We start from the raw sequence: 143,694 nt of genomic DNA, 5'->3' as shown, positions 1-143,694 counted from the left end.
AACAGCATGAGGAGTGACTCACCGTGTGCCAGCTTCTCAAACTTCCTTGCCTGTTCCTTCATGTCCAGCTTGTTCTCAGTATCATTCGTATGTTTAGAAAGCTCCCTCAGTAATTTACATCCTCCCAGAGCGCTTAGCACTGACTCCGCGGCCTAACAAGCAAACACAGTAATACAGGCACACTGATACAGAGGAGTTCAAACCAAACATGATGAACAATGGCAGCTTTGGACCTTAGCCTTAAATTCCCTGAATTAAAATGCCTTCACTGAGAATGTGGAATGCTACAGGTGGTTCTCACCATCTCCCAGAAGTAAGTAGCCATTTCCTTGCGATTCTGCAGGACAGCCCAGATGAAGAGGTTTTCCCATGGTGAGGGGCAGGGTTGGTCCCGGTAATTACACTTCCTCAGCAGCATCTTATTAATGTACTGAATGTAAGACAATACATGTAAGACATGGAAGTCACCAATAAGGGAGTAGGATCAGAGCAAATATTATCTCGGTTACTGCTGACAACTATCCATGATCACATAAAGTGAATGTAGCAGCAGCTAAAACCACCGCCTCCCTACTCACTGACCTTGTGAGTCCTCCTTGTGCTGTTACTGTGTCTGAGGCCCAGAGGTTCATAATAGAAAGGCTTACAGACATCACCCAATAGGTCTGACAGCAGGTGGGATACCTGCAGTGAAACCACACATTTTACTAGTACTGCATACAGAGAGAGAATGCCTTCATGCAGAAAACAGAGCAACACAAGCATTTTGAAGGATTTTGTGTAATAAAAGTACATTCTGTGTGAGTATGTTAACATCAGCAAATAGAGGATGGAGGGGAAAAGTCAAAATTTCAATGTGTTTTATTAATGAAGGTAAACCAATTAGATCTTGGTGGACAAAAGTCTCATTAAAGTGATACTTTCTGAATTTCATTACATTCTATTTGAAAAATGTGCACTTAAATGAACTGATTAGAATATGAGTCTTGACAGACATGGTGGAGACATACAAGCCCAAATTTAAAAAAATGTAATGATTTTAATTAATGTAGCGGAAAGATTGTTATTAAGTGCTCACGTCTCAAATTGGAGACCAACCGTGTTTTTTTTGTGGGAAGGTCCGATGTCTTGCCACCCCAACCACCTCCCTATGAGGACTTTCAACTTTATATATAGCATCATTACTTTAGGTATTTGACACTCTGGAGTTTGTGTTTTACAGTGCATCCAGAATGTAGTCCCAGCAGTTTGCTTTTTCCACATTTTGGTATGTTACAGCCTTATTCCAAAATGGATTAAATCCATTATTTTCCTCAAAATTCACAGAGGACATTCACAGAGTTGTCCTGTAGCCACTCCTTTGTTATCTTGGCTGGGTGCTTAGGGTTGTTGTCCTGTTGAAAGCTGAAACATCCCCCCAGTCTGAAGTCCAGAGTGCTCTGGAACAAGTTTTCATCAAGGATGTCTTTGTACATTGCTGCATTCATCTTTCCCTCAATCCTGACTAGTCTCCCAGGTTCCTGCCACTGAAAACCTCCCCACAGCATGATCCTGCCACCACCATGCTTTTCTATAGGGATGTATTGGCCAGGTGGTGAGCGGTGCTTTGCTTCCTCCAGACATTACAATTGGCAATCAGGCTAAAGAGTTCTTTGTTTCATCAGAGTGTCCTTCAGGTGGGCTGTCACGTGCTTTTTACTGAGGATTGGTTTCCATCTGGCCACTGTGCTATACAGGCCTAAATGGTGGAGTGCTGCAGAGAAGGTTGCTCTTCTGGAAGGTTCTCTCTACACAGAAACGCTGGAGCTCTTTCAGAGTGACCATCAGGTTCTTGGTTATCTCCTCGACTAATGCCCTTCTCTCTTGATCGCTCAGTTTGGCTGGCCGGCCAGCTCTAGAAAGAGTCCTGGTGGTTCCAAACTTCTTCCATTTACAGATGATAAATGTGCTCAATGAACTGTGCTCATTGGGACCTTCAATGCTGCACAAATTGTTCAGTACCCTTCCCCAGATCTGTGCCTTGATACAATCCTGTCTCAGAGGTCTACCGATAATTCATTGGGCTTCATGGCTTGGTTTGTGCTCCGACATACACTGTTAACTGTGAGAGCCAGAGAAGCAGGCCTGGTAATGAGTCTGTGGACCATCGCTGTGGTGAATCTCTAATCCCTGATTTGAAAAGAAATCCGAATTCCTCTTTAATGGCATAAGATCAAAACTCCAAAATCCAGGTGACACACAACACGCTAGTGCAATAGTCTCTTAGCTCTGGGCTCCATAATTTCCTTTCATGACCTTAACTTGGTTAATAACATTGACATACATGAGAATCCTTTAATGAACATATGTTTGGTGTAACTGGAGAAGTCCTTGATACAGGTAACCATGGGATACCTAAACATGTGGTTGAACTCCATGTGGACTAGTAAGCAGTTAATCGCATGGCTTGGTAAAAACAGACATGACATCTTATAATGGTGTGGTTACAAAGGCTAGTGATAATCTTGATTCCTCGTGGGCAGAAAACAGTAATCCTTAGTCATTCATTAGGTCGGCAGAATCCATGGGAAACGGTTACTCACAAAACCAGAGTGGCAGGAAGAGTCAGGATAATAAATGTAGTGAGGTCCGAACCGTAGATAGCAATGATGAACTTGATGAGGGCTGAAAAGTCATGGTTGAAATGAAGACAATCTGGGAGGGAACTGTGGCAAAAGCTTGGTTTAAATAGTCAAGGGAACAAGTATAACAAATTAGGAGTGGTGATAAATGTAAAGTCGCTAAACACGTTAGGCAGGATGTGGAAACGGGGGAATACAAAATAGGAGACCGAGACAGGAAGTGAAACCACAGGGCAACAGATCAATTTTGAGTGTAATGGCAAAGGCTGTTAATACTTGTATAGATGTGATACTTTTACTTTCAGCTGTTCCCTTTCAGGGGTCCCCAACCTAAGCATCCTTCTACCTTGAACTCCTCTGCCACACCTACAGCACCTCACCACTGTCTTACAGCTCTCATACATGTCCTGCACCACTCTAACATATTTCTCTGCCGCTCCAGACGTCCTCATACAATACCACAGCTCCTCTCTCTGCACCCTGTCATACGCTTTCTCTAAATCTACGAAGACACAATACAACTCCCTATGACCTTCTCTGTATTTCTCCATCAGCATCCTCAAAGCAAATACTGCATCTGTTGGACTCTTTCTAGGCATGAAACCATATTGCTGCTCACAAATGTTCACCTCTGCCCTTAGCCGAGCTTCCACTACTCTTTCCCACAACTTCATTGTTTGGCTCATCAGCTTTATTCCTCTGTAGTTGCCACAGCTCTGCTCATCTCCCTTATTCTCCGGAATTGGCACCAGTACACTTCTCCTCCAGTCCTCAGCATCCTCTCACTCTCCAAGATCTTGTTAAATAAACAAGTCACAAACTCTACAGCCACCTCTCCTAGACACTTCCATACCTCCACAGGTTTGTCATCAGGACCAACTGCCTTTCCGCTCTTCATCCTCTTCAACACCCTCCTCACTTCACTCTTACTAAGCTTTGCTACTTCCTGCTCCACACCAGTCACCTCTTCTACTCTTTATTCCTGTTCATTTTCCTCATTAAACTCTAAAGTTCTCCTTCCATCTTCCCATCACACTTCTGGCACCTATCAATACATTTCCATCCTTATCTTTAATTACCTTAACCTGCTACACATCCTTGTCCGATCAACCTGTAAAACTCCACCTCTCCCTCCCTACAGTCCAACTTAGCATACAAGTCCTTACTGTATATGCTCTTTGTTAGCCTCTACATTCACCTTACACTGCATGTTCATGTACTCCTGTCTACTGTCTTCAGTCCTTTCAATGTCTTACTTCTTCTTAGCTAACCTCTTCTTCTGCATACACTCCTGAACTTCTTCTGGCTCTGCTAGACTCTGGGCGACTGTGGCGCAGCAAGGTAGAGCGGTTGTCCACCAATCTCACAGTTGTTGGTTCAATCCCCGGCTCCTCTGGTTACATGTCGAAGTGTCCTTGAGCAAGACACTGAACCCCAACTTAGTTGCTCCCGGTGAGTGTTGGCCAGCTGCATAGCAGCTCCCCCATCGGTGTATGAATGTGTGTGTGATTGTGAGTGTGAATGGGTGAATAGGAAGCAGTGTAAAGCGCTTTGAGTGCCAATAGGTAGAAAAGCGCTATATAAGTGCAGACCATTTACCATTTAGACAACACAGGATGGTGGTGTCCACTAACAATACTTTGCAGTCACTGATCTCATATGCTTTCAGATTACAACGTCGACACAAAATGTAATCCACCTGACTGTCACAGCACCCGCTCTCCCATCCTCCACTTCCCTCCTTCTCTCTCTCTCTCTCTCTCTCCCCTCCTTCCTTCTCTCTTTGTTTCCCCCAGTGCACCTGGACTGCGGCGGTGGCCACACCTGCATGCAACCATCTGCCCTAATGACAGCAGCTCATATACCGGTCTCCTTCACACCACAAGTCACCAGATCGCCTCAGTATCCTCCATGGTACTCGAGTGCTCTAGGCTCTTTAAAACCAACCAGTATAGTTTTACTAACCTGCTCTCTTTGACTGCCTGCCCCCAGAACCTCCGGCCGCCCTGCTGTGTCCAGCAACTTCTCTTCGACTCCTCGTCTCCACGGCACCTAATCTCATGTTCACCATTCGTCTTTCTCCCGCGACTCCCCCCTGCACCGGGTCTCAAGATACTTTGATCAGGCTCTCCTTCCCTGGACATCGCTCTCCGCCAGCGCCCACCTTTCCCACGTTTCTATCCGTGCTACCTACCCCCTAATAAACCATTCTAACCTTCCTAACAACCTGGTTACGTCTCTCTTTCTGGGTCCACTAATATTGATAGCACTTCGTAAGTGTGACACTAGCTGCTTCTACCTCCACTCTTACATGTCACCCTATGTTCCTGCCTCTTCTGGAACGAGATAATCACACATTCATTTCCATCCTTTTTGCAAACTTTTGTAGTTGTAATTATTTCTATTTTTGGATTCCTAATAAATTTGCAAAGAATTTTAACAAAATTATTCCATGTTGTCATTATGGGGTATTGTTTGTATAATTTTGAGGAAAATAATGAACCTGATCAATTCTGTGACTGTATGCTGTAAGATAAAAATGTGGAAGTTAAGAGCTGGGAAAACTTTCTGGATGCACTAACAGCCCTTGACTAACAATGTGCTGTGTTGCCACCATTCTGCTTCTGGGAATACTCAGAGCCTCAGTAAGGGTTTTATATACTTATTTTCATCTATGCCTTACCACAAAATGTTATTGTGGACAGTGGCAAATTCAGGCTTCCTGAGAGGCAAAGAATAGGTAATGGGCACCCGATACATTCATTGGGCCCCCATCCGTACAAAACAACCATGTTTGATAAAAAGACCACATCCAGTTTCTAAAGTCCTCAGTAAGGTAGAAAACATGTTGGAATGTTTTTGTTTTTTTTGTCCAAAACTGCAAAAATTCTACAGAATTGAGGAGGACGTGATGGGTTTTAAAGTGAACCTCCCCTCCCCTCCTCCCCCTGGTCTAATTTTAACACCGTTAATGCTTTTTAAAGTGTAATGCTAAGGCTCTTTTTTATGTATTTGCATTTATATATATATTATTTTCCAGAAAAAAAGGAATACATCATGTGAGACTGATAACTATGGGGACAGCTTTAAAGGCCCTTTATTGCATTACGTTGCTGTAAGAGCACCTTAGAGGATGCTTTTTTGATATGTTAAGCTGCCCCCCAGGCCCTCCAGGACTGTGGAGGTCCACACAGCAACTTTGTCTCTGTGTCTTTGTATCCTGCAACCTCAGTTTTACCTCTGTTTTTGACTGTTTTACTTAATTTTCAAAAACACTTTTAAAAATGTATTTTAACATTAAAATGTGTAACTAGTTAAAGGATCTAAAAACTTAAAGTGTGTGTTCGCCTGTTCCCCTCACCTCATACAGACTGAGATTCATTGCTGAGCCAGGCTCAGTTAGTGCACTCTGGCTACTCTTCAGAGGTACTGTCACTTCGTCTTTCACACTGGGCTGGGATCCTGCCACATGCTGCCTCTCCATCAGACGCTTCTGGAGTAGATTGTAGGCCAACGAGCTGTCAGACAGTGAATTGTACAAGGTCTCTAGGCGTCGGTATGTCAGGTAGTCCAGGATATTCAGGCCATTCTCACAAAAGAGACGCACAAACTGGGGCTTGTCATTGATCAGTGCATCGGTCATGGAGTCTTCAAGGTCCTCATACTGAAAATAGTATGACATCACCAGTATTATTCAATTACACACATGCAGGAATACATTTCTAACCATTGCACCTAGCCCAGTTTGTACTGTACATTTGAAATGCACTGAGAAAGAAAACAGCACAATACTGAGGTTGTGTAGGTGACAGGAAAGACAGCAGAACTGGATATTTAGCTTTAATTATTTTTGTAACTTTTGTAAAATCTATTATCTATGAGCATGTGAACGGTTTTGCATAAGAAACACATTGTGAGGAGAACTTCGGGAATTTAAAAATGCCTTTGACCAGGCAGCATGCACCTAATGAATAATGCTCTGCATTATGCGAAGACTTGAAACAAAGACTTTTAGTGATTTATAGGTATGATTTATAATAAAGACTTAGAGTAGAGTATCTCAGCATCTGCTACATCATTTTTTAAATACCTTTCTCTAATAAGTTGTTAAACCTTATGAAAGAGCAACACTGGATTGAGTATATTTTTACAGGTTTCTAGCTAAAAATCCACTGGAATTAGATTACCCCCCAAAAAATCCAAGCAAATATATTTTTTATCTTCAGCTACTTCTCCATGTAAATAACCATTAACACTTAATGTGAATTATAGGACTAAATTCAGTATACATGGTTTAATTAACATTTAAGCCTGTCATATGTTATTTTAAAGTATGTACACAACTCACTGTGGTATGAGCCTGACTTTATTGTCATTTAGCACATATACATATTGCACATACTACATGTTACAATGAAATTCTTTCGGATTAAATGCAGAGAAAGGTGTGTCCCTCCAACCCCTCCCCCTTGGGGTTGGCACTGAGTGTCTCACTCGGGGAAACACCTGGTGGGTAGGCTGGGATTTGATACCAATGACTTCTGCATCCCATCCTGCTGTTCTATCTATTGAGCTACCAGGTCACTAAAGGATTTAATAGTTTGCTCTTAATTCTCATTAAAGCTTATAATACAGCTGATGAGGACAGGTGTAGGATTTATAGTCTGCTTTTGTGCATTAGAACTAATTATCAATTTGTGGATCAGCATTGTCAATAATCAACTGGAGCTGCCCAACCCTTGTTTCCCCAGCCATCCTGCCACTGCAAGGATTATTATTATTTTACTTTTATTAAATCATCATTCTGATGCATGTGGCAGCATGCTTGACTGCATCAACACCAGTACACTGTAGGTCTTTGTATAGTGCTTTAAATTGATTCTTAAATGCATTACACTAATATAGGCCATTTATTAATTATATAATTTATATCATTTTAAATTCACCACTCCACAAAAAGCAAACCTTATTTTTTTGCTCATTACTGATAAGACTCAGCAAGCATTGTACACTGTGAGGTGTAGGGATGGTACTTTACTTTCTATGTACTCTGACCTTCCACTGTATGTCTCCATTGAAGAGCTCAGATTTGGCGATGTCCACTCGGTTCCAGGCCACAGCCAGTTTCAGCTCTTCAATGCATTCACTGGCATCACTGGATAAATGTTTACTAGCTTAACACACACACACGCAAAGCAAAATTTACATCAACTGGATGAATATAGCTGTGTTTAAAACAAGACATTAAAGGTTTTTTTTACATTTTCTTAGATAAAACAATTTCAAATTAGGGATGTCCTGATCCACATTTCCCCAGTACCTACATTTTAGTACTCACTGATACCAAGTTGTCATGATCCGATACTCCTGTCACACTTCCTCCCATTTTGTGATCCCTTTCCCCCCCACTTCCTGTTCCTAGTCCTGTTCTTTAGCTTTACCGTTCGTTATCCCTTTTTATCGTTTGCACCTGTTCCCCTCAGTATTTAGGTCCAGCCTTCCCCACAGTTTCCTGCCAGAGCCTCAACATCTCACCAATGCTCTGAACTCTTGGTTTACCTGATCGTAGCAATCCTGACTCTTGTGTATTGGACTCTGTTTTGCAGCAACTTTTGTTCTGAGGTTTGGTGTTTTTTTTCCTGTTTATTAGTTTCCCTAGTCTTTCCCTGTGTGTTAATTCTGACTTTATGTTTTATGTTTCTCATCTGTGTCTTATTTTGTTTGATGTGATTCTGTTTATTAGTTTCCTTAGTCTTTCTTTACCTTCCTGTTAGGAGCGATTTCTGTTTTCTCATTTAATTCCTTCCAATAAACTCTTGTCAGTTCAGTCCCTCTCTGTCTCTGCCCTCATCCCAACTTTGATACAAGTACTGTAACAAATACTAAATAGTTTTAATAAAAAGTGAACTTCAGGTAATGTTCTAGTTGTGGTCAGTTACAAATATTAAATATTATTTAAGAATTCTTGAGAAACATGAACATGACTGTTAGTAACTAGATCTTAAGACTTTAGCAGAGCAGTTTGCATTCAGCTTTACTTTTGTCCTCATCAACTATCTTAAAACAGCTCTAAACCGGAGACATTTAACACCTGGATAACTAGGTATTGGGCAACGTGTTTTATAAGTTTTACGATTAAGAGTACAAGTACACAATGTGCAAATGGACATTCCAAATTAAAATTCCTCACAGCTACTCAAGCTTGATACAAAAGGAGCAAAACACCAGAGCACATTGAGCTAGTACCAATGTTCTATCATCAGAAAATAGAAAAATAGCAAAGTGTATAAAAAGTTTTAATAAGATGAAAAATTTATTTAGTGCAAAGGTGCATACAGAGTAAATGAACTTATTTCCTCACCTTTAACAAGAGCTTTGAGGAGAACTGTGTCGAAATCATCAGAACCATCCTGTTCCCCGTTGAAAACAGTGATGAGCTCTTTGCTGTGATATATACTCAGAGCCTAGTGAAAGCAAATGAACAAATATTTGGAAATGATCACAGAAATTTGCAGGTTTCATCTTTTTCATGCCTCCCATTGAGAATAGTACGGTTATTACAGAATTTTCAACATAAAAATCTTTAATCATCAAACATAAATATTTTACTAAAAAAAAAAAAAATACTTGGAGTTTTGGACTTTGGCCATTTGTATACAGAGATGCTGTATTGGCCCTTCTTTACGTTACCTTTAACTACAGTATTTACAATGCTCTAATGGTGTTCCATTGTAGATTTGACACAGGTGCCAAACAGTGACAATGTGCCAAAAAAGATTGTTGGCTGAAAACTTATTACTGCCCACAGGAGGTGTTTAGTGTATAGCAAATAATATCAGAATCACCAGCTTGAATGGCTGTGAAAGGGCTTTACTGCTTGCAGTACTGCAAGACAAGATCTTCAGTTTGAAAAAATTGATCATCCCAAAATGAGAGTAATTGGGGCTGCCATGTGACTAAATTAAGTTTTTATGGTTGAGGTGAGGTTCAGGTGTTCTAATCTCCCGCTCAGTTCTTATAATTCTGCCCACAAAACCCTTGGTAAACATAGCACAGTGTTTTACCACAGTATAGTGTATTTCTACACTGTCGTTAAACTGTATTTTACTTGCAGTGTGTAAGGTTTATTACAGGGATCTGTGCTAAAGTTAAGTGGTGTACGGTCCTGGCCATATGTGTTGTTCTTTTGTTGTTCTTATAGGTGCCCTGCCTGATTGGCCGGATTTGGGGGGTAGTACCGGAAGCTGATTGGTCCATCCTACACTTCCTGGAGTTTGAAAAGTACGGTTCCCAACAGCCAGCCGGGCTTTTCTGCTTTTCTGCTTTTTTGCTTAACCTTGTTAAGCATTTTTGAATTGTTAGGCTTTGTGCCATGGTTTTGTATAGATATTGTATATTTTGTAAATAGTATTGAATCTGTAGGGGTGAACTGCCATTTTCTTTTGATTGTTTTCTCTTGTTTTCACATTACGGAGTTAGGGTTAGCGACTGTCTTTTGGTTTGTTTATTTCTAGAGGCTAGCGAGCACTTTCATTGAGAAATAGCTTATTTTTTTATTATGTTGGCCTTGGTTCACCCTGAGTTATAGTGTCATGTTTGTTTGACACTTTCTTTCATTTAAAATAAATATACTGCTGGAACATCTAGATCCTGGATTTTGGTTTGGGGACCGGAAAGGGAACAGCCTCATTTATCTTTCCATTTTGCTCCCCTACCCCCTAGACAGGGCCATAACAGTGGTCATTTCCTGTTGGTGCTCCTTTACATTTAAGGCAGCTCTTTCTGTGAAGCAGGCTTAGGAAGTAGCAGTAAGGAACCTTTATCACTTAGGGTGGTGGACAACATGAACTCTGATGGACATAAAGTTGGGAAAGCTGATCTGGGTTTTGGGGGGGTGGATTAATTAGTTGCAATATGCAACTTCAGCACTAGATGCCAATAACTCTTACAGACAGCACCTTTAAGTAGACCATCTAAGACAGACACACACACGGGTGATTCTTGGCCAGCTGCATCGCAGGTCCCTCATTGGTTTGATTGCTAGTGTGAATGGCTGAATAAAAAGCAGTGTAAAGCCCTTTGAGTGTCAATAGGTAGAAAAGCGCTACATTAGTGCAGACCATTTACACACACACTCAGAGAATCCCACTTGCCTGTCTGACTTACCCTGTCCACCACTTTCTCCACCTCAGTTGCAGCTGCAGCTGGAAAGTGTTTCCGAAACACAACCCAAGCCCTGTCTCGGTGCTCTGTGCTGACACTCTGACTGTTCTCCACCTCTGCTGCAGGAGAGATGGAGGAGAGATCTTCCAGCAGCTCACCAATAAAGTCTGCAGCTGGACCAGAACCAGAAAGGACCAACCAGGGTGTACCTTTTTTCAGAGAGTCATCTAATCTCTGAGCCAGGGAATATGTAGAAAAAGTAATTAACAGGCCATTTTTATTGATCTGGTATTTAATCAGGGAGTGTCTCTTTAATAGGATGTTAACTGAAAAGCTTTAAATTACAAGTCACAAAAAGAAGATGCAATAGAAAAATTACAAACCATAGCTAAACAGTTTGGTGAACTACAAGAACATAGTACAATGAGTGAGTGTGAGAATGGATTTGATATTTTCCTTACCCACAGCATTTTGGCATCTCCTGAGATAAGCATGCACAGCACTGGGATTTCAATACTGCCACTACCTGGTGTTGGAGATAAGAAGATAGAGGAGAAACAAAGGTGAAGTCTCTCACAATCTGGAACTCTGTGCTGCAACTGAATACGACAGGGAGAATTCTAAAGATTGAATTAACAAAGAAATTAACCTGGTGTAACAATTATTATTATAAGAGGACAAACAGAGGACAAACCGTTGCACTGTATGAGTCAATGTGAACATATTGTTGGACACCCTAAAGACACAGAGCAGTGGCAACTGGACTTGTTTGAGGTTCTTAAATGTGGAACAACAAAGAGGCCGGATCTCCCTCCTTTTCTCAGCCTTTCAGTCTTTTGTAGATTTTGTAATCAAGTTTTATGAATATGGCTGCAAATGGACTTAGTTAAAATGCTGCTCCAAGCACCTGCGCATATGTGCGGGACAGAGTGTAGTGGGATTGTGCTGCTGGCTGCTGCTTATTTCTTGGGGTGTATATGAACAGTGTTTTTTACAGTGACAAAGCTGCTGGTGCGCATTGCCGATTTCACTGATCTAAACTGACAAACTGGATCTTTTGTCACATATTTAGTTCATATAAATGGCTGCAAGGTGTCTATAAATGGTGAAATAAAACTAGATTAAAACAGCAGAATAGAAAAAAAAACATCTTCCGTTCTAATGAACTGGTTTAGAGTCCTAGGTATTTAACTTTTCTAGAGTGAATCATTATGCCACCATCATGACCATCATGTATGTTGATACTGTTGGAGTATGTGTCAAAGTGTGAAGGTTAAACCATCTGGGAATGGATACTCTATCATAAGTGGTCTATTGCCACTGAGCAGCACTTTTGGGTAAAGTGAAGGAGAATCTAGACAGACACTGAACCATTTGTCTCCATTTGTTCAACACACTAACAATTTTTTATACTGTATGTCTCACCCCGAATGCCAGTGCGCTGATGGGAAATGTAGTCCTCCAGACTACCACAAAAGGACCTCTCTGCACCTTTGTGACCAACACTTCCATCATCCACCAGCAGGAAAGCCTGGCAGTTGTTGTCCAGGCAGCACAGCTCCTGCGATGTGTTCTGGACGTGGTAACGAGCCGGGAAGCTTCCCTTCAACACAAAAGTCAGTGTGAGTGACTTCGTTCTGTCTGAAACCCTCTGACAGGGTGGCAGAGTGAATGAAGATGACCGGTGCATTTACTTAAGTACTTGCACTTGAGTACTCTCTTTGTTATTGTGCTAAACAATGCAGTTCAGAGCCCATTTTTACAAATTGTCTCAGAATCTCTTCCAAAAAACTGCTCTGAAATTTAAGTTTGCCCTCAAACCCAATCATATAGGGTAGTAATTGAAATATCTCCCTAGGAAATGGGACACACGTTTAAGATCACTATACGTCAGAGTCAAATAGGCAATCTGGTTTTGTGAGGAGTCCCCAGTAAAAGCCATATAGACTGTAAAAACACCGACATTTGTAATCCACACATGCTGACGTTACTGGTTACAATCACAGTACAAAACCTTTAGCAGCAAACAACTTGACTTTTCCTCTGTCCACATGCACTTTGAGTGGAGAGACACGATAAGTGTGAGAACATGAGACTTTCTTGCACTAACGCTAATTTTGTTAGTTAATTTTAGTTCCCTAAAAGCCTTTTTTGATATCAGCTGAACAGGAAGGAGTGATTTATTTTGTTCTATTTTATTTCACAACAAAAAAAAATATTAAACTGAGGTAATTGTGTGGTTACTATCATTTTTTACAGGCAATTTAACATAAATACTGACATTTATTCATAACCCTGTACTTTTTTAGCCCATTGGCTTTTCCCGTTCAGTTCAGGGTCGCCAGTTAAAAAATAAGATAAAGAAATAAGACAAAAATAACATCTATTCATAATATCTCTATATAATGGAAAAAATGTTCTTTAAATCACAACAGAATTTGCGAGATTGTGTAATTTACATTATAACAAATAAAAATGTTATAAAACAGAAGCAGAATAGTCAGAATAGTCATTGACCATTATCTTGGCTGGGTGTTCACATATACAGATGAAAAGGCTCGGCCAGCGACAGTTGCTATTAATTGTAATGAGATTTGGCTTTTTAGCCCTCAACCTATGACATATTCAAAAGGAACCCAGCTAAGCTATATTGCAGGTTTAAAACAAGCTCAACTTTACACGTCTTAACACAGTGCAAGTAGCAGCTGGGCAGGAGCCAATGACAATCATGTGCATTGAAATTGAAATTGTGAATAAAATGACGAAAAGCTGATCATTTCTCTTTTCTTTTTAACATGCTCTGACTGCGCACCCCCCCCCCCCCCCCCCCCCAGCTCAGGATGATTTCACGGGCTGATTACTGTATGGTGAGTACCTTGGCATTGACGAGCTGCGACCTGTTGTGCACCAGGCCCCACGGTACCAGTCCCACAGTAGTCACTTTCTTCTGTGGGAGAGCTGAAGCAGCGGCCACTTGATTCTTCACGGCCTCACTCACACAGTGGAACACGCCCTCCCTCAGTCCCCCCATCAAGATCCAGGCCCCTGTTTAAAAGACAGGAGAAATCAAAGGTAGGACACAGGTAAGCTTTTTGAAAAGGGTCAGCTACATTAAACTTCCATATAAAATACCATTAAAGCAATCTTTATGCATGCAGAGGCAAATTTCAATCACTCTGAGATTTTATAATGTTTCTGCAGATTATTAAGGAGTCAACTAATGACATCTTCCTCTTTTCATTCAGTATTGGTGCTATGGCCACAGCCTAAGTTTGTTTGGTAATGTTTTCACTTACCTTTTTCCTTAAGTTTAGTTTCGTGTTATTAAGTTTAAGTTGTATTAATTTAATTTGAAAATATGGGAAACATGTTTCTTTAGATGTTATAGGTTATTAAACTTTATTTGGTTCATTATTTTGTTATTGCTTTTTCATCTTTGAGTAATGGGGTGATGTTGTTAAACTGTTCGTCTAGAGTTTGTTTATAATTTGTCTAGTTACAGTTATGTCTACCCCTTGTGTGTCATATTGGTTTGGCCAGCCAGTATATATGTTACCCCTTGTGTGTCACTCAAGTTAGGTCAGTTTTTGTCTTTGTTGTGGTTAGAACTTGTGTTGTAATTTCAGGTTGATAGTTTAAGGTTAGCTATGTTCTGTTGACCTCTTTTAGGGCCCAAATTTTGTTAATAAATTTAAATTTCTTTCTATATGTTACATTTGGGTAAATAAAACCCATTTTCTTTTGTGACTTTATTCCTGTGTCTACCTGCTCGGTCCCTGACAATTGGTCTGTTTTGTATTCTCTGTGGTTTTGATTAGTTACTATGGTAACAATGGGTTTTTACCTGTGCTCTGTGCAGCCTTAACCAGTCCGTTTTTCAGGACATCTCTCACCCATGTTTTCATCTTCTCCTGGCCTTCACACCCAACAAGTGACACCACCAAGTTGGGTGAGGGCAGCCCCCACTGAGTCACCATCAGTTTGTAGACCAGCTCAGGGGGTGTGTCACACGAGAGTCGCAGAAACTGAACACAATGAAAACAGGATTAAGGATCATCACTGGCACAGTTTGTCTAACCTGTAGCTGGGCACTAATCCAAGAACTTTTGAGAAGTTCTTCCATCACAAAAACACAATACTTGTAGTTTATCTAGTGTCCTGTTGGGGTATGTAGTTTCAGTTGCTAGTAAGGTCATGAAATAGGATCTGGAAAGATGATAGCATTGGTCATTAATGTTTCAGTATTTTTTAAACAAATCATTACCGTAAAAGAAACATTCTAACCACCCACTGGTTGACAATGTGATGTCAACCATTTGCTTTTTAATTTATCAGAAGCTGACTCATTCATAATGCCTCACAGACAGTTCCTTATTTTCACTATGGAGCAATGTGGGGCAGAATATATCCAAAAGTGGGGAGGTTATCTCTCCAACAGGCTGGGAACCTGAACTAATCTTCAGTAAATGAAAAAAACACGGTAAGATCTTCAGTTGTTCTGTGCCATTCGGCACAACTGACTGATGAACAAACACACATGACCCTAAGAGTTTAAAAAAGACTTTAGCTAAATCATTTTTCAAAATGTTACAGCAGACTGTGTCAGGTGTATTTGGTGCAAACAGGTAATGTCAATAACTGCCCTGACAAGCCGACTGACCCCCTGGACCACCTGTAACCACAGCCTGCTGAGGAAACTCTGTAGCACATCTCTGCAGCACTGCAGCGGAATGAAATGTTATACACAGGTCTTTTCTTGCTTTGGCTAATAGTGTGTGTCTGTGTGTGTTTTAAAATTGGCCACTTACAGGACTGTGTCTGCGTCCAGCGCCTGCAAACTCCAGCTCTCCAAAGGCATCGGTGGGACACTCTGAAGTGTGCTGCCTGCTGTCCCACTGAGTGACAATAGCTGCTCCAAAGCAGTCCTCTGTTGCCACAGGCTCATGCGTATCCTGTGCACTACCACACTGACACAAGCTTCCATTACTGGAACACAAAGCACAAACCAATAAAAATGTATGTGAGGTAATTATAGTGTTTTTCAGTGAGATACGTACTGGTTCAGAATTGCTAAAACCCTATTGTACCATAAGGGTTTTGCTATGTGATAGAAATTTGTCTCTCTTCCTTAGTTAAGTGTTACTAAATCTTGACATAACTCAGCGTGATGAACCATCGAAGTTTAATACATGCCGGCATGTATTATAAGGAAGTCAGAGGAAAGTTTAATGGCGTTTATTTACACGTACAACCCAAATTAGAACCAAAAGAAGAAAATTTTAAATCAGTGAAGACGTTCTTTAAGTAAGGAATAATTTGAATGATATTGTAATATTACTGATATCAAAACAGTTGTAATTGAAATTCTTTCCATATCAACCAAATTATGAGTTGTGTGAAATGTCACACACAACCTCTGAGTCCTTTATAATACTAAGTGTGAATGGGCTTTGTCATTCAGCTGGCTAAAATTAACAATAATTAACAATAAAGACAAAATATTGTTTGTATATATGTAGAAGAAGAGTTTACCTGGAGTCTTCAACAAAAGTGGTGCAGACTCGTTTCTTGATGATCTTTGGAATCCAACTCTGTCAGCAGGAAAAGCACTTTGTTAGCACCCCAACCTCATAAATGTATTTATTTACTCTGTACATTACATTTTTTCATATATTTTGTCACATTAGAATTTTGTAGGACTTGCAGATGATTTCTGCAAGGGATAGATTTTTACCTTTACCCAATTTTATATGTTTATGACAATTTGGAGTTATAGTAAAATACATGAAGTATTGCATCTGGCATTTCTTACACTCAACACTTTATAAACATCTCATTTTGAATATACAGTTTATATTTCAAAAAAGGTTTTACATTTTGAGTTTAAAACCTTTTAATAATTGTCCAAATCTGCCAGTCTATTTTATGTGTGCGCCCCAGTCTGGCCATCACACAAACAGATTCTAGATCCACCTCTGCTAGTGTAATACAAAGTGTGTTTGGTGGGCTTCTGGTTGGAGTTTTCAAAGGCACTAGGTAAACTTCCTGCATGTCCTGTTTAAGAACAGAAAATCAGCTACAAAGCAAGCAAAACAATTATAGTCAGTCAGAAGACATTAAAAGTACAAGATAGGACAGAGAACAAAGAGGCTCTACTGCATTAGGCCTACTGTAATTCATAATTTAAAAAAATCTGTAAAACAGCATGTAAGACACTTATCGCTGAGCAATATTCAATCTCGTTAACTTGTCTAATTGTTGGAACATTTTCCTGTGTGACGCAATCATATTGAACATTATGAGAGTATTTCTGAGTGTGCATGACTATGGTGCAGCTGACCTTTTATAAGTTGGCCTCGAATATATTTTCCAACAATACACATGCGCTTTCCCTTACTTTCCTGTTGCACACTGCACATAGTATTGTAACTGAACTATGGGACCCTCTGGCAAAAATACTGCAATCATTTTCAAACTTATAAGCTCTAATCCAATGGTAATGCACATACTGTACTGTAGCCTGGTTCTATTTTTTTCCTTAATATTCCTTTTAATGCTTCTATTTTACTAAGTTTTTCTTTACTCTTTCTGAAGGAATAAGCTGCATCTCAAATTATTTTGACAAGATTAAAGTTTTTGTGCTAACTGGGATACTGTCCCCGACATCCCCAATTTCACCACATTTTTCCATCACACCAGATTTACTTTCTTCCGTTATAGCAAGGTGCTTATTTAAACATTAAAATGTAATTTGCTTGTGTGCAAAACTACTAATCAATAAACTTCTTATAATAAAAAAAAATCCTCTCAGTCAAGCTCAGTCTCAGAATAAAAACCACAAACATAACAATAACAGGAAATCTGATGTGTCCGGTTTCTGTCAGTAAAGCTCTTTGATCTTCCAAATAGCTTCAGGCAGCTTTCTTAAAAAGCCTGCACGGATTTGTTTCATCAGTCTATGCTGTTCTGACAGCAAACGTCAATTTTTCAATTTTTGTTTTGTATATATGTTTTGTTTCGAGGTACTAAATACTACCCCTAAAGCTAATTATTGAACCTCAAGGTAACTATGTGAGCAGTTATAAACAGTAAAAAGGTACATATATGTACTATTTATTCAGTTCAGGTAAAATTTCAGGAGACATTGTATCTTTTAAGTTTAATTTATGAATATGGAAATTTGCTATTACAATTATCAAATCAATATATATTTATTTTTGCCCTTTTGACTTAACCTGCAAGTTCAGGGTCATCACAGCGGATCATTGTGTGTGGCTGAAATAACCCTCCCCATTTTTACCAGGTTTGGGATCGGCACTGCACGGCTGGGGATGGGGATGGGCTGTCAGGAGTTCAGTGTCTTGCCCAGGGACACTTTGACATGTGGTTGTGAAGAGTGGGGTGTGAACTTCTGACTTGAATAAAAAGCAATGACACATATTATTCATCATTAATAGAAAAAAACAAGAACAACCCCCGGTTTCTGTTCAGCACTGTAGCCATGCTGACTAAGAGCCATAGTTCTGTTGAGCCAAGTTTTCCCTTAACTCTGAGCAGCAATGACTTCATGACTTTCTTTATGAATAAAATTGTAGCTATTAAAGAAAGAATTCACCAGATCCTCCCCCCAAATATTACAGATAGATCTTCATTTACAACAGTGCTAGAGTCATCGATAAGGCCCCACTCCCTGTTAGACTGCTTTTTACCCATAGATCTCTCTGAGCCAATTTCAATTATTACCTCATCTAAACCAACAACCTGTCTGCTAGACCCTATTCCAACTAAACTGCTCAAGGAAGCTTTACCCTTAATAGATACGTTCGTATTAGATATCATCAATCTATCTTTAGAAACAGGCTATGTACCACAGGCCTATAAGGTAGCTGTAATTAAACCATTACTTAAAAAACCCTGTCTTGACCCAGGTGTTTTAGCCAATTACAGACCAATATTTAATCTCCACTTTATTTCTAATATCCTTGAAAAGTAGTTGCAAAACAATTATATAACCACCTTTACGGGAATAATTTGAATGAAGACTTTCAGTCAGGATTTAGAGTTCATCATAGTACAGAAACAGCACTGGTAAAAGTCACCAACGATCTTCTCATGGCCTCAGATAATGGACTCATCTCTATACTTGTTCTGTTAGATCTTAGTGCTGCATTCGATACAATTGATAACAACATTTTATTACAGAGACTGGAACATGAAATTGGGATTAAAGGAACTGAACTAGGTTGGTTTAAATCTTATCTATCTGATAAACTTCAATTTGTTCATGTTAATGATGAATCCTCCATGCACACAAAGGTTAGCTATGGAGTTCCACAAGGCTCTGTGTTAGGACCAATACTTTTTACTTTATATATGTCTCCTTTAGGCAACATTAATTAACGTTAATCAAGCTTCAAGCCTACAAGACATAAAGGCCTAATTGTCCCTCAGTGTTTTACTTCTATACTCAGACAAAACTGAAGTCATAGTATTTGGGCCCAAAAATCTCAGAGATATGATGTCCAACCATATCATTACCCTAGATGGCATAAGTCTGGCCTCCAGTACTACTGCAAGGAACCTTTGAGTTATTTTTGACCAGGATTTGTCCTTTACCTCAAATATAAAACAAATCTCTGGAACAGACTTCTTCCACCTACGGAACTTTGCCAAAATTAGGAGCATCCTGTCTCAAAGTGATGCCAAAAAACTGGTCCATGTATTTGTTACCTCTAGGTTGGACTACTGTAATTCCCTACTTTCAGGATGCCCCAGTAACTCCCTAAAGAGCCTGCAATTAATCCAAAATGCTGCAGCAAGAGTGCTGACTGGAACTAGCAAGAGAGATCATATTTCACCTTCACTAGCTTCTCTCCATTGGCTTTCCATTAAATCTAGAATAGAATTTAAAACTCTGAATTGTCTGAATGGTCAGTAGACCACTTCGCTCTCAGAATGCAGGTCTACTTGTGGTTCCCAGAATTTCCAAAGGTAGAATGAACATTTGAGTTTTTACATACATCCCCCTACTGACAAAGTCAGGAGAATGTCAGAAGTCCTGCGCATGTCTAAAAGCGGCTTAACATAGCAAAGACCCCAATTTCTCCAGCTGCTTTTGCCTGATGCTCACCTGGTTGTCATGCTAATGCTTAAAATACCAGACCCTCATTTCCCTTTGAAATAAAGTTTCCTATAAATCCTAGTGGCTCACACACTTGTGCCACACACAACTGTTTAGGATTAGATAATTTTCTACAATAAATAACCCAATACATTTAAGTTATTATCTGTTTTGTTTGACTGGAATACCTGTATATAGTTTTATGACTTAAAAACTGTTTAGTCCATAATTACATGGAAATACATACATTTCTAAGAGGTTCTCCAACTTGTAACTTTTTTCCTTTTCTTTACTGCAGCCTCCCTCAGTTATGGTTTGATTGAGGGGTTATGCCATTAATGGTCTTCAGCAGGTGAAATACATGTTCACTTGGGTTAAGCTCTTGATATTAACTTGGCCAATCTGATGAAGTCCTTTGTAGAGTTTGCAATGATGTGTGGGACCAGTGTCTTGCTGCATGATGAAGCTCATCCCAATTACTTTAATCAGATTTCTTTATAAGTCCATTATTAATTATCTTAACTGCTTATCCTGTTATCCTGGACTTTGGAGAGCTTGAGCAGATCCCAGCCATCAGTGGGTGGAGAGTAGGGTATAGCCTGGACAGGTTCCTTCAATCCCCTTTATGGGCTAGTCATAAATAACTTAACTTGGACTGTGGGAGGCAATTCATGCAAGCATGAGGAGATCGGATACAAAAGGTGGCATCTTCGATTTTGTTTAATCAAATAAAAGCAGAAATTATGAACTTTTATCTGATATGGATTTTTTACTTTCAAACCCAAATGTCTTGAGTAAACAGCAAAAACAAATGAATTAGCCTTACTTTTTCAATACCTTTGTTAAGGGGTTTGTGAGTTGTACCCAAGGATATAGGAGGCTAGGTGAGATGTCTGCACGAATGAATAACATGTGACAGACTAAGATGACAGGAAGACAATGGGGAGAGGAGTCAGGAGACACCCAAAGAGAATCCAGGTGAGGAGAGAACAGGTATGTGTAAACTATGAGGAGATGAGCGATCTAACAGGTAAATACAATGAGGGAAATATGGATGGTGCAAAGAAGCTGTAACACATAATTCAAACTCATTTAAACATAATTCAAATAATCTCTGCTGTGTATCAGGAAACGGGTTGGTGTATAAACTAAATCAATGTTTAGTTTGCGGATGACATTGTGATTTGTAGTGAGAGCAGGGAGCAGGTGGAGGAAAATCTAGAGAGGTGGAGGTCTACTCTGGAAAACAGAGGAATGAAGCTTAGCCGCAGTAAGACAGAATACATGTGTGTGAATGAGAGGGACCCAGGTGGAACGGTGAGGTTACAGGGATGTTGAGATTCTCTGATGGGAGTGACGAGGATGGACAGGATGAGGAATGAGGACACCAGAGGGACAGCTCATGTTAGATGTGTTGGAGATAAAGTCAGAGAGGCCAGATTGAGGTGGTTTGGACATGTTCAGAGGAGAAACTGTGAATATATCGGTAGAAGGATGCTGAGGTTGGAGCTGCCAGGTAGGAGGTCTAGAGGACGAGCAAAGAGGAGATGTATGGATTTAGTGAGAGAAGACATGAAGTTAGTTGGTGTGAGAGAAGAGGATGCAGAGGACAGAGTTAGATGGAGGCACATGATTCTCTGTGGCGACACCTGAAAGGGAACAGCTGAAAGGAAAAGAAGAAGAAGATAACGCAGGGGAACAATAACAAGGAGTCCAGGGCAAGAATCATGACACGCCCTCATTGTATGAACAGTTCTGCGTAGACAGGGTCACTGAATCCAGTAAAGAAGATCCCATAAAGATTTAAAGTGGAGGAAACAGTTCTGTGGGGATTACCATTCATGAAGGGGAAAGATGGAAGAGAGTGTACCTTTGTCCAGCTGATACCTTTGTACAGCGTTTGGTTTCCACTGACTCAATTGCTCAGAATAAAGAAACAAAATACATATTTGATCATATCCTTTAAATTAGGATTTGCATGTTGTTTTAGCAGCACACAAGTTTTTAACTTTCTCATAGTGTTTCATCAGAAGCTGTGTAGGGAAACATGGGGTTTCAAGTGTAACAGTCACAGGAAGAATGTACAGTACCATCATTGTGAAATGTCACACAGACAGAAGGCAGATTAGAGCTCACCTGAAGCACAAGGATGGAAATTAAGTGTTGAAGCGGCACACACAGGTTGAGAGGCAAACACAGACAGAGAAATGTCAGGAATGAATGAATAGGGATTCAAGTTCAGGCATGATGGGGTTTCACCATTACTCAAGAAAACTGCCAGTCACACCCTCTTAAACTATATAGTAAATGCGTTTACATTCAAGCATCCACAATAATTTCAATCATGTTGCGCAAGAACTGTGAACACCACAGATAATGTTTCAGCTCACCGACTGAGAACTGGTTCAACCTGTTTGTTTTACACTGGGACACTATTTGCTTTCAAGAGGGAGTGGTGTACTGTTGTATCCACCTTCCCCATTCACAAACCGTAAATCCTTATCAGCCTTTTCTGTAGCCTGATGCAAACATTAGTGTTGCTGCTTTGCATTGTGGTATATAGAGGTGTCCATGGGAACTTGAATTGGTTTCTCTGCATCTTCTGCACTGGGTTTCTTCCAGGGGAAACATTTTCAATGAGCAAATCCAAGCTAACTCTGCCTGCACACAAATATCTGGGGAAAATGTGTGTATGTGCTGCCTTCTTAAAGATCCCGGCAATAAATTAATTGGTTAATTGAAGGTGGTTCTTGCTGTTATCTTCTCAGACATAGTATGTGTACAGAGGTTGATGCCACACCCACAGGTGAAGATGGGTTTCCACGTGGCTCTATCAGCATCTTCAAAACATGATATACAAGTTTTTATATGAGACACAAGAAGGTGAAACATTCTGACCCACGAGTCTGGCCTAGATGTCACAAGGTGTCCCAAATTCTGTTAGTTGTCTTCTACTATGGTGTAGAGTATTTACGCTGCTCGTCGAGATGTAAATACCTAACATGTTTCGATTCTTAATAACAGTAATCATAAGATGTTAATTACCATAGGACATTCAATTTAATGTTTGTTCTCCTAACCTTTGTCTGTCTGACTAGCATCAGTGCCAATCCATCATATTGCAGTTCAACAAATGTAATAAATGATGCACGGATGATCTTTTAACCTAAGTATTAAGGTGGATCATCTCACTTCAATTCAGATGAGGAACAGGTGCACTGACACCGGGGTGTTGTGATGCTGCACTAATCATTGAATTTGTGTCCTTTTTCTTTGATTATGAATCCCATGATGCAAATCAAATGCACCTTCTAACTGTAACCAACCAACTGTGACTTTACGACTCGTCACCACTTGTCTACATAATTCTAAAGGCATCCACACCCGTTGTCATTTGAATGAGCAAAGCAGCAGTTCTATCACATAACCTGTGTGAATGCGGGGTGTGTTAGAGGCAACATGAGCCACATTGAATGACATGATGTGTGTGGTTGAGCTGTCTTTCCCAAAGACATCCTCCAACTTTGTAATTTTTAGTCCTAATAAAGTATCTTGTCCTTACCAACAGTACGCCCTATCTAATCTTTTTTGTTTATTCTATTATTGTATTCAGGATTTCACAGTGAGAAGTCTGAACTTGCACAGTAACATCTTTACATCTCCAGTCAATATTCATATACACTCAGTGGTATTAAACGTATTTGAACAGTGAAACAGTTTTCATCTTTTTGGCTCTGTACACCCCCTCAGTAGGTTTTAAAAAAACCCAAATAGCTGATTCAGCCACACCTAATGTTTTTGACAAACACATTGCTTCACTAGCACAGACAGTTCTTTCGACATCTTGGTGAAGGGTGACATCAGATTCCAAATGTAAATACCACACATGAACTCAGCTCTAGATCTTTTGTCTGATAAGACAATAACACAAAACACCAGCACAAGACAAATTATCAGCCAACTGTCCAATTGGGAATAAAATGGCTACATGGTTAATCTAATACTATTTTTGACCAAACCCTGTCACGTATAGACTGGAATCCACGGACAAGCCATACAAAGCCAACATGATGAAGATCAGGTCAACAATCCCCATCCTCCTCCATATAATTCTGTCTGCACGTTGCTAGGAACTGATGAAACCATCAAGCACAGATCAGCATCAGCAAATGCAAGAAAATATCAGACGAGTAGAAATTTCAAAATTCACAGCTTAATGTTCGCAGCTAAAGTTCCTGCGTCGTGCACACAGGCGGAAGCTGCAAACCAATTCTTTAAATGCGGGCCTGCTCCTGTTTTATTCATGTCAATAACCATCGTGCAATCGTTGTTTAAAAACCCACTCTTTATGATCTACATCTGTCGTTATATCATACGTGAGTCATTAGTAGCACGTATTAGAGCCACACCGCAGCCAGCTGTCTTTACGTATGGTTAGAGTCACGTCCGTCAGACTTCACCTGCTCAGGTACGCTCATTGGGCACACTGCATTCCTTCTGGTTTTAAATAAAGGATCACTGAAGGGTGAGATATTAACTCAAATTCAAAAAACTCCGTTTTAAAAAAATATTAATAAATCAGACATCATTTTTACAGACTCCTTTAGATTTAACGGACTTTACATGTTTAAACCTTAAATCCACAGGACTCACTTACTTTTTCTTTGCGGGAAATCTGCATATTTTGTGAGTATGCACGGTTTATTTATCTGGACCCCGGTATCTATAGACTCATTGATGTGCTTACCTACCTGATCCTTGTCGTTCTTACTTCCAGAATTTCCACCTCCTACTCCTCCGTACCTCTCTTGCTCCAGGTTCTTCATTCTGCACTGCATCCGCGTACTTTGATCTGAGAGCTCAGGGTCAGTTGATTGGGCTACAGCTCCACCCACAGCCCCCACGAACATCCCGCCCCACTACTCTCAGGTAGTCCTGCAGGTTTTTTCATGCACTCAGTATGGTAGAGCATTCGGACTGTATTCTGTATCAGACATTCTTTTTTCATATTGTTCAAACACAAAATTGGTGGAAACTGTAAAAACTAAAGGGAAATACCGATAAAAAAAAGAAGCACATGAAACTTATGGAAGTAAAAAAGAAATCCATCCATTTGCTCCTGTCAATTAGGCCCCTGGTTCTCATCAACAGCATACTGGTTGATCCAGATTTGAAAACGGCAACACAGAGGAGCATCTTTTATAGATGGATAAGAACTGATCACTGATTGAACAATTTGTGGTGTGGTTGCAAATTTATATAGTGCACTGGGAAAGTTTTCAGACCCTATTTAAAAAATAAATATTTTTTTAAATACATTTACAGACATTTCTTAACTTCTGTATTCAGTTTTTCATTATGGGGTACTGAGTGTAAATTAACGAAAAAGAAATTCAACAACTGTAGTATCAGGCTGCAACATAATGAAATTGTAAAAAATAAAAGAGCTTTCTGATAACACTGTACATATTTATAACATTACCAGAGGTTTATATCAGCTAGAAATTTGTGCTTTTGTTTGACAGTTATTACAACTGGTAGCTCAATAAGTAGAGCATCAGCCTATACAGAGGCACCATCGAGAGCATTCTGACAAGCTGCATCACTGTGTGGTATGATGTGAAATCACGATGTGCTCTTTAAGTTTAATTACAGTCACAATGTGCATATGAGTGGCAAGTTGTTAATACTTGTATTAAAAGAACAGCTTACAGACTTTTCATGCGCACACATTCAGAAACTTTTAATTCAGTTAAACTTTATTTATATAGTGCCAATTCACAAAAAAAGTCATCTCAGGGCACTTTACAGAATAAGGCTCAGGCTCAAGGTGGACAGCCATCTGCCTTGACCGGTTGGGGTGAGTGGAAAGTAAGAGAAGAGAACAGAGCAACAAAAAGCAACAACAAAACATCAGGCAGGTTGGTGGGACCAGTAGCTGCTCGCTGGAAGACACACGGCTTCAAACCCAGGGACACCTGCAGAAAGGGACAGAGAGAGGGGGACAGAGAAGGACAAAGACAACTAAGGGAGAAAACAAACAGTTAATGACATACAGTGGTGACAACCACCTAGTGCAGTTCCTTTAATCCCCAATTTCATGTTCCAGTCTCTGTAATAAAATGTTGTGATCAATGGTATCAAATGCAGCACTAAGATCTAACAGAACAAGTATAGAGATGAGTCCAGTGTCTGAGGCCATGAGAAGATCGTTGGTGATTTTTACCAGTGCTGTTAAAACTAATAAATGTGGACATTTATTAGTTTTGGTGTCTTGTTCTGTAAGAGGGTTAGTCTTTCATTAAGTTATCATGATTAACTCCTCTTGTTGTCATTTTTAGTTTATGTAATTTACTTGGTCGGGGAAAAAACAGTCTCTAGAGTTATGTGGGAGTTGTGGGGGAGGTGACGGTTGAAGGCATTGGTTTTCGGCATCAAACACTCCAAAGCATGTGTACATGTGGGACCAGAAGGACAATAAGAAGACATTGTTAAGTAGAGACTGGAAAATTGGACAAAGCCTGTTGCCTCTGTCTCTCCTCTACCCAGAGAGGAAAAAAAATAAAAAAAACCAATGTGACCAACTCCACGTCTGATTGGCGAAATCTTTAGCTGGAGTTGGAAAATCTGGGCCCTCGAGGAAACAGCAGCATCAGATCCCAGGAGGGAATACAGCAGAGAGCATGATGTACATCATACTCGGTTGCACAAGCTTGTAGAATTGAAGTAATTCATAGCCATGACACCACACATGCTGCAGCCTTTACATCATAGAAACTAGTTTACTACTAGAGCTTGAGAAATTTCCAAAATCTTTGGGCAGCCCATAAATATGACAGTTCTTATGAAAGATGCAGGGCCTCTGATAGTCCATCCAAAATCAGAGTACAGACCATGTCAAAACCAACACAGGAAGCCATTAATGGCATAAAGCCTGTGTTTAATTCCTGTTAAAAAGCCGGTGTAATAATTTAATGTGACCTTATTGCTTGTTAAATTGAGAGACTAACCAATTGATGCTTCATTCAAATTCACAGAAGGTGAATGCAGCCATACACCCCAGAGTGCCTTAAGTAAAAATCTACAAATAATTCTTGAACCCTGAACTCAAGGGGTAAGCCGGAAGGACAAAAATATTAAATAAAAATTTGACCACCAAATTTGACTAGTTTGTGTTTGCTACAGTAAATAGATTTGCTAATTTGTATTTGTCAATTGAAGCAGCATGCAAAAAAGTTATATGGTGCACCTGTTAAAACATCTTGAAGACAATGGCCATAAAATAATTTATTCTAAACTGCAGGGTCAGGATTAGTTTTTACGACACTAACAATCATTACCTGTTAAACAAAAACACAGAAACCTAAACATAGCACCCAGGGAGCAATTTACTAAAACAATGGTCCCAAGCAAAATAATACAACACTGGAAAACCGGACATGCATGAAATCTTCAACTAAACCAAAGTACACTAGAAAGTAAGTCTAATCCTCACCCGACAAAACCCACACACACGAAAGGACTAAGACACAGTGTAAACCAAAAACAAACCTCGAACCAAACACAGGAAACAGAGTCCACAAGAATCTTAAGTTGGGTAAACCAGGAAACCAATTGGCTGGCAGTTCATGGACAATGACGATGATCCAACACTAAACCCAGGGGAGAGCTGGGTTTAAAAAGGGCAGAGGAACAGGTGAAAGCAATTGAGAGCAGTGATGATTGGTGAAGCTGGAGACAAAACTGGGGACAGGAAGTGAAAAAAAGGAGGAACAAAATAAAGTCCGGGGCAGGAAGGGATCATAGTGTTGGATCGTATCACTTCAGTTATCCGACTGACGTGACATATCTGGGTCATGTGATCACCCCAGAGGAAAACTGTCAAACAAATGAATTGCCAGAATTCAAACTATTCCAAAGCAGATGACTAAAGAAACAATGATTATTTTCTTTCTTGGCATGACACCATTTTGCAGAAGAATTGTTTTGTGCGAAGTTTTCCTGTTTGCTGTGGTGCATGGTTAATGTTTTTTGTTGTTGTTGTTTGCACATGATGAAACCATGTGGACTCCCGAAGAAAAAGTGTTGCCCCTGCACTTGCTTTGCCTAATCCAAGTTTGTTGTTGACCAGTAAGACCGTTGCAGGATTTCTTTGTCATCCCAACCTCACCTGTGTAGAACAGCCTGTTGCTTGTTTCTAATCAGGCTGGATCCAGTTGTAGCAGGTCTCCCTCTCTGTCTGAGAGCTGCTGTTGCAGCAGAGAAAGCTGTGTTAGCATCATGTGATACGGTTACCTGTTGCTAACGCTTAGCTGCCGCTCTTCTGCCTGCAAAGGAGGATGGAGCTCCTCAAGGCTACACTGAGGTACTGGAAACCATCTGTAATCCCAGACCTGATGTCGAAAACACTGGTACTAAATGCTAACGTGGAGTTATGTGTTGATGGCTTTGATTCCTTGAGATGTCAAAATTGGCAGAAGGGAAGTTGGGTTAATGATAGGCCTTAATCACCTATTAATTAATTAATTATTAATTATGGCCTTCTAGCCTGTCTGCACATACTGGTGAGCTGATGGTTTTCTGGGAACTATAAACTGGCCATTGACATCAATGTTATGAATCAATGTTTAGACTGACTACATTTGTTGTTATTCATGACTATGATTGTCTCTGGAGAAAGTGGAGTTTCACGACATCAGCCAGAACACAAATTGCACATTACTCTTGTTGCAGCTCTTTAGATGCTATCCTGTTGCCTACAAAATTCCGGTTATGGAATGTGACACTAACATTAATAAAACAATCGGATTTCTGCAGGAAATTCAGTAGTCATGGTGAGACAAATGTTTCAGCTTACTCAACTTTATTTTCACAGGAACTGAATCTCTAAACCACGCAGTCACTTGCAAGCATGTCTAGAAATCTTTGAAGAAATTAGGTGCAACACTATTTTGTATTTCCATTTGTATGCAAAGCTAGCTCAGGGTAAAGATCACATTTGCATAGGGGGGATGTGTGCATATTTTAACACCTACCTGTATAGCAAGGTTTTTACACCAGGGTTCTTTCCAGCACATGGAGCCGAGTACTGCAGGATATAATCCCCCCCCTCTCCACTGTTGCCGGCGGCTTGCTCAATGGGGATTTGTTGAGTGCCCTTTTCCTCTACACATCTTTACTATTGAATTGAATTGAACATGATTTTGATTTGCATTGAGAGACACTACTTTTCTGGATCTTGTTTCCATGTATATTTGAGTTGTAACTTATATTTGTTAATGCAACAGAAAAGCATGGTGGGTAGTTTAAATTTGAACACAAATTTTAATACAAATTACCCTAAGGATCATGAGCACTGCTAAATGCCCATAAGGAATCAAGATCATGACAGACCCTTGTAACCATGCCATTTTAAGGAGGATGTTTTCATGCTATGCCTATGCTTTGATTCACGCCATGCTATGTTTTTGCTAATCCATGTGATTACCTGCCTGTAAAGCTCAGACAAATGTTTGACTACGTGTTCATGAATTACACTGATTATTGAATCAAGTGTCACGGACTTCCTTAGTGTCCAACCCTAAAACTAGCACGCTACAGATGACTCCACTGTCTCATCACGTATTTCTGCATGTCTCTGATCTCAATGCTTCAGTGAGAGCAATGTCTTCAACTCTATCTCTCAGATAGACATTGTTGTCTTCCATGCCAGACATTCCACAGCATCAGCATCAGATTAGGATCTTCAGTGTTTATCCCCACAAAGTCTACCATAAGTTAGGCAGCATAAATATGCTACCTAACTCCTCATGCAGGCACTAGTTATATCTGATCTTAATTGCAGCAATGCCTTACTAACGGGACTTTAAGCATGCACAACCACACATGTCCAGATTATCCGAAACACTGCAGTATGTCTCATTATAGATCAGCCAAAAGGACACTTGAAACTACTCTTTTACATTACTGTCTTCCAGTAACTGCTTTAGGTTCAGAGCTCCACAACAAGGTCAAATCAATGTATTGACACCTATTGATAATGATGAAGCGGGTCTTCAGACAGACAGGGAAGCGAGGTTGTAGATGCGTCTATTCAGACAGATGATATAGATGGCTCTGGCCCTTGTAATGAAGACCATAGAGGTTGTGATGATGATGTGGCTATTGTAAACCCAGACATACAGGCTGTACTTAAAACTGTTTTTACGCTGTCAAGATCCCTGGCACAAGTTAAACGAGCGTATTCACACACAAATGGTCAGTTGGTAAGCACTCTAAATCAGTCCATTCAGAGGCAGAATGAAATTTAAAAAAAAATATATATATATATATATATATATATATTTATCACACTATACACCCACCCGCTAGATGCTTACCTTACACGTGACCACAAGACACATCTTTACATATCATCCCTGATACATAGGGAGTTAAAGAAGTTGAGGGAGAATATATCTAATAAATAAATCTCAAGTCAGTGAAATGGCCGAGGAAAAAAAATTTTAATCACCGGCTGAGGCCATCACACGTGTCCACTCCGTGTCAGTGATGATGAAGATCTGCCTGCTACATAGCAGACTGGCACAGAGAGGTGGAGTTAAACGTGCCTACTAGGCTGCCGGGTATTGACTCTTGGCTGTGGCTGGGGTGATGGCGTGGCTGTTCAGAGCAGGGTTTATCAAGATTTGCTGACAGATGTTTTGCATGTTTATTCCACGGGAAGTATCAGGGATGTGTCAGAGAGTCAGAAGCGTGAATTTGTAATACAGTATGAAACAGAACTGGATGCCATGGTTACAGAGTATGATCAAAGTGGTGAGGTGTCAGACAGCCAGATGCTTGAGTGTTCAATGCTGTACAAGAGAGCAAACCCTAAGGAGGGACTGGTGGGCACAATGGGTTCTGTGTTCAAAGCCTGCAGACAGGTAACCAGATAAACATTACAGAGATAAAAACATTTAATTCTGTGGTGTTGCGTCACCATGTGGACTTGCGTGATATTGATTTAAGCAACCTGCAGGATGTCCCAGATTAGAAACATGTAATGGCGAGTGATGTTCAAACTGTGCTACGCCCCAGCGATCAGTATAATGCAGACATGTTAATGGAACATATCCACCCAGGTGATGCAGAGTAATGACACTACGCTGACTGACGATGAGTTGGAATTTGTTTGAAGAAGGCCTGGGGATTAAAATCATAGTGTTCCATCATAATCTTGACCAAAAAGCTTTGACTTATTCCAGACCAATGACAGACCTCACCCCAGACAGCGTGGCTCCATTTACATGGTGACCTCAACCATTTGATTTTGAATAAGACGGCTTTTTTTGCATCATCCTATATTTGTAAACATTGTTAAAAACCATATGAGATGCCCCTGCACCACAATTGCAGATATCTACGTAATGATTGTTTTACAGTGTGTGACCATTCTGGCGCTACTGTGCAGTGTACAGACTATAAGTCCATCTGCAAATCTAGTCAGTGCTATCAAAAACACAACAGGATCCCATACACAACACAATCCTGTGTGATAGGTTAAAATATTGCAGAGTGTGGGAAGCTGTGCAGTCTCAGAAAGTAACAAAGGGGGGCATGTCCGCCAACCTGCTAAATCTGTACACTGACAGGAAAAGCTTAGTGGTGATGACCCGCATAGCTGCTTCATACAGCATATTTCAGCATAAGTCTCAGAGCACCTACATCTTTTATGACTTTGAAACTAGATTTCATGATGGTAGACACGAGGCTAACTGTGTGTGCTATGGATTATGAGGGGAATAAATGGTGCGCTACTGGTCGTGTGTGTAAAGATTTTTTAAACTAATTGTCCTACCCGATTTACCCTGAATAAAAAGATTCTGTACCAGGTACAAACAGCTAACATTTCTATGATTAACATATTTAGTGAAAACATTTTGTACTTCTACATTGTTGCTGGCATCGTTCATTAAATCATTTATAATTAGTAGATTTTTCTGATGTGTGGGAAGAAGCACTTTGACAAAGAGTCTGGTAATCCATTCACAAAATGAATTTCTCTTATTCTCAACAGCTGCTCATAAAGAGGTTTCCAGCACGAATATATGTATATAATATTATCTATATCTTCTGAAATGAGGAGTGAAGCATTTTCAATAACACTCTTGACAAAGAAAGTCTTTCCAGTTTAAAGGGCCGCTTACCACCATACTAAAGGGATGTTCCAACCTAGGGTCAAGTGTTTCTAGCTGATCAGTTAAGGGAGGTTGAATAATCAGGCAGCGCTCTCCACTTAGTGTAAACAACCTGCACGTGACGGGAAACTGTAGTTTTTTTTTTTTAGGGTAAAGGCCTTTTTATTCCGAACAATTGTTTCAGATTCAGTGGTCAGGTGATCATCAGAAACACCATTGGTCACATATGATTTAACAAGACTCCCATCTTTAGATGTAAAAACTACGCTGTCAGTGTCACTGACAATACAACACACGCCCCTGCAATTTGTCGATAAGGTCATATAAGATGAGTCTTGCATGTGCAGTGGTCATGGCTCCTATGAAGACATTGACATCAGTTTTGGAAGCCCTCATCAGCATGATGCCACGGAACCAGTGCCACTTCTTCTGAGATGAAGCAAAACTGTTAAACATCATAGTGAATCATTGCTGTGTGAATCGAGAGGGCTCAGATATTAATTCATAATTTGCCACATAACTTCTCATGCTAAACCTTCCCCAGAGTGAGTTAAGGACAGCTTTGTTCACTTTGATATTCATTGGGTCTAGTCTTATGTCCTCTTTTTCAAAATAGTCAATGTATTTTGACCTCGCCATGTCGTCATCCACATGCCCCAGGTAGCCCGAGGCCTCTTGTTTGCACTTTAGAAAAGTCTTGACATATTCCCTACTACAGGATGTCTGTCTGCTGAGGAAAGTGCCCAACATCAGCAAGACTTATCACTACATAGCCTTTTTCAAAAGCCTTTTGAAGCTCAAATGACACCCACACTCCTGACAGCCATCTCCCACTGTCTCGGTGACAACACCTGCTAGTCTGATTCAGGACATCTGTACACGACCTACAAAGAGGAAACATCAGCTTATTGTGGGCTCTGTAGGGTAGGACAGGGTGGTACAAGCCACGTGGTGGGAGAACAGTGGATTTCACAAATCCAAAATAATTATCAATGGAATCAAAATCCCTAAAAGGTAACCTGAGGGAGTCCTACAGGATACGGCTTTCGGACCTGCACAGTTGGGTACAGACTTATAAAGTAATAATACCTGATTCTGTCACCTTCCTTCAGCTTTCTGTTAAAGATTCATTGCATTTGTGCGCCCACCAAACAATGCTTGTCAGGAGTCTTGGGCATTGTGTATACCGCCATAAATTCTTGCACTCTGGTGTTTTTTTTTTTTTTTTTAAGCCTCTCCCCATTCACACCCACATCACAACATCATTCTCATTAAATTGATGGTAGAGAATAGAGATTATGTTTTATGCTGGTTTGTGTAGTCTCCGTCATGTGTCAGAGCTACGGTGTATTTGGGGAGAAAGTCTGTCCTGAACACCCCCATGCAGCTGGATGCCAGCGGGGTGAAGATAAAGGGATCCAGTTCTGTACACTTGATAAAAATGTCACGATAGAGCAGACATGCCTAACGCAGCACTTCCACATCATTCACAACTTAGACTCAGCTCTTTTTGAAAGTCAAAAATCTCCTCACTGACCAAACGATACCAGTCCATGAAGCTTTTCACTCATTTATCCTGTTATAGCCATAAAAACTGACATCTGGATATGACCCCACATAGTGTTCGGTTTCCCTAGCATTAGATATGAGGGAAATTACCTTTTGCAGGTTTGGCTAAACCCTAGTGATTCAGGCATTTTGGATAAACGCATTGACAGAAAACTGAAACTATCCATCCACCACTGTTTGTAAGCAGCATCATGCATTATTAGGACTCTGCTGCCTCTCATGGTCAGATCGGGTGTGATACCCTGTTTGACCAGATGCTTCACCACAATGTAAGAATCAAATACTGAGGCACTGTGCACAATAAATGTGTAACCTTTTGGAGGCCTGTAGCGCTCTAAAAAAATATTTACACTCAAAACCAGTAGCACACCATTTATGCCCCTCATAATCCATAACACACAAAGTTAGCCTCCTGTCTACCATCGTGAAATCTAGTTTCAAAGTCATAAAAGATGTAGGTGCTCTGAGACTTTTTTTTTTTTTTTTAAATAGACTTGTCAGGATCAGTTTTAACATGGACCCAAGAGCAACAAGGCAAGAGAGGTTCAGTGAGATGATTAAGCTTTATTATTTAAAACATAAAAACTGTCTCCTGTTACGGAGAACAAACAGACAAACTTGGAGGGAAAGCTACATAACTAGAAGACAAGGATTTAAACTAGACACAAGGCACTAGGAAATTAACGAGGGCAGAATTGGAGATAAACACAGGAGGTAACTAAAACTAGAGACGACACTAACAACCAACCGTTTAACACACAGAAGCCTAAACATTAACCAGGGGACTAAGAATGATACAACCGAGAACTAAAGCAATGAACCTGAGAAAATACATACACCTGACAAAACCCACAAACAGGGAGGACTGACAGATTGAAAACCAAAAAAATAAAACAAACCTCAAAACAAGAACTTGATTACAGAAGTCCACAGGAACAAGAGTCAGGGAGTCCCCCCCAAAAAAAATTTAAAAAAACCCCATGAGTGTGGAATGGGTGACAAAGTCAGTGAGCAAAGAATGATCTGACAGGAAGCTAAGGAGAGAGCTGGGCTTAAAAAGGGCAGGGGAACAGGTGAAAGCAATTTGAGCGGTGATGACTGGTGAAGCTGGAGACATGAACTGGGGACAATAAGCGGAGAAAAAAGGGGTACAAAATAAAAGTCCAAGGCAGGAAGTGAACGAGAGTGTCGGATCATTACAAGGCTGTATGAAGCAGCTATGCGGGTTTTCGCCGCTAAGCTTTTCCTGACGGTGCACACATATAACAGGTTGACAGACATGCCCCCCGTTTCTTACTTTCTGAGACTGTACAGCTTCCCACACTCTGCAATATTTTGACCTATCACACAGGATTGTGTTGTGTATGGGATCCTGTTGTGTTTTTGATAGCACTGACTAGATTTGCAGATGGGTTTATAGTATGTACACTGCACAGTAGCGCCAGATCGGTAACACCCACATTACATAGACTCATCTCATACAGTGTGTAACAATGTTTATAAATATAGGACGATGCAAAAAAAGCCGTCTCACTCCATATAAAATGGTAGTGGTCACAGTGTAAATAGAGCCAAACTGTCTGGGGGTGAGGTGTGGTATTGGTCTTGAATAAGTCTAATTATGATGAAACACTATAATTTTAATCCCCAGGTGTTTTTCAAACGTGTCTGCTAGTTACCTTATGTGTGCTGTCAAACCCCACATCGATGTGTATCTTTTTTGCAATTGCCCAACTTTCTAGTGTGGGAAATAGATAATGTTCCAGATAATATTTTTTCCTAATTATATCATCATATGGGATATTTCCGTAACTTTAGACACCCACGACCACCTCCACTTTTATTACGAGCTACAGTAAAAACAAATTCTAACTCATCGTGAGTCAGCATAGTGTCATTACTCTGCATCACCTGGGCAATATTATCCATAAACATTTCTGAATTATACTGATCGCTGGTGCGTAGTACAGTTTGAACATCACTCGCCATCACATGTTTCTAATCCTATCTGGGACATCCTGCAGGTTGCTTAAATCAATATCACGCAAGTCCACATGCTGATCCAACTCCACAGAATTAAATATTTTTATCTCTCTAATGTTCATCTGGTTACTGTCTGCAGGCTATGAGCACAGAACCCATTGTGCCCACCAGTCCCTCCTAACTGGGTGATATTTGCTCCATCATGTTTTGCTCTCTTGTACAGCATTGCACAGTCAAGCATCTGGCTGTCTGACACCTCACCACTTTGATCACCCTCTGTAACCATGGCATCCAGTGCTGTTTCATACTGTATTACAAATTCAAGCATCTGAATCTCTGAAACATCCCTGATACTTCCCGTGGAATAAACATCCAAAACACAATTTTTTTTACTTCTAAACTCAGACAAAACTGAAGTCATAGTATTTGGGCCCAAAATCTCAGAAATATGATGCGCAACCATATTGTTACCCTAGATGGCATAAGTCTGGCCTCCAGTACTACTGCAATGAGCATTGCACTTATTTTTGACCAGGATTTGTTCTTTACCTCACATATAAAACAAATCTCTTAAACAGCCTTCTTCCACCTACGGAATATTGCCAAAATTAGGAGCATCCCGTCTCAAAGTGATGCCGAAAAACTGGTCCATGCATTTACTTCTAGGTTGGACTACTGTAATTCCCTACTTTCAGGATGCCCCAGTAACTCCATGCAACATGCAGTTAATCTAAAATGGTGGCTTTTCTCTCTCTCTGATCCCTCTGCTGTCATCAGATGAATCATGCATCGTCTGCATGATGCAGACGAAGCATGATTCATCTGATGAATAAACATTTTGACGGCAAAATATTTTGTTCGGGGTTAAATACGAGGGTTAAATAATTAAAAAATAAAAGCTACAAAAGTCACCAGTTGAGCAGAAGTGATATCAAATTAACATCCATATGGAAATTCCTCTTCCTCCTCCTCTGCCAACAGTGGGACTGATGTAAATTTTCATTTAACTTTTTTAATTTCTTTACATTTTCTTTCGTTTTCTTCACAAAGACTATTTTTCTGTTGCCCTTCATTTTGTTTACAGTCTTGTAGCTAATGCTGAAATCTAGAGCTTTCTAGTTTTCTAAACATTGAAGTAGTAGATCCGACTGCATGTCCGCAGTGTGATTGACAGTTCCCACCCCTGACATTCTCTAATTAGTTAGAAGAGGCGAAACCTAACTAACTAGAAGAATATATTTCCCATTTCTGCCAGTGCTGATTAATGAGGCTTGGTCACAGAAGGCATTGAAAGTGCCACTCAACATTGTTGAAGTCTGTCTTAAAACGGGAGTAAGGGTCCGATCTAAACAGTGACAAAGGTTGACTTGCTGTGACCATTCTTTGCTATAATGACCTTTAGGAAATTGTAAGTGATGGGGACTAAAATCCATGTATTAAGAAGTTTATCTGAACACAGTTTTCAACATTGGTCACAAGTAGTGGCTATTTTCTGAAGCTGCAGGTTATTTACATTAAATTCCTGTTGTTTCTTACTTCCCTTTCAGCTAAACTCAACAAGCAAACACCCCATGTAAGCATAGGGGGGAAATCTGAGAAGAGTACATTCCCTTAATTTCAATTGCTAGGTTGCATTTAATGAAACTAGGATCCATTTGTTCTCTTGTTAATGTGTTAACACTTTTAACACAAAACATGTCATTCGGTGACCAAATACCTGGTGACTCCCTAATGTATATGTGAGCAACCCCTTATACAAACTTCATCTCAATCACAATCAGAGATCTTATCCATCTATTAAAGATGCTCCTCTGTGCTGCTGTTTGCAAGTCAGGATCAAAAATGAAGGAACACAGTCAGTGTGAGGTTGACAAGAACCTGTGGTCTGGTTGACAGGAGCAAATGGACTAACTGTAAAAATCCAAATATTTCACATCTTTGGTTTTTTTGGGGGGATATTTCCATTCATATGTTTAGGTTCTTTTTATTTCTTTATTTACACTATAGTAATTACAAAGTTCAGCTTTTCTGTGTTTGAACAATGTGGAAAAAGACAACAATCTGATGCAGTGTAAAAAACAAATCTATTTTTAGGTGAAATTTAAAAAATATTTTCACTGAAGCAAGAATACAGTCCAAATACTGTTAAATAATGAATGTCTGATTTGGTTGACCACAAGCGATGGTTGTTGTTGTTGTTGTTTGAAGGAATAATGTATAATTTAATGTTGAAAATATGACTTCAGAATGGACACAAGTGTCTGAGCACATTAAGAATAACAGTAATAAACTCAGGCTGCTTAAGTATAATTTTAGCTTTCATACAGCATCAGTCATTTGACAATGTATCCAAGGGAGTGAGTAAACTCCTGCTCTTTTAATAGTCTTCAATTTTTATTATGCAGATTTTTCCAAATCCTCAAGGCTTCAAGAAAGACCTTTGATCATGATGACCAAAGCTACAGTATGTGCTTTAACAAAAAGGGACAATTTGTGGAAAGTGGGGAGAAATGCTGTTTGTTAAATGTGGTTTCAGATCTGTTTGTTCAGATCATTGAATGCAGAATGGTTTTTGGAGCCATCCAAGAATTGAGGTTTTGAAGTAACTAGTTTCTTACAAGTAGAAACTTTTGCTTGTACATGGGAATAAGTCAGGTTCTGAAGCACAGAACTTTGATGGTCATTGAAGAGGTCTACTGCCCCCTTACACTTGGGTTCAAGGGAAAGAGCATTGAGCAGTTTTGTAGGTTCAGGACCTTAAAGAGGTTGGAAACCAGGTAAGGAAACAGTTTTGTCAAATGAAGCAAAGGATTGGCCCAGTTACAGTATGTGCAGTCGTCATAGAAACGTTTAGCTTTTACATTATCAGTTGCCTTACCAACCGGCTGTAGCTCAGTTGGTAAGGCAATTGACCAGGTAAGTAGAAATTTGTGGATTGGTATGGAGAGTCTAATGAAAGGAGAGAGAAGAGCTTATGTGTGGTGACAGATGTCAAAGACTCTTTATTAGTAACTACACAACTATCATCCTTTGCAGCGGTCACCAAATCCGAATGTCTTTTAAACAATCATGTTCTATTTGTAACATTTTCAATTGGCACCACAACCATCTTAAAACACAGACAACCATTCACACTCATGGGCAATTTAGAGTCACCAATTAACCTAAGATGCATGTTTTTGGTCTGTGGGAAGAAATGCACATATGCACAGCACAATTTCCACACAGAAAGGTCGGTCAGGGGTGCAGCTACCTTCTAGCTGTGAGGTAGCAGCACTAACCAATCCACCACTGGGCTGCTCAATGCACATATCATAAGATTTAAAAATGTTTTCCTTTTTACTAATAGCTAATTTCAAATACAAATGGGACACTGTCAAATATGAAAACAGTGTGCATGATTTACAAACATTCATATTTTGACTTGTCAGACCACTGGACAATTTTGCACTTGACCTCAGTCCATTTTAACTTAGCTCAAACTTTGTGAAGGCAGCAATGTTTCTGGCTCTTGTTTTTATGTTGTTTCTTTGCATGGTAGAGTTTTAACATATTTGTAGACGCAGTGACAGACTGTGTTTAATGACAGTGGTTTTCAGGGGTCTGTCTGAGCCCATGCATGTAGTGATTTCCACTGCAGAATCACTTCTGTTTTAAAGCAGTGCTGCCTGAGGGTCTGAAGATCAGTACCGGTTTTTGGCCTTGCTCTTGTGTGCTAAGATTTCTCTGAATTCTCTGAATCTTTTAATAGATGATAAGAAAATTCTCCAAATTTATTGCAAATGTATGGTTCTTGAGGTGCTGAACATGCATGTCCTTCCTTACTTCAAGACTCATTGGTTGCGAAATGTCCCACTACATGTTGAACAATACAGATGTGGGCGAAAGTTTAGAGAATGACACAAATATTACATTTTTTGAAGTCTCCTGCCTCAATTCTTTTGATGGAAATTTGCACATGCATTCATCATTGCTTTGCACAAAAAGGGATTCACAGGCAAGGATAGAAGCCACTTGCCTAATTTTTAAGAAGCCATTTTGCCTAATGACACAGCCAGGAATAAAGAATAATACATAACCGTCTGTCGAAACCAACTTCTCCCAAACATCTTGGAACAGTTTGGTGACAAACAATGCCTTTTCCACCATGATGGAGCACATAAGGAAAAAGTGAAAAAGAAAAACTAAGGGGCTCAAGGAGCAAAGGATCCAAATTTTGGGTCCATGGCCAGGAAGCTTCCCAGACCTTAATCGGACTGAGAACTTATAGTCAATCCTCAAAAGGTGGGTGGACGAACAAAACCCCACAAATTCTCACAAACTCCAAGCACCGATTATTTAAGAATCAGCTGCCATAATCAAGGATGTGGCCCAGAAGTTCATTGACAGTATGTTTGTGGCATCAAATTCAAAATGAGCAAATGTTTTTCTAAAAATAATCAAATTTCACAGGCTCAACATGGAATAATATTCAAGAACCTGTTTCTTTTTTAAATCCTACAATTTTTTTTTTTTTTTTGTAATTTTAAACCAGTCCGTGCATGGACCCAATCCAGATTGTGTGGGACATGCCAACTCCCAGTGAGTCTCCATTAAGGATGTCTAAGGTACATTTGTAATAGATAAAATGATGGGGTAGACGACTTTTCACATGCTGATTGTGGTCATCACTTAAAGTAGCTGTTTTTCATTTATCAAGGTGTTTTCATGATGCCATATCAGTGTCATAGCATAGACCTATAGCGTTATTGTAGAACTTTAAGGAGAGGGACACATTGGCTCACTTGTGCCCATCAGCAAACAGGTTCTGTTTATGGTGGGTGTACAGCTCTGTGATGTAATACAATAATAAAGAAACAGAGAATCGACACTACTCAACACGGAATCAGATGCACAAAAAGTTACTGTTACTGTTTATTAGTTTGTTTAAAAAAAAAAAAAAGCAGCAGACAAACAACGGTACAAAATAGAAAAATCAAACTGTGGTTAAGTGTGAGCTGCTGCCTCACACACATTGAATCTATTGACAAACACCAGGACATGTGATGGAGCTGTGGAGCTGGCTGGAACAGACCTCAGGATCTGGTTTCATTAGATCAAGCACAGACTTCACTTCAACATACTCCAATGTTTGTACAGAATAGGACCTGCTAAGCCAAATAAGGGAGGACAGCTGGATCCACATTATGTAGACCCAATAACAAAACAGCAGGTTGGCTGGCTCAGCTGAGTGCAGCATTCCATTTGCTGTGGCTCAAACCGACAATACATACAGATTCTGAGCAGTGTCAGGTATGTAGTGTATGTTGGCGCTGAAAATAATGACTAAATAAAGCAGTCTACCAGTAGCATGCATACGAAATACAGTCAATTTATGTGTTCTGTTGATGCAAACTACTCAAATGAAATGCTGGAGCTGCTAGAAGTTGAAAACCACTGAAAAACTGTGGGTGATGCCGAGAAAGCTCCAGATCACATGATTTCACATTATTTCCTGCAGGTCAGAAATGTTACAGTATGCTGATGTTTTGTGTATCACTAAACAATATTGCAATAATGACTATAGCATGGCTTTGGGTTGCTGCAGTTGGAACAGTGTGGGGCTGAAGAGCACACAATGACACACTGACCTTCACTGCTACTGCATCACAGTCAACTGTTACCCTTTAACACTGGGCCACTCTAAGGCAAGGGTGCATGTACTTGTGTATTATTTTACCTGCGCAAACCACAGGTGCTGAGATGCTGCTGTGCTTCCGCCAGCCTACAAGCCAACTTTCTGCTTTGTACTTTGTCACACTGGCACCTGTAGCACTGCTTTCATACTAACAGAACCTGTAATTTTATTTATTTTTTTTAAAATACGTGGCTATTTTTAGTCTGAACATGCTCTTTTTGTCAGTTACAGTGTTTATTAACTAGAACACAAGTGCAGGATCCAGGGTTTGTCGGTTACTCAGAACTCCAAAGAGCCACATACCAGAATCCAAATGAACAGAGAAGCAGTAAACATGTGGAGGGCCATAGTGAATCAACAGTAATACTATGCCTACATTATGGGTCAAGCAGGGCCTTCTGTGTCTACATGGATCTGACACATGCAAAACCCAAAGAAAAACCCAAGACACTCGGCACATGTCAAAGAGACTGTTGAGTGACTACTGTACAAGGAATAACCACATCAATGCATGTTGAACCCAATGATGTGAAAACCTTAAATGATGTTTGAACAAGAAAATAAAAAACGTCTTTAAAATGTTGCTGCGTGGGAGCATCAAACTACTGTACAGGCTCCCAGTCGAACAGGACCATGTGCCCTCTACCAAAGACAAACTAACACAAAGAGGGAAGGAGGAGACTTCTAACGCATCCTGTACTCAGATGTCTTTGACATCTCACACAGCTGACCCTTGAAGTCGATGTCTATGGTGAAGTCCAGGTCTCTCTGCAAACCAACACAGTAAGACGTTAGGTGCACAACAAAGCACATGCAGTATTGAAATGCCACACAAATCCATGCAATGAAATCAAAGCACACAGAATAGTTGTATCTGGTACAGCTCTGCTTACATTGTTCTTGACATTTGGCTTCATGCTAATGGTGCCAAAGATCTCCTCTCCAGTCTTAACAGTCAGATAATCATCCAAGTAGAAGACAGTCTGCTTCCAGTGGGTGTATGGAGACTCTGGACCTGAGGGAGTGGGGCCACATACATTTAGAATACTTCCCAGAGTTTAGTCCAGCTTCAAAACAAAAAGCATGACGACTACTACTGACTACAGACTGACTGATGTCATTAAAAAAAGCAATGTTTACAGAAACGTTATCTCCACCTGGTGGTTTCAATGTTGTGGCTGATAGGTGTACAACTTGATTTACTTAAGGAAAAACAAACAAAACATATACACCTAATTGTGAACATGGACCTAACTCCTAATGACTGTGTTAATAGTACAGAGACACACAGTTTGCCTCTGCTGTCACCAAATCTTTATTATTTCTAATCTAAATAACCGGATCTGTGCTTTTTCCTTTGTGTGTCAGTATTAAAATTTTACAATATCTATACTGCTTCTATCATAATTATCAGTTGATAATTTAATCATTTATAAAAGGTGTCACTTGGGAGTTACATTTTCCAGCTCTCATGTAAGTTTTTACAAAGAAATTACTAGGTTGTTTTCAGGTGCTGTTGAGGTTCTGAATTATTACATGGTTTTTTTGCCTATTACCTAGATTTTTCCCGTGCTTATATCAGCTATTACTTAAGCAGTTAACGTGATATTTTTCAGCATAACACTTTTACATTACGAAAATATTGTTTCCTTAACCCCCTATAACCTCATTATAACATTATTCCAGGATTATTACCACATTACCAACCTATAAAGTACATTGCTACCTTCATTATTTTAACCAAGTTAATCAATGGTTTAGTCTTAACATGTGGAAAACTAGCACTCCCATGATCTAAAACTGAAAACACTACAGGAGTGTTAGGGAGCAGACTGACTGGTGGAGAAGCCGGTCCTCTTGTGACAGCGGGTAAACTCAATGTTGAAGTAGGTGACCAGAGCGTGGATGTAGTCGTTCCTCTTCACTTGCAGGCAGAATGGTGAGGTGAAGGTCAGGTCCTCAGCCTTCACCGTGTAGATGTCCACCTCCTAAACAAACACACCCACACACAGTGCCACACCAAACATGTTAAAATTCAGTAAACACAAACAGACACAACTCTTCCATAGCAAAGTACAAACATACTTCGGTCCCAGTGTAATTACAGAGACACAGTATCACACTAGATCGGTCATCCACCCACCTTGATCAGACAAGCGCTGCTGACCAGCTGCTTGGGGTCCACCACATCAACCAGGGGCTCCTTAATTGCCACCTCCTTGATGCATGACATGTCAAACCCATACACATTTTCCCACCCTGACAGAAGCATAAAAGACATACTTATTAGAAAAGGAAACTCAATGTTCATTACAGTGTCCAGTCTTGTGCAATGAAAAGGTTTTTTGCAGATTACTCCCGTTTTATACTCTGGGAATGAACACACATATCTCAAAGCTGGGCAACCAGATGCCTCCCAAAACCAAAGATAACCTCCAGGTATGTAAAACTGTGTCAGTCATCGTTATAAGCTGGGTCAGGCAAAAGACTACTCACAGTGGATCTTGTAGTCCTTGTACTGCCTGTCTTCAATGGCTGTGACATAGAGGGTCGCTCTGTCTGGAAAAATTAGCCCGTCTGGTTTCTGTGTGTTTTAGAGTGATGGGGAAAGGGAATAATAATAATAATTAAAAAAAAAAAAAGAGAGAGAGACACATTCAGAGCAGACATTCCACTGGTTACCTACATTTCTGACATTTCTTAACTTCTGCACCCCAAAAAAGTTCTCTCTCATTTTATAAACTAGTTAGCAGATGGCTTAGCAGCGCCTTAGTTTAGAAATATAGCACATACCTAAATTTTATTAATATTAATAATTATTATTATTATTATGTCTGTCAGACTAGACAAAATTCTTGTCCAATGTGACTAAAACCACATAAGACCTATTAGATCTGAATTAAAAACTTAATACTAGGGGCCTGTAGTCACTCTGTTTTAATTATGTTAAAGGCCACTACACACAGACACACTATTTATATATATAAATATATACACATACCAGCCATTTGTCCCTGGCATAAATGACTGTATTGAGCATGGACTCATAGAAGAGGCAATAGCCCATCCACTCTGATATAATGATGTCTACTCCCTCCACAGGCAGCTCTACCTCCTCCACCTTCCCTTTAATGATGGTCACAACTGCAGACACAAGCAGAAGTCAGTGGATGAATCACAGGTCTCATTCCCGGTCCCCTCCAAAAACCAATACATTTGTTATCCTATGACAGGATAACTTACTCACCCTCATCCAGCTTGTTGGCCTTGATGATTTTCACAGCATAATCTGAGATGCTGCTGCACTCAATCTATTAAGACAGAACCAAACAACATCTGAATTAAAACACTGCTCTACTTGCTGCCAACTATAAACAGGGCATTGTGATGTGCGTACTGCATTTATTAAGTCCAGTTAAGTCCATCAGTTGTGATTTTACTCAACACATACCCCTATAACCTTCTTTGCTCCGGCTTTGGCAGCAAACATGGAGAGGATGCCTGTCCCACTGCCCACATCTAGCACCACCTTATCCTTAAACAGATGCTTGTTGTGGAACATGGAATTGCGGTAGGTCAGAGTGCGCACCTCATCTTTCAGCATCTCCTACAGAAGCAAAAAAAAGCCCCCATTGTAGAAAAGTTAAGGCACAAAGAGAAAAAAACTTCACATATGACACCCAGAATATGATGCTATAGTGGGGTTTGTTGCGCTAAAAGGAAATTACCTCATGGATGCCAAAGTGGGCGTATGAGTCAAAGTAGTAGTCCTTTGATGTCATATCCTCAGCTGCAGGCTTGGCTGAGCTCTCCCCCTGAGAAACCTCATCAAGGACATACACACAATTAGAGCTTGATGTGGTAATGGGCTAATTTGCTAAGCTCAGAAAAGAGGAGCATTTCCATGTTCCAGTGCATTTCAACATCACATTTCACTGGTCAGATTATCAAAAGGCGGCAATATACTTAAGCAGCACCTTACACGAGCAATCTACATGAGACAGGTGTCAATGTCAGGTGTCATTTAACACCTTTTAGAATTTAAAATTAAAGATTGTAATGTGTTATTGTGGGTGTTAAGATAACAGTTTGCATATTATGCACTTAAATGCTAATTAGACACCAAAACAATACAAGTTTGGATTATGCAACTCTATATTACTAACAGTATAATCCCACACAATGTTAACTGTATGAAACCAATGGCTGTTTATATAAGATAAAACCAGTTTAGAACTGAATATGTTTAAGTGGTTTAAGGGCCTCAGACAAGTCCAGTTGCAATAAAATATGCCATTAGGAAACAACAGGACCTGGATGACTGGAAAGCTCTAATAAAACAGCAATCTATATTATATATTTGTATGAGTTGGAAACGATAAGCGAGTTAAGCAATTTGTACTTTATCAACTCAAGTCCTACTAGACTGGTAAGTGTTTAAATGAACTACTTTCAGGTATAAAGGACTAGTCTCCTTTTCTCTCTCAGCACAACAGGGAGCACATGGTTGATAGTACTCTGCTGGGATCTTGGCCTTCTTCTGGAGCCGCCAAGATAGGAAAAACTAACCCATAAGAAATACATGTAACTAACAGGCCTTTACACGTGGACTATTTAAACTATCAAGTACAGATTAGGCTGAAATTGGCATCCAGTTCGATGGTTAAGTGGAAAGGTGGAGGAATGTTACGTTGCAAAGCGACCCTTTCTTTGTGTTCTTGCTTCTTCGTGTTATAGTTGCGAATGCGTTGTAGACATTCTAGACTTAATTTTAATGTTACTTAAAAACTATTTCTCAATTTGTTAAAATTTTAATTTGACTTGGAAAAAAAAAAGGTCATGCTGTGTGTTCACGTGTGGACTTAGTTATCATAGCCAGCCATCAAGGAACCATGATGTAACAATGTCAGCTAAACATACGTTTATGCGACTAACAAATCAAAATCATGGGAAAATGTCTTCACCGAGCGAATCAAACGCTGGAGGCAAAACAACACCTTCTCATTATAAAAATATTGAAAAAACAGACAACATCTATGCTGATCTAACGATAGCCGACTAGCCATAAAGCTAACACGTTTGTACCCATGCGGTCGCACAGACTTCCCAGCCGGCTTTTGCACTAGCTCTAACAATGTTTCCGCTCACGGCCATTGCCTAAAAATGAATTTGCAGCGTTGGGCATTATTTCAGACTGACAAACTTGAAATTGCTTAACGATAAAATTAATAGTTTATCTCTGGACAGCATGCAAGGCTAAATGAATGAGCTAAAACAGCTAAGCTTATAACGTTAGCCAAGTTAAAATGGATGCATCACTACGTAGGACGTAGGTAACGACAAAAACCGAGTTGTTAGCACCGAGTAACAATATTCAACACGTTTGCTGCTATAATGAAAATAATACAAATACAATAACTTGAAAATAGAGATATTTATATGTCCAAATTATCCTTACCTCCATCCTCTCTGTTGGCGCCGCCATTTCGATCTTCTACCTCACTGCGCGAGCTTGAAAGTCTAGCCTAACCACGCCCACGACAGAAAGCTTTTAATTTCTGATTGGACGAAAATATAGACGCCACCTACATGTTGTTGAATGGTTTGTTCGAATTCAGAAACTTTGTATATTCTGCTTCGAAATACGAAAAGAAACAATAATGGAATACATGTGGAATTGTTAAACTTCGACAGAGACACAAACGTTTGGGAAGGAGTTTTATTGTAATGGCCCATGTAGTGGCCAAACCATAGATAATATACGTGTATACCGCGTTGCCTATTGGGACGTACTTAACGCCGCCATATTAGGGAGGTCGGGGACAGCCTGGAAACGCAGGAACTCTGGTATTACTGCAATAAAAGCACTATAACGTTTACATTTGTCAACCGACTGAAATTTGTCGTTTTTATAAAGAGTGGATGATTAATATATAATATACGGTTGTATAACCAAGATTACTGTTGTACTACTATATCTCATTTATCTTCCACTACTTGGGTATTGGAAGATCCAGGTCACGCAAACGATCATACACCTGTTTCTTACCATGATGGCAGCAACGTTGACCACCGACCACGTTAACTTAGTTTATCAAATGACGCACACAGGGGGGGATTTTTATAATATTTAACATTTTATGCAAACACAATAATTAGAAAATGAGCGTTACATAAGCAAAATTACTATTTCTATAATGAAAAATGAAGCCCATTATATCTAATAGGATTTTATGAAATTATATTAATGTTTGCTTTGAGCCGACAGCAAGTAGGTTGGCTATACTTTTTGTATGTTTTTATATAGACGGACAACTAGCAAAAAGTCTTACATTTTGACAGTCCTAAATTGTCTGTTTTTCTACCTATTGCACAAAAGCACTTTACACTGCTTCTTCTTCACCCATTTGCACTCAGATCACACATACACAGAATGGGTTCAGTGTCTTGCTCAAGGACACTTCAACATGTAAAATTAGGAGCTGGGGATTGAACCAACAACCCTGGGGTTGGTGGACAACTGCTCTATCTCCTGTTCCACAGTCAGGGATATTCCCTAATGGGAATTATATTCCATTCCATTATTCAATGGAATGGGATATAATTCTCTTTATTGGCAAAATATATCGATGTATACAATACAGACAATAAAAAATACAGATGGTCTGCACTTATATAGCACTTTTCTAATTATTGGCACTCAAAGCGCTTTATACAGCTTCTTATCCACCCATTTGCACTCACAATCACACACACATACTCATACACCGATGGGGGAGTGGGTATTCAGTATGCATGTATGCAGCTGGTATGCAGCCAACAGTCACCAGGAGCAACTAAGTTGGGGTTCAGTGTCTTGATCAAGGAGACTTCGACATGTGATTGATTGAAAGTGATGCCTTTAATTCAGTCAACAGTCTTATGCATGTTCGGCTTCAAATTGCAGTGCACTGTAAATGATTGTTTTGTAGATAAACAGCACAATACCGGCAATGGGTTTGCCATCTACTGGTATTTTACAGTTCTCCTACTTTTATCTATTTTACAGTATATTACCATGTTCTGAATTACAGTACATTTCTTTATTTGTTATAGTAACACACTTGCAACAGCCTCTTAAATACAAAATGCACAATTTGTCAGTGGGATTGAAAAATAGTCCAACCCTAAAGAAGAGAGACTTGATTGAAAAATATGAAAAAGATTACCAATATTTAAAGTGTTTAACTAATATAAACAGGCCTTGGATCATCTTTCTGGGTTGATTTCAGAGAATTAACCTTAAAAACATTATTCTGAGATTAGAGGTTGAATAAAAATAAAGTATGCTATTATATAAAGTAGAGCTTGGGCATTTAAACAAAATCATGTATCAATGCACAATATCAATTTGTGAAGATCTTGAAGGGATTACTACTGGTTCTTTCATAGTTACTTAGTAGATTTCTGAATGGATGGTCTCAAATCATAATACTTGGAAAGACGCGCTTCACAATGTGTCTGACTGGTGCAGATAAAGGCATGAGGAGTATACAATGGCCCCTTATCAAAACTGCAAGAGATAACAAAAAACGGTCTACTTTGGTGTTGTGGGAAACACAGGATCTGTTGTTAAAACTGCCAAGTTCTGTAATTAAAATAATTCCATTGATAGTCTATTTTGTGGATACTTTTGGTATTTGAATTGTTATGTTGTAATTAAAGTTAGTAGTTATAAATGCGTTTTCTTTTTGATTTGCATTCACTTAACATTATGGCATATTTTCACGGTGAAGTCGGCATTGTTTAAAGTTAAGTTAAACTTAGGTTTTGCAGCACCGGTTTGCAGAGCCGTTGCAATATACAGCCAAAACATGTACATCACCGCTTGATGATAGTAATTTTGTGAAAATCAGGAGTCAGCATGGGAAAATGCTGGTCATGATGGACAGTGCGTATGGCTGATGCCTTTCCACCACAACATTTAGAAGCAACACATTATAAGGTATTTCACGTGGGATTTTGAGTTCCGAGCTGTCTACAACGCAGCATCATTCTTCAAGTCTGACCGGGTTGAGGTTAGGAGTCCTGCTGGGCCGATGACATAGCAGCAGACTGGACCAATCATTGCCGGTGTAGGTATTCGGCCGAAGGAAACGAGCGTACGCGTGCATGGCTGCGTCGCGCGATCACGTTGCTGGTTGTGCTGTCACGAGCCTTAACCGAGCTACGGACTGGAGGAATTAGAACGAACATCAATTATACAGGACATATGATTTAGCACATTTAGTACATGATAACAGCGCCAGGTCACGAATCCACATTATTGGTTATTAGTTAAAGCTCTGCGAAGTTAACCGTCAAACTTCCGTTGAACCGGTGATGTACTCCAGTATTTGAATTATATTGCTAGCCAGCTAGCTAGCTAGCTGTTAAGCTAGCTTTACGGTGCGTGACTCGAAGAAACTCAACGTTAAATTGTCGGACGTAAATTTCATGAACACATCTGACTCCAAAAATCTTTAAGACATACACATAGTGGACGGTTTTTACCTAAGTGAACTATTGCAAAGTAACGCACGTTGCTTCTAATCCTAGCTAGATACGGATTGAATGAAATAACGTTAGCTCGTCATAGCCAGCGGAAACGAGCCAGTTAATAGGGATAACGTTAGCTTATCCTGCTGCTGGTGTTGCTGCTCCTTGATCCATCGCCATCCAGCTAATCTAGCAAATGCTATCCGAGCTAGCCACCCACAAACATCTATTAAGCCGGGTAGGTAATAGTAAATTATAAAGTTGTAGCGAACGTCTGGACCTGCGAAGTAGCTGGGTAGCTACTACTAAACGTCAAGTTGGCCATCTTCCACTCCAGTCCAGTGTGAAAAGCTGATCAGAGTCAGTTGATTTTGATAGATAAGGCCAAAGTGAGGACAAAAAGCTCGCAAAAATGCCGGCTGTGTCGAAAGGAGATGGAATGCGCGGATTAGCTGTTTTCATTTCGGACATTAGAAACTGTAAGTGACATTTTTACTCATTGTATTTGCTAACTTGTGTCATATAACGCTAATAGTATCAGTTGTTAACGCTGTAGTAAAATGACATGGGGGCACCAGCGCAAAGAGCGCTAATCGCCTCTGGTGTCTATTTTTACTAACTTTACTGGTAAACTACCTGTCAATGCAACGATTATACTTAGCACTTGTCAATATGTTGCGTGTAAAATAACCATTTTACCATCATTTGCTATAAAAGAACTAAGAGTGTGATGCTCAGATGCAGAAATTGAGGCCTTTTGTTTTTGAATGTTGCTGTCACTTTGACCACAGTTATATAATAGACATTTGTACAATATTAGACATCCAGATGTCTCAACGGATCGCTCCCAACATTTGACAGTAAAAGAAGTTCTGACTTTGCCTCTAATGAGCATGCCACTTTTGAGGTCAGTGTCGTGTAAGGGCTTGGTAAGATCTAGTTTTTGCTATTAGCAATCAGTTCTTGTAATGTAGGGATGCATTTTAAGCAGGTCAGTTTACAAATATAACGGTAATATGATAAGATGTATTACTTTTATAATAGGTGACAGGTAGTAACAGTGACCTCTGATCTGAATAGTTGATGGTCCAGGTGCCAAGTTGGATCTTTGCACCACTGGGTAACATGTCAGACCATGAAACATGTTGGTCAGACATTCTTTTCTTTACTGCCAGACCTTCTCTGTACATGAAATCAAGATTATTAGCATATTTAAAGATTGTTTAAAGAAAATTATTTTCATGGACAAATTACATCAGACAGATTATTGTTATCTCTTTGAAAATTGTTGGGGGAACCTTAAATGTAAGTTATACTTTTCTGAATGTATATGTCCAAAAGTCCACAAATTTGTTTCCATCAACTGATGTTGAATTTTTTTAAAAGTAAAAATGTTAAAATGTTTATTCAGCCAAATTTTCTGGCCACGTCTTAATCATAACCAAATTGACCTGATTTTAGGGACTCCTAACTATGTGGTGATGACTTTAACAATGGTTGGTAGTTATAACGTGTTCTTGGTATTAAATGGATTTTGGCCGTTTTGTCTACAGGTTCCATTTGTAGAAAGAAAGCGTTTAGTGTCCATTAAATTGAGATGGCAGGAACTTTTGTATATCATCATATACCCCACAGCTACACAAAACATTGAGGAAAAACAACAGATTCTACAGGGGATTGTTAGGCTTAGCTTTGCAAATCCAAGTTTTATTTTTCTTCAACCTGGCATCAGATCCAAAATGGAAACATCTACTGGAACCCAACCCTTCATCTGCTTATTTATCTCTAAACAGTTTCTCCTGTAGCTGCTTACCCTATTGCCTCCTACAACAATATTTTTTTAACAGCAGTGTACCCAGTAATTACTTTACACAGAAATAGTTTAGCTAAGCTTTTTGATTCCTGTGTTTTCTAGTAGTTACAGAACTATAAACCAACTTTTTCCTAGGCTTAGTTAGTGTTTATTATTACTTCAAACAATTTCATTTTGTGGGAACAGTTGTTATGTAAACAAAACACGATCTCTCTTTCTTTATAAGCTTTAAGTTATGTTATATATTGTAAAATATAAATTGTATTAGTCACCCTGGACTAAAAATGGCATTGATTCACCAGAAATCATATTTCTGTACTGTAGTTATAATAAACATCCTCAATCTTTATTTATGAGGTGCCCTGAAAGTGCTTCTTTTATCATTTTCATCATGAATGCTTGCTGCCCCTTGCTAGATAAATCATTATTTATCGCTGTGCAGAAAACGCATATTTACATTTACTAACTTTACAGATGCTTTTATCCATAATGACTTACCAGTAGTTATCGGAGTCTAAAACATAGAAGTAAATTCATTGTACTAAAACAGTATTCAAAAGTTAAACCTTTGACAGTGGGCTACTAATTCCCAGTTGCTTGGCTCGTTTCTCATTTTGAAAAGATATCTTGCATTGAAGGCTTTTGCAAAAGGATTTGTCCATCATTCCCAGCTGTGCAGGTGTTTCCATCTGCTAATAAGAAAATGACATGCCTTCAGCTGCTGTCTGCTGACAGAGGCATGCTAAAGTTAAGGCCCCCACACATGGCTATGACAATTAATGCTACAATGAGACTGTCTGTTTTAGTTTTTTTTAGTATGGATTAGTTATTGTAATGGATATACAAATTACAGCCTTACTGCTGGTGCTGCAACTATTTGTATGCTTTTTCCTGTGAAGTCTAGTCAACAGATGTGTGTTGTATTTAAAGCTGTGAGTAAATTGGGGGCATTATTAGCCCACAGTGTATAGAATATGAACCAAGACTGTATGACTCAAAATTGTAAATGCTGACATTGTCCCTTTATACTCCTTTATCAGGTAAGAGCAAGGAAGCTGAGATTAAGCGAATCAATAAAGAGCTGGCCAATATTCGTTCCAAGTTTAAAGGGGACAAGGCTCTGGATGGCTACAGCAAGAAGAAGTATGTCTGCAAGCTGCTTTTCATCTTCCTCCTCGGCCATGACATTGACTTTGGACACATGGAGGCGGTCAACCTCCTGAGCTCCAACAAGTACACAGAGAAACAGATTGTAAGTCTTCTGTTGGTTGATGTTACTTAATGTTGCATTAACATAATCATGCTTTAATGTGTTATGATGAAAAGTTTAATCTCACCAAATGGTAAATGGTCTGCACTATCTATCCAGAAGAGAGAGGGAGATTCTACCTTACTGGAATCCAAAGCACTTTACACAGCTTCTCATTTAACCATTTCCACTTACTATCACACACCAGTGGAGGGGCTGCTTTTGCATTTGGCCTGCACTCACTGGGAGCAACTAAATTGTGGTTCAGTGTCTCAAGGACAATTTGAGATGTGACAGGGGGAATCGGGACGCAAACCAATGATCTGGGGTTTGGCAGATGTCTGTTCCACCTCCTGAGCCACATGCACCCACTTATGTATAGTAATGCCTTTCAGTCAAAATCTAGGTAAGTTGTATTTCTCACTGAAAGGTGAGAAGACAAGTTTCAGTGTGCGTGTAGTCCACACTGAAACTGTCTTCAGCTTTGTTAACCGTTATGTTACGGTTATGCTCAATCCAAGATTTCACTTTCTTCCAAAAGAGGCAGGAACATAGTGTGACATATAAGAGTAGAGGTAGAAGCACTCAGGTGGACTAAATCTTATGCCGATGCTGTAATCCGAAAGATATCAGTGACTGTAAAGTATTGGTAAGGGAGAGTCTAGCCAGACAACACAGCATGGTGATGTGTAAAATGACTCTGGTTGTGCGGAAGATGAAGAGGACAGAGGCTGAGCAGATTACTAAGTGGTGGAAGTTGAAAAAGGAAGAATGTAGTGTAGTTTTCAGGGAGGAACTGTGAGAGACTCTGGGTGGTCTGGAGGTGCTTCCAGATGACTGGACCACTACAAATAATGTGATCAGGGGGACAGGTAGGAGGGTACTCGGGGTGTATTCAGGAAAGTGGACAAGGAGACTTGGTGGTGGAACGAGGAAGTTTAGTAGTGTATACAGAGATAGAATTTAGCTAAGAAGAAGTAGGACATTGAGAGTAGACAGGAGTACAGGGACGTGCAGCGTAAGGTACAACAAAAAAAGAGCATATGAGGACTTGTATGCTAGGTTGGACACTAAAAGGGGAGAGTTGGATTTGTACAGATTGGCGAGACTAAGATAGAGATGGGAAGGATGTGCATCAGGTTAGGGAGATTAAAGATAAGGATGGAAATGTATTGACAGGTGCCATGAGTGTGATGGGAAGATGGAAGGAGAACTTTGAAGAGTTGATGAATGAGGAAAATGAAAGGGAACGAAGAGTAGAAGAGGTGACTGGTGTGGAGCATGAATTAGTAAGAGTGAAGTGAGGAGGACGTTGAAGAGGATGAAGAGTGAAAAGGCAGTTGGTCCTGATGACAAACCTGTGGAGGTATGGAAGTGTCTAGGAGAGGTGGCAGTAGAGTTTGTGACTTGTTTGTTTAACAAGATCTTGGAGAGTGAGAGGATGCTGAGGACTGGAGGAGAAGTGTACTGGTGCTTATTTTTAAGAACAAGGGAGATGTGCAGAGCTGTGGCAACTACAGAGGAATAAAGCTGATGAGCCAAACAATGAAGTTGTGGGAAAGAGTAGTGGAAGCTCGGCTAAGGGCAGAGGTGAACATTTGTGAGCAGCAATATGGTTTCATGCCTAGAAAGAGTCCAACAGATGCAGTATTTGCTTTGAGGATGCTGATGGAGAAATACAGAGAAGGTCATAGGGAGTTGTATTGTGTCTTCGTAGATTTAGAGAAAGCTTATCCTAGGGTGCCAAGAGAGGAGCTGTGGTATTGTATATGTATGTTGTGATGATGAGGTTAGACAGGAATCTCCTTGAATGTTTGCAGATTACATTGTGCTTTACAGTGGGATCATGTATAGGAAAATCTAGAGAGGTAGAGCTCTGCTCTGGAAAAGAGGAATGAAGCTAAAGACGGAATACATGTGTTCAATAAGAGTGACCCAGATGGAATGATGAGGTTGCAGGGAGCAGAGGTGAAGAAGGTGCAGGACTTTAGACGGTTAGATGTGTTGGAGATAAAGTCAGTGAGGCCAGATTGAGGTGGTTTGGACATGTTCAGAGGAGAGATGGTGAATATATCAGTAGAAGGATGCTGAGGTTGGAGCTGCCAGGTAGGAGGTCTAGAGGACGAGCAAAGAGGAGATGTATGGATTTAGTGAGAGAGGACATGAAGTTAGTTGGTGTCAGAAGAGGATGCAGAGGACAGGGTTAGATGGAGGCACATGATTCGCTGTGGCGACTCCTGAAAGGGAACAGCCAAAAGGAAAAGAAGAAGAAGAAAAAGCCTAAAACTTTTAGGTAGCAGCTTCCTGCTTTTAGACGGAACACTGCTGCTTGACGGCTCTGATGACAGTTGTTGTCTAATTGATGATGGGCCAAAACGTAAATTTGCTGTTGTCTCCATATGCCCTCCATAAGAGCTGTGACACACCAAGCTGACATCAAAGACTTAGTGGGGATGCCCTGTTCTGTCTAGCCAACAAATGGCACATGAGCACACCAGAAAGACTACAGCCAATGTCTAAGTTGCATGTATGTTCTGCTCTTGTTTCAGAGAAACAATAAAGGATCCATCAGAATTAACTTATAATATTCACACCTTAACTACTAATCAAGGATTTATCTGAGGAGAGGTTAGAAATTGTACTGGTGTTGTTAATACTGTGCTCTTCTGTGCACTGATTTTGCTAAACTGAGGAGTGGTATCTGTCATTGTTGACTGTTTAGTGTGTCATGGCCCTTATGCCGCATTCCCACTACCAGTGAAAAATCCCTCTGCCAATGACAGCTGCCATTTATCGTCCAAGGAAACAAAAGGACCTCAGTGATGTGTAAAGAAAAGTTGAAAAAAAGCTAACATCATACCAATATGCTGTGATCGGGTTCAATGACAGCTCGGCATAAGCAAATCAGGATTGCCTTGATTCCAGACCAAACTGAAAGAGAGTTCTTACTGCACATCATGAGTGAATCTTAAACGTCACCGAGCAAATGCATTTCACTGTGTCCTCAGTTTACTGATGTCAGTTTAATGTCTGATGTCTGTTTAAAATGTTATGTGTAGTACGTTTAAAGAAGGAATGGGTTAGAAAAATCTGACAAAAAATACCAACATTGTTTGTCAGCATCACAACACTGTCAGACCCTGGATTGTTCGATGAGGCACTGTAAATGAAATCAGTTTATAACACTGAGAAACTCCGGCTGCAAGAGTTTCACCTGTGTTACCTATGAGGCTAATATGTGATAAGTAAAAACATCAGAGTTCCAGACAGTCTGTAAACAGTGTGTGTCTTGTCCATAGTTCAGTTTTAAAACTCTGCTGCACCATCCAGCATCTCTTCTGTTCCTTTTTCATTCTAATGGTTACATTCTTTCTTCTTGATTGCTGATAGATTTGTAAAACTCTGACACAATTTGTCATTATCAACTGTTGGCATACAAAATATTTAACTGGAAGCTTTTCCTTTTTAGCCTGTGCTGATGCCTGTGTTAAGTGGTTTCTGTTGTCGATATTAAATTAACGAAAGTTGCTTTGTAACCAATGTCTGTACTCAGTAATGCAAATACATAATAAATTAAGCTAACAAATGTAATAATTTTGAACCTGGGTATCCAGTATTTGGATCAAATAGCTTGTGAAAAGCAATTTGTATTAAAGCTACAATATGCAACTTAAATTAGCACATGAGCAGAGTGGATTAATGAACTCTATTGTCGATGCTACTCTATGCTTCACATTGCTTTTTTCCCAGTGCTTCAGGTGGTCATTGTTATGAAATTAAAAATATTCTCAAATTCTATTTGGTATTCTCTAAAACCTAATTTGAAACCTCTTCATTTATTTGTCAAGATTCGAAAAAAATCTTTATGAAATGAAATTAGTAATTTCTCTGAGTGCTTAAAAGAGCGAGCGTCCCTCAAATGAATATCTGTGAATAATAACTGTTGCCAGTGCTGTTTAATGAATCTAATGCCACAGGAGGATCACACTGCACCTCTTCAGATTAAGATAAGCTTTATACATATTTTTAGTAAAATATAGTTAGATAAATTCATATTCTATAGGTTAAAATAAGATAAAGTGGTTATTTCAGTGTCCTAAGTTGTAATAGGTTTGAAATATATATTTTTTTTTCACTTAAGAAAGTCTGCTCCTGTCCTGTTAAATCACTTTAAATTGTGGGGTTGCCAGTGTTGACAGAACTTGAGATCAATGACCTTTATGTCACTTGAACACTACTGTGTTCAAGTATTTACAGTACATATTACCATACCTAACCTATCTAGTTTACTTCAGCCATTTTTATTTGCAATAAAACTGTGAAATGAGGCTTTATTGATAACTGAGCTTTAATTGGACTATATATTTGTATATGACTATATACTTTTCTCTTAGTGTTGGTACTACGTTTAGGAGTTATGTTTGAGTGCCATTTGAGAGATGTTTGCATAGTGTAATGTTAAAGCAGAACAAATGCCTCTTTCATTGTGCCTCTTTGAGGATTCTGTAAAGTAGACGGTTTTCTCAGGAACAGGAAATGTTGAGTTAGCAGCATGAACATGAGTCATGATCCAAGTGGTTTGAGAATGTGGTGTTGCACAAAAGATGGCAGAATTACCAATTACCCCCCCAGACAAGGGGCTTCAGTTTGTATACCTTGGAATCTAGACACCTTCTTACAGCAGCAGAGTTATGGACTATGGGGAATATGTAATTAGTTTTTAGGATAGCAGTCAGAGACCAAACATACTAAAGACATAACTGAAAGAGTTTTCTTTTATTTTTTTTTTGAGAGAGAGACAGAGAGAGAGTTTAAACCTGCTGTTTTGATTCAGTAATGAGCTTGATGTCATAGTAGGTATAGCTGACACATGCCATGGTCCAGTACAAGTGGTTACCTTCATTTGTTCCAGAGAGTGGTATCACAACCCTTATTTTAATTAATTTTCTGACTGCAAAAATGTACAGTATTAAGTCTGGAGAATAAAACAGTTTTGATTATTATCCCTACAAACAATAATTTATGTTTTATTATGAAAACAAAACATTTCTTTGAGAGCAAAAGATGACATTAATGTCCTTATTTGATGTAGTCTGTTTCACCCAGTAGTGCACCAGTGTGCAGAACTATCACTGACATTCAGATGTAATCAGTCAATTAAAAATTAACTGTCAATTGTTTTGTATGTTTTGGTCACACTTCTGTAGTTATCATGGACTTTGCTACTTTTTCTTTCCAATGGGTTACATAGAATAGGATATTCCCACTATTATTTCCCTTACGAAGATTGGAAACTCAAATGTGCAAGGGTTGGTCACAAAATCGGCCATTGGATTCTTTTACATTGCTGCCATGTCTTCTTATATCTGGTAGACCACACCGGGCTTTAGTACACAAACGAGTAATTTGTCTGTGAGGCATTGTCTGATCCTAGTTTTTGTCCATTCATATTTTATACCATATTGTTTAGTCATGCTCGTACTGACATAATGATTTTATGGATTTCAAAATAAACAATTTTATTCCCACCTTCAGGAAGGTGATTTACTTTTTATGTTTTTTGTGGTGGCTGTAATGTATGTTTTTGTTAAAATGTAGGTAGGTCACTGAATGTGTTTCTAAAATTTGGTCCATAACTGACTAAATAACAAAATCCGCTGTCAAAGTAACAAAAATACAAACTGGTTAATAGGAACTGATGGATAGTCCCTTTAGAAACAATGCCATGCTTCACTCAAAATACCATAATGACAAAGTACAAGTAGTAAAATTCAAAAATTTGATTGAAATTCAATCAGTGACTAAAATCTCTTATTAACAAAAGTATTCCGACCCTTAATTGTGGTTCTAAATTCTGTTGAGGTGCATCTTGTTTGTTTTAATGCTTGGACTCTGTAAACTGAACAGTTTAGAAAATCATGGGAAAAAATACAATTTAAGCAACACATGTAATATTTATAATCCCTAATAATCACTGTAGTATAACATTGGTCATATCTGGAGCCATCTACTGGTAATTTTGACTTGAGGCCTAAAGTTCTTACCGATCCAAGCACTTGTGCCTACTGGTAGCATATTACTGTAAGATTGCATTAGAGTGAGCTAGGTAGAGGATAATAGTCTTGTAATATAATTAACAGTATAATATGTCTTAACCCCTGTACAATGGCAGGAAGGTCTACTCACAGTATAATCACTAAAGACATTTACACAGTTTTGAATGCAGAGTTCATGATTAAAATAATAAAAGCCTTCAATCCATTCAACAAATAAATATTGACTATGTGATATCAAACTGTTTCTGTCGGTGTGGTCTACTTGATGTCACGAACACAACATTTCTTTTCTCAATATCTTTGACTTGATTTTTTTTATTTGAAAGTAAAACTTGATTTGTTGATTTGTGATATAAGTCAAAATAAAATATAGGGTATAGGTTTTAGAAAAGGCTGTAGATGTATCAAGCAAAATTGTAGATCAGTTTTAAAATGGAAAAAAAATGGTGCGTTATTCTGTAGTAAATTATCTCATATTACATATCTTCTCTCCCAATGTCTGTTTCTCAAGGGCTACTTGTTCATCTCAGTCCTGGTAAACAGCAACAGTGAGCTGATTCGTCTGATCAACAATGCCATTAAGAATGACCTGTCCAGCCGCAATCCTACCTTCATGTGTCTGGCGCTTCACTGTATTGCAAACGTGGGAAGCCGCGAGATGGCTGAGGCCTTTGCGAGTGAGATTCCTCGAATCCTGGTAGCTGGGTGAGTATGCTTAAATTCGTGGAGGAAATCCTCAGTTATCCTGCTTTTTACTTGGTATGTGTTGCTTTACGTGATGTAGCCAAAGACAGTATTCTATAGTCTATTACTTGTCATTGTGACTCCACCCAACTGCTCTAATGTGACTGATGCACAACAGCGATACAATGGACAGTGTGAAACAGTCAGCTGCCCTGTGTCTTCTGCGGCTCTATAAGACTTCTCCTGACTTGGTGCTGATGGGTGAGTGGACGTCACGTGTGGTGCACCTGCTCAACGACCAACACATGGTGAGAGCCCCCTCAAACACCAGGGATGTAGCTACATGATCAGGTGTAATGAGCTAAAGAGGAGAAAAACGTTTAGTAATTCTCTTTAGTAACACTATTTACCCTGTTATGCTGACTAAGACTATTAGGGGATGATGCTGATTGACAAATTACCTTGTTGCAGGTAACAGGCTGCTTGTTGGCTGTCTACTTGAAAGGATTTAGAATGTATTTGTATTTAGAATGTATGTAGAATTTTCTTTTACAAAAGTCCTAAAACTAAACACAAAGAGCCCAATTAACAAATGAGACAAAAAAATTACACTTATTTCCTGTTACAATTTTGGCACAAATAAATATGTATTGAATAGTATTAGAATCTGTGCCTTCAGCAACAAATGTTACAGTTTTTAGCAGCAACAACATTACATAAATGTTTCCAGTTACTGTTTATCATCTCTGCACATAAGCTTGAGAGAATTTTGCTTATTCCTCCGAAATAATCCCAAATGTTGCTTTGTTATCTCTATTTGTATGTGCATCTTAAACGTTTTATACAACACATGAAATTATTATTCTTAAAAAGACTTGTGTTTAAATGTTAAACTTTAAACAGCTTTGGTTACCAAGGCACTCCTATCCACTGGGTTGTGATAAATCAGTGTGATTACTCATTTTCTTTGTGTGTTTGTGTTCAGGGTGTTGTGACAGCAGCCATCTCTCTCATCACCTGTCTCAGCCAGAAGAATCCAGATGAGTTCAAGACCTGTGTTTCCCTAGCTGTTTCCCGACTCAGTAGGGTGAGTTTGAATTGGTCGGGGCTTCAATATTGTCCATCATAGTCTTATCAAGCAGATTTTGTGAGAAGTTGTCTGACCTGCCATTTACAATGTTTTTTTTAAATGCAGTCTTAGTCTGTGGCATTATTTTGATTAGAGTGTATCAGTGTTTCCTTACATAGAGCCTGTTGATACCCTCCATATCAAAAAAGTTTGTCCGTACACACATAATTTGGAAGCCATTTAGCAGTGTCCTCAATGGTTTCACTTTCACTGATAGAATAACTGTAAAGTAACATTGTCTTTGTTCTCCAGATTGTCTCGTCAGCCTCCACTGACCTGCAGGATTACACATACTACTTTGTTCCGGCACCTTGGCTCTCCTGCAAGCTGCTGCGCCTGCTGCAGTGTTACCCTCCACCTGAAGATGGTGCTGTCAAAGGCCGCCTGGTGGAGTGTCTGGAGACTATCCTCAATAAGGCTCAGGAGCCACCCAAGTCCAAAAAGGTGCAGCACTCCAATGCCAAGAATGCCATCTTGTTTGAGGCTATCTCACTTATCATCCATTATGACAGGTGAGCATCCTGAACATGAATCAGCAAAATGACAATACACAGAATTAGGATACACAGAGTAGGTCATAGGATAACTCAGCCGTATAACATCTACAGTGTTTATGTTAGAACTTGCATCACGTAAGGTATTACTAAAGACAACAATCTTAGAAGAAACGTGAATTCTTATAATAGTAAAAATACAGTTGTTATGAATACTTATTGTCATTTAGAATTCATATTTAAGATAATGTAAAACGACTCTCAGAATACTTGCTCAGAACTTTTATTACAACTTATTGCAAGACAACTCTGAATTATGGTCTTTATTCATTTTTTAGATCAGTCTATAAAATGAGTTTATTGGTCCTAATGGTCTGAAAACACTCAGACATCTTTACAGAGATTTCCTTATCTTCGACAGTGAGCCAAACTTGCTGGTGCGAGCCTGTAACCAGCTGGGACAGTTCCTGCAGCACAGAGAGACTAATCTGCGCTACCTGGCTTTGGAGAGCATGTGTACTTTGGCCAGCTCAGAGTTTTCCCATGAAGCTGTCAAGACACACATCGAGACAGTCATCAATGCCCTCAAGGTTTTGTCCCACACTGACTGAATTACAGTCACAATGCACATGGTGCAATGTTTAGATGATATTGTGGTATATAGATCAGTAGAGCAGGACAATTCACACACAGTGACACCGTTCTTTTTTGCTTTTATGTCTGCAGACTGAGAGGGATGTGAGTGTTCGGCAGAGAGCAGCTGATCTGCTCTATGCCATGTGTGATCGCAGCAATGCAAAGCAGATTGTAGCTGAGATGCTCAGCTACCTTGAGACAGCAGACTATTCCATCAGAGAGGAGATGGTGGGTATGAGTGTGTGATTTTGCACATTTTATTTCCATTGTGTTTAGTTAATTTCTTCTTAAATGTTGAATAAGAAACAAATAATAAATCCTATTTATTTCAGACAGTTATAAAAAAAGTCCCTTTTACAAATGGAATTCTGCAATTCTCCTGACTTTGTCCAGAGACAGTGTACATGTATGTGAGCATGCAAATGTCTGAATGAGATGCTCCCCAGAATATCTTGCGAGCCCCCAACTACAAAGTCCAAATTTTGTGCATGAGCCCATGTGTGGAGCATGCTGCACTGTACCAAGGAAAGAGGAAGGAGAATTTAAAGGAAGCGAGTAGGCGTGTTAACAAAGTTTCTAGAACCTTTTGTTTGCTTTTCTTTTTTGGTTAGTTGCATGTCTCCAGCTGCTGTAGCTTAGTTGGTAAAGGTAGTCTTCCACGGTCCACAGGATCAGTGGTTCAATTCCCGTTCTCTTCTGGGTACTTGTCGAAGTGTCCTTGGGCAAAATACAACCCTAAATTGCTCCCAGTAGGTCTGGTGAGCACCTTGCATGGCAGCCATACTTTTACTTAAACAACATTTTGCATGCTGCATAGCAGCCACAGCTATTGGTGTGTGAGAGTGTATGTAATGAGTTGTAAATGGTAAATGGTCTGCACTTATATAGTGCTTTTCTACTTATTGGCACTCAAAGCACTTTACATTGCTTCTTATCTACCCATTCGCACTCACAATCACACACAGCCAATGCTGACTGGGAGCAACTAAGTTGGGGTTCAGTTTCTTGCTCAAGGACACTTGTGACATGTGCAAGATTGGTGGACGACGGCTCTAACTTCCTGCACCACAATTGCAGTCACAGTCACGAATGAGAAGCAACACTGTAAAGTGTTCTGGATAAAAGCACTATATAAGCGGCTATTTAGCATGTCTCTGATGTGCTGTACACACAACATATTTTCCTGCAGGCTTATTTTCCTATCATGTTGTGGCTTCTGTAAGCTCTGATCCCTTTCTGAAATCAAGTAGAGTTTCTCTGAGTTGTGGTCATTTCCTTATTCAGGTGCTAAAAGTGGCCATACTTGCAGAGAAGTATGCAGTGGATTACTCTTGGTATGTGGACACCATTCTTAACCTCATTCGCATTGCTGGTGACTACGTCAGCGAAGAGGTTTGGTATCGCGTCATCCAGATTGTCATCAATCGAGACGATGTGCAGGGCTATGCCGCCAAGACTGTATTTGAGGTACAACTATTTGAAATCCTAAATGTAACTTTTTAACAGCAACATTAGATAGTAGCATCCTTTAAATGATTGTAGTATAAATGCTCTTGTAACGGGAAGGTCCAGTTTCTAGTGAAACAGTCTCCTGGGCAAAAAATTACACCATGAGGGCACTAATTTCAGTGAAAATGTTTTTGAAAAGCAGAAGTCAGGGAAAAGATACAAGAACATTTCACCAAATGTCACCAAATATCTCTTGGAGTACAGTTAAATCGATTGTTAAGAAATGTAAGGAACGTGGCACAGGTTTAAATCTGCTTAGAGTAGTTTTTCCTCAAGTGACTATACAAGAAGCAGACTAGTGAGAAAGGCTACCAAGACAATATTATTCCTGGAGGATTTTCAAACTTCAGTAGCTGAGACTAGAGAAACTGTACATACAACAGTTGCCCAGGTTCCTAAAAATGCCACCCTAATTAAGGTGAATCTGCTGTGGCGACCCTGAAGTCACGGGATAAGCCAAAAGGACAGAAAATAAAAAATAGAAAATGATTGTTGTTATTATTATTATTATTATTATTAGCAGTAGTATTTGTTAGGGGGGCCTGGTAGCTCAATGGATAGAGCATCTGGTTGGGATGTAGAAAGCCACAGAATCGAATCTCGCCCCGGCTGTGTGCCATTCCCAAAGCCTGCTTAAAATGGGAGGGTTTCATGCGGAGTAAAAAAACTGAAAGGACAACCCAAAAGCCTTTAATCTATTAGAAGTAGTATGAAAAGTTCTAGAATACCAAAAGTAAAAGTACTCCCTTTGCAAATTTGCTCATTTTACATCTTTCAGTATCTCATTGGATTAAAATTATTGGTAAATTAATATTATGTTTGTTATGTTAATGTACATTAACCCGTGACTATGGAGCTTAATTTAATGACTTTATGCAGCGTTTTAATGCCCATATGTTTAGAATGTAAATATAATAATTTGAATTGCTGTTCCTCAGTGTAGTTTATGAATTCCACATTTGAGAACCAAAAAATGATATGAGTATACTGTGTTTTGTTAATGACAATATACAAAGTAATTAAAGTTATCAAATAAATGTGTTGGGTTAAAAAAATAGTTGCCCTGAAATGTAGTGAATTTGAAGTATGAAATAAATGTACTTAGTTCATTTCACCCATGAATAGTTTTGTAGAACGTCATTAAGAAGGCCGTTCAGGAACTGGTATAATAATTGTAAAAGTTTTATCAATGTGGGGCTTTAAAAGCATTTCTCTTGGTTGAAAGATTGCTGCATATACATGCATGCACTGGTCTCAGGCATTGCATTTCTTCAGACGTAAGGAGGCATTAAATTTTGTTTGATTTATTTTCTTTTTCAGGCATTGCAGGCCCCTGCCTGCCATGAGAACATGGTAAAAGTTGGAGGTTATATTTTGGGAGAGTTTGGTAACTTAATTGCTGGTGACCCACGCTCCAGGTATGTTGGTTTTCATGTAGCAAGACACTACTGACAGTTAAAAGAGTTTATAGAAACTGTGTAATAGACTGTCCTCTTCTCTAGCCCCCTGGTCCAGTTCAACCTTCTACACTCCAAATTCCATCTGTGCTCTGTGCCGACTCGTGCCCTGCTGCTGTCGGCCTACATCAAGTTTATTAACCTGTTTCCAGAGACCAAGGCCACCATCCAGGAGGTGCTGCGCTGTGACAGCCAGATCCGCAACTCAGATGTGGAGCTGCAGCAGCGAGCTGTCGAGTATCTGAAGCTTTCTTCCATCGCTAGTACAGATGTGCTGGTTAGTTCTGAACCCTGACCAACCTCTACTGAAGTTCAGTACGAATTATGAAATGTGGAATGTGAAAATGTGATTTTCCTTGTTCTTTATTCCCCCAGGCCACTGTCCTAGAGGAGATGCCTCCCTTCCCAGAGAGGGAGTCATCGATCCTGGCTAAGCTGAAGAAGAAAAAGGGGCCTGGTGCTGTGTCTGTGGCAGAGCTGGAAGACAGCAAAAGGGAGGGTGGGGAGCTAAATGGAGGCAGTGACCGGGGGCCAGACACTGCAGCCATGGCTGCCTCTAATGCTGTAAGCACAGTTTTAGGTTTCAGCCACCTTTTATATATATCGGCTGCTGAACAGAAATACTACATCTCTTTTGTTTTTCAGTCCACCCCATCACCATCAGCAGACCTTCTTGGGATTCGTTCAACTGCTCCCGTTGGGGCTGCTCCAACCAGTGCTGGTAGCTTATTGGTGGATGTTTTCTCTGAGACGGGGCCTGCTGCACCTACTGCTGCCGTCAATGATGATGGCTTCCTTAGGTGAAAGATAATATATGAGCCAATGTAAAAAAAAAAAAAAAAACACTGTCAAATGTCCAGTATGAGTGGCTGATAAAAATACTGATAAGCTGCCAGAGGAAAGCCAGGCATAAAGATTTATTTAATTTGACACGGACCCATAAAGATATGCATTGGTTGATCCAAGGATTGATCCAGTCAACTAATTTCTAATATACTAGAGCTTACTTTTGTGTTAGTGGTAGTAGGAGTAGATAGTTGATCTTGAAATATGACAATGTGTCACGCTGCATAGTAATGATCTCCTTCCATCCGTTGCTCAGCTAACACTTTCCTCTCTTCACTCTTGTCCTGCACTTCAAAATAGCAAATTAAAAACCCTGTTACTTCAAAGATAAGACATACCCATGAAAAATCTACCAGGGGAAATTTTGTTTCTATAATTCACTAGATCAATTTAAGAATGCAAGGTTTAAAATTTACATGATGATTAGTAAACACAGCTTACAGAGGAAATCCAGCTATAACAGTCTTATTTATGGCTACTTTTACATAACAGCTTAAGTGGTCAAAAAGGTTTTCTCCCTTAAGTTACTCACAGAGGCGTGAACAAACTATATAAATTTCTTTCATGTCAGATTTTTGTAAGGGTGTTGTCCAGCATCAAAATCCATGTATGATGTCTGGCAATGTGAATCCAGCTCTTTTGAGAACAGTGCTGTTCTCATAAGACTTGGATATGTGCCATTTATAAACATGAACACGGACCTCCAACATAAAAGGATCTTACAGAAAACCCATCTGAATTAAGCAAAATGGCTGTAATGTGAATGTAGCCTTAGTGCATGTGAACATACTGACTGCTCAGTCTCACACTGGATTGGGCAAATCTGGTGTTGAACCTTAATTCGGAGTCACCTTGAATGTGTTGTGTGCTGTACTTTCTTTAACTGCTAAATTAGTTGTGTAGTGTTGTGGTGTGTTTGTGCTGTTAGTCACTATGCAGCTTGCTGTTATGTGTTTTTGTTGGCTGTTGCCCTGTTGGCTCTGTCACTCTTTGTCTATCTTTGTCTAATATAGACTTGTCAACCTGGAGACGTTTGTAGGCTATGCTGATGGTAATTTTTCTAAAATTGGAACTGTTTGACTAGTTTTACACTCATTGTTTAGGTCTGTACTTTATGTTGATTTGTGCTGATATTCAGAGTTGCCTGGCTGTGCCAGTTACTGGATAGAAAAGCTGTTGACACACTCACTCTTTCGTTTTATCCTTTGGACTTTGGCTGCTCTATTCTCTCTCTACCTTTTTAGTCTTGTACACCATGCCCCACTAGTTAACATAGCAGTTAGCAAAACATGTCAGCTCATGTGTTTAAAAATAACATCAAAATGGCCTAGTAGCTTAATATTGCTGTCCATTAAAATGAAGGTAATCCTGAAAAAAAAAGTCTATACAAGGATACACAATATATATACACATACAAGTCTGCAGCTGGCAGGTAGATTCAAACTGGGGAGCAAAATTGGGATTTTGCATAAAATTGGGTTAAGAGAAGTCCACGCCACTATATAACTCCAAAATAACCCTATCTATCTGTTGAGTAGGTATCGTGTTTTGACACTAAACACATTGTTTTGGGCACCTGTGAAAAAAGCAGGCGGGGGTGTAGACATTTCTTCATGGTTGGCAGGTCTGCTGCACTTGTGTGTTCTTTTGATCTTGCTGCGTATGTGACTGTCTCTCGTCTTTTTCTCTCTTTCCCTTCTCTCCATTTCCCACTGTGTGTGTGTGTGTGTGTGTGTGTGTGTGTGTGTCTGTGTGTGTGTTCTGGTTTGAATGTGTGTCTGTTTGCTGTCCTCTACCGTGATTGGACATTGACAGAGATCTGGAACAGCCCACTGAGACCTCCGACTCCCTATTGGTGGAGGGTTCTGGTGACTCGGAGTAAGGGCCCAGGAGTAAACTACAAAAATAGCTTAAAAATATGGCATGTGTACATAGTTCTTTGTAGGACATTGTTTTATGTTAATTAAACATATCATTGCTATTGTACACTGTGCTATAGTGATAGTTTATTCCACAAGAGCCTTTGAGGTTTAAAGAAAACATCAGATTGCTTTACATATAGACCGATACCTTCTGTTATCTTTATGACCTGAAACCTTACCACACTCAGCTATTCTATTGTGCATTATCATCAGATGAACAGAAAAAAGTAGAATAGGGAAAGGCAGCATCTCTTCAGAGCTTTTTTTGATTGTGTGGCTCACACTGTTCATCATCTCCATTTCTATTGGCAACAGGCAGCTGTCCACAATGAAAAGATCAGATAAATTCACCTGACAGTATACTGGCCAGGGCCAAGGGAACTTCTAAGGGAACTTCCTCATTAATAGTTACACGAATTTAAAACACAGTCCTTTCATACAACAGTATTAGAGCATTGTTAACTAGGCTGACTGAATAGGTTAACTTCAACATTACCACCATCTGAAGAGATGACTGTCTGTTGCTTAATGAACTGAGCAGCTAAAAGTCACTATGATAATTTATGTTACTACATTGGTGTGAGCAACATCATGTAACATCAGTTTCCATATATTTGGAGAATTCTAACTTGGAGAAAATATACAAACCAAAATGACAATTTACAATTCTGTTTACTGCTTTGACGCCGTTATTAAGGGAGCTGCTGGTTTCTTTGTAGATGATCAGAAAAACACCTACTGATTAATACCTTTTATTTATGACAGGAAATTATACACAGTGCTTCTATTGTATCTAAATACATTATAATCATTTATTAAATGCAACTATAATCCCACCAAAAAATGTCCGCAGTTTGATGTGAGCCAGATGTTCACACTGTGAAAAATATTAGAGAACTATGTAACGTGGTAAAAACATTGTTTGAAATACAGTGCATTCTATGCATTTGGACAGTGACGGTTCTGTTGTTTTAGCTTTAGGCAGTAGCACATACGACTTGATATTGGACCAGTGACCGGGGTTAAAGTGCACACTTTCAGTCTAAGGTTGTAAGAATCCTTGAGTTCTGGCATTTTTTGTATTTTGTTGACCCAGTTTTTTAACTGTATAGTGGGAAAGTGACATGTGACAATATTGAGTCAAAGCTGAAAGTTTGCACTTTTCCTACAGTCTAACTAATAATTAGTTTAAAACTGCTTTAACTAATACGCTCTGCATTTTATTTTCTCGCCCCTCTTTCTTCTTTTCTCATGTTAATTTTAACCCATCTTTTTTACTTGTCACGGCATGCTTTGTTTTAATGGATGGCTTTCTCATCTCCCATTTCTGCTTTAATCCATTCTTCTTTGATTTGTCTTATTGCCTCTGTGTATCCATCCCTCCTCTGTCCTGTGGTCTCTCAGCTCTGCTCCTCCCTCTGAGGATCCTGCTCCCCCTTTGTCTGAGGCAGACGAACTTCTTAACAAGTAAGGTTTTTCTTTGCGTGTATATTTTGTCGTGTTTTCTAGCTTTGATATATTATCCAGTCCTAATACAGTTGCAGTAGTTGATTGTGTTCAGCAACAACAGGAATGCATCTTTGCTTGGTGAATCAAAATGTGTAAAAAAATTTAATTGCACTTCGCCTAAACAGGTGCTCTCTTGAGTCCTGGGTCAAGATGATCATACAAAATGAACCAACATGTTTGACTGGGTTGTTAAAATACATAAAATAAAAATAAATAAATAAAATACATATTCTACAAATTTTCTTAGGCGTTCCACTTAAAACACAACCTTAACAAAGCTCAAAATCCAGTTAAATAATAAAATATCCTGTTAAAAGCTTACAAAGTATTTGTGTGGACTTTTGAACATTTGATCTGTGCTGTGCTCAAGCTAATTCTATATTTAAACCAAATTATTAATAACACGGTTGAAAAAGTGACTTCTCAAGCACCATAAAGTCACATAATAAAAGTTGCAGACAATCTGATATGATTTACACCAGGAGAACCAAAGGAGTAGCATTAATGACTACTGGAAAATTCTGATTATAAAAATATTTTTTACATTTTTTAATTTGGAGTTTTCCTAAATATGATAGAACTTTGTTTTCTCCAATTTTGTGTTGTGTTTTTTTCATCAGTTGTCCTGTTATGCATTTGTCCACAAGCGTGAGCCACAAAACCTGTATTTTCCAGTTCTTGAGGCCGTTGTGGTGGAGGCAGTAGTAGTTGTGGTAGTAGTTACAGCAGTAGTTGCAGTAGTACATGTCTCCACTTTCCTGACCTACTACTTAGTGCCATTTACTCTCTCTTCCATCCAACTCAAGTCTTTTTTTTCCTTCCACTCTCACCTGTACTGATCTGTCTTTCTGCCCATTAAGAGGACACACTTAAACATTGAGCTAGATGACCTGTAAGAATCGGCTATGTTTATTCATTCCCTTTCCATAACCAAGAATTTACAAATTAACATCCAAAAGCTTTATTACCTCCTCGACTAAAAGGGGACTAGCTAACTTTACTTTGCCTTACTGACCTACTTTCCTCCATTAACATACTGCAGTTTACAGGACAATGTTGCACTTTTGTCCAATGTTTCCACTTGATACAAATTGTACAACCAAAATACAAATTTGTGCCTTTCATTGTTTGTCATTTGTAGGCCTTAATGTCCAGATGAGTTTACTGCAATGGCTTATTGCACAAAATGTTCAGAATATGGCAATATTTAATGTGAAAAGCTGTAGAAAATGAGCTATAGTAGTGATGCTCCAGTGTTTACTAATCATTTAAATGCCTTTTTCCTACAGGTTTGTGTGCAAGAACAATGGTGTTCTGTTTGAGAATCAGCTGCTGCAAATTGGCATCAAGTCAGAGTATCGTCAGAATCTGGGTGAGTAATGTACACACATTGGCATGGTGTGGTATAATTCGTTACCTAGTGTCACTTCTCGGGTATTTTTTAATGCAATTCACAATTATTTAAATAGCCCAATTCACAACAAAGTAATCTCAAGGCACTTTAGTAATAAAGTCAACATGTAAACAAAGTTTATTTTTACTGAAAATGGGCTGTAGTGTGATCAGGTGGGGTTTTGTTAGTTTGTGGTCACAGTCATGTGGTGATCTTGTGATTGCTGCTTATTATTATTATTATCATTATTATTTTATTTTTATTTTTTAAATGCACTTCTCGCTACTCCCAAACAGCATGTTGCAGTGGCCCTTAAAGAGTTAGTGTTACAGGAGAAACAGCCCTCTGGTGGGTTTGCAGAGTAAAACTGTCCGTAAGCTCCCTCTCCACTTTCACACAGACATCTAGCTGTGATGTGACTACATAGACAACAGAATGGCAGAAAACTGCTGCTATAACCCCATCTTGACCAGCAAAATACGGTTATTGATTAGTAGACATAATGTGTTTTTTTGTCATGACCTGTCATGACCCCATATTTCATACTTTTTACAAAATATTAATAAATGAAATTCTAACAACTGTGTTTGTGTCTTTCAGGGCGAATGTACTTATTCTACGGTAACAAGACATCAGTGCAGTTTGCCTGCTTCACCACCACTGTCAGCTCTCCTGGGGAGCTGCAGTCTCATATCCTTCCAGTATTGTAATGTGGTCTTCAGTCATTTTTAAAACATTCTCTAGGGCTCAAAATTATCAACTCTTTATCATCATGATATATATGTAGAATGTAAAATATAGCAATCTCAACCTGTAACAACTTGGCATTGGTTATCTGTGGATGTTTGAGAACAAAAATGTTGATTTGCTTATAAGCCTGCACCTTGTTCTCTTCACACACAAAAACTAACGAGAGGTTGTATTTGCTTTTTTTTCCAGGGGTTCACAAAATTAACGCTTCTGATGCCGCTTGGTTTCAGTTTAGTATAGCCTCTTTCAAATATGCACTACAATTCTTTGTTGTCAAAGGGAAAGCAAATTTCTGAGTCTGATGCTGCTGACATTATCCAGACACTATCCTTTGAGCCCCATAGTACAATGTCCATAATATGGTTGTGAGCTCATGTGTGAAGTACGGTCCTCTGTCCCGAGTTGCCAGGAGGATTAAAGATAAAGGAGTGGGTATGTTGAAGACGTTTCTATCGCTTAACTTCTGTTGTGGTCAAGTGATAGAACCTTTTAATATTAAAATGCACAGCTCGGATGTGTTGTAAACAAAACACTGTTTCCTTCAGCTTAGGTTTCATAACATGTGCCTCCTATTCTCGCTGATTGTGCACGGAAATTAAGCAGATTTCCGTGCACAATTAAGCAATTGCAATTTTGCAATTATGACACATTATCGATTAAGCCCATCCACATAAATTGCAACTTTTCAACACACTGTAGCATTACATTTTCAAAACAACACTACTGTTTATTATAACACTACTAGTGTTATATCCTAAATGGTTCGTCGTTGTGTTGCCGATAGTTTTAGATATGCATGCTCCACAGGGCCTTTGCACAGTTCGTCTTATTAGTCACTTTATTCACCTCGTTGTTCTAGGTAACACTGAAACTGTAGTGCTCTCATAAAGCAGACCAGACATGCCATTTTCCAGACTGAGTGACAGCTGCACTCATCGCTTCATGACAACTCCACAGGGTTATTATACACGCAAGGCTTTTTCCCTAGTAAATATAGATTTTTAAATCCCTTAACACACATGCTCTGAATCATTGTTAGCTAACCAAAAGGTTTGGATGTTTTACCTGAACTGTACCACCCGTAATCTTTTAACATTTTGGGCTTAAGTTTTAGAACTGATTTTAAGTAAACGCTGAATTCTTTTAAGATATGTAATGTTGTTTTTGACTTGAGTAATATGTTAATCAACAATTATAGTCTTGATAAAAGGAAAACGTTGGTAATTTCGTAAATTAATGGTATGTTCAACAATTCTCACTAAGACCATGAAAAGTCTTCAGTACTGATTACATGGTAATTAAATTTTGTAATTTATTGAGGGAAAGGCATTAAAGAGGAATTTACAATTCATATTATCAATAACAGAAGGAACATACTTTGCATCTCTGATTATTTTAACTGAATGGTCTATAGTTATGATGGATGTTTTAATTTTGATATAATAATGGAGGAGTTATTAAACAACATAATGCTGCTTTGCTTAAAACCGCTTTATTGTTATAAGAGACAAGCCAGATGAATGATATGGATAATTCACAATTGAAATTTATTTTGGTTACATTGTCTAGAATGGTACACGTCAGATAAAATATGGATTTCAAAATATTTTTATTCGTTAAATTAACTGCTATACAATATACTATATAATAACCAAAATATGTAGACACGGTTTCTTTTTTATTTGAAGTCTGCACCCTAAAGACAAATGGGTAGAGAGAGGAATGGTGCGAAGTATTCTATTTCCATATTGCTGAGGTAACTTGCTCTATCTTTGGTATTACTTTGTCATCATTACCTACTTTGATAGACATTACTCCAGTTTGTACGCAGTATACAAATCTCAGGTCAACACATGCACAGTGCAATTTTTATCAGTCTGTGTGATGTCTTGATGGTCCTTGACAGCCAACTACAGCTCAACGTTCAGACAAAACCAGTAGAACCACTGGTAGAGGGTGGAGCCCAGATCCAGCAGGTCCTCAACATAGAGTGTTTGACTGACTTCTCTGATGCTCCCCTGCTCAACATCAAGTTCAGGTAATTTTTCTACAAAGCCAGTTTAAAAATGTTTTAAATATTACAAGTTCTGTAAACATATGCAGTGCTTTGTCTAACTGAGCATTTTAGAAGCAATCTCTGCATGTGTCACTGGAGGCTTCATTTAGATAAGTTTTAAAGCATATTTCTGCAAAAAATATGTAAATAAACAATGTTACACACAAACTTTAAGAATAAGCCTCTTGCATATTTTCCATGCAATGAACAAATCACACTGCATTGAACAGATGCTGCGCACACAATAACAGGAACTCTTCATATGCAGTATATCAAAATGTTGCAGTGGTTGTGTCTGTAGACATGACTCAAATGATGAAGACCAGCTAGTGCGGCCAGACACAGCAGGTGATTAAACAAGAGGAATCAAGAAATAGACAGAAACTTGCAGATGGATGTGTAGATCTGCATTATATCTGTGTGTTTGTGTGTGTGTGTGTTCAGATATGGAGGAGCTTTGCAGAATCTGACCCTCAAACTGCCCGTTACCATCAACAAGTTCTTCCAGCCAACTGAGATGGCTTCACATGACTTTTTCCAGCGCTGGAAACAGCTTAGCCAGTAAGTGTGTTGTCTGCGGCTGCATGTGTTAATATATTTTGTCAGTGCATTCATTTTATTTTCACGGGATGTTCTGAGTTGTTTACCTTAGCCATGCCAGGTAAAGCCATACTATAATGTGGAATCGCCTCATTTTACTGTGCTTATTTTCACTTTGCTTATAAGCCTTATTTAGCTGTTTACCACTCAGTTGAGTTACTGCTGGTGCTGCTTCATATTAAAATCATTTTAAATAACACAGGGAGGAACAGCCACAGTGAACTGAAACTTGCTGCAGGTCACTCCCAGGGCTTGAACATTTCTCCTTTGGGGGGTTGTCAGTGAAATTCTCTACAGATGAGTGCATCCCATCCACAATATCCAATGTGTTCATACTTGTGTGGCCACTTATCTTGTTTGTTGTGTTACTTTCTAACACTGTAGTGGATGCTGTGGCCTAGTCTACAGCAGCACACAGGATTATACTCTAGAAGAACAGGCAGATCCTTTGTCCAATTTTACAGTTTGGTTATGTAAACATTGTAAAGGACATGTGCTTGTTTTTTTTCTCTTTAGAAACATGTTGGCCATCTTATCATTAAAGCTAAAAGAACATAAACCAAGTAAAACCAAGAACATCTGCTGTACAAGAGTGACCTGCAATAACCCCTTTACGTTCATCTTTATTGGCTTCCTTTTTTTTTACTGTAGCCCCCTGTATCCCCCCTCATAAACACACATACACAAAAACGACAACAAAAAACATAACAAACACACACACAGAATTACCCCTGTTAGATTACCTCCTAAAACTCGAGCCTGTGTGTGACTTCTCAGGCCTCAGCAAGAAGCACAAAAGATATTCAAGGCCAACCACAGCATGGACACTGAAGTACTTAAGGCTAAGGTATGTCCACATTTAACATTCATTTTTATCTCTTTAATTTATTTTTATATGTGATGATGTGAGCTCATCATATCATGTCTGAATGGTCTGTAACACTAAGTAGTTATATTTATAATCTAGTCGATGTATAATTTAAGATTCCAATCTTGTTAGATAAGCAAATCATTAGAAATTAGAATATCAATAATTTTATATTTGCTTATGCATTGGGTTGGGGGGGGGGTCTCTAAATAAAATTCCAGCTATGGGTCAAGATTAAAGTCTTCTGTCCCACCATACGTTAGTGCTGAGCAATGTGGCTACAAAAATTAGATCTCAATTTTTAAATTTATTTTATATTTTCCCAGTGTTCTGCTCAATTCAAAATTTATATTTATTTTGATTTCTACATCAGGTTGCAATAACTTTTTTTCTAGAAATAGAAAATCTGAAGGCTATCTGTTGTTTTGACATATTAGAAAACTGATGTCAAAATCTTCTAATACTATTGTCTTGTCAATCCTTGTGATGTATGTGTATAGCTCCTTGGACTAGGAATGGCCCTGCTGGACAACGTTGATCCAAACCCAGAGAACTATGTGTGTGCTGGAGTAATCCAGACCAAGAGCCAGCAGGTTGGCTGTCTTTTAAGACTGGAGCCAAATGCGCAGGCACAGGTACCTCTCCCGTCCACACGCACACACACAGTTCATGATAAGGTGATACATGTTGAGATGAGATGAATCATTATGTCCAACCCATTTCACACTATCTACATTTTTGTTTATTTATAAATACTAATATATTAAAATATATATTATTTTTTAATTAGCATAAATATCTTTTTCTTATTATTATTTAACTTTTCTTTTACTATCTTTTTATTTTCAAGCTAGTTCTGCTTAAAACCTATAGTTATTATAACAAATTAAAAACAATCTTAATTTTCTTAACTTATTGAAAAAACAAAACTAGCATAGCATGCGCTGTAAGACGGATGAAGCTTCAAATGTTTTTTTTTTGTAGTTTAAAAAACTGGTTACTGGTTGGTTACAGTGCAGAAATGAATACATTTGAAAGCTTATATGCAGCTAAGCTTTTATGCTGACCATGTTAGTCAGATTGATAGTTGTCCTAATTGTATGTGTTTGTGTGTCTGTGTACACAGATGTACCGTCTGACTCTGCGCTGCAGCAAGGACTCTGTTTCCAGGCGTCTCTGCGAGCTGCTTGCCCAACAGTTCTAGAGTCCAGACCTCTACCATGACCAGTACTCCCACCATCCCCACCAGCAAGCCCTCCTGCCACACCTCTCCTCCTTCAACTCCTCCCTTCAAAAAGATTCTTTGAGTAAAAAAATTTAAAGGGTGTATTCTACATAAGGGAAAAATTTGCTGCTGCCACCAGCAGAGGCAAATATTCTCAGCATTTTTCTTGTCCCAGATTATGATTCCAGTTCATCTTCTACTTGTTTATTAACATGATGCTACATTCTTGTTTTTGTTGGTGTTTACCTGTGTAGCGTGTGTGTGTGTGTGTGTGTGTGTGTGTGTGTGTGTGTGTGTGTGTGTGTGTGTGTGTGTGTATGTGTCCCATGGTTGTGCCGGAGTCTCATTCTGGTCCATCCTCTGCTCAGTAGTATTGATGCTGAGTTTTTGTGTGATTTTGTGTGTGAGAGAGAGAGATGTCTTTTAAAATAAGATAACATTGTTTGAAAGCAAATGGGAGAAGCTGATCATTGCACCGCCACCCCCCATACACACAAACACACTAAAGCCTCTATAATTCCCCACATTTCAATCAAGCATTCCCAGTCCAGATGCACACAAAGTGTTCTCTTTGAGACCCCACAGCATGGGCCCCTTTACTTAATAAGCAGCCCTTAATTTCTGTTGTTGTGTATATAAATATGTTCTACTGGATTGATTCATTACTTTGAAACATTCCCATTATGCTTGTCATTATCTAATTCAACCTGCCAGAGGAGAATGATGGCAGATAACAGACACATGACAGGGATAAGACCTGTCTGTCTCATCTGGTGCCTGCGTGGTAGTTCTAGGTCCAACGGAAGCATCAGCGAGCTAATTTTTAAATCATTTCTGTAGTAAAGCTCTTCACGTAATTCAGCGCCAACATGTGTATGAGTTAGTTCTACCCTAAGCTGGACAGAGTTTTAGTGATTCATGCCCCTGCTTCTTTAATTAAGCACTCAAAGAAGAGATCAATGCTAACGAATCAACCACTACAGCAAATTTCTATTATTAGCTTCATGCAACATGTGCAGCTACCTAACTCTTCCTGGGCTTCCTTTCACACACAAGTACTGATATTGTAGGCGAGGACAGGATGTAAGGCATCCCAAAGGTCCATGACAACCACAGGGGACTCAGTATATATGTTTGTGGGTGTGTGTAAGACTGTGACTGTAAGCAGGTTTAAAAAGGAAAAAAAAAGCCTAGACATTTCTAATACATGATCACATTACATTCTGTGGCTGGACTTGTAATGGAAAATGTAGTCACTTTGTCATTCTGTGTGTATGTATGTGAGTTTGTGTGTGTGTGTGTGCGTGTGTGTGCGTGTCTATGCAGTATCCACTAGCTAATGCAGCCTCATGTATCGGTGTTAAGAACCTGTCCAATACCTGTGTTAGAATTAAGATTTACTCTGTAATGAAAAAAATGTGAAAGTAAAACTATGCCATATATCAGACATGATGCCTCCTGTCTTTTGTAGCACTGATGTACGAGAGAAGTTTGAGTATTACAATGTGTCTAACCTCCTCAGAACACACAAAGTAGTATTTGAATCGAAGTAAAAGTACCTGCCTAAAAAAGTATTTCATTAAGAGTAGAAATAAAGTTGTAAGCGAGTTGAGATAAGTTAAATACATGCTCTAAACTTTTAAGTAGCATTACTGAACTAAGAACTGATAAAAAACACAAAAGGATTTTCAACAATCTTTTTATTGAGGTTGCATTGTTGCTCTCTCCTCACACTTTGATCCTTTAGCCTTCTTAAGTTGAGGTACAGAGCTTCATGGAGCACAAAGTACACAAGGAGTCCCAACAAAAAGTAATGGCTTAATTTGCAATTAGTTCAGAAATGTAATCTGATCATCAAATTCATACAGTGGAATCTTTACTCGTCATTACTGAGCACATACACATAATGTTTTCACATACACATTACAATGAAATTCAGTTACTGCATTTAGTCCACTTCCCCACAGGGGGCACATCTCACTAAACTGCTTAAGCTCAGCCATTTTCTCAAGATGTCTTGTGTGAACCTCTCTCTTGAGGTCATTCCACAGCAGCTCAATTAGGTTGAGGGCTGAACTCTGACTGGGCCTCTCCAAAAGGTGGATTTTGTGTCTCTGAAGCCATTCGGTAGTAGATTGACTTCATTGTTTAGGGTCATTGTCCTGCTGCATTACCCAGTTTCTTCTGAGCTTCAGCTTGCAGACAGTCACCCTGACATTATCTTGTAGATTGATGAACATTTATTTTCCCGTCTACAGTGGCAAATTGTCCTTGTCCTAAGGCAGCAAAGCAGTCCTAAATCCTGATTCTCCCTCCACCGTGCTTCACTTTTGGCATGATGTTTTCATGTTGGTACATGGTTCTGTTTATGCCGTATGTCACAGTAAGTAGTGAGTTTTCTAATGTGCTCTTGAACTGTAAGGTTCCCTTGGTGAGCATGTTTGTTGAAGGTTCTGACTGCTGTTTAGTTTTGTTGCTCAGCTGCAATAAAATGGTACATGGCCGCTTATATTGGGCTTTTTTTCTAAAGTGTTTTAATTTCTCATTGACACACACACTCGCAAACCGATGGCAGTTGCTGCCGTGCAAAGTGCTTACTTGACCCACTGGGAGCAACTTGGGCTTCAGTGTCTTGCAAAGGACACTTTGGCACATAGCCAAGAGGCACTGGAAAAAAAACTCAATCAAATCAATGTTTGGAACACATTCTGCTGTGGTGACCCCCTGAAGGGACAAACTGAAAGCTGATGACATTAACTTTGTGTTTTCTCATGAGTTGTCTTTCTCCTTCTCTTTCTGCAGCTCTCCCTGGCTTTGGAACCATGTGTTTTCCAGTAAATGTAAATGTTCTGCACTTATATAGCGCTTTTCTACCTATTGGCACTCAAAGCACTTTATACTGCTTCTTGTTTACCCATTCACACTCACAATCACACACACATTCATACACCGATGGGGGAGCTGCTATGCAGCTGGCCAACACTCACCGGGACAACTAAGTTGGGGTTCAGTGTCTTGCTCAAGGACACTTCGACATGTGACCGGAGGAGCCGGGGATTGAACCAACAACTGTGAGATTGGTGGACAACCGTTCTACCTTCCTGCACCACAGTCGCCCCAGTGTGTAGCTACTGGTCCTACCAACCTGCCCAATGTTTAGTTGTTGCTTTTTGTTGCTGTTTTCCTTTCACTTTTCCCTTTCCACTCACCCCAACCGGTCAAGGCAGATGGCTGCCCACGCTGAGCCTGGTTCTGCTGGAGGTTCCTTCTGTTACAGGGACTTTTTCCTCTCCACCGTTGCCCAGGGCTTGCTCAAGGGGGAATTATTGAGTTTTCTCTATACATCTTTATAGTCTTGACTTTATTCTGTAAAGTGTCTTGAGACAACTTTGTTGTGAATTGGGACTATATAAATAAAGTTGAATTGAAAATTGATCTTTAGTTGAAAGGAAAGGTTCAAACACGTATAATGAACACTGACAAACAGCAGATGGGATGAGGCTGCTGTATTCGAAAGGTAGATCGCAGAGAAGTGTTGCTTCCACTGGTTTCAAGTCATGAAAATACAGAATGTGAGATGCTGTGGAATGATACAGGTGTAGGAGAATCCAGTGCATAATCAAGCACGCATCATTAATAGAATTAAATTTAGTAGTATGCACGGCTCCTCTTGGGTTTCAGAGGTGATAGCAGAAGCAGCACTTCCTCCAAAGCCTTCAGGAATATTGCCCAAAAACACACTCAAACGATGACACAACACTGATCCAAATGCAAATTCTACAAATTACCTCCAGAAATTACCAGACCGCTTGTCTGCCTACTTGTAAGTGAAATAATGACGTTGGGCTGCTATGTGCGCAGTGGTGGGTGCAGACTGCAACAAACCAGCAGCAACCAGCAGCAACGGTCTTTCTCACGTAGACTAAAAAGTGAGCTGCACGCTCCATCTCTGCTGCTGAGATGCGTCTGCGCGTGTGGACGTCCGCCCCTGCGCTGATAGGCTAAAGATGACATCACCGAGTCCAGAGCTATTGTTGAAAGAGGATGAGCTCATCGTTTAGTAGCCAGTTTGAGAGAGCGGGGTGAGGACAGAGGACGCAGCAGAAGAGGAGAGCAGCAGTCTGCGAACCAGTTCTAGGCTTCTTCTACAACAAGACACAAGACACTTAGTGAGTAACAGCCCACTGCATCCGTGGCTTCACCGTTGTGCGTGAGAAAGTCAGCGCTGTGTGTTCTGATGGGGAAAAGTTGATGCTTATGACGGTCATGCGTTCTGGTAGAACAGAGCAACATTTGTGGACGTTTTGGAGACGAATTCTTATGTGGTCACAGTTCTGAGAGACAAAAAGTGCTTGCAGGCGTTACATGTGCTGTATGTTGTGCTGCAGATATGGTGTGGTCCCAGGAGAGAGAGGCGGAGCGACCTCCGCTTTCCGTCATCCTGCCGCGGCTCTACCTCGGAGCGGAGAGCGACGTGACGCAGGTAAGACGAGGACTGATGAGCGTTTCTGATCCATTCAATTAATTTTGGCAACATAAACTATCAGTTCAACAAAAGTCTTAACTCGCATTTATTAGGGAAAAGAGCAGAGTGTGTCATCAATAAATCTCCATGTTACTGATCAGATGTGTGCAAAACCTGAATCTCTGCATATTACACCTCTCAAAGAAAAAGAGTAACAAGTGCTGTATCCAGGAGCATGCAAAGGGATTTTCAAAGGCAGGGGCACCTATCAGTAAGGAGCTGTTAGGTGTAGGACTAATGTGGAAAGTAATACATTTTGTCACATAGGGAACTAAACAACAATTTAGAGGAGTATATTTTACCTATAGCATATGGTTTTGTAACAAAAACTTCTATTGTAATGAGCATGTTTAAGGTTATATGCAAACAAATAGAGACACAGGTATTGGGTCTTTGTGCTACAAGTATGCAGACCATTAACATTTGTATCATAGAGATAAAATCGTGAAAATGTCCAGTTTCATTGGAATTTTTATTGTCTGTCTTTTAACCATCCATCCATTATCTGTAATGCTTATCCTGTTCAGGGTCGGGGGTCTGGAGACTATCTCAGTTATTGTTGGTCTTATATATGATATTATGTTAATCTGATATTAATTATGCTTTAATCCTACTGATTTGAAGTGTTTACTTACCAGAGAGTTGGGGCATAAGTAATAAGAAAGAAAAATAATGGCTAAAGAAGACCGAGCCCCCTTCTACGTGTGCCTGACAACTTTTCTGATACTATATATAGTGGAGTAAAAGTAGAAAGTAAAAGAAAATAAACTAATTACTTTAGTATAAAAGTTACAATTTTCGAATTATGAGCTTGACTCTTATAATAGCCCAAAGCAGCTTACATGACACATTCACATACATTACACACTCATTCATCCCAAGAATCTTAATGCAATTATTATTTTGATAATTTATAGGAATGTAATTCAGCCTTAGCAAAATGGAGTCTCGGATAAAGGCCTGGTTCTCTAACTCTAGACACATAGTTGCAACATATAATAACACAGTTGTCATTTTGTCACTTTTTAATATCATTTGCATGTGTGTGTTTAGGACCACCTGGCCTCTCTGGGTATCTCCTATGTGCTGAGTGTGAGCCGCTGCAGCCCCCGGCCCTCGTTTCTGCCACGCTCCAGATATCTTCGCATCCCCATTGACGACTCCCTGTGGGACGACCTGCTGCCCTGGATCCCACAGGCTCTGCACTTCATCGGTCAGGAATCCCCCATACCTCCACCACCTTATGAAGGAACATTACTAGATGATCACCTCCATTGTCTTTTAGAAAATGCCCAAGCTTCTCCACAGAACCTGTGGAAATGTCAGATAAAATTGTGTTGATAAAAAAAAGCTGCTTGTCTCTCACTGTCCAGTGTCACTGTGTGTTGTATGTGTGCAGACGCAGCCATGTCCTCTGGGGCCTCGGTGTTGGTCCACTGTGCAGCAGGAATCTCCCGTTCTCCTGCTCTGGCTGTAGCCTACATCATGTATAGTCGGGGGATGGACCTGGACCATGCATACAGGTACTGCAACCAGTCCCTCTGAGCTGTAATCTACCATGCCAATTACAATATGGATGTACATTTTTTTTTACATGTTTACAATCAGTATAGGCCTGCTGTTTTCATTAAACAGCTACTAGATGGGGCTTCACACATAACTGCCAAGTGCAATACAACAATCCTTTATGAAACTATATGATTGTCAAGTAACCCCAACTGCACTTTTCTGGCAGAAGGCAGTATTCCGAGATAAAGAATGATAGTAAACTAAAGAAAAATGCACATAATGCATGTGGCGCACACATGCTTGACTTTCCATGGATGAGCAGCCATCCAGCAATTCCCCAGATGTTGGTTCGATCCCCAGCTCCTCTAGTCACATGTTGAAGTGTCCTTGAGCAAGACACTGAACCCTAACTTAAAAAAATAAAAATAAATCAGGAGTACCAGTTAAGTCTGCAGAGAACACCTTCTGCAACCCTAAATACTGATATAAATGAGATAAAGTCTAAACATCTTCACCCAAAACTGTTTAAAGAACAAGAACTTGATCTTGCAGCTTTCATCATATGCCTTTATTACATCATTAAAGGACAAACAATAAAACTGTAACTTATCAGCAAAACATTTCTATATATGCAGATGATATACTGTTCTAAAAGTCAAAAATTTCTCTCCAGGAAAACTACAACCCTTTTATATTTACAGTCACAAGGACTTCCCTATCCTGTAAATGCACCCTACCAATTTTTTGAATAGAAAACTTTCCATTAAACAGAAAAGCAAGAAACAAAGAAATGCAGCTGATTTTTCCCACATAGCAATCAACCCAGACTGTTGCCCATCCAGGCCAACATTGATTCTGTGGTTTGTTTGTACCACAGTGCAGCAACTGCACAGATCACAGGGCCAGTGGTTTTATACATTTTCTCCTCATAATGTATTTCTCCTCACAGTTCTCTAATATCCAAATGTGTCTTTTTGTGCTGTCCACTGGCAGAAAAAAATACTAGGAAGACATTCAACTCAAGCACTGCTATTTTATTTTTTACTCATTTGAAAATATTCTCATGCCACTTTTGTCAAATTGTGATAAAACACAATTTATGGCTTCCTGTCATAACCACTTGACATTCTTTTTGCATGTTTGTAAAAAGTGCATAACTAAACACATCCATTCTTCAGTTCAGATAGTGATCAACACTATCAATACCATCCAACATACACACATGCTTGACTTTCCATAGTTGTAATGAAAATCATTGTCATTGTGCATTTCTTACCCTCTTATCGTAACCGTAACCACCAGGACTACATAAATGTCTAATGCTGCATTTACACCAGGTCAGCACAAGAGCAAGGAGAACCAAATTAGGCTAAAATTGCATTCAATCACTATATACCATTGTTATAGTATACATAAATGTGTATTATACTAACCTATATTAACAAATGGTGATGGTGGTTTTGTTCCCTTTTTTGGGCCATTATTTTGACACTTTCGCACTTCGTTCTACCAAGTGGGAGAGATCGTAACTGTCAGAAAGTCCTGAAATCTGTGATTTGGAATCAGAAGTCGGAAGTTGATGTAAATTGTTTTTCCAACTCAGTTGCTTGTATTAACAGTTTAAACAACTTGACGTGAAAGAAGCATAACCCCAACACTAACACTGACATAAACCTAATTGCAGACTTGGTACCAAATAATTTATCGTAAGATGCTTTTACTTGATCAAGTATTTCAATTTTACTGTACTTGGTCCTATAGTATTTTTGTACGTTTTACTTCACTACTGTATATTTATTTGATAGGTTCACTTAGTAGTTCCTTTTCAGATTCTTAAAGTCAGTTTACAAACACAAAAATGCAACCACTTTATTTACTTTGCTGTTGGTCATTGTGCACTAATGAATGACAAGAAAATGAAAGTCCTGCATTATGGAGTAGCACTAGTAGCACTGACAACCCGCATTTTGTCCGTCTCATTACAAGGTTTGTGAAAGAGCGCAGGCCGTCCATTTCTCCAAACTTCAACTTCCTGGGTCAGCTGCAGCACTTCCAGAGCACTCTGAACCTAAAGGCATCTCGTGGCCACCTCCAAGTCCTGGACAACCGCATACCATCCGTCTGTGAGAGTGTGAACCATGCACACACTAGTCAGAAGATGAATAATGAGACTGACACTGTCGTCAGTGACTCAGATCATTTGTACAACACAGACAAAACAGAGCAGAGACACAAACATTCAGATGGAAATGGAAACCATCAGCCTTCTCTGTCAGGGAAACGTAGGACTCTTCATTTGACTCTTAGTCAAAACCAGCAGCATGTGCAGAAACCTTGTGAGGTTCCAGCTCCAAGCCCCTGTGAGCCTATCAAACCTGCACCAAAGATCACACAACTGCAAGTCCCTTTAGGCTCTGCTTCTTTAATGGAGAAACGCAAAAGTCTCACCCTTTCTTTGATGCCTTTAGGAATCAACACCTCCTCCCCAGCAAGCAGCATCCAACAAGCAAGGGCGACCACCACATCCCAAACTGTGGGTAGCAGGGTATCAGGAGAGAGGCCTGAGGCAAAGACACAGAGAGAGGCAAGGCAGGCAGTGAACATCCACAAGGAGCAGAGTCCCTCCCTCAGGAGGTGCAGCAGTGCCCAAGAAAAGCAGCAGGGCCTGCTGTTGCCATTCAGCTTCACCTTGAACAAGCTACTGGACTGGGGGGAAAGGCTGCTGCTGGGTGGGGTATTTGTCCACCCTGTAAGAATGGGACAACCTGCACTGCCGTACAGATGCTGAGGGTGCTGTGGAGTTTGTATTTGTGCATGTCTAATAAATGGAACCAAACACATAGGAGGAATGAATGAACCACCTTCTATTTATTTATTTATTACAGAGACAAATTTAAGAACTACACTATAAACCTCTACACCCTGCATCTGGTTTATTACATATTAAAACTGCTCAGCTATGTGGTCATTTGTAAGATGCAGTTGTTTTAAAAGACTTTAAGAGACTTTTGGCACCCTTGCTTGAAATGTATTTACTGATAATTAAAAGTGACATTTCAACTGTTTCTTGTTGCTTTAGTTCTCTGTAAGGCCTCTCAACATTGGTATCTTGTTTCTACCATAGATTTCTTCACTTTTATGAAATAAAAATGCTGCTGCCTTGAACAAAACATTAAACTATATATAGTTTGGCACATTTAACGGCGCATTAATAACTGAAACAAATTTGCAGAGCAGAGGACTCAGAGGGCTGTTTGAGGGCACCTGATAGCAGAAAACAGCAGAAAACTGTCAGTACATACAAGTTTTTCTTTTTTTGATCATTTGTTAATTACTAGAACTTTTCCTTGTCACGCTTTTTAGCTTTGAAAATTTCTGGACCAGACTTATACATTCATGCTTACATGTAAACTTTAAACCAGCATATAGCTCCTCCCCCCAAAACACTGTCTATAACACAGATTGATACACAAGGTACATTTTACAATGTCTATTATAGAGTTGATAATGGGCATAGCAATAACTGTACTACTTGAAATCAGGAGAAATTAGTTCTGTACTGATCAGTGCCACTATAAAATTTGAGCCCCTGCCCCAGAGAAACTCTCTGCTCGTCCCTGGTTGTCACACTACCTGAATGTTTTACCAAGACAAGTTTGCAGTGTATCTTTCTTCTTTTCTTGTAATTAAAAATGTTCCATTACAGTATTACATGCGGGTTGAATTAATCATGGTAATAGAGAGGAAGAAAAAAGCTGGCCACGGGCGGTTCACCTTCTTCAAAACCTGATTATATCGACGTGCTTCTTCACTTGATCCCTACATTTTTCTGGTGACAGGAACACTTTTACTGCCAAGGCTCAGGTATGTGTTGCCGCAGGGCTTAAAGAGAAAAAGAAAAAATGAATCCGTTTAGACATCATGTTGTCGTTAGGACACTTCTATATCAATTCTTGTTCCAGCTAAATCACCTTCAAAACACCGACAGCAAAGGATCTGAGCAAGATTAGTGTAGAACCAGTCCGGACCTCGTGCTGCGTTTTACACCCTGCGCGAGCATGTAGGTGAAGTGATGTCACGGATACTCCAAATGACCATATAAGGAAACTGCCGCTTGAAAGTTACATGACTTGTGATGACTTTTTAATTTTATAAGAAAAGAAAACCCAAGCGTGTGCTCCCCAATCCTGCCTCTCTGTGTGAATGTGTGAGTGGGCGCCTGCCAGCGACACACGGGCAGCTTTGCATTCTGTGTGTGTTTGTATGTGTGAGTGTCAGTGTGTGTTAACGTGAGCTAATTTAGTGTCTCGAGGAAAGAGAAAAGAGGAAGCAGTCCCGCCCTCAGAAGCAGCCCGGAGGCCGAGGATCGAAGAGGCCAGAATAGCGAGCTCCACAGCCCGCTTCAAAGTCCGAACTGAGCCCAGAACACGGTGGAATTGTGTCGGCCGATGGACTGTGAATCTCCGGTGGGACTTTGCTTCGCAACTGTGGCGTTGAACTCCAAGTTTTGCGTTTAACAAAAGCTCGTAAGACAAAATGCTTCTCATGTAAAGAAGTTTGAGTTTGAAGCTGCTCCGACAGACCGTCCATGAATGCTGGTCTTTTTTTTTTTTAACACTGACGCTCACTGGCGGGTTTACTCGGCGGTTGTTATCCTGGTTTGGCTTTTAGCCGCTATTTAACGGCGGTACCACTACTCAGGCCACTGAAGTAGTTTTTATTTATTTTTTTTTTTGCAACAAGGTTCAAAACTAGCATGAGTGGAGAAGAGGAAAGATACAAACTGGTGGTGGTGGGGGGAGGAGGGGTGGGGAAGAGCGCCCTGACCATCCAGTTCATCCAGGTGCGAACTCTTTCTTACACACACACACACACACACACATCTCAAAGGCTTTCTAACCTGCTACATGTTTGATGGAGTAACTCTTGAGTCGAGCAGTGACTTTCTGTTGGTTTATAAATCACTTTCTAATGTTAATAAGAAAAAAGTTAACGGGTTAAACCTCTCAGTAAGTGTAATCATCAGTGATCATCACAGCCTTCCAAATTTACTCAAAATTTTAAGTTATTAGGTGTCAGAAAACAATAAGTTACTCAGAACATTAAGTAACAATATGAGCAACCGTGTCTATGTGTCTATTTACAATTAGTGCTCAGACACTAAATAACACTTAAAGGTTGGACTACTGAGCTCATAATACAAAGTGTGGCGAGTATTTTACACAAGCTAGAAAGCCATACAGTTAGTCTAAAAACATTAGTTTAATCTTTGAAACTTTGTAAGAGATGCTTTTTCTTACCTGTGTATTTAGAAAATCATCTTAAACGGCTGGGAGTAGGCATCCCATCAAAGTAAACATCATGTCTGCTTTCATGTAAGTTAGATTGGTTGGGTGTTAACTACACAGTAACGGTTTTGACAACAAAAGGCAAGCAGACATGATGGATTTCTGAACTGCACCTCTGAAAACTTCAAACGCACAAGTAAAACGTGCACCTAAATTTTAAAAAATATATCACATTGGCTTTTCTTCCATGTCTAGCTGCGATTGGCTGCTTGCATGGCCCCAAAGTAATACACAGGAAAGAACAGGCCACTCTTACAAGCAAGACAAGTCAGAGACGCCATGCATTAAGTATAACAGAAAGTTAAATAACACCCTGTGTGTATATAGAAGAGCTTAACAGTTGTGTGAAGTGCATAGTACATTTATAGTTATAGTACTGTATTTGTAGTAAACTGGGAGGACGTTCAGAACACTTGTATGGGTCTTGACTTTAGACAGCAGGGTGGGACTTGACATGTCACACATGAAGTGATGACCACATAGTAGATGTTAAACACATGTAGCAGTTCTGCATTTAGTTCTAAATGTAATAAATGTGGTTAATTTGTGTGATTTATAAACTGTGTACTTGGTTTGGCCAGTTATCCAGGACAAGTCAATGTTTTCTACAGGACATTTACCCATTTCTTCAGAAAACCACTGTTACTTAATATTTGAGGCAGATCCAAGGTAAAATAGATTTACATAAGTTACATAGCTAGCGAGTTTTAAAATCAAACCAAAAACCAATGGAGCTGACATATGAAAACTAAAGGCTAGGTCAAAGTCCAAGTCCAGTGCTGAAAGAAGTCTTGAGATCATTACGTAATCAAAGTAACTTTCCAACTACACTACTCTAGTTAGATAGAACCAGTGCAATGTTGTAAAGCAGAGGATACGTAAAAGTAAAAGTGCAAGTTGTATTTTTGTGTAAATATATTTCTGTGGTATCACTGGCTACAGAAACAATTCTGTCTAGGGGAAGCATTCACAGTTGTAGCACCCCTGAATGGACACAGCATTATGCCATAGCCTGCTCATATGTTCAAATTAGTAATAAATGTTCACTACAGACTTTTAAGCTGGAGGCATAACTTTCTTCTCGTTAATTGTAAGTAAGGCAGCTGAAAAATTGACAGTGTAAACTGTGTTAAGTAGCTTGTTCCTAACACTGAGTGTGTCCCACAGTCCTACTTTGTGTCAGACTACGACCCAACCATTGAGGACTCCTACAGCAAGACCTGCACAGTGGATGGGAAGGAGACCCGACTGGACAGTAAGGCATAAATTCATACCTCCCATTGTTTGTTAGAGTGATTGCAGGGTGTGTGCGAAAAACGATGTTTAAAAGCAGAGGGTGTGTTGCGCTCTGATGAGATATGACACAGTCAGTGTGTTTGCTTTCGGGATGTTTCATTCCCTTGTTAGGACTTGTACTTGCCCAGAGTAGCTGTAGTGTGTTGGGTCACACTGCTGTTTCACCACACAGTAATATGTGAATCATCAGATGTGTACAGATAAACTGTGTTAAGCTGTACAGCTTAGTCTGGCTGCACATGCTTAACCAATGTTACCTCCCTCCTCACAAAATTCCTGTTGATTACTGAGCTTTGGTGCACAGAAAATGGTGGAAGTCATTACGTCTAAAACCACTTAGGCTTGATTTAATTTTGCTACTTGGAGCACTGGTTACACTGTGTGTGTCAGGGTGATGTGCACACAGATGTTGCTGCGTGTGCTATGGGTGGGACCACCATATCATCATGTATACATGCTCTGTCTAGCCTGGCTCTGCAGAAACACAGTGCTTCACATGTAGCATTACATTTACATCACACAGCTGAGAAAGTCTGTCTTTGAGAGTTAAACCCATCGGTTGGTAAACAACACCTCATACTTATTTAAATTGTTTTCAAACCTCTTAAAGTGCTTTAAACTAGGAGATGTTAGAAAAAAAGTTTTGCAAAATTGTTACTCTGTTTAATTATATAAGTATTTTTACATGGTTATTATGTTATTAGATATATTATCACAGTATTATCTCAAATTTCACATTTTAAGTTGGGGCGGCTGTGGCGCAGGAAGGTAGAGCGGTTGTCCACCAATCTCATAGTTGTTGTATCAATCCCCGGCTCTTACGGTCACATGTCAAAGTGTCCTTGAGCAAGACACTGAACTCCAACTTAGTTGCTCCTGGTGAGTGTTGGCCAGCTGCATAGCATCTGTGAGTGTGTGTGAATGGGTGAATAAGAAGCAGTGTAAAACGCTTTCAGTGCCAATAGGTAGAAAAGCGCTATATACTGTCAGTGCAGACCATTTACCATTTAAGTTTGTGTTTTATAACGAAATCAGTTTATTAGGTACACATTAATAAAGCAGAGTCAGTCTAATCTAGCTGTACCAAATCCTTTTTTATGAAGGTGATAATGTTTAATTTTTTTCTCAGACTGTTTAGAGAGGCATTGATTTATAGTCATTTAAGTAGTTAGGGTTAGGTGTTGAAACATATTTATCACCCTCTCTAGATCCATGGCCATTAGGTAACATTCAAGTGGAATGTTCATCACACCTCAACACTACCTTTACCTCTTATGAACTAACAACAGCTCTAAAAACAACAGTTAATAATGTCAAAGTATGTTGTGTGTTATATCTGGAATGTTTTGCACATACCCTACCTAAACAGTAATATTGGGATCGTAAATTGGAATTGTAAAATGTATGTGCGTGTCTGTGTATATTCCAGTCTTGGATACAGCAGGTCAAGAGGAGTTTGGAGCGATGAGGGAGCAATACATGCGCTCAGGAGAAGGCTTCTTGCTAGTGTTTGCACTTAACGACCGCGGCAGGTAATGGCAAGTGTGTGTGCATGTAATACAGTCACTTACAGTGGCAGTGTATCTTCTGGCTATAAAGGATGTCCAATGAGGTAGTGACACTGTCTAGCCCTTATTTAGATGGATGCATTACGTGGACTAATTGAAACCTATATAATCATTCCATTGCAACAAAACAACGAGCTAGTTTTATGCAAATACCATGTAAACAAAATAAAACACTACAGGTGTTGCAGAACATATATAAAAGATTCCAGAAGATTTTAAATGGGTTAATTGTGCAGCTGTTATTTTGTCTTCAGTCAAGTGAATTACAAACCCCATTTAAAAAAACAAAAGTAAATGCAACGATTTAAAACCTATATTTGATTGCAAATACTTTGTAGCATGAAGACAGCATATGAGCTGTTGAATCTGAGAAATTGTATGTTTTGAAAAATATTTGCTCATTTTAAATTTGATGCCAGCAACGTGTTCAACAACAGTAAATCTTCTCTGAAATGTATGTTGTCTGGATAACAGCACATGCATATCATGCAGGATTAATGAGTAACACATGTGCAAGTTATCCAGGCTGTGTGCATTAATGCTCCCCCAAACCATCATAGATGCTTTTTATTTTTTTATTTTTTCATGTGATATTTTCTATCATAGGTGATAAAATCCCCAAATTCATGGGGATTTTATTTATTGGGCAGTTTCTTGGTATATGTTTTTGTACTAATTACAATTAAGAATACATTTCAAATCGGGGAATTGTCTTTATTTTATATTTTACACAATGTCCTAATTATTCTGGAAATGGGGTTTATAGAAGTTTTCCAACCCACAATATTGACTCTTGTAACTATTGTAGATGCTGTGTGAGTGTAGACATGTGTGACTAACTAAGGAAAGCATTACCTAGTTGATAACTGCTGGCAGATGGTAACACTAAAAACACATTTAATGCATTGCAAATGGCTACTCTAAACAATGTTTTGTAAAACATCAAGCTCTCTGCTGCATTTAAAAGGGTTTAAAGGACCAGATCTGTTGTTGTAAATCAGAATCCATATGAACCTCTGCTTGTTGATGCTATGACAAACAGCTACCACGAGGTCCAGAAGTTCCACACGCAGATCCTGAGAGTGAAGGACCGAGATGACTTCCCCATGGTGCTCGTTGGAAACAAGGCTGACCTAGAAACGCAAAGAGTGGTAGGTAATGCATTTGGGTGACTTTATGGTGTCAGTTACTCTCGGTCATCCTGTTTTATTTACTATGTGAAAATTAAAAAGATAAGGTGAAGGTAAAGTTAATATAGAGCTTCACTGGTGGAAGGACGAGGTGACAATAGAGGAAAATAGTGGTGGATGCTGGGACTGATCATTGTTCCATTTATGTGCAGATCTCCCGGGAGGATGCACAGGCCTTCACTAGAGAGAACAGGATCCACTATATGGAGGCTTCAGCCAAGAATCGCTACAATGTGGATGAATCCTTCTTGGAGCTGGTGCGAATTATCAGGTACAGTCTTTTTTTATTAACTTCATTTTATGTGACTTCAGGTCGGGTTTATGTTACTGCTTGTGATGGTCTTAAACAGGCTCTTTGTAGTGTTCCTTTTGGCACCATTGCATCTGTTTTTCACACGTAGAAATGTTTTGAGCTTTTAGTTTTCTTTGGGGATTCACTTGTTAAACGTTATGTAAAGGTTTGTAAAGCTTTTAGAATTTTTTTCTATATAAATATGATGTAAAACATGACCAGCTTTTCACCAACGTTCTAAACTAGATAATGAGAAACCATTTAAACAAATGAAAACAAAATCCCTCCAGATCTCTGTGTAGGCTTAAATCAGGATTTAAACCATTCCAAAACATTACAATTCTTCAGTATTTTTGTGACAGCTTGTTTGTTAAGGCTAGTTGTCTTGCTGGATGCTCCTCTTGGACATTTGTGGAATTTGCTTGTAGAGTACAATTCAAAATTCATAGATCCATTAATGATGAGAAGTCACATTAGTCAAGAAGCAGCAAAAGCAGATCTAAATGATGCGACTGCCACTGATATGTTAATAACATTGGTATGCTGGAATGCAGTTTGGTCTTTGTTCAAGCCATGACACAAATCTGTGTTATCAAGATCAGACTTTCAAATGACCCCATTTTCTCTTCTTTAAACAAGGTAGGTATTCCCAGACTCAAACCTAATTGTTATCACATTGACTTGAAATTAGCTAATAATTCTAGAGGTTCGCATATTTTTACTGCAAACAAATATTTAAGATTGGATTGTTTTCCTTTGTAAATTAGTCTAATTGTTTTGTCTACATTGTTTATTGGGTTCCCTTTATTTAGTTTTAGGACTTGGGTGAGAAATCTGTGAAAAAAGGTATCACAAATGCACTATTGCACTTGGGTTTAATTTCAATTTCCAGTTGTTTTAGATAGTTTTACCAGGAATTTTAGCACTTTTTATTTCATTGAATCATTCCCATTATGGTTTTGTTTATTTTAGTTTCCGTTTTTGTTTTATTCATTTTAGATTAGGTTAAAAGTTGTCATGGGTGTAAAAAATAACTTGAGAACATTTCAACACAAAACATCACTAATGTATTTAGCCTTAATACCGTACACATGAAAGGCCAGATGGTCATTGAATACTTGAATGATTTACTTCAGGCCTCCATATGCACAGGCATCAAAATTTAAAAAAAAGAATTGAATGTCAAACCGATGTGTGAATGGTCTACACTTAAATAGTGCTTTTCTACCTGTTGGTACTCAATGCACTTTACGCTGCTTCTCATTCACCCAGTTTGCAAAACCATTTCAAAACCATCAGTTAGTTGACAGTTTTTGTTAGTATACCACAATATCTCAGATTTAGCCTAAAACCACCCTGTGTTAAAATAGCACTGAGGGTTGAGTTATTAAGGGCATCTTTTTCAAGTATAAAGCCATCAAGTCCAAAGCCAGCACCCAATTCTCAGACTGCAACAACACAGCACACTGCTTTGTAGTACTTACAGACTGAATTTTACAGCCCTGGAAAGCCAGCCCAGCATCAGTTGTCACAACAATGTTAGGATAAACATTACAGTTACAAATCAGGTACTAACAGTGAGAACTTGCATGTACTTGATTCTGCACATGGCCTGTGCAGATCTGTTTGTTCCATTCCAAAAAATGAGATGAGATGTTTTTCCTTCCGGGTTAGTCTGAATGCAGTTATATAGTAATAAGGGTTTGGACATGTTGGTTTGTACATGTCTTTTCCGCTGACCTTCTTTTTTTTAAACTATTAGTTGTTGTGATCCTACACGATTCAGATGCTGTAGTAAATTGGTGCTTACTGTTATTGTCCACTGCTGCCAATTTGGGGTTAAGTCCTGAGCATAGCACAAGTACAGTTCTAGGAATGTGGAAACTGAATTTGTGGAACACATCAAAAGCAGAACATGTAAAGGTGTTATATTAAGTCACACAAATGACCCTGTGTATGGTGAATGTCGGCACTGCACCCTTGTTCGGCCAGTCGTGAACCTCGCAAATGATCCTTTCTTTCTGTTTCTCTTTATTACTAGACGGTTTCAGGAGATGGATAGTCCTCCTCCTCAGGCTCATCATGCAAGAAAAAAGAAGAGTGGAGGCTGTCCCTGTGTCCTCCTCTAAGCACTGACCTTAGCCACTCTACAGCCTGTCCAGAAAATGTGGGTGTGTGCGCGCGCGCGTATGTGCATGTGTGAGAGAGAATGTACATCATTCTCTTTTTAAATTGTTTAATTAGCCTTTTGCCAAAAACAAGTTTTAGTGTAATGTTTTATTTTAATAAGAGGATCCAAAGGGAGAAGTGTCAGCAGCAATCTGGTGAACAAACACAGAGCCAGTACTATGATCAAAGGTGTAGTGATGGTAGAACTATATTGTTATGCACAGACATGTCAGTGCACTTTCATGTGTTGGAGAAGTGACCAAACTGCTGTCAGAAAGCAATGACAGGTACAGATGTCAGTGATGGCATCATCACCACTCAGCTTACTGGAGGTAAATCACACAAACAGTTAATTTTCATTACTATGTCTTTAGTATACAACAGTGAATGTGTTGCAAGAAAGTGCACAATATAGTTTAAATTGCTCATGAAATTTGGCACGCGTACATATGAGACAGACCTTCAATGTGCTGTCATGTCTCATGTCCTCCTGCAGGGGGAAGCAGAGCACCACAGCTGAACTACCAGCTTAACTGTAGTTATGTTTCAGGTGCTGGATTTATCGCTTATGCATCCTCTCCATCTTCTCTTGGGTTCTACCATAATGAGAAAGAAATAATAAACACATCCATAGCTACCAAATATTAGTAAAAGGATCCTACTACTGGTTTCATGAACAGTGTACAGTTTTCGTGACAGCAGAGCTTGTTTCTGTATTTGTCCATGCAGCATTTGAGTGGTGGCAAAAAACACTGTCTGGATATTCGTGTTTGGTGATAGGTGGACTGTCTCCTGGTACTGTTTTTTGCTCATTCCATTTCTTACATTATCACTATCTAAAAAAACACATGCACACACACACACACACACACACATATATACAATATATGTATGTATGTATGTATATACGCACACATATACACATTTACAACTCAACAGATAAAGATTAATTTTTGAATTTAACTAATCAACGCAAGGTTAAAGGTACCCACAGTGATCTTCAGGTGTTGAATGGTTTGTGGTCAGTGTTGGCAGCTCCACTGGTAGGTTTCAGGAAGTCCCTGTTCAACACACAACCTGTTATCACATGAAGTTTCTTACTGTGGAAAAGTGGACCTCGGAAGAGGATTGTTTTGTCTTGCAGTAGATAGGATGTGTGGAAGGTGTGTAATGGGCTGTCAAACATATCACAATATCTGCATTACTTGCTCCCACATGGGTGCCCTTCATCATAACAAGAGTACAGGGTCTTTTTGTGTTCATTCATTGGCCATGAGACAATCAAAATCCTTCAAAACTCTTTAAGCAGCCTTTTTATTTGCAAAAAGTTCAAATGAACAACGACAAGTATTTATCAAATTTATCAAGTCTTTTTTATATTGTCATAAAATCAAATCGCTTTTATGTGTCATTAAAACATTTATGTCAACACGTCTTTATGTTTTGTGATTTTTCAAACTAACACAATTTGGGTGATATGCAACTTTTTAACATTTCACATCGAGTTCACTACTATGGCTGAGCTAAAGTATTGGTGTACCAGTGGTGTCCCTGTTCAGACACATACGCCAAATTGGACATACTGTGTGGTTAAACAGTAATATAGAAACAAATTACAACAAATATGTATAGTACAAATTTAAAAGACTTTCATGCTAAAGTCGAAACAAATTTCTATACCAAATCTTAATTAATAAAATGTGGTGAATGTGTGTAAAGGATTGTAGTATAAATACAGCTGTATCTGGAAAATCCAGTTACTGGTGAATTAGTGTCCTGACCAAAATCTACAGCATGTTGACAAAAGAAGACCTTACTTAATTCTGTGAAACATTTATGGAGAAGCAGAGGTTGGGGGATGGATACAAAGACATTTCCAAGTCATTAAATATCTCTGTGACCCTGAAAACCAATTGGCTGCACCAGTAATGATTTAGGTTAGCTACATTCAAGACGGGGTGAATCTTTCTGAAATCACTCATTTTCAGTTTTGTTTTTTTAATTAAGAAAATATAAAAGATGCAAACATCTAAGGGAGGTGATTCTGTTCCATACCCACTCTACAGTATATGTTGACAGTGCAACATCGATGCAGTGGTGAAGGTAGTATTCAGATTCTTTACTTAATTAAAATGACACCACAATTACTCCATCAAAAGTAAAGTTCAGCATTTGTCTAAAAAGTATAATAAAGACATAACTAGTACTCTGCTAATAAATATACCCAGGGACACTTGTTATATAGAATAGTATATATATATATATACATACTTACAGAGACACCTTCCAAATCTGTTTAATCCTAAAAGTATGAAACATTACAATTATGTTAAATGTAAAATATTTCTTGATATATAAATTATGGACATACCTAGACAGACCAAATAATAGACTATATATACTTAAAATAATGAAATATATTATAGATTAATATATACCAAACAATAACACTAACGTAACCCTGGAGCAATACTGGAAATCAGGTGGATGATCTATAAAAAGTATTTTGTATAATATAAACTGTAGGAATTATTACAAAGTGTGTATAACTACAAATGGAGTGGGCTGTACATGCGTTATTTAGACAGAGACAGACAGTACACATCAATATATTTACATATATATGTAAAAATGAATCTCATTAACTTGATCTTAGCAATATAAAACAAATATAAACCAACACATACACACACACAAACATCTAGACCCAGAAGCAGAGAGACAGGTTTGTCAAGGTCCCTCCTTCCACCTGGTATGTTGTTCAACAGGTTTGTGATGCGACTTCTCACTATGTGTCCTGACGGATTCAACAGAAAACTCAGCATAAACAAGTACCGTTTGCAGTAATCCCGGTTCCTCCTCGTTTCTGAAACTCTAGAAGAATACGTGACATTTTTTCCCCGCAAAGCTTTGACAGCTGGAGCAGCCAAACCAGGACAGGTGAGTGTGATCCTTCCCAAAATCAGGCCTCTGGTGTGGCAACCGATCTTTTCGACAGAAGCTCTTTCTTATCTTTTTCCATGTAGTTGTTTGCTTCAATGGCGGCCTTATCAGCGTTGTGGATCTACATGCTGTCTCTGCTGCCGCTGGCCAACAGCTCAGTTATATTCAGACATGATCCAGGTAAACCACACCTCTTCTCTGTCAGACAGCTCGTACACAGAGCAAAACATTACAGTCTTTATTTGACTAATGTCCTGATTAAAACTTCAAACCTCAGAAGAGAAACTATAACTAGTAGAGCCTGATTTGTGGTATATTTTTGTAAAATAGATCTATACTTATGTTGTTTCAAGTAAAAGGCTTATGGTGTTATCTACTGTATATGCTGTGAGGCCATTGATGTTCCTATACAAAGGGCTGGGGGAGGGATGTGTGGGCTTTGGCTGTATTTCTCTTTTGCCGGATGTTCATTTCCTCATAATTCATCCATGGATTTATTTCAATTTGTTTATATAGCACAACAAAATCATCAAGACACTTTACATAATACGGTCATGACCTCAGACAATAACAAGGAAAATCCAACAAATCCATATTTAGCTACTGTCAGTTGACAGGGGAGAGGAAAAACTCCATATTAACAGAAAAAAACTCTGACAGAACCTGATTCCGGGTGGGCAGCAAAAGAAAAGTGGGGCAAGTACAGTGCATTCAGAAAGTTTTCAGATGACCTTCACTTTTTTCAATTTTGTTATGTTGCAGCCTGATATTACAGTTGTTTAAACATTTTTTTTTAACCCCATAATGACAAAAATGAAACTAAATTTTAGAAATGGCTGTAATTTTACAAAAAATAAAAAACTGGAATATCACACAACTCTAGATCCATCATAGTTTAGTTAGTTTATTGAATTTATTCAGCTTTTAGTCCGTTAACACACTGACCATGTGATGCTTTCTTATGGAAGCAGTGTTACAACCTTAATAATCCTACAAACATTGGAATATTCACCTTTGAAAGGATATAATATTTATATTATTTTTATGTTCAACTCTCAATACCATGAGACTAAGATAAAAGTTCAGATGATTTCAAAAAACTCAACAATTACTTAAAGTGAATGTTAGTTAAGTTAGAGAAACAATTTTCAGTGGAGGATGAATTCACATTTCGTGCTCTTCAGCAACTACTTAAGGAAGCAGGATGCAGTGAACTGTAAGTTACTGACTTAAGGTTTAAGGTTACTTTTATTGTCTCCCCTTTAAAGAAAGACAAATATTAATAAGAAAAACACTTGCAGACTCTGACCTAAGATGAAATTACTGGAACAAATAATCAAAAACCTCTTTTCACATGCTAAAAACTCAAGAAAAGTTGAAAACCTGCAGATATCTGCATTCTCTATGTAGCGGAGTGTCTCTGTGTTCTTCAGTAAAAGCAGACATCATGGCTTTATTGACTTACATTTTGTGAATTGTTGCTAAGTGTTTAAGATGTGTGTCCTGCAGAAGACCCAGTAGTAGTGGACAAGCAATCAGCGGTCTCCTTCCTGTCCCGCTCACTGCTGTACAACAGCTGGGACTTTGAGCTGGTGGTGCCTGGTAATCTAAAACGAGAGTGCTTAGAAGAGAAGTGCAGCTACGAGGAGGCCAGAGAGGTGTTCGAGGATGACATTAAGACGGTAATGCTGCTGAAACTGAAGCATGGACAATGTTCTGCAGACACATAAGCTGTAAATTAACTGTATGATGCATAACATTCAAAAACGTGAGCTGATGTGAATACACGTAGAAGAAAACACAAAGCTTAATCTCCTGCGTGTGTCTGCTCTGCTGTGACTTTCTCTGGACACTCCCAAAATTTTCCAGACAGTCCATTTATTTAAAAGGAAAAAGGTTTTTAATAAAATCATTTTCTTACTGTCTATTCTTGCAGAAATACATTACAGCATACATTACAATTACAACTGTAACCAGTCGTATTCATTTGCTATTTATCGTGTATTATTCAGTTGTTTTAATAGCAATAAAATACATTTAAGGAGATATTTTTGAATCATCTATGCATAATAATTGATGCACTTTGTTAAAATTTAATTGGTGATGTTTGTAAGCAGCAAATAAAAACATATTTGTTTTTTATGTTTCTTAAATAGATTTGCCCAAACCAGTTTTAAAAGAAGTTTCTGGGGATTCATTTTCTTTTGCTTTTGTTTGTAGAAAGAGTTTTGGAGCAAATATGGCAATAGTCAAGGTAGGTTTCAGATGAATTCAGCAAAGATATGCCAATAAATACGTTATTAATATACTCTGGTCATTCTAATTATTAGAGTTGCTAAACTTGTATTTATTGTATGTAGCTGACTGACTGGTATAATAAATTTAACTATAGTTTGATGTCATTTATGTTTGTCTCTGAAGCAAATATATCCAAAGTGGATGTGTCAGGGCTGGTGGCCGGGATCCTGGCTGTTGTGGTGTCTGCTATTATTGCCACAGTTGTGGGAGTCTACTGCTACAAAGCCAAGAAGAAATGGGGACAGAGGACACCCCAGTGAGTTCACTCTGATGTCCAACACTCACAGAGAAGCTTTTTAACCCACCTTTATCAGTATAGACTGTAATATTTTAACAATTGCAGCAATGATGTTTGGCATATATTCATAATTTTTTAAGCCTCTGGCTTTTTGTGTAACGAGCTGTCATATTTACATGGAATGTGCTGCACTAATAATAACCTGCGGCAACCTTTTTTTCAAGACAGACCTGGCCAAGACAGCATAACACATAACACACAGATGTATATGTTTTGTGAAATCAATTGTTAAAATTTTAAAAATTAAAAGAAATATATATATTTTTGACAATAATATTTATAGTCTTTTTGATGCCAAGCTCATTGATATCATTTCTATTCCTTTTTATGAAATTGTTAATGTCATACAGATAACACCAAATTCCTTTGTACTTGCAGCTTGGAAAATTAATCTGATTCTGATTCTAAAACTATAACAGATATCTGCAGCAGAAAACATGAAATCTGCCTTTAGCATATCTGCCAGTGCACTGGGACACAACAGAAACAGTATGAAGTCAACATGCTGAGCTGGGGTAGCAGCATGTTGTTAGCATGCATAAGTGATTGATAGGTGATAAATAGTCCTGGTGGTGGTAGCACCTGATGCCTGGTAACCTATCATTAAGGGTTGTGATGCGGAGAAAGACGGTGTTGTTCAGGGCCACTGGAACACACCGTTGAGTCTATTAAATCCTGTGGGCCAAAATTAACAAAATACCAGTTATTGTGACGGTCACCACACGGTGAATGTCTCACTCTCTCTCTCGCTCTCTCTCACACACAGACACACACACACACACAAAACTTTATACTGATGCCGTGTTAGGTTAGTTTCGGTAAGACAGGCAGCAGACAGTTTTCTATGTAAGGGCTGTTGAGTGAGATTAGTGGAAGTCTTACTGATGGTGGTTGGATAACTGAACTGGTTAACTCAGTTTTCCATGTGGCTGACAGCTGTAGATATTTCCTGTCTGCAAGTAAAAAGGCAAAAAATATTGTTATCATCATCACTTTATATTCCAACATTAGCAGTTCAACAAGTTTAAAACTACAAACATGGAAATTCAAAGTAACATTCAGTCAGCATCACTATCGAAAGTAAACTAGTTAATGGTAGTGCAGTAATTGTTCTACTTTTCTGTAGTCCTGTTATAATTCCTGTCTGACTCCCTGATATGTTCAGTTGCACCAAACTACCTGGTGAAATGTACCTCTTGTGCACAACCCAATATAAATCATTTTATGATCCCGTTTATGTTTGCTTTACACTTTTCTGCTTCACAAGCTGCCTCTCTGTATTTTGTGCTCTCTGATGATCCAGAGCTCCAGTGAGGATGGCAGCTGATGGAGGTCCCCCAACAGAGATGGTTCCCCTGGCTGGGATCATCGTGCCTGGTCTACCATCCTATAACGAGGCTCTGAACCGCACTGGGCAGCATGATGCCACACCACCACCTTATTCAGGGTAAGTGGATTCTCCTATACACAAATACTCCAATGTTAATGGTTTTCCAGAATCCAGGTCTAATAAAGAAGAATACAATTTAAATAGTTTTTTGCATTACTGTGTGTTAAATATACATTTTAATCATTGGCTGCTGTCCATTACAAATAAAAGGAAACAACTGGATATTCAATTCCTGTATCAGTCCAATCCACCATTATATACACTTATCATATCATTACAGGTGGTACAAATACACAAACTAATCTAGAAAAGTGCAAGTACTTGCTTAAAAAATAATCCAATAGAGGTAGAAGTACCTCTTGAAATACTCAAGTTGAAGTCCTAAAGTACATCATTTTACTTAAAGTACAAAAGTACAAGTACAGCACCAACAAAACTATATTTTGTAGGCACAACTGAAATTGAGGTGCTGAAAGAAGATTTCTTGTAACTAACAAAAAATATGGTCGATGATCTGTGTTACTATAGAGACTTGATTTGGAACAAAACCAGCAACAGGTAAAGGTGGAGCTGATTTAATCACTTTCTGTTGTGATAGCTACTTCAACCATAGTAATACTGTATACATCAGCATTAAGTTGATGATGTCGTCAGATAAGCTGTAAGATTAGTGTAGCAGAGTAAAAAGTAAATTGTTTCCCACTGCATTTTAGTATAATGCAAATACTCTGACAAAGTATAGGTGCCTCAAAATTGCAAAGCTTGGGTAAACATGCTTGCTTCTACTGAACATAATCAAACATTAAGACTCCAAAACGAAAGTACAAAACCATAGAAACAAGGAGAAGGTGAAGCTGAATTTGTTCATCGGCACTGAACATAAAGACAGTACGGCTGGATCACACACTCATATGAAGACTCGAAGTGAGAACAGTAAAATACTGATTCAAAAACAGTAGGAATCACACAATGATCTAGAAAACTAAAAACGCTTCACTCCCAACCTCAAAATGAATAAGCTATAAAATTGTGACTATGAATCAGCAGTGCTTCTAATATATTAACAAATCACAAAAAGAAAAAGGAAATCTTTAGTAAATACAGTGCTTCTTAGCAAACACCATGCTTGGTGATATTTTGTGTAATGTGACCCACAGCTCCTGTAGTGTAATTTAAAAAGCTGTTATGGGAGAATAATGATGACTAAGGGGGGAGAGATGGGTCTTATTAATGTTAGGAGTGTTTTGCAGTCGTGCCAAACACAGCGGCAGCTAATCTCTCAGTTTGCTGCAGCCTGATCCTTCTGGGACTGAAAAAACTACTGGACATTCATGCACAGTATCGTTGTGTGTGTGTGTGTGTGTGTGAGAGAGAGAGAATGCTTACAAAATTCCTTTCTGTCTTTGACCACAGGGGAGTCCCGTCACCACCACCAGAGCCATCAGATCCCTCACTGCCATCAGCTCCTCCGGGGCCTGCTGACCCAGTCCAGGACCAGTAACAGGGCTCAGATTGTTGATGCCCGCATGTGATTTATGTGAACTTTTAAATGTTGCATGTTTTTATGGATGAATCTATGACAGAATTCCAGAATACACACCACTCACAGTGGGACCATGCATGTTAAGTGGACAGTAATGTGTCCACTCCAGGTGTGATGCTTCAAAGTAAGGGCAGCAGAGGGTGAGGTTGGTCCTGTGAGCAGTGTGACTAAAAAAATTAACTCACAGAGATTAGTGGTTTACTTCAACATCGTTTCTACAATAAATGACACGGGATTGACACATGCCTCTGCTCATTTTGTTTGCACACACGTGTGTAGTTAAACCCTTCGTGTATGCACATCATTCTTAACATGCTACAACTTGTGTGTTTGTTTTCGATTGCATCAGTTTAATATAAGGTCCACTCAGACTCTGTTGCTACTCTCTTCCACAATGCTACACACAGCCGCGCGTTTGTGTCTGTGTGAGTGAGAGAGAAAGAGAGAGAGGGAGGGAGCGAGACTGAGAAAGGGGGAATGAGAGAGGGAGGGAATGAGAGGATGAACGCCAGCCCAGTCATTCCTCTTAAAAATGGCGTCTCGTGAACAAAATGAGCGAAATAGCTTCGCTGTGGAGCGAGTGAGCAGCGGCGGCGGAGCAGCTGTCGGCGCTGGATCAATGTGAACGTCGCTTCGCTTGTTAAAGCTGCAGAGGAACGCGGAGCATCTGTTGTACGGCCATCAGCTTAACACACGAGACAATAGACAGTGAAGTATATGGGGAGAGGAGAGGAGGGAGGAGGTGCTCCTGGCTGCTGTGACCCCCCTCCCCACCCGCTCCTTCTCCTCCCTCCATTCCTCCCAGTCTACAGGCTCGTCAAGCGGAGAAATAAACAGGAGCGAGCGCAGAGAAGAGAAGACATTCCTCCCTCCCCTCCCCCTCTCTATCTGTCCATCTTCATCCAGCCCTTTCTTTCATGGAGAGGAATTATCCCGCTGCAGGCTTCGGAGATCTAGGGGCTGGGACGGGATGGAGTTACGACAGATCGGCCAAAGCAAGGTAAGCGTCGGTGGCCAAAGCATGGGCACTTATATGCTGTGGAGGGTCCAGTGTGTTAAGTGGCTAACAATGCCACAGCACAGCGCTGCCTGCGCCTTCTGCATTCACCCAGGCTGCACGGTGCCACTCCGCGGCCAACAGGCTCAGGTAGAGCCAGTCGTATTGTCGGGAGGGAGGGACAGAGGGAGGAAGGAGGGGGGCTGTCTCTAAAATGCATGGAATGCGATGGAAGGTTAATAGTGATACGGAGACAGAGGAGAGGGGAGAAACGAAGGGGGATGGGTTGCTGGGAGTCTTGTTATTTCTGAAATGAAAGATTACATCTGGGTGCCAGCTCTGCATTGTCTCCGCATGCAGCTTTGTCTTGATTTGGACTTAAGAAATCCATAACAGGGACATTGGCAGGGTGGGCGGCAGGCTTGATTGGTACAGCACTAATTGGCTGTACAGCCTACAAATCAAAGCAGTGCGCTGCACAGAGGGACACAAGCCCCCCACCCACCTCACCTCCTCAAAAACTATCCCTGCATTCCATAAAATAGAAATCAGCAACTTTGGTGTGTGAATACATTGATGTGACACATCCAGGCGGATGGCTTCTCCCTCTTTATCCTGGAGCTGCTGGTTCAAATGAGCGAGTCGATGAGGGTCCTGGAGCCGCAGCGGAATGACGCTCTCAATGAACTCTGACGCTCTTATTAGTAAACACGACTTTACAATAATGTCACGTGACCGAGCAGCGAGTCCGGGCTGTTCGTGCGTTGAACGGCGGCTAATTAACAGTGAAGTGAACGCTAGGCTACATTAGAGCCACACTGCGTGACAGTCACTCCGCTGCCACACATTCAACGTAAGCAGACAGGCTAGTGGTGGTTGTCCACTAAGACAGGGCATACTGTCCTCAGATGTCTATGTATCTGCTCATGAACGGTGCGTGTTATTGTGTGCTGGAATGAAGCGCGGCCTCGGGCCATGCTAACGGCAGCTAGCTCCACGTTAGCGGTCGCCTAGACAACCACATCAGTCTTCCTTCAGACTCAATTGGCTCCATCAGTGGACGCTTGGTATGATTCTCCGTGATCAACTTGTCCACGAAGAAAGATTTGTTGTAGCCTGCATGCAGAAATAAATTGAATAGTACGATAAGAAAAAAACCCGTGGATTCATTTATTACCAAAATGAAGGCAGATGCACACATGTTACTGAGTAGTATTCATGATGCTGCAGCACTGTCATTGTCTAGATCTGTTGCTGTAGATGTGCTCATCCTTGCTTCCAGTAGTGTACGACTGAATTCGCTCTAGGTATTCTGCCAGCCTGAGGCTGTCACCAGCAAAATTCACTGCAACATTTACTGGTTCGTGTCTACAGTTTGGTTCAGGAAGAAAATGGTAGGAGCTGTAATAATTGAGGAACAAAGGGAGCAACACACTAAGTGATTAAGTGTTCTGTTTGTGGAATACCCAGTGTTTACGATTAACTAACACTAGGTAACAAGTTAGCATATTGGATCTGGAAAAGCAATAAACCTGAGGAATGCTTTCACGCTGAGGACTACCTTCATGTTACTTTCTTCTGCAAAGGGTATTACAGGGAAATTGGGTCAGTGCTGCAGAGTGAGCAAACATTATACAAACACTAATGTGACAATTGCAAACCTCTGCATATTAAGTAGAAATGTCTGAATGAAAGCGTAGCCTCAGCCATCTCTCTGTCTAAATGTATCAACTGAAGCCTCAATGTGTGAGAGAAAGAAGAAGGTGCAGCCTAAATTCTGCAGTCATAGGTGAGACAGCAACTCTGAAAAATCGTAATGAAGTCGTGGAACTAATGTATGATCAATTTAACTTATGATCATGAAATCGTATGTAGTATCGGCTTCTTGCAGCATGGCTTATGATATTTGCGAGAATCTGAAGCAAATCTATTATTCTGTAAAATAGTCTGTAAAATAAAAGTATTACCCCCATTGTTATTACCTAGATATAGCCCTAATATTACCTTGTTATTTCTGTATTATTCTGTTGCTACCAGTGTGTTTCATACGCAAGGCCCATTATTGACTGTTTTGTTCATAAACTATTTGGTAAATATGTATGTACAGTGAATTATAATAGTCCTGTATATACAGAATTACAATACTGCATTCTGCCATATACAAAAATAATGCTGCATAATTTACCAATTCTGGTTAATGTCTCTAACATATTCCATAAAGCAGTGCACAGGCCTTATTCCAATGTGGAATGTGGGTTTACAGGATGGAGCACAAACAAATATAAAAGCCGATGGTATTATGTCAGTATTTAGCTTAGCATGCTGGCATATGTTTGAATTCAGGAATCTTTTTTGGGTGTGCTGTGTTGAGATGCATGTTGGTAAAGAGAACTGTGTAAAGAGTTTTTTAGAGGCCAACTTAATTAAACTGCGTTGTGTGTGAACAAGTCATTCAGAATGGCAAACAGTCACACAGCTATCTGTTTTGTGCTGTGTGTTACAAGAAAATAGAAGATTCCAGCCAGTCAGAATCAAGAGAAATTCCCAGTTGACGAGAAAGGTTGGATTGAGTAAGTCATCTGGATTTGTTTAGAAGTTCACAATATTGGCTCTACTGTCAGTCTTCAGGAGAAAAAAAAAATCAATTTGGCCATTTACAAAAAGTGAGAACTCCCTATAATAATGTTGACAGGCAAATTTATTTAGCTTTATCCAGAGAAAACATGCTTTTTGTTTTGCACATTTGGCGATATCTTAGTGTGTGTTTTCGCCAACAAGCCATGAAATTTTTTTTGCTAAGTGGTCTAAGCAGAGAGAAACACGACTAAACATATCATCTTGACAACACTGAACGGGCCTTTGCTTCTGCCATGTTTTCAAGTGACATGGTAGCATGGTACAAATCACACGCTTATATATACATATATATAATCACATACCTATAATAAACAAGTTAAAACATATGACTATTTTGTTTCATCTTCTCGGTCAGATTCAGATTCCTATCACAGGTTTCTGTCCCTTACTAACTATAGTTGTTATACTGGCCTTTCTTCACAAGCCCAGGACTGAAAAGTATGACAATTGCACACCACATTTGAAAGGTTTAATTTGAATAATATCTGTGTTTTAATGGCCTGGTAAAAATAATGTTAATCAGTCAGTACATGCATGATCTGGAACCAATAACACCTCCTCCTGCAGAAGACAGCATGCACTGATGTTGTTTTGGAATTTTGATTGGGACTTATGAGAAAATGGGCACCTGGACACGAACACAGGTAAAAAGCCCCTGTCCTTTCTACATAGGACCCTGCAACTGAGAGAGGCCCAAAAGGACTACAAATAAGATTATCATATAATTATATTTATTTTAAATGTATTTTACTAAATTTTTATTTTATTTTGGTCATTGTTCATCCTATTGTAATTTTAGTTTTTTGTGCTTTTGGTCTATATATATATGTATATGTACATATATATATGATATATATGATAAATATATCATATTTTTTTATTTACTTTCTTTTTTTTCTTTAATTTTTTTTCCTTTCAGCTTATCCCGTGAGTCCAGGGTCGCCACAGCGGATCATTGTTTTTTACCAATTTTTATGCCAGATGCCCTTCCTGACGCAACCCTCCTAAATTTCTATCGGGCTTGGACTGGCACTACACAGCTGGGGATGGGAATTAGCTGTTAGGGGATCAGTGTCTTGCCCAGAGACAATACATACATATATATTGTACAAACATAAGTCAGAAGGAGGCTGAAGGAAGTGTGGATAGTAACAGAAATAAGTTATTACTGAAATAACATGTCATATAACATGTGACCTTTACGATTTAACAATTTTAACAGTTTAATTACATGACTAGTATCAGTGTGTGGCAAACTTCACTTGTTTGCATGCAAGTATTAGCAACAACAGGGTCTCTGAGCTCTTGATGTGTTCCTCAGCCTCGTGTATGGGAGCTCCAGGTCATCCCACCCAGACTCAGAACTGCTCCACCGGCAAGCCTATGGCACCCCTCACCCCCTCCAGGGCTATGCAACTAACCACCACTCAGGAAGCTCCAGACAGGGTGGAGCCTGGGGTGCTGCCGGACGCACGCTTGGTAAGGTCTAGAAATACTGTATTACTTTTCTTTGAACTATATAATATAGTCTGTATTTACAGTAACTGACTCTACTCTTTATTAACTTTAGTTTTTCAATAATCAAGCTACTAGGACAGCCCCCATGTAAAATTGGAAGATTTCTCATAGCTGTCCTTTTTCTTATATACAACCTTAACGTTCATTGCATTCATAAGTCAAATATAAATAACATCCTTTGATAATGTTGATTAAAGACAGACAGGATAATATTGATGGATAAGGTTCAGTGTTAAATTTCCCAGTTTTATTTTGCAACAAAAAAATCTAATACAATCACTGTTTTTAGTTAACTGTAACGGGCCCCGAAAAAGCTAGAACAAACAAAATGTGTATTGATAGGACATTTATTGCAGTGTTTATATGGTAACAATGTGATTTGTGATTTGTATGAATTAAGACAGTGTTGTGGTTTGTTGCCAGGTCTGTCGGGGCTGTTTGATACCAGCCTCCATCATGCCAGCCCCTCGGGTCCTGACCCCTCTGTCATGAATCTGATTTCAGCTCTGGAGTCACGAGGTTCACAGCCCCCACCCTCTGCTTCTTCGCTCCTCTCCCAGTTTCGCACTCCCTCATGGCAGACTGGTGAGTGTTACCATTGAAGTACTCTTATGTCTGAACAATAATTTTCTTTACATCATTTATATTTTAAAAAAGTAAAGGAACAAATTTTTTTGTCAATCTCAATAGTGACTTGCATTGACCAACACTGCCCATGTAATGTTGTGTCCTGTAGCAATGCACACACCAGCCCCACCGGACCTCTTTATTTCAGGGGCACTTCCAGGTTCCAGTTCCTTCCCCTCCTCCCCAGCCCTTTCTGCATACCAGCATCCTGCCTCCTTTTCTGGACGATCTTTCACTCCCTCACTATCCTTACAGGATACGCCTACATTTAGTCCAACTTCCAATGGTTTGCTGTCCCCCCATGATCCTCTGCTGCACATCAAAACCCCCTCCCAGTCCAGCTTGGGCTTTGACCGGTTGCTGTCTTCCCAGAGTGCCACCTATCGGGCCTCCCAAGAGCCCCCAGCTCCTTGTCAGACCCAAGGCCCTTCCAGCTCCTCCAGTTGCCACCTGCCCCCTCCCCAGTTCAACCTGTTGTCCTCCCAGCTCCACAACCAGTCCTCCCAGCTCTATAATGCCTCTATGTTCTCTTCAACGACAGCCCTACCACCCACTGCTCCTTCTCAACCGCCGCCTACCCCAGAAAGGACAGTTTCCCGCCAGGACAGTGTGATCAAGCATTACCAACGCTCATCCCCAGCCCAGTCAACAACACCCCTGCAGCAATATGTAAGTTGTGGTGGGTCATCAGGCTACCAGCAGATGGCCAGTCACCATCGACATGCTGGAATGTCCTGCAGTCCTCTGGGGGAACAGAGTCCGTCCTCGGATCCCAAACCCTCACCCCGGATGGAATCCCAGACATATCGACCAATCATCCAAACTCCCTACACATCCTCATCTTCCAGCTCCTCAGCCTCCTCTTCATCTGGCACTAAGGGAGCCAAAAATTCCAGCTCCAGTAGTGGCTACTCCTCTTCGGGTTCAGCATCATCCTCTTCCCGTACCCCGCACACTCCGCCATCAGCCTCCTCAACCTCCTCTTTATCCTCTTCAAGCTCAAAGACAAGCGCTGGCTCCTTGTCTGCTCCCTCTCGTCAGCAGCCCCCACCTCAGCCACCACCAGCACCTCCTTCTGTACCAGTAGTCTCATCCACCCTTGTTCAACAGCCAACACCCAAACAATGCCTCTCTACCTATGGCTCTCCATCTGTGCCGAACACTAATACAGGTCTAACAGAGCAGACCCCTTCCCAGCAACATGTGCAGTCCTACTCCCCCAACAATCCTCCAGCCACCCATATAACCCACTCTTATGGAGGCTTTAGCTCCCCTCATGCCCAGGACTTGAGCTCTGGAGCTGGGGGTGCTGGAGGGAAAGCCTTCACTGGAATAGGCACAGGAGGGCGTTCATTCTCTGCAGAGATAGTCTTTGGTGACTCGAGTTTCGGCTCAAATTCTCTCAGAAGAGCAAAGAGTCCTTCATTAGGGTATGGGAGTGCTGGAGGATCAACAGGAAGTGGACCTGTATCTGGAACTACACTTGTTGGATCTGCAGGATCAGGGAGTGGAGCTGCTAGCGTTAGTAATGGAGGCAGCAGTTCTTACCAACTTCCAGAGTCTAGTCCTTCACCCTCCACTAATTCTACTATCAGTCGCCCTGCATTGCACTCACCTGCTTCTGCTCGTCCTGCACAGTCTCCTGGAGGCTCAGGGACCACCAAATATTTGTCCTCCATCCTTTCTCCTGCTTTTATGTCCTCATCACAAGGTTTCCCTGATACGCGACAAGTTCAAAGCCAGTCCTACCATTCGACACCCCCCAAGCCAAAGACAGAGACCAATATGCTGGGAGTTGAGCGATCCCAAGATGAGGAAGAGGATGACGATGATTTCCTAATCCACCACTTACTTCATGCCCAGAGCTCAGCTCCCCATTCTTCCCAGCATCACCCAACCCCTCCACAACTACCCCAACCGCTCCCACAGGCTACAGATGGGGACAGCAAAGGGGTTTCCTATGACATTAACAAGATTTCAGAAGAGCGCTACCATCTCCAAAGTGTCATTCGTACCAATAACACTGCCAGCAGTTCAGGTCCTGGAATAACAACTGGTGATGCAGCCAATGGATTAAACACTCAATTGGAAATATCACAGAATAAACAACACCAAATCAAGTCAGAGTTGACTATGTCAAAGCCTACTGCTGGAGGGGTAGGAGGAGTTGCAGACTCCGTTTCCCACTCCCATGCTACTCACTCCCATCAACAGCAGCATGACTCTCTTGCCTCTGTGGTCCACTATGGACGAGGGGATCTTTATACACAGCACACACACTCCCAACATTCCCATCACACCTCAAATGTATCCTCACACTCTCAGCAACACCCTCAGCACTCCCAAATCTCCCAACACTCTCAGCCCTCTCAGCATAGCCTTCCCCATTCCCACTCACACAGCCATCCTCATGTGGAGCTAAAGAAGCCTTTAGATACAAATGACAGCTCATACTTGTGTAACACACCAGATGTGCAGCAAGCTCGACAAAACCAGGTCCCCTTGTCTCTAATGGACTCGCCGCCAGATCCACCCCATCAAACTCATATGCTGCAGTCTGTCCTTTCCCATACCACACTCACCAAGATGGACCCACAGCAAGCCCCTTCACAGCAACAACAGCAACAGCAACAGCTGCATCCTTTAAGCCAGCAGGCCATGATGGGGTCAGCTGGAGGAGCAACACCTACAGGGGTTGATTCTCACCCACAGAACCAGTCCTCACAATTGCAATTGCAGCTTCAGAACCAGGGTATAGATGCCCACTACAGCCTTGGGGCCCAGCCAAGAGATCAAACTCGAGCCAGTCAAAACTCATTGTCTCCACTAGCCATGCTAGACCAATCTCTTTCTCGGACAAACAGAGACAGTGGAGGAGCTCTGGAAAGACCTGGGGTTGGGGTAGCTGTTACAGGAGGGGAGGGAGGTGGTGGAGATAGACATAGACAGCAACACAGACTTACACCCCACCACCTTTCCCAACAAACAGCCTCAGCTCTTCATGACTTCCTCTCTGAACCTGATTTAGGTTTGTCAACTCCTTCACACCTACTTCACCTCAACCAGCCTCAAGCCCATGCCCTCCCCCATGCCCACCACACACAGCAAGCACACGTTCACCACCAACTGTCACACTCTCAGTTAGCTCACCCTCACTCTCATCAGATGGCAACAAATATGGGGATTCCCCAGAACCAGCCCCAACCAAGAGAGCCTGAAACCCAGCTTTCACACTCTCAGTTAGACCCACTTAAATCACACCAGTTTGACACAGTAAGCCCAGCAGGTAAAGTAGGACAGAATCAAGCTCAGCAGCAGCGGTTTGCACCTCTAACACCCATGTGCTTTCCAGACTCTCTTTTACATGACGAAGACCGCTCTTTCTTCCCTGAGATGGAGGACATGTTTTGTTCAGCTGATTACAAGTCAAGCTGTGTTGGAGAATCTGGGGCAGGGCGGGGTGCTCAAGACACTCTGTCCCAAGGTCATGCTGAGGGGCAAGAAAGTTTGGAGGCTTTAAAAGCAGGAGGTGCTGGAGAGGGCTATGATATGGTTGGTCATCACAGTGAACGAGGCTATGGACAGTACTGTCACAGCCTTCCAGGAGCAGGAAATGGCAATCTGCACTTAGACCTCGACTCTATGAAAACCCACAATCTTCCCTCTACTGTTAATACTGACCAGCTTGGCCTCATTCAGTCCCAAACGCCCGCAATGGGGCTCAGTTCAGGAGTTCAAGGGGACAGTTCAGTCAACAAGATGATGGGAGCTATAGGAGTAGTTGGAGGTTCAGGCAATACTGGTCTGACCTCACCTATCTTCTGTTCCTCTCGACCCAAGAAACTGCTGAAGACCAGCTCATTTCACTTGCTCAAACAGCGGCGTGAGCCACAACCTCAGACAAAGAAAAACTATGCCCAGGAGTATGAATTTGAGGATGATGAAGATAAAGCCGACGCTCCAGCTGATATTCGCCTCAACAGTCGGCGCCTTCCTGACCTGCTTCCTGACTTGGTGTCTAGTTGCAGGAAGACTGGTGGAGCACCAGGAGTAAGTGGCCTTAGTCCACTGATGGGTGACATGGACTTCGGCCATGCCTCCGGCTATTCTTCTCTCGGACACCCTCCACAACTACTCCCCAATGATGGCCCTAAAAAAAGAGGCAGAAAACCAACTAAACCAAAACGCGAAGGTCCACCTCGCCCCCGAGGCAGACCACGCATACGTCCTCTTCCAGAGCCTCCTTACTGCAGGGGGCTGATGGGACCAATAGCTGGTGAAAGTAGAAGAGGTCGTGGCCGTGGTCGAGGGCGAGGCAGGAGGGAGGAAGGGCTTGTGGAAATGCATCGAGATATGAACAAAGCACAAAGCTTCCCATATCATCAGCAGCAGCAGCATCAGCAGCAGCAGTTCAATCAACAGCAACATCTCCAGCACCATCCGCACCAAGACAACAGACATCCGGCAGACCACCATCAAGTACCACAACAACAGCAGCATCACCTGAATCATCAGCAGCAACATATTTCCTGTCATCACCATGAACCACATCATCAACAACAGCAACATCAACAGCATCACCATCAACAACAACAGCAACCATCCCAGCAGCCACCACAAGATCCAATCAGACCTATCAAGGTAAGAGTAGAGAGGAATAGAGTGGATAAGGATAAACCTGTGCTTAACAAAATTCATAGAATCACTACTTTGAATGAGGATATATAGGATAAAAATAGGCAAAAATTGCACTACTTGCAAAGAGTAAATGAGCAAATTACCAATACTGTGTTTTATAGGCTTCTTGTTGAACTTGACTTTTAGTTGTTTGGGGTAATTATTTTGTTATCTTTTAGATATTTAATATGAAGTTATATATACATTGCTGTCGTAAATAGTTTAAACGCTGTTTATCTCAAATTGGCATAAACTGGTATTAGAGTTTTTTTTTATTAACTGTTTCTATGAAAATGACTCTTAAGTAGACATACAGTATAGCATAGTGTTACAGTGGCTCACATTTAGTCAATGTTCTGTTTTTCTAGATATTTTTTAGTATTTTTTGCCTTCAATGAATAGGTGCAAATTCAGAGGTGACAGGAAATATTTCAAGAGAATTGGCATATGATATGTTGCAAACGACTCAGGTTAAACTTGAACTCAGTCTTATACATCAAATTACATATAGTGACCACACAAGTAATTAGACCAATAATGAGAAATAGTTGCATGCTATCATTACAAGCCACAGTAAGTTTCTGTAAAATTCTACAAGACAAATGTTACATGTATTATGCTGAAAGTCCATCTAACCTCTTTGTCTCCCAGATCAAACTGCCCATTCCCACCATGCCTTCATCAGAATCGCTGTTGAGGACAGACTCACTGTCCAGTACGGAGCCAGTTATGTCTGATGGATCGGTGGGGTCAGCACCATCTCTGGGCCTGAGCCCTGGACCTAGCACTGCTATGGAAAACAGCAGGAATGAGCTGAACCAGATGCAAGACAAGATGATGGAGCACGAGGAGAAGGCCAGCGAGGTAGAGAGCACACATGAAAAGATTGACAAAAACATCTGGCAATATTCATCTTTATTTAATTCAACAACACCAATTCACAACAAAGTCATTTCAAGGCACTTGAGGCACTATATTGACGAAAGCTGTGTCTTTTATCAACACCTAACTGTATCAGCCTGATGTTGTCTGAGGTGGTCCAACTAGGCTCTCTTGCTTGGGGCTACTGCTGTGTTCAGTCATATCTTGACAAATACAAATATGTATCTTATATGGATTTAACACAGATTTTAATGTGTAAATATGAGTGGACTGGCACTGTAACGTGTGACCCAAGCTGAGAGTTTTCTCATGTCGGCTGTAAGATGACACACAACAGCTTGGGGGAGAGTGGATTTTCCATTGGGAGAAGGCAAAATGACAAATTTGAGCCGGAATCAGATGCTGAAATCAAATCTGTGAATTTATTTATGTGAATTTATTTATTTTTAATTGCAAATGAGACTTTTTAGAGAGAATGAAGGAGAGTATAGGGAGATATAGATCCTTTTGTCTAAAGATATATTTGGTTTCAATAACAAATGATGATTCATGTTCCCCAGAATATAGATTTATAAAAATAGGTACTGGATTGACAAAACATATAAGAAAACAGTTATTTACAGAATTAAACAAGGTATTGATATGTTTGTTTGTTTAAACTTTTGTTCCCTCATTGCATTTAGTCATTTTTACAAAGGGAGAAGATGCTAAATGCAAAGTGGCAGGAGAGAAAATGTTTCATTTCCATCAGATATAATGTCAAAGAGGGAAGAGATCCATCTGCAAAAACTTTTTGAGTATTGGGAGCAAAGCTGCTGGGTGTGCAGAATGAGGTAGCACGTTTTGACTTTGTTTGACTTTGCCTCTCATGACAGGGGGAAATAAAGCTGGTTGTCTCAGCAGCAGTACAAAGATGTCCTGTATGTGCAGTTAGTAAGTTGGGTGTAGAGTGTTATGTCTTATGTCTTCAAGTCAAGTCAAATGGCTTTATTTCAACAGATATTCTTTTATTGTGAAGTCTCTGTGTTCTTGCACATTGGGTTTGAAATTAATAAAGGGCTGAGGGTTCTGATTTAAGAATGTTCGATGCTGTTCACATCTACAGGACCCAGCCACATACAAAACCCTGTACTGAAATTTAGAACAACGAAAAAGGACTAAAACATTTAATATAGAGAATGTGAAGTTGACTTCATGTCATGTTTAATTTTTGTTTTTGTACGCCCTCTTGTGAGGATGCCAGTGTCTCTCTGCTGGTGAGTTGCGTTTTTAACTTTGATTCTGAAAAGTGCTGTCCTGTAGGTCAGTGCTGTCTGTATAGTAGGTCAGTGGAGAAGTGCCACCCTACATTTGTCCAGTCTGCATTAAATATGAACTATTTAAACAATTTTCTTTTCTTTTCCCCATACACCTTTGAGTTAAAATGAAATGCACAGTGTTCCTCCTTCAACCTTGTTTTCAAAAAAAGACGGGATGCTGTTTTTTTTTAAAAATGCAATGATTTGCAAATCATTTTGCCAATTCACTTTGATTATAAATAGCCCAAAGACCACATATCAAATATTGAAACTGACAAATATGTTGAAAAATATTTGCTTATTTTGAATTTGACACCAATCATACATATAGTAGAAGTTTGTACAGGTGCAACAGAAGACTGCAGAAATTGTATAATGCTTAAAAAAATTAAATTAAAAGAAAAAAAACACCTGGTGGAACATCTTACAACTAATGAAGTTAATTGTAAACAGGTCAGTATCATCACTGGGTATAAAAAGAGCATCTCAGAGAAGCTGCATCTTTCAGAGGTAAGGATGGTGGTAGATTTACCATTCTGTGAAATACTGTGCTAAATGCTTTTAGGAATGTTACTCAGTGTATAAGTGCAAAGAATTTATGGATTTCAACATCAACAATTTAGAAAATCAGTAACACTTTCAGACAAATCTCTGTAAACAAGAGCAAGGCAAAAACCAGCACTGGTCTTCAGGCCCCCAGGAAGCACTGCATTAAAACAGATATGATTCTTCAAAAGTCTCTCAATGTGCTCAGAATTCAACATAGTTTGTCACTGCTCCAACAAATGTACTGAAAGATAAAACTATATTATGTAAAAAACAAAAACAAAAAACAACCTTATAGAAAGAAGATTCAGAAACACTGCTGCCTTCTCTGAGCCTAAGCTCACTTAAAAAAGTATTGGACTGCTGAGCATCTAAAATCATACATCCATCAGGAATTGAAAACATTTTGCCTTCAGAGTCAGTTGGTCTCCTCAGTTCCCAATCACTTTCTGGTTCCCAGTCTTGGTCCTATAGGAGCACTTCCCAACGTAACCACTGGTGATGACCTGCATAAGGTGATTTTGGCCATTTATAAACTAGAAGATACCATCTTAGATGAGGTTGGTGGTCTGGGGCTACAAAAACTGAATAGGTATCTTCCACCCTCTGATTAACTGAACACACCTGATCCAGGTAATCAGCAGTAGGTAGGGCAGAGTTGGTTGGTAAACAAGCAGACCAGGGTTCTATTGAGAACCACCTTTTTAAAGAAGGAGCAATGCAGCACGGTGGTAAACATAACCAGTCCCAACTTGTTTGACACATGAACAAATGAGCATAATATTTTTCATATTTTTCATTTGATATGTTGTCATTTTTATTATCAAATATTTTAAATTTTTAAATGATTCGTTGATCATTGCAATTTTTTATTCTTTACATTTTTCACAGCTTCCAGCCTTCTTTTAAATAAACCTTGAAATAAACCTTGAAATAAACTCTGAGGAGTTTAATCTGAAGTTTGCTGCATGGATTTTTAAAGTGGTTTTCTCTGATGTTAACACAGATGACGTGGAAGAAAGAAATTGATGATCCACTGAATCCTGAAGCCTGGACTGCTATGCAGAAACTCTCTAGTTCAGTAAGTTGCTTTACACCCTCCACAAAAATGAGCAAAGGCAGGAGCTACATCTATAATTCATGCCTCATCTATTCAAACTCAAGCCATTCTTTCCCTCCTTCACACCTATGGTGCCCACAGGCACAAAGCCAGTACCTGTGGAAAAAGGTATCATTTTTGCCAAATATTTTTTTTAAAACATGTAAGGAAAGACTTGCTGCTGTGGCCTCCATTGCAACAAAATGCTACATTTTAATATACAGTCATGTTTTTGTGATTTGAGTTTTAAAGAGAAGGAGGTTATAGTTGACTGACAGCCAGCTTTTTCTGACTGACAAAAGAGAGAGGAGAGCAGTGGCTGTTACCAGGGCAGCTGTTGCCACGGTTACTACATTTTCAGTGCAGAACCCATGCTGCCACCTGCTGTCTGATTATCTTTATTACCAACAGCCTGGTGTCCAGGACCAGTATTTACTGATCTGCTTCTTCAGTAAACTGAAAATTTGTTGTTCATTTCCTCCACATTTCTTCACACTACATTTGCAGTAATTTCTACTACGTTATTACTGCAGAATTCCTGTGCTTGTTATATCATTAATTTTGATTTATCATCACAAGCTTCACAGTAATATATTAGTTGATGCGAAATAACAAGTCATTGATGATATCGTGTTGGACTTCTTAACTAATTCTTACATTAACCACATGAGTAATAATTTCATTAGGAAATTAAACAAAACAACAAAGCACTAGAAACCTTAAATTAGATTATAGAATAATCACATTTTACCTGTGAATATACAAGAAAATATTTCAACAAGACTAAAAAACAAGGGAAGAGATTTATCGATTACAGCATCACATAGTAGACAGATAATGTCAGAGCCTGTCAATACTCCTGTGAGACAAGACCATAACTACAAGAAGAGAGATATTGAAATAACTTAATGATATACAATTGTTAATTTATGAACATCTTGCATTGCTGTGGTCAAAATGTCAGCCGATGCTACAACCTGATGTTTTACAGTTTAGAAAAGAATGATACCAGTGATGACATTTTGCTCTCTTGTAGGCTGATGAGAAGGCTTTCAACTTTAAACCTGGCTTTATGGCCTCCTTTCTGGACTTCCTGAAGACAGGCAAAAAACAGTCAGACCTGGACGCAGGACATGATGGATGTGAGCAGGAACTCCTAAACCCCTGTTCCTCTCTGAAGGGAGGAATCGAGCCCTTGTCCCCGCCTCCTCCTCCCCTACCAACAACTCCTTCACAGAAGCCTCCTGGATCATTCACAGAGGGAGAGCAGGGTGATAGGACGGACCTGGCTCTCAGCACCTGTTCGAGTCCCTGCAAGCCTCTGGATGAGGAACTGAAAAGGAACCTGGAGACGCTGCCATCCTTCTCCTCGGATGAGGAGGACTCTGTGAGTAAGAACCAGGACCTGCAGAAGAGCATCTCATCTGCCATCTCAGCCCTTTATGACACCCCACACTCTTTGGCTGCTGCAGTGGCTTCTGCCATGGTCAAAGCCCCATCCACTCTGTCCCCACCAACCCCTCAGGAGCTGCCGCTCAGCCCACCTCTCCCTGCCATACCCCCCCTCATCCCCAGCATGGAGAACGGAAAAGAGGATGCGCTCACATATGCTCCACATCACTCACAGGTGGAAGAAAAGGTCTCTCCGCAGTCAAACAGAGATAAGATGGATGAGAGGGAGCCTGGGCAAGGAGCAGAGGAGGAGGAGGAAGAAGAGGAGGAGGAAGAAGAGGAGCCTGTAGACACAGAAGAAATAACAAGTGATCTACAGAAACTACAACAGAGAGCCCTGGAGGAGCCAGAGGAGGAGGAAGAGGAGAGAGTGTCTGAAATGCAGAATTTGGAAGTTCCTAAGGTTGAAGGTAATGTGTAAGTTTGTTTATCTAAAACTCATATCAGGTGTTTAGAAAATATTTTGACTTTGACACGTCATGGCCTTAATTAGCAAATGCCGTCACTCAGTTGCTGAGTTGGTTCACCTGCTACAATGTGACCCAGCAATGGAGCTTGATTGATGATCACAGGCGATAGCAGATGATTGTATATGGAGGGAGAGGGAGACCTCCATCATCTGTTTTCTTAACCATCACTACACTTCTTTGGCACATTGAATGGGTCTCTGCACAAAATGTGAGGAATGGAAAGTTACCTTTTTACTTGATTATACATTTCACATGAGATGTGTCATGTGCCCTAGGGAGCACCTGACAACTGAACCATGAAAAAGCACTGATTATTATTATATATATTATTAAAATAAAATAAATCTGTTTCCTCTCTTTATGGCTGGAAGCAGGCGAATGATTTTGTGGTAGTTGGCTTAAACTTCTTGGCTAGATGTTATTTTTCTCGAGGCTCTTTGTAATATAACAGTGTATACTGCATTGAGCCTCAGCTGTATTTAAGTACTTGAGCTACAGTGCTAACAACACCGTGGTTGATAAATGCCACTTGGACTTCATGTTTGGATTCTATGCTCATATAAGTGTTGTAATTATGTATCTGTGATACATTTTCTAAATAAATAGTGATAAATTAAAATATATAGTGATAAAATCTATAAATATACACGGATAAAAACACGAATCTAAAGATGCCACCATACTGTGCCATCTTGTCTTCTAGCTTTACTGCTGTGTAGCTGTCCAAATACTTATGCTCTGTGCTGTAAGTCGGAACAGCAGTGAAAGTGAATTGACATTGCAACTGAATAAACAAAAGACAGCTTTCTCATTTCCTGTCCCTACCCTGTTCTTTAGATTCTCCATCAGGACCTCCTGCGCTTCCATCCCCATCACCATCCATCTCCAATTCACCACCCACCTACTCTTCACCCTCGCCTCTCCCCTCCCTGTGTCTCCCTGTGCCTTCCCCACTTCCGATCCAGGAGCACGAAGAAAATACAAATCCAACTACTCCTCCCTCTGTGCAGCAGCAGCCCTCCTACCAACCAGCTCCAATTGCAGGTACCTTCCTGCCTCCCTCCACCTCCCCTCCAGCTATTCCATCCTCACCCCTCTCCAATCTTCCCCTGGGCCAATCAATCCCACCTCCATCAACCACACCTCCTCCATCATGCTCTGATCAGGAGCAGGAACCTTCACCCTCCTCTTCTTCACCTTCTTCATCATCCTCTCCTCCACCATCACCTCCAACCCCAGAAGAGGCCCCAGCATCTCAGCGTCTTACTTCCCTCCACCTGGCAAAGAAGCAGGCAGATGCTGCTATTGCTGGGGAGAGTGAGGAGGAGGACAGTGAGAGTGGGGGTGAGGGAATCTTCAGAGAACGGGATGAGTTCGTGGTTCGTACTGAGGACATCGGAACTCTCAAGGTGAGTCCGCCCCCCCCATCTCCCAGGAAGTATGTAAAGTTATCAAATAGCTTACGACTAATGGTAGACATTGTGTTTGTCTGTCACCAGATGGCTTTGCAGACAGGCCGGGAGCCCCCACCCATCTGGAGGGTACAGAAAGCTTTGCTCCAGAAATTCAGCCCAGAGATCAAAGACGGTCAAAGGCAGTTCTGTGCAACCAGTAATGTGAGTTTTCCAGCAGATAAATGTAATGCAATTAGTGCAGTTGTGGAAGTGCACAACTCTGAATGAGTCAGACTTCGATAGGTACAAAACTAGCTTCCCAGAAACATCTTCATCTATTATACTAGAATTCATCTTTCATTCATCTCAGCAACTTTATAAGCTTCAGAGTAAAATTTCAGGTGAGCAATCTGGCTAGAGGTTTATATCATGAACTGTATTTTTAAATGCTGGGAGAGTAGAAATAGCCATGAGTAAAACAATTTAAAGTATACTCCAGCATATACACTGCATACACAGAACGTTTGGAGGTTGAAGTTGGTGAGTTTCCTTTGACTTTCCAAGTAAAAAAATCTAATTTCAACAAGCAGTTCAGTCAAAATTTCAAAATGAGAACTGAGAAATTGGAACACGTTTAGGTTTTATCACTCCATTGGTTAGGGGTGGCTGATCAGTTTAACACTATAGATCTCCATATTTTTAATCATTGGCCTGAATCCTTGTCAGCAGTTTGGATTGAAAACATGTCTCTAGCTCAGCAATGTCCCCACATCTGGCAGTTTTTTCCAGCGTTTACTTCTTTTATCACAGGCAGAACCACTGGCAAATAAAACCCTTTAGAAGTGAATGAGTTTGTGGGTGTTGTTGCTCCAACATCTGCCATGATCTCCTGCTTATATCGGTACTGTTTGTGCTGTAGGTGGTGGAACAAATCGGTTGTACATTTCTTTTCGGGTTTCTTATACAACCCGGAAATCATTGATGTTTAATTCACATCTTGTGACTTGTTTCCAGAGCACAGATGAATCTATTTTTGGAAAGTTTCCAAACAAAAACTGTATTTGAGATGTCCACATTACAGCATATATGACAAATTCTTATCACGGGAAGACATTATTAATATGGCTGATACAATATGGGACAGCCTTGCTCTCTTGATGTTGAATGAATTCATGCTATTAATGCTCTGACAGGAGTACGACGACATAAAATAATTATATCTTTATGAGATTATACACAACTTAATGAGTAATTACTGATATAAGGTCATATCATGAAAATTGAAAAAACCTGGAAAGCACAGTGATCATTTTTACAGGCCTGAGAATGTATTTAAAAGGGAACTCTAGAAGTGATTTCTCATCAACAGTGAGTACTCTAATGTCTGGCAAATGGAATAAATACTGCAGCTGATAAAAACTTCCAATTAGGTGGTAGGTGACCTATCAAAACTTCAACTGGGGCTGATAACTGATAACCATCCCAAGTCTACTTTGTTCTAATTGGCGACTTGCAGAAACCTGCTGGTGGTCCGAGCAGAGCACTGAGCCATGGATGTGATATGAGAGTTGTATATTTTTTAGAAACAGTAATTGAGTCTTAATGTCTCCTCTCTCAGTATCTGGGTTACTTTGGTGATGCCAAAATGCGCTACCAGCGTTTGTATGTGAAGTTCTTGGAGAACGTCAACAAAAAAGATTATGTCAGGGTGTGTTCCCGAAAGCCATGGCACAGAGCTGGCCTGACTCTGAGGTAAGGCTGCACATTTTCTCAAAGCACTAACTGCTTCCTGGGCATTCAGATGTGGAGCATCATTCACTTTTGTTTTGGTCTTTTTCATTAAACCTTCGTACGGACAGGCGCCAGTCACTACCCAAACACTTGCCCACCATTCACAATCAAACCCCACCTCGAGTGGAGAGAGAGGACAGAGACAAGGAGAGACAAAAAGAAAGAGACCTAAAGGAGCACAGAGAACGAGAGAAAGAACAGAAAGAGCGGGAGCACAGGGAAAAAGTAGAAAGGGACAATAAGGGGAGAGAGAGAAGAGAGAAAGAGGAGAGAGAGCAAAAGGAAAAGGAGAAACAGGAGAGGGAGCAGCGAGAGAGGGAAAGAAAAGAAAAAGAGAGTGTAGAGAGAGAAAAAGAGGAGAGAGAGAGGGACCGTAAAGAAAAAGAGAGAGAAACCGAGTGGCAGAAAGAGAGGGAGAGTGAAAGAAGGGAGGTGGAGCAAAAAGAAAGGGAGAAAAGAGAGACAGAGCAAAAAGACAGGGAGCTAAGGAACAGGGAGCAGAGAGAGAAAGAAAAACAGGATAAAGAGAGGAAAGAAAGGGAGAGAGAAGAAAGGGAAAGGAAAGAAAGGGAGATACAGGAGAAGGAGCAAAAAGATAGGGAGAAACAGAAGAAAGAGCAGAAAGAAAAGGAAAAAAAGAGAGAGCAAAATGAGAGGGAGAAACAAGAGAAGGAGATGAGAGAAAGGGAGCAGAGGGAAAAGGAAAAACAGGAGAAGGAGTGGAGAGACAAGCAGCGAGAGCAGAAAGAAAGAGAACAGAAGGAGAATGAAAAGGAGAGAGAGAAAAGGGAGCGAGAGGAGCGAGAGAGGAGAGATGCCTCCTTGGCGTTCGCCAGACTGAAGGGGGAAAAGCGAGGAGGAGAGAAGAAGATGGAGCGTCAGTCCAGAGCCAAGACTTCAAAGGACAAGGCTGAGCCTCCACCTAAGAAAAGGAAAAAGTGGCTGAAGGAGGTGCCGTCCTCCTCATCAGAGTCTGATTCAACTCCACCCAGTGATGATGAAGGTCAGCTCTGTGTGTGTGTGTGTGTGTGTGTGTGTGTGTGTGTGTGTGTGTGTGTGTGTGTGTGTGTGCGTGTCGTTGAAAGGCACACTCTATTGATAACATCTCTCAGGTTCTTAGTGCAGCTCCTTAATGTTTCAGGGCCTCTGTGGGGGGCGCTTAACAGCCGAGCCATGAGGGAGATGTTCAGGAGCTACGTGGAGATGCTAGTCAGCACAGCACTTGACCCCGATATGATCCAAGCCTTGGAGGACACTGATGGTGAGCACTGAGGCAGAGGAACACTGAAGATTTACCTTGAAAACAATAAGCGCAACAGGGGAACTAGACTAATAAAATTGTCCAGAAATGGAAGCAGGCAACTGAAAAAGGCAATTCAGCGAGGGTTAGGGAGCTTGTTGAATACATACTCTCATACATACTCATACATACTCGAATACATACTCTCTACCTCACAACACATGGGGTTCTTTGTTCATTTTTATAAACTCTTAAACTTAGCACATTTCATCAATCACAGTCAAATCTGGAAATAGATTTTTCAGTGCCAGTGGCCCTTTATTGTTGTGTCGCAGAAGTTATGGAACTGCAGACTGATAACCTGAACATCTACTATTTACCCTGATTGGTTGTAGTGTACAGCGAGTTAAAAAGGAAATGAGGTTAAAGATATTATAGCAGAGTTTCAGACTGACACACAATAACCATGCTATTACATGGAGTGGCATTTTGAGCATTCCCAGTGTTAAAGCATAGAATAGCTATGTACTGTCTCCAAATTCAGAGGCCACATCCTTCGAATGATGCCGTCTTCTTTTTTACCTGAGCTCGCAGCAATCTATTTGACATTGCTTACATTTCATAACTTTTAAGGCCCCTTGGTTTAAAATTTGCATTGTTGTAGTCATCAGGCCGTGTGTTTGAAATATTCTTGAAATACTCTTCATCAACAGCACACACAGAATCTTGAGATAGATTGGGTCACTAAGGATCCCCCCATTGGAGGAATACAGTCAGTCTTTAAGTGTAGCCTTCAAATGACATGGCCCTTTAATTGAGACACAGCTATGCTGTGCTGATTGTTAGCATGATCAAACTGTGACCATGATGTTTCATCACCATAAACTAAAGTTTTGTTCTTGAAAGACTGGTAACATTCACTTATAACACAACAACACAAATTCACTCCTTCAAAGGACACAGCTGGCACAATTTCAGAAGGATGATTATAACACTAGAGACAAGAAAGTAACTCATAGGCACTAAGAAATTTAACTAGGGCTAATAGACAAACTGAAAAAGCGTGATGGAAGATAAAAAAATTAAACGGGTGGTAACCAAAAAAACTAGGGACAGTGAAACTATCAAATATAAGTCTTAATACAAACACAAAAAACTTAAACATAAACCAGGAGAACCGAACATAAAACCATCAACGATGAGGCTAATAAACCAAGGAGGGAATGAGTGACCTAATGAGAACTAAAACAACAATACCGTAACAAACACTGGAAAAGCTAAGCATCAAAGTAACACATTAACTAGACAAACACACACTAGAAAACAAATAATACCCATTAAATGTACAGTGGACTTTTTTTTGCAAAAATGGTAAACCTGTACAGTACATAAACTTGTAGGTATTGTTGCTAAGCAACAATCTGTGATTTGGAGTATTTTAGCAAGAATGTGTATATTATTTATTGTAGCAACTAGGTACATAATGTGATTGTCATACCACTGCCATGTATTCTTGTGAGATATGGGTTAAGCGCATGGTGATGAGAGAGACAGTGGTGAAACTTTTTGTTTCACCAAAAAGTTGTTTAAGTTGTTCAGCTTTGTTGGAGACTGGACAAAAGTAGTGCAGCACACATCTAGTGAACTACTATGGCAGCAGCATTGTCCTACTGTGGTGATACTCTTCAGAATCAGTACAGAAAATCTGAACTCAGACTCCAACTTACCAACAGAAAGGCAGGGAGATCCTCACAAGATGGTGCACAAAAACAACAAAAACCAGCATGATGTCAATTCTACAATCTCTGTAGGTGACTTTCTGTTGTCTGAGAAAGTCTACACATATTGTACTCACGTTATTACATAGAACAAGTGGGAACAATCATCCTTTTAGATACAGCCCCTGTCAGCCCCTGCAATATTGGAACAGATTCATTATTAGTTAGAACATACTTACAGTAGAAATAATTTAGATGTTTCCCAATGCTGTGAAATGAGTTTAATTATACTGTAAGCTGCAGCTGTGACATAAGGCATTACCAAAATCAACAGTTTTCATATGGATTTACATTGTCACCTTGGTCTTGAAATATTGATGAGTGAAGAGGCCGACAGAGAGGTCAGTTCACTACACACGTCTAAACGCACACACACACACCATTTGGTCAAATTTAAAACAATAATAAAAACTAGTAACAGAAAAGACCCACAATCCCCTGTCCTCAGTGAAGGTACAGGAAGTATACATTTCCTTGAGCTGTGCAGCAGAATCTTTGAAGTGGGCAAAAACAAAGTTGCAGATGGTCAGAAGGAGAAAGAGCTGATAAAATAAATGGAGTTTAAAGCTGTAAAACCCACTAAAAGTGGATTAGTGGGTAGGTAGATTCTCCCCTATTATTTGTAAAAATATTATTAACTAGCAAATATGAAGAAAGTGAATTGAAATAGGCGTTTAAACAAATTTATCTGAAAAAGAATAAAGAATTACAAAAGTAAATAAACTAAAATTAAAAGATTGACTAAAAATATTTCTTGTTCCAAACTAACTTTAAATAATTAGAAATGACAAGTAAAACATGTTATTCTACACAACAAAAACACTTGGAAGGATCAGGTAGAGCCAGAATGTGAGCCATGGATGAGGATGACAGGATATTTAAAATAGATTCTCGGAATCAAGCTGGCTCAGTTGAAACTTTGTGTCCAGTATATAATCTGTCACTGTGAGGCATTTTTGAATGGCTGTAGCTCAGTTGGTAAGGCAGTCGTCCACGGACCACAGGGTCAGCGGTTCGATCCCTGCTCCCTTGTTGAGGACACTAAACCCCAAGTTGCTCCCAGTGGGTCAGGTGAGCACCTTGCATAGTTGCCACCGCCATCGGTGTGTGAGTGTGTGTGTGAATGGGAATCAACATTGTAAAGTGCTTTGGATAAAAGCACTTTACTATGTATACAACTATATAAGTGGCCATTTACCAATTTTTCATGAAAACTAAAGTGTGGAATTCTCAAGAGACGATGACGCAAATTAATTTTTACTTTGATACCGTCTGAGCTTAAGGAGATAATGAGCAAGGTTAGCATCTGTGTTATCTGGCTAGATGATTTAAACACTTATCAGAGCACAGCTACTCGAAATGGGTACATTTTTCCTGCACTTACAGCCTTAACAAGAGATGTGGAGTGGAATGTTTTGGAGAGAGATACAGTGAGTAGTGATCACTTTGCTGGTTTTGACTCTGGTTATAGAATCTGACAAGAGAGTTTTGATTTGACAGTAGGAAGACAATTTTAGGAAGTCACAGCAGCAGCTCATGTCAATAGTGCTGGATGTCTTTTTAGGAATAAGGGTTAGACTTAGAATAGACTAAGAATAGATCTTTAGAGTAAGCTTCAGTGACTCTTCGAAAATCCCCCAAATCACTCATAAAGTGTATTGACTGTGATAAGGCTTTACACAGCTGGGATGAGAGCCAGTGCCTCCTCTGAAGCTTTGCATTTCGTTGGAAAATAAGGTCAGTTGCATATCCATTTGGACAGTGACACCATTTTGATAATTCTAGCTTTCTCCGTCACCACAATGGCTTTCATCTGAATCAATTACAGTAAGATTTGTGTAAAATGTCATGGACATTTGTGGGTTATTTCCTCTTTAGTTCATTTACAAATAAACAGATAAATTGTCTTGATTTTAATCAGGATATGTAGATTCAGAATCTGCTGTTGTTAACTGCTAATATCCAGCAAACTGTCACTGCCTGTCCAGTAAGCCACCATTACAATGAACACTAAAACAAATCCACTAGAGAGAGAGCATTAGGTGCAGACAAACCATCTATTTGGTATATTCCTAAAGAGAAAGAAAACACTGGTGCATTTAGTACCTCCAGAAAGGCCATGATAAGCAACTGTGGTGGATGAAAGAAGAGTTCTTTCCCTTTCTCTAGATTGGTCTTTTCCTACAATCAAGAGAAGACTTCACAAGAATAAATATAGAGGTTTGTCATAAGACTAGTAAGTCTCAAAACCAGGAAGAACAGATTATGGCTTTAAAAAAACAATTAAAAAAAATCCTGTCAACCTCCTATGGACAGAAGAGAAGATTAATCCACCAGAAAAAATGGGACTCTTTTGGAGAAGGGCAGCATGGTGGAGATAGTCTGTGGGCATGTATGGCTGCTAAAGGAACGGATTTGTTTGTATTTATTGAGGAGCTGATGGCTGATAAAATTAGCAGAATTAATTTGTATCTGCTCAATGCTTCAAACACCACACACACACACACAAACACCCCCCCCCCACACACACACACACACACACTCGTACAACCTGAACTTAACACAAACTTACTTACACAACTTATTCTATACTTAACCGCACTACACTGTTTACCTGCTGCTTATTTGCACATTCCACTGCACTGTTTACATGCTTCTTTTTGCACCTTTAGCACACTTGACTGTACTGTATAATCGAAGTATACAGTAGGTTTACTGGTCGGCGTTGTCTTAGGTTTTGTGTCCTGTCCTGTGTAATCTTGTGTTGTCTGTCTACATTTTCTGTCTGTACTGTTTTTGGGCTGCACTGTTTGCACTAGGTTGCACTCGATGCACTTTAGCTTGTGTTGTTTTGTAGCACCATGGTTCTGGAGGTACGTTATCTAATTTCCACTGCTTACTGTGAACCACTGTGTATAGTAGAAATGACAATAAACGCCACTTGACTTGACTTGACACCATGGAGAGTGTTTGATAGTGCAGATAGACAATGACAAGGAACATAGTATGAAAGCAACCCCGGACTTTCAAAAGCAAAAATATGAAACATTCTGGAATAGATTGTCACCTGTCGTGTATTCAGTAAAGCTGGATTTCACTAACAGCAGGAAAAGACCAAACACCAAAGAAACAAGTCTTATATGAAGACAGCTGCATTAAAGGCCTGGCAGAGCATCACCAGAGAAGAAGCCCAACATCTGGTGATGTCTATGGGTTCCAGACATCAGGCAGTCACTGACTGTAAAGTCCTTGGAATTAAGTGTCAAAACTGACTTAATTTATCTATGAATATGTTAGTTTGTCCAAAAATGTTTGAGCAATCAATCAGCACTGATTCCACTGCTGTGGTGTACACAGCCAAAATGATGAGTGTGATCACTGTCCAAATATATGTGGTCCAGATTGGAGTGATTCTGGTGTCATGTAAAGTTGTTTAGCTACCTTGAGATCTTCCTACCTAATTACCCTGTTAACATTATTTGCAGGTATCTTACAATAACAATCAGTGACAGTGGTTAAAATGTAGGATTTAAATGTAAATGAGTGTTATGCTGCTTTAACTCCTCAGATGAGTTGTACCTACCACCCATGAGAAAAATTGACAGCCTGCTCAGTGAACAAAAGAAGAGGCTCCTGAGGAGAGTCAACATGAGTGCTCAGCACCAGGTAGCCTGCACATAACTCCAATCTGTTGATAATGATTTCTGAAAAGTACCTTGGGGTGGGAGTTTTATTGCACTAGTTTTTTTTTTATTATCTTTGTGAGTTTCAAGTGATTTCATATCTTTAATATCCTGGTTTCCTCTCTCCAGGAGGCTTTACACATATTCCCCAAAATGACGGCAGATCCTCTGGAATCTGGAGCTGTCAGAGTTCACCTCGGTGGGGAGGGTTACAATCGTAAAACACTCAACCGGGTCAAGAGGAGTATTCCTAAGCAACAGGTCAGAAACATGGTTCTGAAAAGAAGCATGGTTATAAGGTCAGACTATTTATTTTGGTGGTTCTCAGTTATCCAAGAGAGATTATCTGAGACCATGTCTACATTAAGCTGGGTAAATCATACCCAGGTTAATGTCTTAGTTTGAAATGTTTCACTAATCATCCAAGTAGTTCCTTTAGTATGTGGAAAGTTGACTAGGAGACACCTTTTCCATGCCGCTCTTTTATTCATCCCTAGGAAGATTAAGACAACTTAACAAGTCTGCAACTGGAAGGCCACACAAAACAATCAATTTCTAGGGGTTATGAGGAGTTATAAGACTTGTGTTGTTACATTCCAGCAGTTCTGACTGCTACTGTGATCTACTGTCATCTTTTCCATGGTCCAAGTAAACAGCTCCCTTGACAATACATCCAAGGTGATGTTTGGTGATGATGCAGGTAATTTGGGTCATAATGCTGTTAATCCTTGCAGTCTTGTTGAAATTTTACCAGCATGTCACATTTTTACTAAACGAGAAACTACAGGAACTTGGAGCTTGTTTAAGTCTGTGACGTCGTTCACATGTACAGATTTATGCTGATGAGCTGATGCAGCAGTTGGTCTTCCTCTATGCTGTCACTCATTGTTAGAAACTTCACGAAGTTTTTTATTTTTTAACCTTTTTATTCAAATAGTGGGGGGGAGAAAAAAACAGGAAAAAAAACCAACAACTTTCTCATCTTTTTCAGGATCTGAAGCTTTCAATTGAAACGTGTCGGATTTACAGTCTGTATCATTCCCTTCACCACTACAAGTATCACACCTTCCTGCACTGCAAGAAGGAGGTAAGATTGACTGCATTATTCTTGAAATGTTGGATTTGGAATTGGATTTACTGTCAGTGCTCTACTCTTGAAAAGTGTTAATCAGGTTGTTTGTTCACATCTGTCCTGGTGCCACAGAAGTTATCATTTTTGAAGTTTCCAGGTTGATTGGTGATATTTCAGTCTGCTAGATTATGGGATATCATCAATGACCAGGCGAGGCATTTGAGAGACAGCCTATCACTGTAATCTGTCCTGACTAATAGTGAGGCTCTGGTCTAATTAACATGACTTGAGGAACTGAGAATGATAACAGTTCTCATGACTTTAGAGTAGCTACTCTCCCAGGAAAATTAACCTTGAGTAAAGTTTACATTAATTGTTCAAACACTGAGCCAATGTAAGCAGTCCAGCTCAAAGCTGGTTAACTTTTGTCCAAGTATTGTTTTTCTTTATTCTTTCTGCCATCATTCCTGGGGAAGCAAACAGTTTATTTCAGCAAGCAGTGTGGTAATTTACTGCTGTCTTGTGTTCATTGCATTTTGCACATTATATACATAATATGACAGGTGCTATTACCTGTACTCCGGAGAGAAAGTAAAATAAAAAACATTTGATTGGCTGTTTCAAATATCCCGGACTCACACAGATCAATATGAATACATAAGGTGACTTAAGTGTTCTCAGTGGCAGTATGAATGCAACAAAAGCCCCCATTATGTAGTTCCAGGCATCCCTAGAACGAGCACCTATAGAGAATTATTTTCTGCAAAAATATGATTTAAAACAGATTTTCTCACAAGACCATAAACTAGAAAAAAGGAAACTCAATTAAAAGAAAAAACATTAGACTTCTTTACTTATTTGTTGTGGAAGCGCGAATTCCGGATCAAGTTTTTGGTCATATGCAGAAATAAAGACAGGGTCACAGACTTTTGATAAATGTAATATTGCCAGCACATCTCTGTTCACACTTTGTTCCTCCTGTGATGATTAGACTGATAGTCCTGTCCAGTCATGGTTATGTTAGAGCCAGTGAAGACCTTCAGTGTTGAGCATTAACATAGCAGCATTTATTGTAATAAGAATGAGACTCAACTATGAGGTGTCTTTGACCAAGCTGTGATGGTTAAGGCTACTCCTAGGTCACTGAGACATGAGACCTGAAAATGTTTGGTATAATACAACACTAATTACCTTTTAACTCTGATCTCTGGTGAGGCAAATAGAGAAGCATTTGTTTTATTCAGAAGTGATTTTATTTTATTTTTTACATTTTAAACGGTTAGGCTAGTCTTTTCCTTCTCCTTTCACACAAGGTCAACATCATTTCCACTTAAACAGTTGTAGGTTTTTGTACTTTAAACTCTGCTATAGCTCTAGTTACTAGTAACCTTTCAGGTTGTCATTTGTAAAAGACTAATGCCTTCGTAAAACATGATGCACTGTTATAGAGAATGTGAAGTTACATCACGCTGTGTTAACTGTTAGATGACTTAGGTGCCCTATGTGATTAAGTTTACCTGTTTAACTGATCGGTAACGCAGATATCTAATCAGCCAATCCCATGGCAGCAACCCAGTATATTTAGACATGTAGACATGGTCAAAACGATCTGCTATATTCAAACCCAGTATCAGAATGGGGAAGAAAGATGATTTAATTGACTTGTTGGTGACGGACAGGCTGGTCTGAGTATTTGAGAAGCTGCTGATCAGCTGGGATTTTTATGCACATCCATCTTCATGACTTACAGAGAATGGTCAGAAAAAGAGTGAGCAGCAGTTCTCTGGGCAAAAATGCCTTGTTGATGCTTGTTGATGTTAATGATAAGGTCAGACGAGAATGTCCAGACAGGTTCAAGATTCTAGAAAGAAAACAGTGACTCAAATAATCACTTGTTACAACTGTAATGCAGAAGATCATCTCTGAAGGTTCAGGCTGATGATGGTGGTGTAATGGTGTGAGATATTTTCTTAATATTTAAGGGCCCAACAATTCTTTAAACACCACAGCTTACCTGAGTACCCATCCCTGTATGACAACAGTGGACCCATTTTGTGATACCTGCTTCTAGCAGGATAATGCGTCATGTCAAAAGGCCAAAGGGGCTCCAACTTGTATGGTTAAATAGTTCATTTAAATTTAATGGAGATCGGAAGAGATGAAGAAAAAATGGGAGCCTACCTGGAGAAAGTAAATCACAATAGCAAGCAACAGTATTTTGAAAAACTAATAACTATACATATATGGAAACAGATCTGCTACTTCTAGTACAGTCACCCCAATTTTGACAGACACATACACCAACTCACTGACATGAGTGCAAAGTCATGTAGGTCACACACTTCACAGGTGCCTCCACAAAGAAGTTTATTACATTCAAACTTAGAGATACCAAATAATTCATTATATACAGTTCTAGCCGTTTTAGAGGCTAAACCTGATACTAATGCATTGAACTACAGTTAAAGAGAGTGTTCCAACTTGAAATCCATCTACGTGCATATTCCATCACCCACCCACTTAATTCAGTTTGTGCCCATTGTACTGTGTGTAAATTACTTGTTTCCTGGGCAGACGGACAGCATTGAGCAGGCGGCAGAGGACCCGGGCCAGGAGGAGGTGGTGCAGCAGTGCATGGCCAACCAAGGCTGGCTGGAGAGCCTCTTTAACTCCTTCATGGAATTGCTCAGCCTTAGTGCCAAAGCCTGAAGGAGGAGGACCACAGCCTCACACATCCACCGGCAGTGTTAAGAAGACAGAGGCATCCACAGTTTGTTAAAGGAAAGAATCCCTATACGGAAACCGTGCAGATGCTGGTAGTGCCATGGATCCAGTGAGAACAGCCACTGTTAGTGTTTTTGTTGGAGATTTCACTTTTAAAGTATTTGATTTATTATTGAATCCATGTTAAAGTACTGTATCTCTGGAAAGATGGAGGGTAGTGAACTTTGTGAATGTGGTGGATTTTCTTCATCAAGTCGAAGAAAGAGACCATAAGGTCTGTTGATCAGCACTACGCAAGAGACTCTTGTCAAGGCTTACCGAATAATGACGCACGCGCGCACACACACACACAAACACACACACACACACACTCACGCACAGACACACACACACACACACACACACACACACACAGTCTATAAGTATGTATTGAGAACTATGGTTTTTATAATTTATACAAGGACATTTTTAAAGATGACCATCTTGAGATGGGATTGTTTGCTGTTATTATTTTTGAAAAATATTTTAAAGGGGTATACATGAAATGGCCCACCTGCAATTGTTGTTTCTCTCAGAGCAAGAGCAGTGAAATTAGGATTGAGTGAGACACAAGTAAGGTTCGAAAGGACTATGTGATAGTCACTATTTATCACCTGTCTCACTTAGAAAGTAGTTAAGATTGAGGGGAAATGTATTTAAAACTAAGCTGTGTCTTCTGTTTGCTCTTCAAAAGACAATGAGAGGAAATTTAACGCCTGTAAAAACGAGGAATGAAAAAAATAAAGCAAGACTTCCTTCAAGGAAGTTTGGGAAGTGAACTGATCCAAAAGCATAAATGTCAGTGTTTAATGTGAGTCATCTTATCTGTTAGTTGTTGATTGATATTTCCTATTATTTAACCTCTCTGAGGTTATTCTTGCAGAGCAATTCTGTTGTTTTGATGTGTAAATATTGTACAGCTACTTCATTCTCTAGTTCCCAGTTGCGCTTCTGTACATGAAATTCCTGTATTTGACATAATGAAATAAAACTGTTCAAATGACAAATGTGATGATGAATAAACAAGCTTGTGTTAAAGTACTATCACTAGTATTTTAGCTGATACAGCTGATACTACTAGAGTAGTGATCCACAGTTTCTCTTAATGAACTAGACTGATTTGATGAGAAAGTTTTTTTGTCCCACATACAGTTCATACGATGCATGCTCACAGTGCTGCAACACACTGTATTTTCCTCCTTGAAACTGTAATATTTGTCTTTTTTAAAGGTGTTAAGGTAAAGGAAGAGGTGGTAGAACTATAAACACTCAATACTCGTGTAAAAGTACTTGCCTAAAAACATGCTCCAGTACTACTTTAGAGTCAAGTAGTAAGTGCATGCTTACAAATAAACTTTAGGTGCAAAGGACAACTACTCCACTAAAAAATTGTACCTTTCTCTGCATCAATGTGTTACTGATTTGAAAAAACAAAGTACTTTAAACGTTATTGAACTTGACACTGAAATGAAAATAATGAGTGTCTGAGTCTAGATCAAATAACTCTTATGTGCCTCATAAATAAGATTTTGACAAAAATCTAAAATGTTAACAGTTCTTGTTAAGTTTTATTTGTGGACAGATTAAAGTAGAAAACCATTAAAGAACAGATTTTTTATTATTTACAGGGAAATTTAAAAAAATCATTCACTCATTGACCCATGACAAACATGTTGGAGGCTGTGCACTAGAAAACCTCAGCTTTTTAAGGAAACTTTTAATGTGAACCCATTTCAAATAAAAAGTACTAGCAAAACTTCTATGTACTAACAGCTGCTTCATCCATAACAACAGACCAACTTATATTAGTTCATTATGTCCTGCAGATAAAGATAAACACTTATGACCAAAAACTGAGAGACAACATCCAAACATAGACAACAAATTCCAAAAAACAGATGCAAAGATTCTGCAAATGAAATTAAAGTTACTGCAAACAGACTCAAAACAGACGGGAGGAGTTAGTGGTAGTGGTGTCCACGGTAACAAATTAATTCTCCAAGTGGTATGGTAAGATCCTTTCTTGTGAACAGAGAACAGCTGTTTCTGTATTTTTAACAGGAACTTAACTTTAATATTAATTGTAAAATATGTAGCACATAGATTTTTGGTGTCTGACATTGTCGCTTATTACAAGCAAACTTTAAGCTCAGCTCTGCACTGTGTCTGTTGCCAAAGGTGCATTAGTTCTGACGCTGTTGATAGCCAATCTTTCAATTAGAGCAACGATAAGTGGGTTATACAATGGTACATGGTGTGATGTGCTACTGCGTGTCAGGCACAAGCCCCCATGTGAACATGCAACCCAGTGAAATGTGACCAATAAATCTACATCCTCTAACACCTACTGTGCAGAGGCCTGAGAAATACTCTTTTTACCAATCACTGTTGTAACATAGTGTGTAACAAAACAAGAAGAGCAGCAGCATAAACCACAAGCTCAGCACATTTAGGACTCAGCTCATAATGAAACACAAAACTAAGCTTCATCTAGAAGAAGACACTGCTCCCAAAGTTTAAATGCTGTGGTTAAAAATATAAATGAGGATGTTCTTAAAGCAAAACATTGTTTTGTTTCAGGTAATTAAGGGTTTTAACAGCTTTTGAACAGCAATTTTCTGTGATATGCACAATCACTTAAAACTAGTCTACATAATAATGTAAAACTGTAAGACCTCTAGCAAGAAAAGGATAGTAGGTAATTTACTTTTAAATAAAATTTCAAAAAAATAGGCTGAATGCTAAGCTACATTAATACCCAGTTAATTTAAATGTTCTATTTGTTATTTTAATTGATTCTCTTTATTCGTATTGTTACAAAACATAAATTAAATTGCAAGGAGGAGAGATGGAGTCCTGGTATCTTCCCCTTTTATCTACTCTAACTGTGACTTATTGCCTTTTTAACATAAAGACTTCTTTCTGTATTTAAAAATGACTAAAAGCTATTTCTTTTTCTGAGTCACAAAATACTGTGTTACTAGAGTTTGAGCATTTTTTTTATATACGTCTATATATAAAACAGTAGATCTACAGATATAACAGAAGTCACATTCTCAGAATACTGCAAGTCCTCATTTAAAAATATTGATACATACAAAAGTATTGGTACACCCTGTAGCTCAATTGGTAAGACAGTCATCCATGGATCACAAGGTTAGTGGTTTGAGTCCCTGTCTGTTCTACATTTCAAAGTGTCTTCGGCAAGACACTGAAGCCCAAGTTTCTCTTGGTGGATCAGGTGAGCACCTTGCATGGCAGAAGCCATCACTGGTGTGTGAGTGTGCGAATGAGAAGCAACATAAAAAGCAACACTGTAAAGGTGCTATGTAAGAGCAGAGGATTTACACACATTATAAAATAAAAATGAACTCACCGGTTCCACTGAACTTAACCTGATGTTAAGTTCAGATGTTAAGTTGTGTTTCCCTAGAGATTAAATGTCAGGAGGTCACCAGACACATTATTAATGTGATATTAGCCACAAATCTTATGACAATTCTATAACAAGGAGAGTTTGTTGCTTAAGGTGACATTTTAATCTGATGGGGGCAACATGGATCTCCTCAGCAACGTCACAGCAGTCGGCACTTTAGATTCTAATATTTCATGCGTACTGATTTAAACTGAATTGTGTTCGAGGTTTTCTCACTTTCGGTTGAAGACATGTGGGGACTTTGTTCAGCTCAGGTCAACTATAACACACACTACAGATGAAGAGTACCGATTGTATTGTAGGTGTCCAGAGAATATCCAGGGTTTAGAGAACAAAGGAGGCAGGGAGGAAGAAAGGAAATAAGATTATACAGCCATTGTTTCATCAGAAAGAAGAAGATAAAGCGTTCAGAGGCTGTGTGTGTCCAGTTGTCAGGTGAGTGCAGGAAGTCACTTTTATTCAATGCTTGGAAAATGTGTTACTTCACATGTGTTTTCATTGTCATGTCGCTGTATTAAGCTTTAGTGTTTCAAAGCTGAAATTTATTACATTTCCTTCTTTCTAATTAGTATTAGTGATATAACTTCCACTGCAAACACAGTTTAACTAGAGAAAGTGGTAAAAATGCTATTTAGTCAGAATGTCCTCTATTTAGCAAAAATAAATTAATAAATATACCAATGGGGGAAAGAAAATATTGACTTGGCTAGAACTTAAAACTGGCGTAACAATTTTGCCAAATTTCACCTTTTTTTCTTGGTAACAGCAAGATGCAGTTATTTAAGCTACCTAAAATGAGTTCACTTAAGATTAATGATTAGCAAAAATAAAAATAAGGTTAAAAAAGATAATCAGCTTGTCAAATCAGTTTGAATTATTTTAAGAATTTATAACCCGATTTAAGATTACATTTTAAGTATGCTTTCCCTCCTTTACGTTTTGAAGTTGATATTTCACATACGTGTTCTTCAACCTCAATATAAAACATTCAAAAGGGTGCTACAGTTGTAATGAGCAGCTACATCACAACAGCAGCAGACAAATTGCACTTAGGTAATTTACGCACTGATCTCTGTCTTTCTCTGTCTCTCAAAACTTGCCAAAATGTTTCATGGAGAGGTTGGGGTTTATATATAATATTGTAAGTTTTCCAGTGGGTCCAATGTGTTTGTGAGACTTTCAGTTTTTTTTCAGCACAGCTGTGATGCTGTGTGTTTATTGTGCCTTTTGCAGTAATGTGTATTGTGAAGCAGTGGGTTCTTTTCTCTAACATTATGTTTATTCTTAAAAGAAGGAAAACAAACTGGGATATTATTGTAGCTTGTTTTTGAAAAAATCTAGCTCAGTATTAGCTAAAACAGCTTATTAAGAAAAAGTTGATATATTTTCTTTTATTTTTAAATTTCTTAAAAATAAATTATTTCAAAAATAAGACTGATTTCTTAGAAACAAATGCTCTATATTTTTAACTTTCCTTCATTGAAATACTGTAGCTTTTTTTGCAGTGTTTTCAAAGTCCAATATGATTAATGCGATACTCCCTGGTTACATTAGGTTTGATTACTGTAACCTGGATCATTCCGAAAAGCAGAGATGTGGAACCACTGTAGATGGAAAAATGCAAACACTCCTCTGCTCAGGTGATGGCAGCTTGTCATATCTCAGAGCTGGAAACTTCATATTGTGTTTCAGGCATGATGCCATTCATATGGAAAGTATCATTGACAACATCCTCCAAAGAGACCAGGACACTGTCCAGCTCCTACTTGACAACTATAACACCCAGGTCACCGATTGTTGCTATGACTACTGCATCAGTCTGCAACTAGAAATATTCACATTTGTAACCATGGAAACTGTCTGCATAGTTAGGTAATATAATACCTTGCCATCAACTAACGTAATAATCAATGCAGATAATATCTGTTCTGTGGACAAAACGACAGCAATCCTGTTAACATTTCATATATCCCAACATATATATATATATATATATATATATATATATAGTTGATTTACACTGAGGTCTACAGGTTTCTTTAGTTAAATCACCAAATATAAGCTTTATTGACACAAGGATTAATGTTACAATAAAACTAAATAAATGATACACATTAAATTAAACACATTTTACACAAGGAAAAATAAATCAATAATTCATGTTCATGCTAATACTTAAACATTAAGCTTATAGCTGACAGTGTACACTTAGTTCCAATCCCAGTTCCTAGTTTGTAAGCCTACCCCTTCATTTTCAAGCTTCTGGGTTTTAGAGTTTTCAGTCAAAACAGACTCATAAATAATGAAAAAGATGGTCCCCAGTAAAACCACAGACTGTAAACACACAGCGACACCTCTGTAACACTGTTCAGATTTGTACTGTTATTCACACATGCTGATGTTACTGCTAACAACCACAGTACACAGTAAACAGCAGTAGATACCAACCATTTCTCCAACCCTGTTTACCTGCACTGCTTTAAGTGGAGCGACACTATGCTGAAAGTGTTAAATGTGATATGGAAATATGAATGTGAGACTGTTGTGTGAGGTTTTGTTAAAGCCAAGTGGAAGGGCCAAGGGGGAAAATTGGGGGTGGGTCTATGAATCGTGATTGGGCCTAAATCTCCCCACTACTTCTCTTTTTACTGCATGTTGCACTACACCACAAAGAAAACTGAGAGAAACAGTATTGTTCATGTTGTTTAACCCCCATTATCCCCTGTTTCTTCACAGTATACAGAGTGTTTCTTTTACAACACAGAGGGGCAGGAGAGAAAAAAAGGTCAGTACACACACACATCATTACACTTCAGGCAGAAAGTCCTTCCTTATCTTTTCATTCCATTTCTCTTTTTACAAAATTGTCTGCCTCTGTTTATCTGCACCATTTTTCCATTACTGCAACCTTCACCTCTGCTCACTCTAACTTACCTGCTAACATCCACCCTTTCTCAGTCACTTGCTTCCACTGATATCAATGCTCTCACCCTGCTCCAGCTTTGATTAAAACCACCTGTTGATTTTTTTTTAATAGAAGGCTATAGGTCCAACATTCCTATTCCTTTCTTTTATATCCCCATCTGCATCCCATATAAGTACAGTGGAATGCAGGTGCAAAAGTATTTATGCATGTGTATCAAGCTTTCACTGTATATCACTCCCATGTGTGGGATGACATTTGACACCATGAATTGTTATACTCTATACTAGTAAGTATTCATGTAATTTACTGTTGCAACATCATGAAATTAGATGAATCTGAACAAGAGAGATCTGTTCACAGCACGTTCACATTATGTGAACCTGTCTCACTAGCAGCTGCAAGTGGTGTTTGTTACAGCCGAAATATCAGCAATTTGAACACGACCATACTTGTTTCCCCAGTGTGTCTTAATACAGTACTATTAGTATACAGTGCATGTACATATGAGCAACTATAAGCTGTAAATAGTGCTTTCAATACAAAACTAAAAGAACTTGTTCAGGCCTTGTGACATTTACTTCATGTAGATTCAGTTCACTCATACCTGACAGCGATCCAATGTTCTCAGTCATGTGATTTTTCTCTGTCTGATACTGGGTAAATTTCATTTGCTGAATGTCTGCTTGGAGATCTCAAAGCCAAATGAGCTTTGGCTGGCCTCTCCTCTTCCTTTTAGGGTTCCATGTCAAAGCTGTTGAAGTGGTGATTGATGTTGGTTTTCGTAGTATGTGTCTGATCTATGTCTATCTTCTTCCAATTTCTTCTGGAAATTGTTGTGTCCTGTGCTGCAAATTGTTATTGCTCTACTTGTCTGGCCATTGAATACGAAGAATTCGTCTTTGGCAGCTGTTAATAAAAGTTTTCAATTCATTAATTGAGAATTCAAGGAAATAATTCTAATCAAAAACATAACTGTTGAGAATTCCATTGTAAATTTCAGTGAGATTAATGTCAAAAACCTGATTTATACATTCAGAACTCAACAACTTTTATCTTATTTGCTCTAGTTAATAATTTAGTTAGTAGCAGTCTGGAGCAAATGTGGGATTGAATCCATGTACCTTTCATTCATTCCGAATCGGTGAAGGGAGAATTTGTTTATGAACCAATTTTACATTTGTGCTGCGTGTAAACTACAAACAAACTCGTAATGAAAAAATATTCTAGTCAAAGGCAGAACATCTCAGATTTCAGAATGTGGTTAAATTATAATTTCTGATGCATCCATGTGCAAATGTCACAGTTGTTAAAGGTGGAGCTGATTTTAACCACTTTACTGACAACTCATCCATTCTAATGTTTCACCACTCAGCAGTTGATTGTATTTTGGAATGAGGTTAATTTAGTTCAGTTAGTTTTCACCATTGCACATGGACTCATAGTTAATCGTTCAGTGGCACTAACATCTTCTTTAGTTATTGCCTTATCACACTGACAGAAGAAGAACCTTTATTTTCATCACTGAGCACATATACATATTACACATACATGTTACAATGAAATTCTTTCTCTGTTTTTAACCCATACCCCTGGGGGAGCACTGAGTGTCTCTCTCAGGGATGCACCTAGTGGGTAGGCTGGGATTTGACCCTGCAGACTTTTGCATTCTATCCTGAAGCTCTACCCATTGAGCCACCAGGCCGCCAGAAACAGTTAAAAGCTATAATGCCATTGTCTGTGCGCTCTGCAGATGTGTTCCATGCTTGAGGTTTACTTTGGACTTCACTGCACCTGTGTAGTGGCTCCAATGCTAAGATGAGGAACCAGGTAAGGAAGGGAAGTGAAATGAGGTTAAAATAATGGGAAATAATCATTCACATCATGTGGAAAGACACAACATGTGCTCCTCTGCAGAATAAAAGCCATATTCAGATCCAGCTGTGCTGCTGTCACTACGCTTCAGATGACAATTGATAGCAGCTTTTTAGATGCAAACGTTAAAGTTCACATTTTGGGCACTGAGTTGGGGGCTCATCCTAGATAAGTTTCCTTACCCTCTTGATAAACTGATGAAATGATGATTCATAGCCTTTGTTTTGGTTCCATCTTTCTCTAATGCTTGGATCTTGATTCTGTCGAAAATGCTTGCCTTCCTTTTCATGGCCAAACTGACTCCAGCAACAACAATTGGATGTAAATAAATCAAAAGGAGAGAGAAAGTTAGGGAAAGAGAGATGTGCTGACTGTGGTTTTTCTCTGTATTACAGTAATCTATAAAAGTACTTAGAATGTTTAGTTACTCCTTGTGTGTGTGTGTGTGTGTGTGTGTGTGTGTGTGTGTGTGTGTGTGTGTGTGCGTGTCTGTGTGTGTCTGTGTGTGTGTATTTCAAACCGATTGTATAATCATGTTTAGTTGGAAAGTTAGAAAGGAAGTGGCGTTCCAGAAATTTAGAAGAGTCTAATTTAGCCTGGAAAAATAGTTTAAAAAAGTACCAAAATGCTCTCCGTGATGCCAGAACAGCATATTATTCATCATTAATAGAAGAAAACAAGAACAACCCCCGGTTTCTGTCCAGCACTGTAGCCAGGCTGACTAAGAGCCAAAGTTCTGTTGAGCCTAGTTTTCCCTTAACACTGAGCAGCAATGACTTCATGACTTTCTTTATGAATAAAATTGTAGCTATTAGAGAAAGAATTCACCAGATCCTCCCCCCAAATATTACAGATAGATCTTCATGTACAACAGTGCTAGAATCATCGAAAAGGCCCCAAACCCTCTTAGACTGCTTTTTACCCATAGATCTCTCTGAGCTAACTTCAATTATTACCTCATCTAAACCAACAACCTGTCTGCTAGACCCTATTCCAACTAAGCTGCTCAAGGAAGCTTTACCCTTAATAGATACATTCATATTAGATATCATCAATCTATCTTTAGAAACAGGCTATGTACCACAGGCCTATAAGGTAGCTGTAATTAAACCATTACTTAAAAAACCCTGTCTTGACCAGGTGTTTCAGCCAATTACAGACCAATATCTAATCTCCCCTTTATTTCTAAAATAATTGAAAAAGTAGTGACAAAACAATTATGTGATCACCTTTTATGGGAATAATTTGTATGAAGACTTTCAGTCAGGATTTAGAGTTCATCATAGTACAGAAACAGCACTGGTAAAAGTCACCAACGATCTTCTCATGGCCTCAGATACTGGACTCATCTCTATACTTGTTCTGTTAGATCTTAGTGCTGCATTTGATACCATTGATCACAACATTTTATTACAGAGACTGGAACATGAAATTGGGATTAAAGGAACTGTGCTAGGTTGGTTTAAATCTTATCTATCTGATATATTTCAATTTGTTCACGTTAATGATGAATCCTCCATGCACACAAAGGTTAGCTATGGAGTTCCACAAGGCTCTGTGTTAGGACCAATACTTTTTACTTTATATATGTCTCCTTTAGGCAACATTATTAGAAAACACTCCTTAAATTTCCACTGCTATGCTGATGATACCCAGCTATATTTATCTATGGAACCTGATGGAAATAATCAGATAATAAAGCTTCAAGCCTACAAGACATAAAAGCCTGGATGTCCCACAATTTTTTACTTCTAAACTCACTAAACTCAGACAAAACTGAAGTCATAGTATTTGGGCCCAAAAATGTCAGAGATACGATGTCCAACCATATCATTACTCTAGATTGCATAAGTCTGGCCTCCAGTACTACTGCAAGGAACCTTGGAGTTATTTTTGATTAGGATTTGTCCTTTACCTCACATATAAAACAAATCTATAGAACCTTCTTCCACCTACGGAACATTGCCAAAATTAGGAGCATCCTGTCTCAAAGTGATGCTGAAAAACTGGTCCATGCATTTGTTACCTCTAGGTTGGACTACTGTAATTCCTGACTTTCAGGATGCCCCACTAACTCCCTAAAGAGCCTGCAATTAATCCAAAATGCTGCAGCAAGAGTGCTGACTGGAACTAGCAAGAGAGATCATATTTCACCTTCACTAGCTTCTCTCCATTGGCTTCCCATTAAATCTAGAATAGAATTTAAAACCCTGCTTCTTACATATAAAGCTCTGAATGGTCAGGCTCCATCATATATAGAAGATCTCATAGCACCATATCATCCCAGTAGACCACTTTGATCTCAGAATGCAGGGCTACTTGTGGTTCCCAGAATTTCCAAAAGTAGAATGAGAGGTAGAGCCTTTAGCTCCTCTCCTGTGGAACCAGCTCCCAGTTCAGATTCGGGAAGCAGACACCCTCTCTACTTTTAAGTCTAGGCTAGGCTAGTTATAGTTATGCTGCCATAAGCTAAGACTGCTTGGGGACTGCTTTGTCCCCCTCTCTCTGTCCCTGGTGTCCCTGGCTTTGAAGCTGTGTGTCTTCCAGTGTGCAGCTACTGGTCCTACCAATCTGCCTGATATTTTGTTGTTGCTTTTTGTTGCTCTGTTCTTTTCTCTCTCCCCTTTCCACTCACCCCAACCGGTCAAGGCAGATGGTCGTCCACCCTGAGCCTGGTTCTGCTGGAGGTTTCTTCCGTTAAAGGGAGTCTTTCCTCTCTACTGTTGCCGATGGCTTGTTCCAGGGGGAATTGTTGGGTTCTCTCTATACATCTTTATAATCTTGACTTTATTCTGTAAAGTGCCCTGAGATGACTTTGTTGTGAATTGGCGCTATATGAATAAAGTTGAACTGAATTGAAAAGTTTACCTTTACCTTCCAAGCTGCTTGGTTACTTCATGACTCAGCATGTTACCTTTGTCGACTTCCATCCTTTAATGGCAGCAAGACATTTTTTAAAAAGTTGGGAGAGTGGCAACAAATGGCTAGAAAAGTAATTGCTGCTAATTAAAAACAAACAGAGGTACATTTAACAACTAATTAGGTCATTGGAAACAGGTCAGTAACATGACTGGGTATAAAAGGAGCATTTCAGAGAGCCTCTCGAATGTAAAGATCTGTGACAAACTGCGTCTCAAA

General features: G+C 39.6%; 7 protein-coding genes and 2 long non-coding RNA genes across 17 annotated transcripts in view; 5 read left to right on the top strand and 4 right to left on the bottom strand.

Annotated features, from left to right (window-relative positions):
- Positions 1-24,819, bottom strand: part of trpm4a (transient receptor potential cation channel, subfamily M, member 4a) — a 48,737-nt gene extending 23,918 nt beyond the window's left edge. The window contains exons 1-14 of one of the 2 annotated variants that reach the window (XM_067477276.1): positions 24,657-24,819; positions 16,317-16,375; positions 15,593-15,770; positions 14,629-14,809; positions 13,660-13,829; positions 12,210-12,387; positions 11,246-11,310; positions 10,788-11,018; positions 8,983-9,085; positions 7,677-7,795; positions 5,983-6,285; positions 583-684; positions 302-430; positions 23-152 (exon numbers count right to left, since the gene is read on the bottom strand). In XM_067477276.1, coding sequence (XP_067333377.1) covers positions 23-152; positions 302-430; positions 583-684; positions 5,983-6,285; positions 7,677-7,795; positions 8,983-9,085; positions 10,788-11,018; positions 11,246-11,310; positions 12,210-12,387; positions 13,660-13,829; positions 14,629-14,809; positions 15,593-15,770; positions 16,317-16,375; positions 24,657-24,815 — 2,107 coding nt within the window. In that variant the 5' untranslated portion in view covers positions 24,816-24,819. Of the gene's footprint in view, positions 1-22; positions 153-301; positions 431-582; positions 685-5,982; positions 6,286-7,676; positions 7,796-8,982; positions 9,086-10,787; positions 11,019-11,245; positions 11,311-12,209; positions 12,388-13,659; positions 13,830-14,628; positions 14,810-15,592; positions 15,771-16,316; positions 16,376-24,652 lie in introns of both variants that reach the window. The other variant, XM_067477277.1, reaches the window with a different exon arrangement.
- A 15,705-nt stretch (positions 24,820-40,524) lies between these two features.
- Positions 40,525-46,920, bottom strand: prmt1 (protein arginine methyltransferase 1). 2 transcript variants are annotated; one of them, XM_067475928.1, is made up of 10 exons: positions 46,775-46,920; positions 45,045-45,140; positions 44,768-44,923; positions 44,564-44,627; positions 44,318-44,460; positions 43,813-43,900; positions 43,460-43,575; positions 43,154-43,304; positions 42,210-42,331; positions 40,525-42,084 (listed from the first exon to the last, which is right to left on the bottom strand). In XM_067475928.1, exons 1-10 carry the CDS (start codon positions 46,799-46,801, stop codon positions 42,001-42,003), a joined length of 1,047 nt encoding a protein of 348 aa, XP_067332029.1. In that variant the 5' UTR covers positions 46,802-46,920; the 3' UTR covers positions 40,525-42,000. The 2 variants fall into 2 exon arrangements, with proteins under 2 accessions (XP_067332029.1, XP_067332030.1); XM_067475929.1 differs by having other exon boundaries at positions 45,045-45,131; positions 46,775-46,890.
- Positions 46,921-49,464: 2,544 nt separating this feature from the next.
- Positions 49,465-77,476, top strand: ap2a1 (adaptor related protein complex 2 subunit alpha 1). 4 transcript variants are annotated; one of them, XM_067475926.1, is made up of 22 exons: positions 49,468-50,312; positions 52,687-52,898; positions 59,463-59,656; positions 59,814-59,943; positions 60,621-60,722; positions 61,017-61,276; positions 61,680-61,848; positions 61,985-62,122; positions 63,179-63,361; positions 64,724-64,821; positions 64,906-65,137; positions 65,236-65,424; positions 65,506-65,660; positions 67,522-67,584; positions 69,033-69,095; positions 70,427-70,509; positions 71,131-71,212; positions 73,187-73,318; positions 73,781-73,897; positions 74,714-74,783; positions 75,305-75,439; positions 75,931-77,476. In XM_067475926.1, exons 1-22 carry the CDS (start codon positions 50,246-50,248, stop codon positions 76,006-76,008), a joined length of 2,952 nt encoding a protein of 983 aa, XP_067332027.1. In that variant the 5' UTR covers positions 49,468-50,245; the 3' UTR covers positions 76,009-77,476. The 4 variants fall into 4 exon arrangements, with proteins under 4 accessions (XP_067332026.1, XP_067332025.1, XP_067332027.1 ...); XM_067475927.1 differs by lacking the exons at positions 67,522-67,584; positions 69,033-69,095 and having other exon boundaries at positions 49,469-50,312; XM_067475925.1 differs by lacking the exons at positions 69,033-69,095; positions 73,187-73,318; positions 73,781-73,897; ... (1 more) ...; positions 75,305-75,439; positions 75,931-77,476 and having other exon boundaries at positions 49,465-50,312; positions 71,131-71,290.
- Positions 77,477-80,042: 2,566 nt separating this feature from the next.
- Positions 80,043-85,128, top strand: si:ch211-195b15.8 (uncharacterized). The gene is made up of 5 exons (XM_067475855.1): positions 80,043-80,198; positions 80,418-80,512; positions 81,608-81,767; positions 81,954-82,077; positions 84,050-85,128. Exons 2-5 carry the CDS (start codon positions 80,420-80,422, stop codon positions 84,849-84,851), a joined length of 1,179 nt encoding a protein of 392 aa, XP_067331956.1. The 5' UTR covers positions 80,043-80,198; positions 80,418-80,419; the 3' UTR covers positions 84,852-85,128.
- On the bottom strand, positions 83,083-86,171 carry LOC137099250 (uncharacterized). The gene is made up of 3 exons (XR_010910730.1): positions 86,035-86,171; positions 85,838-85,945; positions 83,083-84,624 (listed from the first exon to the last, which is right to left on the bottom strand). It is a non-coding gene; the product is annotated as an uncharacterized lncRNA (long non-coding RNA).
- A 93-nt stretch (positions 86,172-86,264) lies between these two features.
- Positions 86,265-95,360, top strand: rras (RAS related). Its single transcript, XM_067475857.1, has 6 exons — positions 86,265-86,906; positions 88,579-88,666; positions 90,137-90,239; positions 91,318-91,426; positions 91,618-91,736; positions 93,799-95,360. Exons 1-6 carry the CDS (start codon positions 86,820-86,822, stop codon positions 93,884-93,886), a joined length of 594 nt encoding a protein of 197 aa, XP_067331958.1. The 5' UTR covers positions 86,265-86,819; the 3' UTR covers positions 93,887-95,360.
- Positions 95,361-96,683: 1,323 nt separating this feature from the next.
- prrg2 (proline rich Gla (G-carboxyglutamic acid) 2) lies at positions 96,684-102,639 on the top strand. Its single transcript, XM_067475856.1, has 7 exons — positions 96,684-96,866; positions 96,953-97,049; positions 98,379-98,551; positions 99,090-99,123; positions 99,291-99,423; positions 100,769-100,912; positions 102,269-102,639. Exons 2-7 carry the CDS (start codon positions 96,965-96,967, stop codon positions 102,354-102,356), a joined length of 657 nt encoding a protein of 218 aa, XP_067331957.1. The 5' UTR covers positions 96,684-96,866; positions 96,953-96,964; the 3' UTR covers positions 102,357-102,639.
- Positions 100,003-102,375, bottom strand: LOC137099251 (uncharacterized). The gene is made up of 3 exons (XR_010910731.1): positions 102,242-102,375; positions 100,348-100,418; positions 100,003-100,140 (listed from the first exon to the last, which is right to left on the bottom strand). It is a non-coding gene; the product is annotated as an uncharacterized lncRNA (long non-coding RNA).
- Positions 102,640-102,889: 250 nt separating the features above from the next.
- prr12b (proline rich 12b) lies at positions 102,890-133,363 on the top strand. Of its 4 annotated transcripts, none has more exons than XM_067475852.1 (17): positions 102,890-103,398; positions 107,354-107,511; positions 108,055-108,135; positions 108,287-112,818; positions 113,506-113,718; positions 114,972-114,992; positions 116,587-116,661; positions 117,716-118,541; positions 119,439-120,010; positions 120,101-120,217; positions 121,614-121,747; positions 121,855-122,789; positions 122,928-123,047; positions 128,373-128,470; positions 128,617-128,748; positions 129,479-129,574; positions 132,134-133,363. In XM_067475852.1, the coding sequence occupies exons 1-17, from the start codon at positions 103,316-103,318 to the stop codon at positions 132,266-132,268; spliced, it is 8,328 nt and encodes a 2,775-aa protein (XP_067331953.1). In that variant the 5' UTR covers positions 102,890-103,315; the 3' UTR covers positions 132,269-133,363. The 4 variants fall into 4 exon arrangements, with proteins under 4 accessions (XP_067331953.1, XP_067331951.1, XP_067331952.1 ...); XM_067475850.1 differs by having other exon boundaries at positions 107,974-108,135; XM_067475851.1 differs by lacking the exon at positions 114,972-114,992 and having other exon boundaries at positions 107,974-108,135.
- The last annotated feature ends 10,331 nt before the right edge of the window (positions 133,364-143,694 follow it).

This window comes from Channa argus, chromosome 15 (assembly GCF_033026475.1).
Source record: "Channa argus isolate prfri chromosome 15, Channa argus male v1.0, whole genome shotgun sequence".
In the NCBI taxonomy this organism is placed as follows: domain Eukaryota; kingdom Metazoa; phylum Chordata; class Actinopteri; order Anabantiformes; family Channidae; genus Channa; species Channa argus.
This window is presented reverse-complemented; position numbering and strand designations above follow the sequence as displayed.

What these genes read in the sequence shown, in the direction of transcription:
- prmt1 (XM_067475928.1), bottom strand. Translation starts at nt 46,801, where the DNA reads ATGGCGGCGCCAACAGAGAGGATGGAG. An exon ending in CAAGGACTACAAGATCCACT is followed by an intron (nt 43,576 to 43,812) that starts GTGAGTAGTCTT and finishes TGCTTCTGTCAG; the next exon opens with GGTGGGAAAATGTGTATGGG. An exon ending in GCAGCGCTTGTCTGATCAAG is followed by an intron (nt 43,305 to 43,459) that starts GTGGGTGGATGA and finishes GTGTTTGTTTAG; the next exon opens with GAGGTGGACATCTACACGGT.
- ap2a1 (XM_067475926.1), top strand. Translation starts at nt 50,246, where the DNA reads ATGCCGGCTGTGTCGAAAGGAGATGGAATGCGCGGATTAGCTGTTTTC. An exon ending in CTGTTTCCCGACTCAGTAGG is followed by an intron (nt 60,723 to 61,016) that starts GTGAGTTTGAAT and finishes TTTGTTCTCCAG; the next exon opens with ATTGTCTCGTCAGCCTCCAC. An exon ending in CTTATCATCCATTATGACAG is followed by an intron (nt 61,277 to 61,679) that starts GTGAGCATCCTG and finishes TATCTTCGACAG; the next exon opens with TGAGCCAAACTTGCTGGTGC.
- si:ch211-195b15.8 (XM_067475855.1), top strand. Translation starts at nt 80,420, where the DNA reads ATGGTGTGGTCCCAGGAGAGAGAGGCGGAGCGACCTCCGCTTTCCGTC. An exon ending in ACAGGCTCTGCACTTCATCG is followed by an intron (nt 81,768 to 81,953) that starts GTCAGGAATCCC and finishes GTATGTGTGCAG; the next exon opens with ACGCAGCCATGTCCTCTGGG. An exon ending in GACCTGGACCATGCATACAG is followed by an intron (nt 82,078 to 84,049) that starts GTACTGCAACCA and finishes TCTCATTACAAG; the next exon opens with GTTTGTGAAAGAGCGCAGGC.
- rras (XM_067475857.1), top strand. Translation starts at nt 86,820, where the DNA reads ATGAGTGGAGAAGAGGAAAGATACAAACTGGTGGTGGTGGGGGGAGGA. An exon ending in TGACCATCCAGTTCATCCAG is followed by an intron (nt 86,907 to 88,578) that starts GTGCGAACTCTT and finishes TGTGTCCCACAG; the next exon opens with TCCTACTTTGTGTCAGACTA. An exon ending in GAAGGAGACCCGACTGGACA is followed by an intron (nt 88,667 to 90,136) that starts GTAAGGCATAAA and finishes TGTATATTCCAG; the next exon opens with TCTTGGATACAGCAGGTCAA.
- prrg2 (XM_067475856.1), top strand. Translation starts at nt 96,965, where the DNA reads ATGGCGGCCTTATCAGCGTTGTGGATCTACATGCTGTCTCTGCTGCCG. An exon ending in CAAATATGGCAATAGTCAAG is followed by an intron (nt 99,124 to 99,290) that starts GTAGGTTTCAGA and finishes TTGTCTCTGAAG; the next exon opens with CAAATATATCCAAAGTGGAT. An exon ending in TGGGGACAGAGGACACCCCA is followed by an intron (nt 99,424 to 100,768) that starts GTGAGTTCACTC and finishes CTGATGATCCAG; the next exon opens with AGCTCCAGTGAGGATGGCAG.
- prr12b (XM_067475850.1), top strand. Translation starts at nt 103,316, where the DNA reads ATGGAGAGGAATTATCCCGCTGCAGGCTTCGGAGATCTAGGGGCTGGG. An exon ending in GACAGATCGGCCAAAGCAAG is followed by an intron (nt 103,399 to 107,353) that starts GTAAGCGTCGGT and finishes TGTGTTCCTCAG; the next exon opens with CCTCGTGTATGGGAGCTCCA. An exon ending in ACATGAGTGCTCAGCACCAG is followed by an intron (nt 128,471 to 128,616) that starts GTAGCCTGCACA and finishes TCCTCTCTCCAG; the next exon opens with GAGGCTTTACACATATTCCC.